The sequence below is a fragment of the Thermobia domestica genome, chromosome 16, assembly GCF_964235325.1.
Source record: "Thermobia domestica chromosome 16, izTheDome1.hap1.1, whole genome shotgun sequence".
NCBI classification, from domain to species: domain Eukaryota; kingdom Metazoa; phylum Arthropoda; class Insecta; order Zygentoma; family Lepismatidae; genus Thermobia; species Thermobia domestica.
Genome location: NC_137469.1, coordinates 158,337,553 through 158,463,436, shown reverse-complemented (window position 1 = coordinate 158,463,436; position 125,884 = coordinate 158,337,553). Strand labels below are relative to the sequence as shown.

Genomic DNA, 125,884 nt, shown 5'->3' with positions numbered 1-125,884 from the left:
TCTGTCTCCTTTGTAAAGTTCTTCAATGTATTCCTTCCATCATCTTATCTGCTTCTCTTCTATTAGCGTTATCCCGTGCTGGTCTATGATGTCTGTGCGTTTCATTTTCTCGCCGAACTGTTTTCTAACTTTTATATGCAGTTTCTGCGTTGTCTTTGTCTTCATTTTCCTCAATTTCCTTGCACAAGTAGTTTATCCAGTTTTCTCTGGCCTTTTTAACTTCTCTGTTGATGTAATTTTTGCACCTTCTATATTCCTCTTCATTGTTTGCTATCTTGAACTGTCTTCTTTTCTCCATTTCCGATACTACTGCTGTTATCCAAAGTTTATATTGTGTTCTCGATTCTCTTCCTATGTGCTCGTCAACTGCTTTTATAATCCCTGTTTTCATGGCTTCCCGTTTCGAGTTGATGTCATCTCCCGCTAAAGCTACTTTAGACGTCTCTTTATCTGTCACAGCTACAAATTCCTTTTTCGTGTTTCCATTTCTTAGCTTGATTGTATTCCATCTTTTGTTTGGTGCTACGACTCTTTTCTTCTTTAGTCGGAGTTCGCTCTTCATCAAAACTAAATTATGGTCTGAGTCAATGTCTGCACGTGCGTAACTCTTACTGTTCTTCACTTGATTTTTAAATGCTCGTCGGACCAGTATATAGTCAATTTGGTATCTTCCTTTGCCTACTGGTCTTGTCCAAGTGTGGTCGTTCGAAGAGTTATGTTACAGTCAAGTTATGGCTTTTGCAAAACTCAACTAGTCGTGCACCTCTCGCATCCCTTTCTCCTAGACCGAAATTCCCAGTTACATTATTTTCTTTGCCTTCGCCGACTACTTCGTTCCAGTCTCCCATGATGATTAAATTGACCTGGTCTTAAACTTTCATCAATACTTCTATTTGCTCATAGGTTTCTTCCAGTGCCGGATCTATAAACCACAAGACCCCGCGGGGGGGGGGGCGAACCCAAAGGACCCCAAGGGCTTTCAAAGATTCCCCTGCACCATGCCTGTAAATGCTCATTTTTAAAACGCTTGAAAAGAAAAAATATTTTCATAATAGTTTACTTAGTTGAACCAAGTAATGAGCTATCAGGACTGGTAACGACGTACGAGAGACTAATGAGTTACCCAAAGGCCAGATTAAGTACCTCAGCCATGATATTCAAAATTAAATAATCCATTGTTGTCTTCCATCTTGGAAATTACTTTGTTGAGGGAAATTAAAAGAGTGCCATTTTTCTCATTAATCATTGATACGACTCAAAATTTACAGATAAAATTAGTTTCCTTATTCGCTACGTAAATTTTACAGAAGTAACCGATGGCTTAGAAAACTAAGTTTCAAGACGAAAAGAGATTGAAGAGGTCTTTGTAGGACTTTTATATGTAAGAAATCCAACTGCATCCATATTTGCAACTCTAGTGTTAAGTCATTTGAAGAGATTGGGATTGTCGGTGAAAAAATGCAGAGGACAGGGATATGATGACGCTGCTGTGATGAGTGATGCATACTCAAGTGTTCAGAAGAGACTTCAGGAAATTGAGTATATATATTCACTAGGCGGTACATAACCTAAACCTTGTCATTAATGATGCGGTCAAAGATGTAAACGAAGTTGCCAGCCAGTTACTTGACAACGCTCCAGGATTTGTATATATATTTTTGACCAAGTGTAAATAGCTGAGATATTCTGTCATCACTGATAGGAGAATCAGATGTCAGTTTGAAAAAGCTCAATCCAACCAGGTGGCCTTCACGCTATCAGTCCATTATAGCTATCAGGTTGAGGTATGCTGGTGTAGTGAAAATTCTCCGAAATCTTTGACAAGTAAGAAGGCTAATGAGGTATCAGAAGCAGAGTAATTGGCGAAAGTCATAGGCTCCTTCGATTTTATGTTTCTGACTAGTGCTGTCAAAAATATTTTCACAACTGAACATCGCATCGCAACTTCTCCAAACTAAACAAATTCTCCTTAATAAAGCTTTACGCACTCTTGAAGAGAGCCAAGAGAAACTGAAGAAAATGAAAGAAGAATACCATCAAATAAAACAAGAGGCCACAGTTGTTGCTGCGAACTGGAAAGTCAACCCTGTGTTCGTAAGAAAAAGACAACCCAAACTGGAAAAAAAAAAATCTATGAACTGGTAGATCATCGATTTTCGGACACAGAGGCTTGCTTCAGAGTTAATGTTTACAATAGACTTTTTGATATCCCGTGCATTGAAATAGAGAAGCGTTTTACATCGTTACATACAATTCTTGATGAATTTTCAATTATATTCCCGCCAGTACTTGTAAACCTCTCAGACGAAGAAATTTTAGTTACGGCAGAAAAGCTACAAAATATGTACCAGCAAAACATTGGCCCGTAGCTACCATTTCCCTTTGCATTAGATTTAAAACCATATTTCAAAGATCAACACTGTTCTTGAATTGGTGGTATTACTATACGTCGAGTTTAATACTATTGCCTCAAGAAATGCTGAAGTTTTGACTACTGTTGCGTAATTCCTGACTTTACTCGTGACTGGCTTCCGCTGAAAGGTCATTCTCAGTCTCAAAAAGGATCAAGATCTATTTGCGGTGTTCAATGACACCAGAGAGAATAAACGACCTGGAAGTGCTGGTAATCAATCATGAGAGGCTTCGACCATTGAAAAGAGAGATCTTATAGAGGAGTTTAAGATGGAAGGAAGAAGGGTCTCTTGTAAAACGTAAGTATTGGAATCTCTATTCCATAGCAAATCGAACACTAGATATATTTCATTAAAATTTAGTATTAAAGAAGTATTGATTATAGAGGGGGCCCTTTCAAATATTCTTGCAGAGGAGCCCGAAATTTCTAGATCCGGTACTGGTTTGTTCTACTTCATCTGTGTAGCTTGATGCAGGCATATATAATTGGATTATCGTCATATTTCTTGGTTCTGTTGCAATCTTCAACATTACTATCCTTTAATTGTATTTCCAGCTAGAACCCCCGCTTGGTCTGGTGGCTAGCATGCTTGACTTAGTTTCGCGTGGTCTCGGAGTTCGATTCCCGGTAGGAGTACAGTTGAACGACCAAAGTGGTTCGAATTCCACTATAATCAGTAGGCCCACGTCTCCTTTAACCTACCAGGCATAACCAGTGGACGTTAAACTAAACCAAACCAAAATGTATCTCCAGCTGCCTATAACTTTCTGTCCTATCTTCTTATTCAAGACAAAACTGACTCCTGCTGTACCCTTTACGGCTCCTCAATAAACCATTCTGAAGTCCTCGCTCCATCAGGCCATCTAACTTCCCTGATTCCCAAGATATCTATCTTCAAGCGTTCCATTTCTGTTTTAAGGTTTTCCAGTTTTCCGCACTGTAACAAGGATCGCACATGCCAGGTTCTTATCCTGCCGGGGATTTGTTTGATGACGATCAAGGGTCTCTGCTTTGTTTCTCTCCACTGCTGGGGACAACCCTCTGTGAAACAGTAGTGTCGTACTCCGTAGGGACTGAGTAAAGGTGGTGGTGTCCCAAGTCCTTCCACCTCGCAGTGAAACATCCAGAGAAGACATCCTATCATGTCCCTGCCTGTTTTTGTCCACGTCTGAGCCTTGCCGATGTCAATCATCTTTAGCCTCAGTGTTGTAATGGCAAAGGTGCTACCCACTACCACTTTGTCTGGCTCCTAGCCCTAAAGACCTATCCGGCATGGGAAGCTCTCTGATAGCGAACCTATCTCCGGCACAGCTCTTGGGATCCTTGACGCACGTAAGCCCCCCACCGCGGCAAGGTAGAGATTTTATTGAGGGGCAAAAGACATAATTGTAGAAAACAATGTAAAAATTGATTAATTTTTGGCCTGACAAAGTGTAAATTCATTGAACTAATTCCAGTGAACAAAATTAATAAATGTTGGAAATATGCCCATATTACTCTTATTTGACTCGTGTGCGTGTGTCATCTCGGGGTTCTCACGTTTCCTCCCATTTTCTACCAATCATCCCATCATCATCCATACGGCCTGAGCCAAACTTGGCAGCATTAATCTTACATTGAAATGGCGCCCCCTACATACTTTCAACCAGCTGCGCCCCGGGGCAAATGGCCCGAATTCCCCCCCCCTCCCCGTAGATCCGGCTCTGCGAACATGAATTAACAATGTTGTGGTTATTTTCTTTGAGATGTGATGCCAATCCAGATAACTATTGTAAGCTACGAGATTTGGACATTACTATCCTTTAATTGTATTTCCAGCTAGAACCCCCGCTTGGTCTGGTGGCTAGCATGCTTGACTTAGTTTCGCGTGGTCTCGGAGTTCGATTCCCGGTAGGAGTACAGTTGAACGACCAAAGTGGTTCGAATTCCACTATAATCAGTAGGCCCACGTCTCCTTTAGCCTACCAGGCATAACCAGTGGACGTTAAACTAAACCAAACCAAAATGTATCTCCAGCTGCCTATAACTTTCTGTCCTATCTTCTTATTCAAGACAAAACTGACTCCTGCTGTACCCTTTACGGCTCCTCAATAAACCATTCTGAAGTCCTCGCTCCATCAGGCCATCTAACTTCCCTGATTCCCAAGATATCTATCTTCAAGCGTTCCATTTCTGTTTTAAGGTTTTCCAGTTTTCCGCACTGTAACAAGGATCGCACATGCCAGGTTCTTATCCTGCCGGGGATTTGTTTGATGACGATCAAGGGTCTCTGCTTTGTTTCTCTCCACTGCTGGGGACAACCCTCTGTGAAACAGTAGTGTCGTACTCCGTAGGGACTGAGTAAAGGTGGTGGTGTCCCAAGTCCTTCCACCTCGCAGTGAAACATCCAGAGAAGACATCCTATCATGTCCCTGCCTGTTTTTGTCCACGTCTGAGCCTTGCCGATGTCAATCATCTTTAGCCTCAGTGTTGTAATGGCAAAGGTGCTACCCACTACCACTTTGTCTGGCTCCTAGCCCTAAAGACCTATCCGGCATGGGAAGCTCTCTGATAGCGAACCTATCTCCGGCACAGCTCTTGGGATCCTTGACGCACGTAAGCCCCCCACCGCGGCAAGGTAGAGATTTTATTGAGGGGCAAAAGACATAATTGTAGAAAACAATGTAAAAATTGATTAATTTTTGGCCTGACAAAGTGTAAATTCATTGAACTAATTCCAGTGAACAAAATTAATAAATGTTGGAAATATGCCCATATTACTATTTGACTCGTGTGCGTGTGTCATCTCGGGGTTCTCACGTTTCCTCCCATTTTCTACCAATCATCCCATCATCATCCATACGGCCTGAGCCAAACTTGGCAGCATTAATCTTACATTGAAATGGCGCCCCCTACATACTTTCAACCAGCTGCGCCCCGGGGCAAATGGCCCGAATTCCCCCCCCCCCCCCTCCCCGTAGATCCGGCTCTGCGAACATGAATTAACAATGTTGTGGTTATTTTCTTTGAGATGTGATGCCAATCCAGATAACTATTGTAAGCTACGAGATTTGGACATGCGAATGTGCTCAACGATTCTGGTATAAATACAGTAGAGCGTCGATTATCCGAAGTAATTGGGGGATATGGGTGTTCGGAAAACTGGTTTGTTCGTATAATCTAACTGTACATGTTTATTTGCCATGCGCGGAGCGGCACGCCTCAACTCTAAGCTGGCGCAGCTGTTGCTGTGAACAGCTTTGATACTGCCGCTACTTCTACAGCCAGTGCCAAACCAACAGAAGTGTGCTGATTGTTGAAACACAGCGACTGGCGGCTTGGCCGGTCAGCTGCGCCTTATGAAGGCCCCATTAGAAGCAATGTTTCGCCAGCGGTAGCTCAGTGCGGCGACTACTGTGGGAAACTTGGTTTGGGAGTGAGGGGATGATGGACGGTAGGGTGGGAGAGTAACAGGTGCGAGCGAGTACACAGTTCGGTTGACCGACGTTCGGATAATCGACGCTGTACTGTATTCCTTTTTGCCAATCCAGATAACTGTTGTAAGCTACTAGATTTGGACGTGCGAATGTGCTCAGCAATTCTGGTATAAATATTGCTTTATGTCGCTGAGCCCTGATAAGATAATTCTACCTCCTCTTCACATAAAGTTGGGGCTCTTCAAAAACTTTGTTAAGGCCATGAACAAAAGTAATGCAGGATTTTGTTACCTCAAGAAAAAATTTATTCGGGTTAGTGACGCTAAAATCAAGGAAGGGACTTTTGTAGGCCCCCAAATAAGATGTTTGATTCGTGACCAAAAATTTGAGGATCTCTTAACTCCGGTTGAGAAAGCAGCTTAGTGTTCATTTAAATGTTTAACAGAGATCTTTTTAGGAAACCAGAAAGCCCCAAGTTACCGTGAAATTGAGTGATTTCCTGCAATCATTGAAAGAAATGGGTTGCAACATGTCCCTTAAAGTTCACTTTCTAGATTTCCACCTGGATTTCTTTTCTGAAAACCTTGGTGCTGTTAGTGATGAGCATGGTGAACGTTTTCATCAGGACATTTCCTCCATGGAGAAAAGATACCAGGGACAGTGGAGTTCACAAATGCTAGCTGATTAGTGTTGGACACTCAAAAGAGATGTTCCAGAAAACAAACACAGAAGAAAGTAGACAACTAAAACATTTTAGTTAAGGTAAGTAAGTATTCATTTATTAAGAAGATACCACTCACTTGTTTAGTGCAGTTCCTGTTTCTGTATCACTATATACAAATAGCAAGTTAAGACCAAAAAAACCTTATAAACTACTTTTTGGAAGGAATTTCCAACAAAATCCCTCTAGAAATTTCCTCATACAAAAAATGGTGACACGGTGTATATATCATTGAAAATATGTTTTATTTCAAATCCAATGAGGTTTAAACCGTGCTTATATTGTAATTTTCGTGAAAGTTATATGTGATTTTATCTGCACTAATGACTATGGTAAAATGAACAGTACACATAGCATATTTTTATATAAATATGTTTATTTCTCTAGAAAGAATAATGCGATTCTTATTAAACTTAGAGGGCTTACTAAGTATAAATCAAGCTAACATAAATATAATTTGTGTGTTTATATACCTAAGGGTACCCGAGCTACAGGTATGAAAATGGTTTTAAAAAATGGAAATTTCCCGAAAATCCCTCTGTCACAGGAATACTGGGGATGATGGAGAAAAACTGATTGCAGATTGGAATTCTACGTGAAAAGTTCTATTAGAATCAGGTATTTTACTAATATCAGGTGCCAGAGATTTTTTTTTTTTTTTTTTTTTTTTTGTCGACTAGTGTTATCATAAGGAAAGATTTTATTTCCAGTTTATTACGACTCCTTTTTGTTTGTATGTAAGTAATTATCCAAATGTAGTGTTGAGAAAATAGAGGAATATCTTTAGTAATTTCCTATTTTAGTGAAGCGTTTATGGTTTGTAATTAATTGTTACATGACAAAAGACATTTTATTATTTTTATTCTACTAATACCTGAGTATGTACTACAAAAACAAAATAAATGCAATCGCATTAATTTTTGTTCCAGATTACAGTTGAACACCGTTAAAGAGAATTTGATTGACAGCAAACAACATTAATTACGCATGAGTATCAAACATATTTTTTTAAATGGTATTCTGTTCTGGTAATTTTCTCTTTACAAACATAAATTTTTAAATAAAATTCTGAAACTAGTGTCTTTCTATTTCAAGTATGCCCTCGGAAAATATGTGAAATATCCTTCGGCCCCAGCCCCGGCGCCCTCTTAAGAAGGAAACCCTTCCTTTGCCTAGTGGAAAAAAGTGAATTACCTTGGCTGTGTTGCCAATTTGCAGGGTGGATTGATTTAAATCAGTCTGATTTAAATCAAGATTTAATTCACTTGATTTTTTAAATAAAAATCGTTGATTTAAATCAAATTCCGAAATAATTTAAAGTGAAAATAAGTAAAGTCCCGTTTCTGTTCTGTTATTTCGATTATGGAAGATGATAATCATAATACAATTAGACTCAAATGTACAGTATGTACAGCATAGTATGAAAACAAGTGTCATGCAGAGGATGATTAGGGAATATCCCGTTCTGAACGGGTAACAATCCTGTTTTCTTCTCTTCGTAACATAGGGTTTATATTGTAAATCGTTAACTATTCCAACGGGGAAATCAGCATCTACATTTAAGACGAAGATTCTTTTGTGTGCGATCCTAGCCCCCGCCAAGTGAACTTTGTGGTGGACAAGCACCGTGTGCGTGGGTTTTCTCGGGGTTCTCCCGTTTCCACCCACTTTCTTCATTCCGCCATTTCATTCATTCATTTCTCATAATCACCGTCTCCTTTAGCCTCACCGCCATAAGCGTGGGACGTAAAACTCAAAGATTTCATTTCATTTCTTTTATGTGCGCGTCTATATATCTGTTCCCAGATAATAGGGCGTATTTAGAAGTGTCCTATTCCCTCTCCGAATTTTTTTTAGATTTTATAACTTTAGGCAAAATTTATGTATTTCGTGGCGCAAGCTAGTTACAATTTCCTTAAAAATATGCCCCTGCCAAATATCAGTAACTTTAAATCCAAATATCAGTGCCAAATATCAGTGGGGGAAAAAAAGTGTCACTTTGATAAGCGTTGCTGTACTTTTTCCTTAATGCTTAACCTTTTAAATTATATCACCTATTTTTAGGTGATAGGATAAAATCTCCATTATTCGATTTAAAAAGTACCAATAAAGCTTTTTACTTCGTTTTTTCAGGAATGAAGGCATTGTAGAGCACGTTACATATGCTTTCACGCCTCGCTGCGTCAAGACATAGGATGTGATGACGTCATAAATTTAAAAAAATATTTTTTTGTTGTGTCTATTTTTATTAATTTTTGGCGGGCCTATATTTTGCATTCAGAAGACTGAAATTCTGCGCACTCGTTCAGTTCGCCCTTAGTATTTTTTAGATTATTTCAGATCTCTGCGTGAAAACAGGGGGGTCCAGAGGGGCAAAAATGTAAATACATATATATACAGTGATTTATTTGTGGATTTTGTAGAAGGGGGGAATATTTATGAAAGATTGTGTTAGTAGTATTTGCGTGACCTGATCGCACTCTTAATCCAATTTGGGGCCACCATGGTCCATAGCGAATGAATTAGGGATGTTTTGGCCCGGGATTGCGTCACCTATTGAAATTTTGCTTATGCTTATTCAGGGGTCATGCACACTGGTGCGAATGAGTCAGAGGTACCTTGGCCCTGCTATGACGTCATTGAATTGGGATTTTTTGGATCAGATGTTATGATGATTCTTTAAAATTACTAAAAATATGGTCTTGATCATTCATTACGTTATGAAATAGTACAGGTTTACGAATATTTATTTTATTTTTCGTTCCCTTTTATGGCATAAAATTTGGAGATTGTTATATCTTTGATGAGATGGACTAACACTGGTGCAAATGAAATTTTTAGTTTTACATCCCACGGTTATGCCGTTTAGGCTAAAGGAGACGGTGACGATGAGAAATGAATGAAAGTGTGGGAGAAAATTGGAGTATCCCGAGCATAATGTTGCCCACCACAAAACTATTTTCGCGGGGTTTGAACCAGGGACCACATACAGCAGAGGTGAACGCTCTACCACTGAGCCACCGCACCTCTACTGGTATGAATGAATTAGAGGTATTTGGTTCGAGCTAATATGTTCGTTTGACGTCACTGAACTGGGATTTTTAGCGTGGAGGTTATGATGCTTTTTCGTTCCCTTTTATGGGTATAAAATTACTAAAACAAGGTTTGATCTTTTTCTTGATGATGTATTGCATTATGAATTAGTAGACCCAATAATAGTATAAATTAGTATTAATATTAATATGAAACTCGAAAACTTTGGAGTTCCTTCGTGGCTAACCGGTTAGCGTATGCGCCTTTAACGTGGGAGACCAGGGTTCGATTCCCGGAAGGAGCTCATGCGGTTCGGATTTCACGTTAATTAGTAGGTTCTATTTTCGCTGCTGAACGGGACGTTAAATTCAAAATCAACTTAACTCGAAAACTTTGGGAGGAATACTTGACTTTTTTGTTGTTATCCCTTTGATGAGATGGACTAACACTGGTGCAAATGAAATCTTTAGTTTTACGTTCCACGCTTATGCCGGTTAGGTTAAAGGAGACGGTGACGATGAGAAATGAATGAAAGTATGGGAGAAAATTGGAGTATCCCGATCATAATGTTACCCGGACCACAAAACTATTTTTGCGGAGTTTGAACCAGGGACCCCATGCAGCAGAGGTGAACGTTCTACCACTGAGCCACAGCACTCTCTACTGGTGCGAATGAATTAGAGGTATTTGGTTCGAGCTAATATGTTTGTATGACGTCATTGAACTGGGATTTTTAGCTTGGAGGTTATGATGGCTTGTTTCGTTCCCTTTTATCGGTATAAAATTACTTAAACAAGGTTTGATCTTTTTCTTGATGATCTATTACATTATGAATTAGTAGACCCAGTAGTAGTATAAATTAGTATTAATATTAATATGAAACTCGAAAACTTTGGAGTTTCTCCGTGGCTAACCGGTTAGCGTATGTGCCTTTAACGTGGGAGACCAGGGTTCGATTCCCGGAAGGAGCTCATGCGGTTTGAACGGGATGTTAAACTCAAAATCAACTTAACTCGAAAACTTTTGGAGGAATACTTGATTTTGATTAAGGTATAGTTTTCATTCACGGGACTTATGGGACTCGAACCACGATATTCAATTGTCAAAAAGTGTGTCCAGGAAAGCATACATTTATTGAGACGCATAAAAGAGGGGGAGGGGCGATCCCGGACCTGGTTAACAACAATAATTTATATCGTATTCGTTTGTGGGTTAAACAAACTGTTGGAAAGATTTAAAAAGCTTCTTTGTGTATTGACTTATAATCATATGTTGAAAAGGAAACGTCAGCTATATCGTGTTACCTATGCTTACGTATTCGTTGTCACAGTATTGTTGGCATTGTTTGTTCGAACAAGTACGGTGTTTAATTGTCAAATAGTGTGTAATGGTTTACTTTGAAAGGATATATTTATTCTTTGAGAAGGATAAAAGGGATGGGATGATGTAATTTTGGACCTCGTTAGTACCTCTCGTTTTCGTCTGTGACGTCACATTTACTTTTCGCTTAAATCTGATTGGTTCATAGTAATAACGATTAATCTACTTATGTAACGAGATAACATTGAGGAGTTATTTCTTATGACAAAACAAGAACATATATATGTAATGGTTTACTTTGAAAGAATATATTCATTCCTAGAGAAGGTAAAAGAGGGAAGTGATGAGCTGACTTCGAACCTAGTTACTACTTTTCGTTTCCGTTCGTGGATAAATAATAATGACGTTACATTTACTCTTTGCTTAAGTCTGATTAGTTCATTGTAATAACTCTTACAAAACATTGTTATAGGTTTGAACGATTTAAACGTTCAGCGTTTGTGTTTAGTTTAATTAGTAAGGGCTTAGATGATGGAAAACTGTTCCAACAGCACTTGTTATATGCTTGTTATATGTTGTTTAGGTTCATGATTAAAATGTTCTCAATATTGTGTAATATTTCTAAGCTTGATTGGTTCTTTATTACAGTATATGGATGCGTATAGGCTTTTATAGAGCAAGGGTACATGGACGAACGTGATTGGTACCAACTTTTTGTGGGTTAATTTGGCAGAACCCAAGTCATGGTCCCCAGAACTAATGCTAGTATTTGATCACCTAAAATTGCTAAAGATATAATTTGGGAAGGTTTCTAGCCTCATGTATTCTCTTTATTACGTTATAGCCATGCACGGTCTATATCACAGGGCTGCAAATTATGTTGTTTTTTGATTAATAGGTGAACTTAATTCTTTGTTCCTAGCTGATTACGAATAATGAATTCGTTTTTCCCTGTGACGTAAGGTTTTCTTACAAATCAATGTCAAAATTTGGGCCTTCTTCCGTATTCAATACTGCTTTATTATACCTTATTTCTTATCTTCTATCAGACTAAAGAGCTTATTATGCTAAATAACTGAACATGTTTTGTTTAATGTGAATGCAGACAAAGAAAAGAATATAAGATTCTCTGCACATACAGATTACTACATATATACATATAATATGGAAATATATACATAAATATATACGTTGTAAAATGGAAATCAACACAGTCATATAACATACTTATTTTTCACATCTTTTTAGCGAGCTTTCTCTTATAAGCTTTCCTAATTTTCTTGTGATTTTCTTCTGAAGTTTCTCTGTGCAATGTACAACAGTAGTAATCCACCATGCTAACACTCCAAAGTGCCTGATACCTTTTCTCCATATCCCTCATGTCTTAGTGGAACCGTTCGCCTTGTTCCTCACTTAATTTTCCGAGATTTGGTGGAAAGTAATCAAGATGAGAATGCCAAAAATTCTACTTGAGATTCATGTTGCAACCCAGTTCTTGAAATTTAAGTAATACATTCTCAACAACTTCCTGTAATCAGTACTTTTGTGGTACCGCAGGAATTTCACCACCACGCTTTTAAATGTTATCCAAGCATCCCTTTCAGCATTAGTCATTGTTGCAAGTTTTTATCCTGCATTAACTTCCTAATGTCTGGACCAACGAAGACACCTTCTTGCTCTTTGGCACATTAAAGTGAAGGATAATTTGTTGCATATGAACTTGAAACATTCGCCTTCCTTGTCGAGTGCCTTAACAAATTGTTTCATCAATCCTAATTTCATGTGAAGGGGAGGAAGTATAACTTTCTCAGGACTGACTAAATTTTGTTGAATGATCTCTTTGATCCCTCGTTCAGTGTTTTCCGTAATGACCAGTGTTTCCTTCCCCAGTGGTCATTTCGTGTCCTACTATCCCACTCGCAGATGTAACATGGTATTTTTGTATACCCACCTTGTTGCCCAAGTACAATGCTCAAAATCTTCAAATCTCCACACAACACCCAACCATGTGCGTCGTATTTAATTTTATTAAGGGGGCAGACTACTAAATATTTTTGAAAAGTTAACAAAGTTTCTTTTGCCCGTTTTTCGTAAGTGAAAAGAGATAATGAAATGTAACTTACCACAATAATAGATAATTTGATTCTACATCTAAATATATGAATCGGAAGAATTATCAGTGTTCCCATCCATAGAAATTACAGTGTGTCCAAAATTTGAATTACCCAAAAATCTAGGTTAAGACAGCGACTAGAAAAATGAACTCAACGGTAGTTGATTACTTGTCCTGTTGTCTTGGTTCCTTGTTTACTACTTTTTAAATAATGTTTGTATTTATTTTGTAATAACTTGCAGAAGTTCTTACAAAATAAATAAGATATTACAAAATAAATACAAACATTATTTAAAAAGTAGTAAACAAGGAACCAAGACAACATGATAAGTAATCAACTACCGTTGAGTTCATTTTTCTAGTCGCTGCCTTAACCTAGATTTTTGGGTAATTCAAATTTTGGACACACTGTAATTTCTATGGATGGCAACACTGATAATTCTTCCGATTCGTATTTTCAGATGTAGAATAACATTATCTATTATTGTGGTAAGTTATATTTCATTATCTCTTTTCACTTACGAAAAACGGGCAAAAAAATATTTCTTAGCTTTTCAAAAATATTTAGTAGTCTGCCCCCTTAAGAATAAATTGCACATTGTCATATGTTTCTTTCAATGACACAGAATGAGCAAAAGGAACTGAGGGGGACTTATTTCCATTATGTAACAGAACAAATTTTAAACTTGTTTTATTTGAGTCAATGAATAATCTCCAATCACTAGAAAGGCAAGGGAAATTTAACTTGATCAACAAACCTGACACACAACAAAACACGACAGAACCTTCTTTTGAAAAATACTGCACAAATTCTTTTTCCCGATATCTGTACCAGGAAAATGTTCCACAGGCCAGCAAGTTATTTTCAATAAGTCTGGAACCAAGAAGGTCAGCAGATTCTTTAGACAAATTTATGTCTCTAACTAGATCATAGAGCTGGCGTTGAGTGAGTGGTATAAGGTCACGAGATCCGCTAGGGGGGTTGTAAACTTCATCTTCTATTTCACTATTTTCCACTGAATCACTGTATGAACTAGGATCACTTACAAACTCAAGAATTGATGGAGGTGTCGGAACAGGCAAGTCTAGGCCGTGCAGCACAGGTCTCATTGCAGAGGGAACATTGGGATACACTATCTTTGTCTTGTTTCGAGTATTGTGTCCTACAATTTCAAAGGAACAGAAGTAGCAATCATCGCTGTGGTTTTTGGGTTCTCTCCCCACCATTGGTACTGCGAATGGCATAGATGACCGCTTTCCAGTGCTGCAGTTCCGCAACGATTCCACTCAAGATCTACACAGATTGTGTGGAGTCCACGATTTATCTTGATCTCCAAGTTCCATACGGAAGTATGCGAAATATGCCCTTCTTACAAAATCTGTAATATTCTGTCTCTGTTTGTATGGAACAAATTCACCACAGATGTAACAAAATAAATCTGGTCTATTCTTACAACCACGAGATGCCATGGCAACACAGTATTCAACGAACTACAAAAGAGAACTAGCCTTAGATATTAACACTTCATACTATTGGAGCACATCTAAGACTTGCGATAATTAAATATGAAATTTATTTGAAATGAGATAACAAGGTTTGATATAGAAATATTTTAAATATTCATGCAGGTAAAATTTTCGTTAATTTAATTGAATTAAAATTGTTTTTGATCACATATAGAAGAGAACAAGCCACTGGGGCTAGAAATAACCTTACCACTATTAACACTAGGTCCCGAATCATTTTCGTCTTTCTGATGAGATGTCTGTAATGTGATTTCGGACGTTGCACTATCTTCAATGCCTCTTACTTTGTGTGCTGGAATTACTTGCCTCATCGTCAGGAGCTTTTTTTTTTTTTTTTTTTTTTTTTTTGTTTGTTAAAATATAGTCTAATATCCATTTCCTTTTGTTCTTTTCAACGTGCTTGTCAACGAAGAAGATACCAATTCACAACTGCTATGTCTGCTCACTGATTACTGAAAACGTTGTTTCTTTATAAATGTGCTACTCAGATTAAGAATGATAAGTAGTGATGCCAGTTGAAAGAATTTTTCTTCGGGAAGCAATTCTATAAACAAGACCAACCCAGCTCGCGACAATAAACATACTGAAAAAATGAAATATTGTACTTTAAAACAGATTGTACAGCCTAAGAAAGGGGGAAAATATCTTCCCAGGCTGGGAAGATTGAATTAAATCTAGAGACAGGGAAGTCAAAACTTAGAAGGGGGAAATTCCCAGGCTTCCCTGGCTACAAATAAATCCCTGTATATATAGCTTTCTTCGCGATTTTCCCGCTTAAGATGGAGACATATGAATGGTTCCATCTGAAAGGCTGTTCTATTCTGAAGAGAATGATGTACGAATGATCTTAAGATAAATAGGGATGTCTCAGGAAACTGTTACCTGAGATCCTGTTTTATACGGGAATCTGTGGTATTTGGGGATAATATTTTTCGCGGGCTTACTTTTGCATCTAGAAGTTTGAAATTTTGGACACTCATTCACTGCACCCCTTAGTATTTTTCAGATTTGTTTCAGATCTTTGCCTTTAAACAGAGGCGGTACAGAACGGTAAAAAAAAAAAAAAAAAAAAAAAAAGTATATTTCTTCAGAAAATATCTTTTTTTCGTGATTTTCCCTCTCCAGATAGCCTACACGATGGAGACATTTGAATGGTACCGTTTGAAACTCTGTTTCATTCTGAAGAGAATAATGTTCAAATCACGATTCTAGAACAAATAGGGATGTCTGAGGAAATTTTTATATTACATCCGGGTCATCGGGGGTATTGTGGGGATGTTCTTAGCTCATTGTTAAATATTTTTTCCCGCCCTTACTATTCAAGATAGAAGCTTGAAATTTTGTACACACATTTAGTACACCCTTAGTATTTCCCAGTTGGTTTTGAGATCTGTGCGTTAACATAGGGGAGTCCAGAGGTGATCAAAATTAGAAAAAAAAATCAGAAAAATCCCGACTTCTCTCAAAATTTTCCGCTTCAGGGACATGATAGGGAAAATGTTAATGTTACCGTTCTAAAGGTTCTTCTATTCTGAAAAGAAGAAGGTATGAACCATGATCCTAGGATAAATAGGAATGATGCTTGACTGAAAGTCTATAATTTACTAAAAAAGAAAAAAAAAAGCTATAATTTAAAATTGTGAAGAAACATTGTTTGGGATTGATATAGGTTAAGGATTCAGGATTATACAAAATTCAACCCCAATACTTTCACTTAAATGGCATAATTGGCATTTAATACTAATTCGTAATGCTTTTTCTTCAGTTAGCGACTTGTATTATACGAGGAGAGAGATTTGATTTAAATAAAAAAAAATGATTTAAATCAAAAAATCATCAAAAATGATTAAAAAAAAATTCCGCCCTGCCAATTTGTCATTCACTCGTTTTGTCTTGACGAGTGAAGATCGTAGATTACTTAGAATGTCTAAATAGAAAGTATACAGATAAGTCCGTGAAATAATTCATTGTAGCAATACTTCCGCATCCAACAATTGAAAGATCTCGGCCACAGCAACTTGTCGCTCCTCTTTTGAGAGAGGTACAGGAAAACACACGTCGACAGCAACACACACTTGAAATAGAGGCTCTCGGCGTATACTAAGGAATACAATTGAAGAAAATAATCACATTGAGATTATCATTTTAATCCAAACTTTAAAGTATATTTTTGGAGGTAGGTTTTATTGTGTATGTCTTTTTTAAGTGGGTTTTACCTCATTCCCATCTAAAAGAATATAACAGGGTATTTTTGGACTGGGAAAAGTTCAACCACCCCGATACTGGTAGTAAGCCAACTGAAACAACAATGACAAAAAATTAAAGTATTTTATTTATTACCATATGCAAAGAAAAAAGAAGTTGATCAAATTAGAGAGATTTATTATGGGGGAAATTGATGATTTTGAATTATTTAAAGACACGTATTCCTGATTTAGGTGAATAATAGATTAAGAGATTGAACGGTATTAGTTAGGATAGTCACTAATTCAACCTTACATGTCTATTTTGCATAAGTAAATCTTGACACACAAAAAGCACGAATATATACTCACCTAGTTACCATCTGTACCAATCTCACTAAGAGCGATGGAAGAGGTTTTCTTTGAAGGGGTGTAGAAAGTGATCCTATACAATTTGTAACAGCTTAAAAATAATATAAACTCATTCGCTGATGAGAATGGGAGTACTCCAAACGTTTCCCATAGTAATCCCGCCTTTACAAAAATAGTAAAATTAAACTAGCACTTTATCACATTGCAACTGTGATTCTTAAATTAGTATTTTTTGCTGATTCTAAAAGTATATACATAGAGGATTTTGATTGGAGGACAACATTTTACCTTCGTGCTATGGGCGTGGCCAGAAAAATACCTACTACAGGCGCGCACCCAAAAATTTTTGCTGGGAAGCGACCAAAGTATTTTAGGGGGTCCAATACGTCAATGTAATACTGAATTTGTCTTGTTCTGCACCCGAAAAGACGATACTTATGATACATGTGTCAGTGTGATACTTATCTGATGTTTTGGATTTAATATTAAATGAAAGTTCACTTTCAGGAGTGAATCAGATTCCACTGAACGGTGTGACATAATGAGAAACACTTCCTTTTTGTGCATAGACGTACAAACGTCGAATGTTGTGTATGGTTATAAAATGCACAAGTGACATTTGAAAATTCTTTGTCGAACATTATATTTCTGAAAGTATAATTATCAAAGAATTGGTAGGTCTCTCTTACAGATCTTCTGCGTTTATGTTGATTCCCAAGACACTGACATTTGATATTTCGACTTTGAAAGCAACCTTCTGTATCGTTTTCAGTGACATACAGCCAATGCCCTCTTTCTTGACCTTCGCTAACGTCGATGGTACGAGATACAAACATTTCCTTCGTCCTTTAAAAAGCTATTCACAGAATGTGGAATATTTATACAAGACTTAACTCTTTCTTTCGTTCAGCCATTGTTCAGCACCTTTCTACATTTTATAACGTATTTAGAAGTTAAAAAAGCAGTAATACTTAGTACCACGAACTTAATATACTTTCTTCAAGTTTCTTCACAGCTGATACTGACTAGATGTGACAGTTGTATACTACGAAGGAGAAACAGGTTAGAAGGTCGATATTTCTGGAATTTCATTTGTTACAGAGGAATGAGGAGTGTGCAGTAATTTTAATATATGGAGTTCGCAACTGTGCAGTTTCAGCCACCTGCCACCTAAGCGCCAGTTGTAGGTAAACGCATATAGCGACTCGTTTGGAAAACTGCTCTCGTAAAGAAGTCCGCTCAGTTATTCGATTTTTGTGAACAAAACATATAATCCCGGGTTAAATTCACCGACAACTGGTACAGGTTTACGGAGGAAACGACCAGGACTTCTCACCAAGGACGTCGTCTTCCTTCACGACAACGCGCGCCCGCATACAGCCCAGAAGACCAACATGCTGTTGAAGCAGTTTCGCTGGGACATCATCGACCACCGTTCCTTCAGCCCGGACCTCGTTCCAACCACGGCCGGATCTACAATCCTGCTAACTACGCGCTTGCAGGAGGCGCCAGGTGAAGAAGGTGCCAAATGGAAAATGAATTTTGTGTTTTAAATGTGAATATGTATTGGAGAAAGTGTTATGATGAAACATTTTCCAAATAGCTTCAAATAAACATTGTACAGACTGAGATACAGATAAAATACACTAAAAGGGCAATTGAGTCGACATCTTTGCGTGGTTGGCTGTAAAACATTCCTTTACAATTAAAATGGATTCATACAAAAATTGGCGCCAATGTCACACTCACAAGTAATGCTAGTTTGATGAAAATTTTCCGCGGCGGAGGGATATTTAGGAAAAAAATTTTAAAGAGGGAAAAAAAGGGAAATTTAGCTTTTCAATAGATGTATATTAAGTACTACGGCAGTACGACTAAAGGTAGCGGCATTTTATTCATAATCCTACCATACGCTCAAAATCCAAATTTAACAGACCCTTAATTCCTCTCCCTACAACCCTTCCCCGACCTTGCTAGACAATATAATTGCCAAATATGTCTTTGAAATGGGAATGGATCAACAAACAAAAGGAAATCAACTGCATGCGTTGCTTATGGATTGGGTGGCATTACCACAGTAGAAAGAAATGTCTTCAAGGGTGCTCTGCCTTTTAATAAACAGTCTCCCCGCATAGTGCTTCAGTTCAATAACCACAGTTAAGGGTTGGGAAAGGTCAACATAAATGAAATAAACATTATCAAAGTTCAAGTGACTAGACTTTTGTTGTCCATTGGTCCGGAGATGGAAACGGATACTAAGAAAAGAGGAACGGTACAAATGGAATTTTCCATCATTCTTGAGTGAAACTTTAATCTACCTATAAGTTCCTAATACAAGTAGCTCACAATCGCTGCACACTGCTTAATGCTCACCTTAATGTATATTAGTCTATTAGTCTGTTTGTCATTCGTCAAAATTTTCGATTCTATCCTGAGTCGTTTCCTTTTTTATATATATAATGATGTGTATTTTCACTTTTCAATAGTACCGTACTTTGTTTTTATGTAATAATAATGGCCAACGATAAAAAACCAAGTGAGCATTTTACCGCAGAAGAAAGCTACGGAACTTGAAAGAAAATGAGAAACAAATGTAGGCTCTAAAAAGTTTTTTTCGACTCTGAACAAACTTTCAATAATGATAATCATACTAATGTTGAAGTGAGGGAGTTGTCAATACCAGTTACTATTAACGAAGCATTTGCAAATCGACAAACTTTTGAAACTGTTAGGTTCATTTTACTTGATTGCAGTAATTTAATTGTTAAATTAAAATGGAATGGATACGGCCTCTTCGGTTTTACGGGTCTGAGTTAAATTTAATATAGTCTATTTCAAAATTTGTCTGAATACAATTAGTTTTCACGCAACATATGCGTATAGAACTCAAAAGGGTAACTGTAATCAAAAGGTCATTAGGATTGTAAGTAACTTTTTTTTTTTTTTTTCAGAACTCTCTCTGTCAATCACAGCAGCATATACATATGCTCGTTGTATTATAACTGTGTAACAATCATTATTAATCCATTCTCTCGCATTAAATTTAGATGGAGCGATAGTTTTAAACATTTGGTATTAGTCCTAATGAAAAGTAGAGTTTTGATTATGTAGTTACTTGTGTTCAGGGATGCACCGACGGAGGTGGTCCGAGAGTTTGGATTCCCCAGAACTTCTAAATTGTAAGAAAATTAGCACAATTTCAGGGGCAAATACACAATATTATTTGCATTTTGTAGGCTACTCTGAAATATCTTCGGACCCAAGAGAAATCTTGTGTGCGCCACTGTTTGTGTTACTCATTGCCTGATTTCGAACGTCTATGTTGAAAAAAGACATGAAAAGTTTGAACTGTTTTTTTTTTCTGGGGGGGGGGAGGTGAGGGGACATGCTTTTTAAGTCCCGCCACGTGATCGAAGGCAAATTAAATGTCGATTAACGCACACATTTTTGTCATTTGTTGTGTATAAAATAAGTTCAGCTAAAATTAATAATGAATTATTTGAGATGAACCATATCTCACGAATGATTATTAAATGGCCTAGCTTCGAGGGCCATTAAAAATTACGTACTCATTGAAATGGATACGGATGCAATAATAAGAGATTTTGCCAAATTGAAACCCAGAACAGTGTCTTTATAACATGAACTTTTCAGCAACAAAGAAAGCAAAAAATTAAACTAACTACTATAATCGTATCACTAGAAAATACTATGTAAATATCCTTTTAATGAAACATAAGAGCATACCTCTTTGTCAAAATCAAACATGTTTTACTGTTAGAATTGAAGCTCACGAGTTTTATTGTGTTTCGACTTTTATGGTTGAAGTATATTTGTCATAAAACATCTTAGGTATATACCTTAGTTGTGTCTTGTGCTTATTTAATAAAAAATGCCATTAATTATTAAAATTGGAACTTTGTTTAGTATTCATCCACAGTCAATTAGTTATAATTTCGCCATTTTCGCTAATATTCACAGGGAGACTACAGATACTGGAGAAATTTGCAATTGTAACATTTGAACCATTTTTGTCCATTACATTTTTTTTTCTTTCTTCTATTATCATTAAGATGGGGGCGCCTAAATATTGTTTGCTTACATTAACGAAACGTCTAGAACCGGCCCTGGCTCCAACCGACTTTCACCTGTTCCCGTACTTGAACGAGCACGTAGGAGACCGTCGCTTTGCTTCAGGCGAGGAGATGAAACACTTCATGAACATGCAAGGACAGGAGGGAATCTTCCCACGATGCGACAAGTGCCTCAACCAGGATGTCTACTGAGTTTCATTTTCAAAATTCCAGTATATTCCCAGTATATTCAGTATAACTATCAGCAAAATTTCTATACCTAATACAATGTTTTTTTAAAGATTCTTTAGGAATAATCACACTCTTGATGATTTCAGGTTTGTAATTGTTTTACCATCAAAAGAATAATTTATTTTTAATAAATTTAGTTCACCTTTTTTTTTCTTTTTTGAAATACAAAGATTTTTTTAACATTTTTAAAAGGGCATCTCAACTTCCCTCACAGCCCTCCACTCCACCCATTGCTTTAAATGTCTAACTGCTTTAAATGTATACAACTCTTGCTTTGGAAAAATTTACAATCTCAATGGATACAAAATTGTTTCTAAGACTATTAAAACAATTACAAAAAAGTATTGTTGACAAATTATGTTTCATGATTTTTCCAGTATGTGGATCAAAATTCCAGTATATTTCCAGTATCGAAATTAAATTCCAGTATCAGTAGACACCCTGTCAACCGATATGGAGATTATGTCGAAAAGTAACCTAATGTATGTACTATCTATTGGCTGTATTGGTTGTAGACTCTGTAACCTTACATTTTGATCACTTCTCGTACATAACAGCAAACATAATCGGACTTTTGTTCATAGAACTGACAATGATATGAGGCGTTCAGGTAGTAAGGGCGAACTAAACATCGCATCATTTTTTGTTACCAAAAGTAGCACAAATAATCATATCAGAAATTTCAACAATAAGAATAATAACATTAAGTAATTGATACAAGAACGTTTTGCTGAATTGCTCTTAACACACGGAACGCCTCATACTTTGACAAACAATGTCTTGAGAATGATACGCATGTTGTTACGTTATCATGTCGCTGCTGCTGTTTGTAATTTACTGTCTCTTCAGCACCGAAGCTATATGAAACAAGGAACATGAGATCAGATATGTACTTTCGATGGGGATTGAACCTTAGTCCCTCAGATCAAAGGTGGGAACGCTAACACAGTCTACCCATAGGGGAGTTCAAAGGTTACAACAGATATCGTGGCGGTCACACTAGGTCTTGCTGTAATCGAATGTCGTATCATAAACTGTTATACCAGAATTTAATTAGATACACAGGCAGAAAATTTCAAATGAAACAAATAAATATATAAGAAACAAAATTTAAAATATGCAATTCATGTCGTAATATACAAAATATAAAATTCTTCCATACTTTAACTGTGTATACTGTCTAACGGGATAATTTATCTGATCACATTTACACCAACTGAAAGTTATGAGTTATAGCGTAATATCAGTTTTTTTCTTTCTTCACATCTCTGGATATATAATGGACATATATATATATAGTGCCACTGAGATATATCACTGTATATTACAACTAATTAGACGCACATATTAGTACAATACATCAATAATCTTTGCACAGCAACGATTATGAACGGACTTCTACATAAAAAACTTGAGAAATGAATTCACATTTCCTACACGTCTAGTGACACGAATCCATGATCCATCAATATGCGTTAGTCCCAAAACAAATTCCTACGCGAACTATCATTGAACGCCAAGTAAGTCCTTTGCTTCTTCGCTTTCTTGAATTAAAAGATCACTCGCGTATCTCTCCAACAACTCTCTCTTCTTCCGCTGAATTAATGCTTCCTCCACCTCCTGCTGTGATGGAACAGGTACATGGGCAATAAACCTCGGCTGCAGCCCGTCGTCTTTAGCCACAATGTCCTCATCACTCTGCAATTAAAAAAACCCATGATCATGAAGTAGTTTCTAAAAGGAAAATTAACACTGATCAATAAATTCACGAAAGTCATTAAATCTGTATTGAATTATCATTTGCGTTTCTTACAGGACAATGCTAACTACATGGCCCCTTCCCTAAGACAAATATTATGATTAATAACACCTACTTCAATAACTTTTCGTTACTTAATTTTTGGAAAAGTTCGCTTTTCATTATCAGGGGCAAAGGACTAAGACTAAACAAAAATGAATCCAGAGAACTGTACATAACAATAAAACTTATTTAGCCTCTTAGCAATGACTGCTTCTACCAGACAAAGACACACAATGACTTTATGAAATAAGTAACGTTACATAGGTAATCAATCTTTTTACATGCCCAAATTATGGAGCAGTAGAAAATCATATTTCGTGCAATCTGACTGAATTACAATTCAATTGGGTACAACAGATAAGACTAAAAAATGACTTCTATTTCTAGCCGTGTTAATGGCACAACTACAAAGTACTATTATGATTTTAAAGTGCTTCACCTCACACAATATCAGTATGAATGAAAAAACTTCAGCAATAAACTGCAAACTACTCGCTGAAATGCCATCAATTAAACTCTTATTTCGTGTTTGTTGCACATATGATATATCACTGAGCAATCGACGATGCAGTTATTATGGCTATTTTCAGTGTGTCTACCAAGCAAGCATAATCAAATTCCCTGACTTTCCCTGACTCTGTCATTCTTTTTTTCTTAGTATAACTCATGAAAAATAACTTATATTTAAAGTGAACTGTATGTTTTCATCATTGTTTATATACTTATATACAATATTCTACAAACGTACAAACGAACCAATTCATTTACCTGCAATTTATGACTATTTTAGTGGCATTCCTTCACCCTCTCTCAGCCTGGGAAAGATTTTTCCCTGACACACAATGAAATTCCCTGACATTTTCCTTGACCCTCTAAATTCCTTGATTTTCCCTGACTGGTGGACACCCTGATTTTACAATGGAAATATTAACTATGTTAAGGGGAAGGAATCTTTGGACAAAAGTAGGCCAGGGTTTTGTATTAATAATCTGAAGGTCTGTCTACAAGGACAACAACAAAGCAAATCCCAGTTACGGATGGTCGGTAGCTGGATGAACCCTGCACATTTGTTCGCCCGGTGTTTTATTAATTATTCCACTAACACGATCCTGCACATGTTCTAAAATACAAATTTTAATAATTAAAGCTCTTAGGCGATGTACTTACATCTGGTTCAGGAGCTAGAGCATATATATCTTCCTCCTCCTCTTCTTCCGCGTCTGCACTTGTATTGCCTTCCAATGCAGCTTCTTTCTTCGCCTTCCATTCCTCCACTGCTTTGGCTACGGCTACAAGAAAGAAGAAAGAAAAGAAAACAATATTAATTATATGGCATATAAAATGTGTTTTGGTTTGTGATCATTTAAAGCATCTAAACGTTTAATTTGAAATATGGAAAACATGTTACCAACATTAATAATTAAGAATTACATTTTTACCGATATATCTGGCAGTCTAAAATGTATTTAGCCTCTTGTGCACGAAATGGCGTTAGCGTCCTAAATCTCAGGATATATATCAGTCGCAGCGCGTCAGGCCTAATGAGAGCTGACAGTTGAAGATAATAGATGTGCAAATACTGTTGGAATTCTTATAATCAGGTGCAAATATAAGTGAGCTTTCCGCAAAACTGCGCTACATTTTACAATTTTACTTCCACAAAGATGCAAATGCTGCGCCAGCTCGTGAAGAAATTTGTCCTGTTATGGGCGAGATACGTTATCAAAAGTAGTCGCTTTCGTTCTGGAAATTTCGATGTTCAAGATGCTCTTCGGAGTAGGAAACCAATTACAGCAAAACTGATAGCTGAGCAAGGCCGGCATGCAAGCAGTTACGACATCACAAATTACCCAGATATTCATCACCAAACAGTGTTAAACAATGTGGGAATCTGACTATAAAAATAAGCTCCACGTTTAGGTAATAGCACGTGATTTGATTCAAAAACATTTACCTGATCGATTTTCTCTCTGTGAATTTCTACTACAACGTAACGAACTCGAACCATTTCTGAAACGGCTAATCACGAGTAATGAAACGTGGATACCTCATGATAACAATATGCGAAAAAGACGGTGGTCGAAGAGACAAGAAGCTCCATAGCCTACACTTTCGGTGAGGAAGGTTATGCCGTATTTGGTGGGACTGGAAAGGCATCGTCCATCACCAGTTCTTGTCGCTGCGCAAAATGATAAAGTCAGACCTGTACTGTTGACAATTAGCGTGTGTGCGCCTAGTAATTTAAAAGAAACGGCCGGAACTAGTCAACAGAAAAGGTGTCGTATACCGCTGACACCTTATAATTTTAACGACCCGTCAGAAATTGACAGAACTTTGCTAGGAGGTTTTAATGCATCAATGTTACAGTCCGAACCTTACACCGTCAGCCTATCATTTGTTTCGGTCTCTGCAAAACTCAATGAATGGTGTTACGTTAGCTTGAAAAGACGCCTATGGAAACCACGTACCACAATTTTTGATAACAATCTACGGAAGTTCTATAGCCATGGGATTATAGTTTTGTCGGAGAATGGCAGAATGTCATACAACAAAATTACGCATATGGGTTTCACCTTGTTATTTTTAAACAATAATAAGTGTATTCTCAATTCTGACCTCCAAAAACTCAATACTTTTTTTTAAAAAAAATCTGATTGTTGAACTTTTGCTTTCAATTTGGTAAGCAAATATTCAGTGAAAAATAATTTACAATCCTAACTGACGGTTGATGAGGCCCACTTTGGCCTCTTAATATAGTTATCATTTAAAATGCTGTTGGCATATTTTTAATAAATGCAGGATTCAATTTTTAAGTCTCAATGTTATGCCATGTAGGCCAAAGGAGACAGTGATGAGAATAAATGAAATGGTGGAATGAAGAAAGTGGGAGGAAACGAGAGATCGCGAACTGTGCAACTCTAATCAGTACTTGGGATAGCTTATTACGACAATCACAGTCTGACGCCGGTTGTATAATATGAACCACCACGGTTGGGTTGAAATTTCTAAACCACTGATCACTACCAACAAGAACTTAGTGCAAAGAAAATGGATGCAAAACAGTTCGCTCTTTCACCTTATTTCTTACAGCCTGTGTTCATGTATGGTGGATGCACAACGAACATTTTCTTTCTATCGTATAATATGGCGGTGGTCTGTAGTGCTTTGGCTTGCAATTCCTGGTACACAGTTGCTTCCTCTACGGCCGTTCTTCACACGGGACAAATAGATATATGAGAAATATTTCAAAGGTTTGTGAGAGCTCAGCTCGACTCAAGTGCTAAACATGTTCGTTTCTTCGTTGTCTAACCCCTTCCGTGTTATATCCTCTTCTGCTATTCTAAGACTGTCTTTGGATAGCATTCCTAGTTTTTCTTCGTAAGTCTGTTCATTTCGCCACTGACATTATGCGTTTTGTTCGAAGTTTATGTAAGAAACAATGTGAAATATATGGTGGTGTGTACCAATGAAAAACGAATAATATTTAAATGTAAATAGTAATTAATGAATTCATTATTGTGACGTGAAATTTTGGACTCCAGCTAGTCCCTTACTATATGCATTTTAACAAAACTAACATGATGAAAATATAGTTCGAAGTAGGTACATCTATATTCAAAAATTCATGCTAATCGGTTCAGCCGTTTGGCCTTTTCCGATCACAATAAAGATGGCTCATTTCTATTAATCTACATGATTGTTATTTTCAAGTTTTGAGCTAGTGTGTGTAAGTGATCACCAACAGTTAAAATCAAAACTGGAATCATTATTTCTTGAAAAAGAACTAAAGTTAATAACATGTAGAAATCTTTCGATTCCTACGTTCCTTAATTAAGTGTCTGGCCGATAACAGCATCAAGATTGGTTGCTGAAATGATCCCAGTAAAGTAATCATCAGAAGTGAAATCGCAGAACACATTTTATGCGAGCTTCATAAATTTACAAAGCTTTTTATTAGGTCAATCGAATTAGCATTCGTTTACATGGTGCTCATGGATATAATAATGAAGTTTTCTTCATAGGGCTTAATCATAAAATAGTATTCCTCATCAACATACTAAAACCCACTGATACAACAACTGGTAAGATCGTCATCTTGCAAAAATGGCGGATAAGAAAGCATCTACATTCTTTTCTTGGTTAATTTCTCAAAAACAGCTGTTTAGAAAGAAAATGAGCGAATCCTTTCTATCAAATAGAACACTCAGATTTTTCCCAAGACTTGTCATTCTTCAAAAATGGTGGCTACTTTCTATTATTAAAAAAAAAAAAAAAAAGTTTTAAAAGAGCCCAATAGATTTTATTGGACACAATTGTGTTTTATTAAGTTTTCAATATTTAAAGCTATATTCCTTCTTAAAATACCAGTTAAGCATTCGTGTTCTATTATACACATAAAACTATGAAATTCCCTTGTTGTACACCCGTGAAGCTCCATCCGCGTTTCGTGGGACATTTTGTGCCACTGACACTCGCATATATTTAATTTCTAAAAACAAGGAAGTAGGCATTTTCTTAGAGTAACAAAGACGTGGGTAATTCTATATAATATAGACTAGCACCTCTATCAGGTACAAGACTCAAATCCCTGGGACTAAAGATTCCTTTAGTTTCCCTCAAAATACCTCAGGGTCAGGAGTCAATGAAATGAAGAAGAAAAAAAAAAGACTTTATTAAATGGACTTTCTAAGATAAAGTCTGCTTATTTGGTAGAACTGGAATGTTGGAAATATTTTTTTTTAAATTAAAAAACAATTTAAAATTTCAAGTTGTCAATTTACTTTCTTACAAGATTTTTTACAATTAAATGTCCTTAGTAATATAGATGATCGTACTATACGTTACATGCTCCACCAGATACGCAGCACGAAAAATTTAAGAGTATTCCGATATTTCTAACGCATCTCTTTTAAGCTTTCGTGTGTGTGATTATCCAAGTTTAATGTTGATAAAATACATGTAGAGCTTTAGTAATTTCCTTTTTTTACTTTCACGCGACCAAAGGAGAGAAGAAAGTCTAGTGATCGTTAAAAACAAATGGAAATTTCAAGGGATTTACAAGTTTCATGGACCTTATATGCCGAAAAGCTGTCCGTCTGTTCGTCTCGATGTAAAGATTTTCACTCGCCTAAAGGAAAATCGTTCAGCGTATCACGACTAAATTTTAAACGTAAAGTTTTTATAAGATTCCATAGGGGAGCTTTTCGAATATTCTTTCTACCCCCAAAAATAAGTGTAGTTTTTAGTGAAGGGTAAAAATCAAAATCTGCTATTTTCTTGAAAACGGCTCTAACAATTTTGTTCTATTTCATAAATCAGCGTTTTATTATTAATTATATAATATGGTCTACGTCGTTTTTCTAGGAAAAATCTGCAAGGGTAAGTTTTTCACAGACGATTCCCTCAGAAACGATTCAGGCAATTTTCTCCACATTTCATAAATAAATGTTCCATTAATAATATGATAATATGGCATAACTCATTTGTCTTGAATAAATCCTAGAGGGATAGTTTACTCTTAGGTGAGTTCTTATCGCACAACTTTCTCAAAACTGATTCAGGCAATTTGGCTCATATTTCATAAATACATGTTTCATTAGTAACCTGTCAATACTGCGTTAGCGCATTTGTCTCAAAAAACACGAAGGACAGTTATTGTTTTTTTTTTTTTTTTTTTTTTTTCCTCGTAAAATGGCTCAAGTAAATTTGTTCATACTTCATAAATACCATATTTGCGCGAGTATACGACGCGTGCGAATATAGGCCGCACCTAAACTTTTGACACGAGATTATAGAAAAAGTAAATCTCGAAACATAGGCCTCAGTAATAAATATACAAGAAAGTTGTGTGTTGCAGTATTGGATGTGTGTATCAATCATCCATTCAAGCTAGTGCAACGCAGTTCTATAGAAGTTACATCATGAACAAAGCAACTTCGACGCCAGGAGGCAGTTTGCAATGTCCATTTATGTCAGAAGTGTGCCGTTAGATTTTGGCTGCTTGGCGGTCAATATTGGAAGAACTGGTTATGAAAAATTAAAGAAAAAAAAGAAAGAAAGAAAAAAGAATTTCTAATAATCTTGATGGGACTGAAGATGACCTTCTTTATGATAGTAACTCTGAGTAGCATTCTGAATCGTCTAGCGAGGGTGAAGAATCAGACGCTGGTGATGCTAAGATGATTGGAACAAACAAGTTGACGCAGTTTTGTTGAACAAAGTTGCTTTTCTTTTTTCAAGAACAGGTATTGTATACAAATATACCGTATACATTACATATACTGTATAACAAATGTATGTATTCCTGTTAATAAAAGTGTTAAGTGTACAATTAATTTTTGTGTCAGTGTAAGGTGTTATCTGTACCCAATGAAGGTGGCAATTTTTGCGAACAAGGTAAGTTTTGTGCTATTTTCTTCCTGTCCTTGCTGGTATACAAAAGTAAGATACGTGTACATGTCATTTTAAAATTGACGATTTATTATCTGAGGAGAAAAGAAATCTCGATTATGGGCCGCACCATTATTTTTCAAGACAAAATTTAGGGAAATAAGTGCGGCCTATATTCGCGCAAATATGGCAAATGTTTCATTAATAGCCCTACAATATGGGTTAAGACAAAATTGTTATGAATAAATCAAAAAGGAGTAGTTTAGTGTTGGAGGCGAGTTTATATTTTGGATGATTTTCTCAAACGATTCAGCCGATTTTGATTAAATTTAATCAACAATCTACATGGCTGCGCAAATCACTTCTAACGAATATATCCCTAAAGGTAGTTTATTTATTTATCTATTTATTAACAATTTCTTCAAAAATGACTTATACGATGTGCTGATATAAATAAATATTTCATTAATAACCCTAATATAAGCATAAGTGATTTCTTATCATACAGTCCACAAACAATAGTTTACTTTTTGGTGCTGAATTTTCTTCAGAGTTTTCCGAAAACATAATTTTGTTTGTATGTCGTAAATGTTTCAGTACTAACTGCAGCATAACATAAATTAGTTCTAAGACGTTCGAGCGAAAAAAATTTAGTGCGGTGATCCGTACCTTTTATTTAAGAGAAGTGTTTCTAGTGTCTTTGATTCAAATTACGGTATTATTAGAAAAAAAAAAAAAAAAAAACTGATTTGTGCTTTTGCAATTATCATTAGAGACGATTCTGTTTAAGTTAATTTTTTCCCGTTTGTATGTATGTAATTATCCAAATGTAGTGGTAAGAAAATAAAGGCATATTTTTAGTAATCTCCTTTTTTAAGTAAGGAGTTTTCACTTGTAAGGAGAAAAGCATTTTGGTATTTGTTTGTACTAATACGCGAGTATGTACAACAACAACAAAGGGAATGTATGATACTTGCAAATCTTGTTGTTCCACATCAATCTGAAAATCGATACAGCGAATTTGATCGAGCGCGAACAAAATTCGTTATGCATGATTTCCAAACACTTTTTTTCAATAGTATCCTGTTCAAGAGATCTCTTCATAAATACGTATTTAAAGCAAACTCTGAAACTAGCCGACATGTTATCATTTATCACATTAAGGTTATCATTTCAATCCACGTTACGAAGCACAGAAAAAGGGAAAAGGAAAAGGATGTATATTGTATTTATTGAAAAAGCTTTTAGAAAAGGCTTCTGACAGCATGAATTGAGGATCGTTGTTGGGAATTCTAAAGAAAACTGGGTTGGAATGAAAAGATCGAAGACTTATAAGAAACTTATATATGGACCTATAAATAAGCGTTAGTATAGGGGAGGAACTGACAGACGAGAGTACATTTGGAAGGGGTTTGACAAGGATGCTGTCTCTCGCCACCATTATTTAATATCTATCTAGAAGAGATTGTGAAAAAGAGCCTACATGATGAGGAAGTTATTTCGACGGGAGATAGAGTGATTAGATCTATAAGATTTGCAGACGATATGGCGCTTGTGGCGGAATCTGAAAAGAAAATCAACAGGATGTCAGAAAACTTGAGGGAGGGCTGTGAAGAATATGGGATGAAAATAAATGTTAGAAAGACAAAAGCCATGATGACTGGAACGAAGAGGTCTGTGCAAAAAAAAAAAAAAAGTGGGAGGGGAAAAATAGAATAAGTGAATAGTTTCTCCGATACCTGGATAGTATTTTTAATAAAGTGTGAACGTGAAATAAAAGCAAGGGCAGGAATGGCGAAAAAAGCATTTAGGAACAAGAAAAGTCTGCTTTGTAGGTCCTTGAATAAAGAATTGAGAAAGACTCAAAATATGCTTCGTGTGGAGTGTTGTACTGTTGGGGCGGAAACATGGACATTACGCAAAAGTAATGAAAAACGACTGGAAGCTTTCCAAATGTGGGTGTAGAGAAGAAAGAAAATTAATCGGGTCGAGCGTAAAACGAATGAGAGGATATTAAAAATGGTGGGAGAGAAAAAAATACTTTTAGATATTGTTAAGAAGGGGAAGAGAAACTGGTTGGGACATTGCCTGAGAAGAAACTGTACCACGAGGGACGTGCTAGAGGGTATAGTGGCATGAAAGAGAGGGAGGGGGCGAAGAGGCTACAATTAATGGACAATATAAAAGCAGAAAGATCATACGTGAAGACGAAGAAATTACAGAGGATCGGGGAACATGGAAGCTTCTCAGCTGCGGTAAGTGACCTACCAATAAGGGCAGAATACCTATGATGATGATGATTACGATCCATATTTTTAGGTTTTTTTTTTCGGGGGGTGTAAAAATGTGTTTTTATTATGAGTTAAAACCCACTGGATATCTTTGGGCTGGGGAAAAATTCCAATACAGATCCTTTCAGAAAACTAAAGTTGCCCGTGGAACTAAATTCAGTTGACTGTCTTTCGAAAATCGTAACTCTTTAACTTCCGGTAGTCTTTTATGAAATTTCCTTTATACCTATATAGTTCTCTTCAGAAGTACTAACAGGTATCTTACGTAGCTAACAGTAATTAAAGGAACACTGCTTCGAATTCTCTCTTGTTTCACCTGTTTCATCTAACCTAATAATAAACATTATTGGTCAACGAAAAATGACAAAATTGGAACTATACCTAGAGAGAACTTTGTTATTTTATGGCCTCAATATTTAAAAACTACTTATAAAACACAGAAAGAAAATTGGAGAGTAAATATGGAGATCTCATATTTATAACGAACGTATCTTTTAAAGATTTCGATCAGATATTTAAATCTTTAAATAGCAGGTAGTAAATTTATAATATCGTTTCAATAGCCGCATCCAAAAAGATTCATTCTTATTAGCCAGAACGAAATGCAATGATCCATAACAAGCGTTTATTAACTCTATACTTCGACTACATTTGTGTTGCAATATTAACTGAGGGTGTTATCCAGTGGCTTCCGAGTGCAGCATAAATATCAATGCGCCAACACAACTTTACCCTGTTAATGCGAACTTATCTCAAATCAATCACAAATTTTGCTTCGGTCACTGTTGTTGCAGGAAAAAAAAATGCAATTTGCTATATATGCATCATGTTGTTATATATACATCATGTTTTTTTTTTTTTTTTAAGGTATTTTCGAGGCTAGTACATACTAACATTTATGAATGAATTTAAACAGACAATACTAAATGTACCGCTATGATATTAATTTAGCTATGATCACAAATATAGTCACCTTGGTGGTGTTTAAAAATTTGCATTGTTTGAGGAGAGGCGAACGGCTTCTTGACTCCCTTTTCGATTCGATCTTGATATTAAGACACGGCTGCAGGTACATTTTCAAGAATGAAATAAGCAACATTTGTATCTTCATTAAGAAAGGAGAGAGAATAAGTAGTAGTCCCCCCGTTATGCGCGAATGACTCATCCTCACTCTCTTTTATGACCGGGGTGAAAGGTCAATGACCTGGCCCGGGGGCAATGACCTAGGGGTACCTAGGACCACCCCCTCTAAATTTTGGCAGGGGTACCTTGGCCCACCCCCTAAATTTTGGCAGGGGTACATAGGACCACCCCCCTTAAATTTTGGAAATTGCCAAATCTAAAAATTTGGTATGGTAGCCTAGGACCATAGTATGTACATCTATCAGTATTGGGTGTCTATGTCGTTCCCTTTCATGGGTAAAAAATTTCCAAAAATTCAAATTTCGGAGGTTTTTGACCTAATTTATCCCCTTGGATGAGGTGTTATTACCCTATATGGTTATATGGGCGTATACAGGGGTTCATTACCTATCATAAGACATGGGTATATTAATGCACCCCTTGAAATTTTTGGGAGGGGTACCTTGGCCCACCCCTTAAATTTTGGAAATTGACCAATTTCAACATTGGGTATTATAGTACAGAACCCTAATATGTATTATGATAAATTTGGGTGGTCCACCTCGTTCCCTTCTAGGGGTACAAAATTGCCAAAAATATAAACGTAAGCAATACGTAGTACCACGTGTTTGGTTTTTGGTCGATTTTATTCCCTTTGATGAGGTGTTATTACCCTATATGGTTATATTGGCGTATACAGGGGTTCATTACCTTTCATAACATATGGGTATATTAATGCACCCCTTGAAAAATTTGGGAGGGGTACCTTGGCCCACCCCTTAAATTTTGGAAATTGATCATTTTATATATTTGGTATTATAGTACTGGACTCTAACATGTATTATGATAAATTTGGATGGTCCACCTCGTTCCCTTCTAGGGGTACAAAATTGCCAAAATATAAACGTAAGCAATACGTAGTACCACGTGTTTGGTTTTTGGTCGATTTTATCCCCTTTGATGAGGTGTTATTATCCTATATAGTTATATGGTCATGTATAGGGGTCCAGTACCTTTCATAAGATATGGGTATATTTGTGCACTCCTTTAAAAATTTGGGAGGGGTACTTTGGCCCACCCCTTAAATTTTGGAAATTGCCCAATTTAAACATTTGGTATTATAGTATAGGACGCTAATATGGATCACTATAAATTTGGGTGGTCCATCTCGTTTCCTTTTAGGGGTACAAAATTGTCAAAATATAAACGTAAGCAATACGTTGTACCACGTGTTTGGTCTTTTGGCCCAATTTATCATCTTGGATGAGGTTCTATTACCTTATATGGTTATGTATAGGAGTCTATTCCATATCATAAGATATAGGTACATTTGTGCACCCCGGGAGGGGTACTTTGGCCCACCCCTTAAATTTTAGAAATTGCTCATTTTATATATTTGGTATTATAGTACTGGACCCTAACATGTATTATTATGATAAATTTCAGTGGTTCACCTCGTTCCCTTTTAGGGGTACGAAATTGCCAAAATATAAACGTAAGCAATACGTTGTACCACGTGTTTGGTTTTGACCTAAGTTATCCCCTTGGATGAGGTTCTATTACCTTATATGGTTATATGGTTATGTATAGGGGTCTATTCCCTATCATAAGACATAGGTACATTTGTGCACTCCTTTAAAAATTTGGGAGGGGTACTTTGGCCCACCCCTTTAATTTTGGAAATTGCCCCTTTTACATGTTTGGTATTATAGTATAGAACCCTAATATATATTACTATAAATTTGGGTGGTTCACCACGTTTCCTTTGATGGGTACGAAATTGCCAAATTTTAGTACAGCCACGTGTTTGGTTTTGGCTCAATTTATCCCCTTGGATGAGGTCCTATTACCTTATATGGTTATATGATCATGTATAGGGTCCATTCCATATCCCCTTAAATTTTGGAAATTTTCCAATTTAAGCATTCGATATCATAGTACATGACCTCAACATGTATCATGATAAATTTGGGTGGTCCATCTTGTTCCCTTTCATGGGTAAAAATTACTAAAATATAAACATAAGCAATATGTTGTACCATGCGTTTGGTTTTTGGCCCAATTTCTTCCCTTTGATGGGGTTCTATTACCTTATATGGTTATATGGTCATGTATATGGGTTCATTTCCTATCATAAGACATGGGTACATTGACGCACCCCTTGAAAAATTTGGGAGGGGTATTTTGGCTCATCCACTCGGTTTTAGAAATTGTTTTAATATAAGCATTTGGTATCATAGTACAGGACTTCAATATGTACCACTATAAATTTGGATGGTCCACATCGTTCCCTTTCATGGGTAAAGAACTACCAAAAATCGAATTTCGGAGGTTATTGACACCTATTTAGCACGTTATATGGTTTATTACCTTTATATGTTTATGTTCCCTTTTAAATTTGGGAATTATCAAATAACAAAATTCGGTAAACGTTTTCTAGGACCCATTGGTGTTCCTCTTATGGCCAAATATTCAAAATTTAAATGTTATTGACCGGCTTTATTATTGAATAAGTACAGGATTTATTACTTTTTTTCATAAGACACAGGTGTATTTGTGTACCAATCTTAAATTTTGGGAGGGGGTACATTTCTTATTGTCGTATCAATAATTGGTAATTGGATAGTATATCATTCATTGGGTAAATCATTGTCAAATATGAGTATGATCACGTGATCAGTTATTAACCTATGATGGGATTAGGAGTCCAGGACATTGGTACATTAAAACTTTGTAGTATAATTTGAGAATGCGTCATTGGTTTTGATTATTCACGCCAAATATAAACGTAAGCAAGACGTTGTACCACGTGATTGTCCTTGATGAGGTAGTGTACAGGGATTCATTTCCTTTGTTGTGGTACTTCTTAAGTTTGAGTACACACACTTCTAGAAAACAGTTGGTTCTACTCAGGTAAACAATTGACGGACATTATTGACCTTATTGAACATATAATAATATGATTAACTCTAAGACTTAGGTATATCAGGAGAAGTATTCTTTAAATTTGGGAATGGTGATAAACAGAATTTTAACATAAGGTGCGAAATTAGAAACAATACATTGAACTTTTTAGTCACAGCTCATAGTCTAAGATCATTGGTGGTGATTGATTCGACCTTGAGCTTTAGAAATCTGATAGCTAACCTTATTGAATCTTATGACTCATAGACGAAAGGCAATACATGCTACAACAGTTTGAAATTTAATGATAAGGTGATGTAATCTGACACTAGCAAAGTTATTGTTAATGCAATTTGATTGGTTGATCACTATCTTTCCTGCAATCTGATTGGTTGATCACTATCTTTCGTGCAATCTGATTGGCTGATGATTTTCAAATCTTTGCTGTATTCAGTTTTAAGTTTTGTTTTACATTTAAAAATCTTGGTTTCGTTCAACATTTTGCACTCAATGATAAATATGATCAAAACCGTTTATTTGTTAATCGAATAGTTAAAAACCGGATAAAGTTTGACGGTTAACCGTGAAACGTAAAAATTTTTTAGTTTGAAATTTTTTTTTTGCTTGAAACTTTTTGTTTGAAAATTCTTGCTTTCAAATTTTTGTTTGAATTTTTTGTTTCAGAATTTTGTTTGAAATTTTTTTTGACAACTTTTGTTTCAAAATTTTTTTGTTTAAAAATTTTTCGTTTGAAATTTTTTCGTTTCAAAATTTTGTTTTAAAATTTTTGTTTGAAATTTTTCGTTTCCAAATTTTTTCGTTTGAAATTTTTTGTATGAAAATTTTTTTGTTCGAAAATTTTGTTTAAAATTTTTTGTTTGAAATTTTTCGTTTCCAAATTTTTGTTTGAAATTTTTTGTTTCAAAATTTTTTCGTTTGAAATTTTTTGTTTGAATTTTTTTTCGTTTCAAAAATTTTGTTTCAAAGTTTGGTTTGACATTTTTAAAAGTTTGTGCACTCATTAGTAAAGAACCTGAACTGTTTAGAACAAAAACCTTTGACAACATTGTGGTGCACGTCAGAACATGATGTTGCAACGTCATCAGTTTTGCATCATCGTTCGAGTTAGTATTCATGATAACGTCATCATGGCTACTTGTCTGCAGTTTCTAAACACACGTGATGTGATGAAATCATTTACTGATTTACAACAGAATGTACCTTATAGAATCTTAGCTAGCCAAATGATCCCTACAAAGTTTGGATTAAGAATCGTAGTGAAGCTTGAAAATGATAAGAATATAATTTTACCAGCAAGATATTTACCCATGGAGGCATCAAAACAAGAAGAAGTGCTGCGTTTCTTAAATACTGGATCTGTATCTTTATGTTACAAAGGATTCTTGGGTCGAAGTCATCAACTTGAATTTAGTACACAGCCAGATTCGTCAGCAAAATCATGAATTCAAACGTCTTGCACATTTCTTTCCAATGACGTCAGCCGTAGTTGTATGAATTTGGTTGGTCAGCAACTGTGATGAAATCATGAATTCAAATGTCAGCACATGACGTCAGCCGTAGTTCTATAAATCAACCAATACCGTGAAATCATTTGAGCAAGTGCTTTTCAGGAGGAAAGATGTGTACTTCTAACGATAAAGAGTTCATCTTCGCAAGCTATTATCCAATAAATATATTTCAAACAAAACATGTGATGATTGGTATCAGTGCTAAAACATTTGAACCTGTGATTCGATTGGGCAAAGCAGAACAATTTGGTGTACAACTGACCTGTGAAGAATGGCACGAATCGACCAAATGAACGATTATTTTCATGATGAGCTAAATGTGACCATAGTCAAATCATTAGGCTCAAATCATGAAGTGGTGATGCGTACAGTCCTCGAAGAGAAGATGGTGCTGTTACGTAAAAAGAGTACATTCTATGTCCCTCGCAACATGGTGTATCTAACGGAAACAGAATGGGACAAATTTATCAGCGTATTTCAATGTGTGAAACATGCAGTGGAAGTGTGCAACAAAACTAGTATATTCCTGAAAAAGTACTATTTTGAAAAATGTGTTATGCATATCGCAGAGATAGGAATACAAAGTAGAAACTGGATGCAATTAGCTAAGGATAGAAGTCAGTGGAGAGCTTTTGTGAACGCGGCACTGAACCTCCGGGTTCCATAGGCCATAGAGTTAGTTAGTTAGTTAGTTATGCATATTGTACAACATGTATCTAGATATTGTGATGGTTGTCAACATCGTTCTTGGGTGCATACATGTATTGATAAACAGTTTATTTGTGATCAAATGGACATTGAGTTTCCACCAATTGATATTGCATTAGACCTTAAAAGACTTCAACTGGAATTAAAATTATATGCTAAAGACAAACTAGTGCAAGAAGTTCAAAATACATTGTATCGACAATATCCAGAACCGCTATCTGGTATGGATGTATGTGGAGTGTAATAAAATGATCCATTTCAATGAATTGTGATTTTTCATTTCAAGTACAACCCCATGTTCTGACGTGTACTATTGCACCACAATGTTGTCAAAGGTTTTTGTTCTAAACAGTTCCGGTTCTTTACTAATGAGTGCACAAACTTTTAAAAATGTCAAACCAAACTTTGAAACAAAATTTTTGAAACGAAAAAAAAATTCAAACAAAAAATTTCAAACCAAAAAAAATTCAAACAAAATTTTGAAGCGAAAAAAATTTCAAACAAAATTTTGAAACAAAAAATTTCAAACAAAAAATTTGGAAACGAAAAATTTTAAACAAAAAATTTTAAACAAAATTTTCGAACAAAAAAATTTTCAAACAAAAATTTCAAACGAAAAAATTTTCAAACAAAAAATTTCAAAAAATCTCAAACAAAATTTTGAAACAAAAGATTTGGAAACGAAAAATTTTCAAACAAAAAAATTTCAAGCAAAAAAATTTCAAACTAAAAAAATTTTACGTTTCACGGTTAACCGTCAAACTTTATCCGGTTTTTAACTATTCGATTAACAAATAAACGGTTTTGATCATATTTATCATTGAGTGCAAAATGTTGAACGAAACCAAGATTTTTAAATGTTAAACAAAACTTAAAACTGAATACAGCAAAGATTTGAAAATCATCAGCCAATCAGATTGCACGAAAGATAGTGATCAACCAATCAGATTGCAGGAAAGATAGTGATCAACCAATCAAATTGCATTAACAATAACTTTGCTAGTGTCAGATTACATCACCTTATCATTAAATTTCAAACTGTTGTAGCATGTATTGCCTTTCGTCTATGAGTCATAAGATTCAATAAGGTTAGCTATCAGATTTCTAAAGCTCAAGGTCAAATCAATCACCACCAATGATCTTAGACTATGAGCTGTGACTAAAAAGTTCAATGTATTGTTTCTAATTTCGCACCTTATGTTAAAATTCTGTTTATCACCATTCCCAAATTTAAAGAATACTTCTCCTGATATACCTAAGTCTTAGAGTTAATCATATTATTATATGTTCAATAAGGTCAATAATGTCCGTCAATTGTTTACCTGAGTAGAACCAACTGTTTTCTAGAAGTGTGTGTACTCAAACTTAAGAAGTACCACAACAAAGGAAATGAATCCCTGTACACTACCTCATCAAGGACAATCACGTGGTACAACGTCTTGCTTACGTTTATATTTGGCGTGAATAATCAAAACCAATGACGCATTCTCAAATTATACTACAAAGTTTTAATGTACCAATGTCCTGGACTCCTAATCCCATCATAGGTTAATAACTGATCACGTGATCATACTCATATTTGACAATGATTTACCCAATGAATGATATACTATCCAATTACCAATTATTGATACGACAATAAGAAATGTACCCCCTCCCAAAATTTAAGATTGGTACACAAATACACCTGTGTCTTATGAAAAAAAGTAATAAATCCTGTACTTATTCAATAATAAAGCCGGTCAATAACATTTAAATTTTGAATATTTGGCCATAAGAGGAACACCAATGGGTCCTAGAAAACGTTTACCGAATTTTGTTATTTGATAATTCCCAAATTTAAAAGGGAACATAAACATATAAAGGTAATAAACCATATAACGTGCTAAATAGGTGTCAATAACCTCCGAAATTCGATTTTTGGTAGTTCTTTACCCATGAAAGGGAACGATGTGGACCATCCAAATTTATAGTGGTACATATTGAAGTCCTGTACTATGATACCAAATGCTTATATTAAAACAATTTCTAAAACCGAGTGGATGAGCCAAAATACCCCTCCCAAATTTTTCAAGGGGTGCGTCAATGTACCCATGTCTTATGATAGGAAATGAACCCATATACATGACCATATAACCATATAAGGTAATAGAACCCCATCAAAGGGAAGAAATTGGGCCAAAAACCAAACGCATGGTACAACATATTGCTTATGTTTATATTTTAGTAATTTTTACCCATGAAAAGGAACAAGATGGACCACCCAAATTTATCATGATACATGTTGAGGTCATGTACTATGATACCGAATGCTTAAATTGGAAAATTTCCAAAATTTAAGGGGATATGGAATGGACCCTATACATGATCATATAACCATATAAGGTAATAGGACCTCATCCAAGGGGATAAATTGAGCCAAAACCAAACACGTGGTTGTACTAAAATTTGGCAATTTCGTACCCATCAAAGGAAACGTGGTGAACCACCCAAATTTATAGTAATATATATTAGGGTTCTATACTATAATACCAAACATGTAAAAGGGGCAATTTCCAAAATTAAAGGGGTGGGCCAAAGTACCCCTCCCAAATTTTTAAAGGAGTGCACAAATGTACCTATGTCTTATGATAGGGAATAGACCCCTATACATAACCATATAACCATATAAGGTAATAGAACCTCATCCAAGGGGATAACTTAGGTCAAAACCAAACACGTGGTACAACGTATTGCTTACGTTTATATTTTGGCAATTTCGTACCCCTAAAAGGGAACGAGGTGAACCACTGAAATTTATCATAATAATACATGTTAGGGTCCAGTACTATAATACCAAATATATAAAATGAGCAATTTCTAAAATTTAAGGGGTGGGCCAAAGTACCCCTCCCGGGGTGCACAAATGTACCTATATCTTATGATATGGAATAGACCCCTATACATAACCATATAAGGTAATAGAACCTCATCCAAGATGATAAATTGGGCCAAAAGACCAAACACGTGGTACAACGTATTGCTTACGTTTATATTTTGACAATTTTGTACCCCTAAAAGGAAACGAGATGGACCACCCAAATTTATAGTGATCCATATTAGCGTCCTATACTATAATACCAAATGTTTAAATTGGGCAATTTCCAAAATTTAAGGGGTGGGCCAAAGTACCCCTCCCAAATTTTTAAAGGAGTGCACAAATATACCCATATCTTATGAAAGGTACTGGACCCCTATACATAACCATATAACTATATAGGATAATAACACCTCATCAAAGGTGATAAAATCGACCAAAAACCAAACACGTGGTACTACGTATTGCTTGTTTATATTTTTGGCAATTTTGTACCCCTAGAAGGGAACGAGGTGGACCACCCAAATTTATCATAATACATATTAGGGTCCTGTACTATAATACCCAATGTTGAAATTGGTCAATTTCCAAAATTTAAGGGGTGGGCCAAGGTACCCCTCCCAAAAATTTCAAGGGGTGCATTAATATACCCATGTCTTATGATAGGTAATGAACCCCTGTATACGCCCATATAACCATATAGGGTAATAACACCTCATCCAAGGGGATAAATTAGGTCAAAAACCTCCGAAATTTGAATTTTTGGAAATTTTTTACCCATGAAAGGGAACGACATAGACACCCAATACTGATAGATGTACATACTATGGTCCTAGGCTACCATACCAAATTTTTAGATTTGGCAATTTCCAAAATTTAAGGGGGGTGGTCCTATGTACCCCTGCCAAAATTTAGGGGGTGGGCCAAGGTACCCCTGCCAAAATTTAGAGGGGGTGGTCCTAGGTACCCCTAGGTCATTGCCCCCGGGCCAGGTCATTGACCTTTCACCCCGGTCATAAAAGAGAGTGAGGATGAGTCATTCGCGCATAACGGGGGGACTACTACTGAATATTTCCTCTGTCGTAAAGACATTAAATTTTTAATAATAATAATAATAAAACATTTCGAAATTAATAATGATCATAAAATCTGAAAGTATTCTGATAAAATTGGCAAATTTTCAGGTACTTTTTAATAATTTCCGGAAATTGACTATCGTTTCTGGAGATTGGTTAGTTTTGGTAAAATTGGTTAGTTTTGGTAAAATCTTAAAAATATGTTTAATACGGAATTTTCTGCTATTTCAATTTGGTCTAGTTCCTTTTCTTTCTAAAATTAACCATTTTTGAGAAATTAGTAAAAAGCCGAATAAAGTGCCTCTTGTTAGCCACTTTTAAACATGGCGGCCTTAGCACAAGTCGGGTCAGAAAGGATTTTTAGTATGTTGATGAAAGACACAATTACAGAAGAAAAAACTACTACTAATTATGTACACAATCGATATCTAATTCGACGGCCCTATATAGTATCTATTTAAATCACAGTTTTCCACAAGACAATTTTATTTATTTGCACTTTGAATCTGAATGTAACTGGACTAACCAGATCGCCACAATTTTATTTATTTGCACTTTGAATCTGAATGTAACTGGACTAACCAGATCGATCTCCCTTTTACCCTCGCTCATTCTGTTGTGCATTCTTACCTTTCTTTTCTTCTTCCTGCTCTAATGGAGCAAGAATTCCATCGTCGTCGTCTCTATATCCATAATAATCAGCGTCTATGTCTTTCATGAGTTCTGCACGTGTTTTTCGTGGTGGTGGCGGAGGTTCCTGCTCAAACAGTTCGCGAACTCCTACAGAAAAAAAAAAAAAATACAGAATTTTGAGTGTTTCTGTAAAAACTGTCCTACTGGAACAGATGAAATCAATTAGTTTTTATATAAACATTTATTATTAACAATGAGGTCTGTCCAGAAACAAATAGAGCTTCCAAAAAATACGATCAACAAAACTGTCCTTGACTTTGTGGTTGCCAATGCCGCGTAGTGAGGTTCTTCTAACATTTCAACGATAAATGCATTTTTCTGCTTTGTGAGGCTACAAGCGTTGGAATGAACTTGTGATTCGTACTTGTGGCGATTTTGTGGTATTTCGAAAATGAAAATTTCGGAAGAGCAGCATGTGTGCATTAAATTTTGTTTCAAACTCGAGAAGACACTCGGTTTGAAAATGTTGCAGGAAGTATATGGAAAGGATTATATGAACTAAACCCAGTGCTATGAGTAGTTTCAGTGTTGCAAATCAGGAAGACCATCCATGAAAGAAGAGATAAAGTCTGGACTCTCAGTAGCAACATGTGATGACGTTTACGTTCATAAAATGCACGGATGTTGTAGGGAAAATCGTCGTTCGATCATCCGCGAAATAGCTGACGAAGTAGAAATCAATAAATCGTCCAATCATGTGATTTTAGTTGAAAAACTTAACATGCATCGTATTATTTGCAAACTTCGTTCCACTGTTCCAAAAAAGATAAACATGTGCGGAAACCTGTAAAGATCTTTTGAATCCTGCAGGCGATAACGGCAGCTTCCCGAAAAACATCATAACAGGTGAAAAGACGAGCCTACGGCCATGAGGTTGAAACAAAGGAATAGTCATTCTAATGAGAGAGAATATCTTCGCCGGGACCCAACAAAGCATGTCAAAGTCACTCAAACGTTAAAATGATGCTTTTTGTTTTCTTTGATTTTTGTTCATTATGAATATGTCTAACATATTCAAATCGTGAACGAAGAGTATTATTTAGACGTGGTGAGGTGTTTGAGGGAGCCTGTGAGAAAGAGACCAAAAGCCTGGAAAAATAAAGCACGGATGGTCCATTATGACAATGCCCCTGGCCATTTGACTCTTCTCATTAGGAAGTTTTTTGGCGAAGAACAATATGAGTGTTGTGTGCCTTAACCACCCTACTCGCCTGATTTGATACCTGCAGACTTCTTTCTATTCCCGAAGTTGAAATCCACAGTGAGTGGTCTCCATTTCCAATCTACAGAAAAGGTAACAAAAAATTCGCAACGATATCTCCAGGCTATTCAAAAACGTGAGTTCCAGAATGCGTTTCAACAGTGGAAGAGGCACTGAGAACGATGTATTAATAGTAGACGGGACTCTTTTGAAGGATGTTTTCGCCTTTAGTGCGAGCAGTTCCGGGTTCGATTCCCGGTGGGGACACTAGGTCGAAAAAGTTTAACAGTTTGTTCAGGCCAGCCATCTTGAATGAGGTTTTTCTTAGGTTTCCCTCATTCACACCAGCTAAATTCCGGGACGGTGCCTAACATAATGGTCCAGAGCCGCTACCTTTCATCGGATAGTGTGCTCGCCCAGGGACGTCATCCCTCCTATACGTGGCAGGCTAAATGGCCTTAGATGCCAACAGCCCAGAAATCTAATTCAAATCATAATCTTTTGAAGGATATAAATCTGAACAACTACCACAAAACGTACGTAGCGTTATAATTAAAAGTTCGTTTTTTTTTCTCGATAGACCTCGTATATTTCAATATCCACTATTGTATAGTTGCTGAATCTTGTCATGAGCTCTTGCGAATTTGAAACCTTGGAGTGATTTCTGAAGATTCTGCTCAAGATTACCAAAATTTTCCCAACCTGTTTTTAACAAAGAAAAAATAAATTTAGCTGAAAACAAAGGACTGAGAAGACAAGAGTTATGCGTGGTGTCTTCAAATCTGAAAATGTTAAATCGCTAACACAGTTCCTATGTTTCTCTTAAGACAGGAACTCTTGAGGTAGATTTCTGTGCGACTGAATCCTTCTTTTATAATCGTACTTCACCCTTTCAAGCTGACCTTTGAAAGTCAGTATCTTATAGTTTTATGTAAAATTTTAAGTAACTGATTTTAACTAATAATATCGATACTGTCTGTAATATGCGAACCTTATATATCTCTTCGCAAATTTTCTAGTACTTAGACTGCGTTTTACTGCTGAAACTGTTGAAATTAAATTTATTTTTACTCAGAATAAATATATCGACTTACTACAGAAATAAAGTTATCAGAATGAATATATGAAGAGAAATCGAATGAATATATGTCCTCGCGCCTACTGACTTATTATTAGATTACAGACCATAAACGAAACACGATATACACAACGTTCTACGAACCTCTGTCTGTATTTTCACATAATCGCTACACCTAATATGGCACTTGCACCACCGTACCACATGTTTCTCGTCGTTTTGTTCCCCACGTGTGCTTTTGCGTTGTCATAGAATATCACATCATCAACATCCCGAATACCCTGATGTCAATTTTCACATTTACTGCACACTACTGCATACTTCGCACTACTGAACACTTGTCGCCATATACACCAGCTTCATTTTCCTGTGGATATCTGTAGCTGTGTGTTTTTTGCACTACAGAAAACAAATAACACTTCTCTGCTCATATAGCGTGGGCACCCTGAGCACTCCGGCCATCTCTGGCAACTAATAACGGTGGAAGAAATTCGAAGTTACACTGGAAGCGTTCCAAGAAAAGCCTACCGCATTGATATATACCTCAATTTTGTATTAACATATATTACAAGCTTTTTTTTAAAAAAAGAAAAAAGAAAAAAAAAGAAAGAAAGAAAAGAAAAGAAAAAAAACAAAGACTTTTCGACCTCCCAGCTAATTCATTTCATCGAATAAAAAAAAATGTATGGACATTAAAATATAAATTATGGTTTGATTTTAGCTTCAGATAAAGGGAATGAATCCCAAAGTTCGACATACTAGCTGACGATAGATACACTCCTAGCTTGTCTATGGGATAGACTCGTGTGCTTTAGGTGCACAAAGTCCCGAGTTTGATTCCCTGTTGGAGAGCCTAGAACGTATTAGAGTGGTTCAGATCCCACTTCATACTGTAGGTCTCGTTCTACACAACCTCGCTGCGGATACAGGACGTAAATATACAAGTCGGTAGAATCCATCCTGATAACAGATTGGTAGGATCCAAAAATATCTTTTTTCTTTCTTTCTTTCTTCATTAATCTGCATCTTATTTATGTTAATCAAGTTCTATATGTGTGCCAAGACACTCACATTGGTGTGACGAAATGAAACACACACGATACACTTTATAACATATAGGTAACACACTGAACAACGATGCCTCAACATCAAGGCTTTTAGATACAAATCACAATATGGGTAAAGTAAGGTTATTAAAATGTTTAAAAATTTCTTTATAATTTATAAAAGACATTAAACATTTTATTTATTTTTTATCTGAAAATTAAACTCTCATATAGGTACTCTGAATCGAATTTAAAATATCATAATCAAATGTTCACTGTCGTTACCAACCGTTTATATTTTATAATTAGTGTTTACATTTATACCTATTTAATTCATTTTATAGTGTCTCCTTCTGAACTTTCTGACCTTATCTTGAAACTAAGAACGAGAATTCGACTATTAGTACCATTTGATTTATTAGTCATCAAAAGTAGTTTCGAACTGGCTTCACGAAATTACTGTCTCAGTTATTCACTAATACGGGGGGAAACTACCCAGATTCGTTTTCAAAACTTAATTATAGCCTCCTACTCAACATTGCAGAATGTACATTATTTTATTGAATTACATTCAAGTGATTTTCATACACATTTCGGACATTCTTTTTGTAATGAGAAACTTCCAAAAGCTAGCAAAAGATTATTGATGCCTTTCCCTGCAACAAAAGAATGAAATTATCATTCCATAATAAATTGACTTTCTTATGCCTCATTGTCAAGAATATTTCCGTTTCCTTCGTCAGTCACAATGTACAGAGGAAAACGGCACAAAAACTTCATATTTCTAATAATCAACATCAAAATCACAGATTTTACAACTTCTTCGTATGAAAACAGTGTGTTCCCGGTACAGAGGATCACTATGTACAAAGAGGGTGTCCACAGAAAATTCGTTCCCAATTTCCCTGACTATTTAGGCCTCCACTATCCCTATAGCCAGCCAACCCTCATGTTTACTGCTATATATATAAAAAATGCTCGCCATTAAAATTGCAACACCCGGAAGGAATTATCGGAAGAGTACGAAATTTGCACACAGAGTAGGGGATGATTGTAGAAGGAAATGATTAGGTGGTCAAGGCCGTCGTGCGTCACATGCGCCTGCCACCACGCCAACTGGGAAGAGGTACCGTGAGCAGGCCAGAAAAGCGCACAAGACAGGTGAATGTGAGTGGTCGTGAGCAATGTCTTGCCGTCGAATACAGCAGCGTTTTCAGCAGATTTCGCAGTTCGATCAGGGTCGAACTAATGCATACCGTGATTGTGGTTTACTGTACCGAGAGACCGGTAGCAAGTAGGACGAAATGTATCTACCGTGGCACAGTGTGGAGCCAGTGGGTACATGAAGACACAGTAGAGCAACGTAGAGGTTCGCAACGTCCACGTCAGCCGATGGACCGCGAGGACAGACATCTAATACGTATGATCCTAAAAGACCATACGCCCACATCAAGACGGCTAGTGCAGAAAGTAGGGGCGATTTTACGACGTCGTGTCCCCACGAACCGTACTTCATCGTTTGGCGGAACGGGAAATTTTCTCTCGCCGCCCATTGCTGCGGATTCCTCTGCAAGTACAACATAGGCGTGCGCGTCAGACGTGGTGCGAACATCATCGTGCATGGATTGAGACATGGAATAGCGTACTCTTCTCCAATAAAACCCGCTTCTGTCTACATCATTAGGATGGACGTATACGTGTCTCTTAGTACCGTGGCAGTAGGCATCAGGACATATGCATCGTTACATAGGCCCTTCACTGGGCATAATGGTGTGGGATGCCGTTGCCTTAGCTGTCCGTTTGCGTCTCGTACGCATTCCAGGGACACATTGAACAGCCAACGGTTTATCACAGTGGCGCTCACACCTTTTGTTTTCCCATTAATCTATGGATTGTATAATGTCACTTTCCAATAATGTGCGCAATCCCATGTTGGAAGGAATGCCTTCGCATTCCTGGAAGCTAACCACGTGTTCCTGCTCCCGTGGCCCGCACGTTCGCCCCATCTCTCACCGATTAAGCAAGCCTGGTGTAACACATGTTTCCTTCGCCTAATGTTGAGGAGCTTTGGTGTCAAGTGGAAGCCGCTTGGGACGTCATACTTCAAGCAGACATCCATGCCTCATCGTGTTGCAGCAGTTCTGGCCGTCCGTGGAGGATCTATACGCTACTAGATTATGGAGGTTCCGCAAACCTGCTACGCATGTCACGTCACATCACCGACCTCTAAGTGTAATAATTTTCTTCTCTTCTTATTATCTCTCTGTTGCCAAGTTTTACACTTCTACCACATCTTCTTCTGAGTGCTGCGATTTTAATGGGAAGTACCAAAGGTACAAAACGCGTACCTAAGGCTCGTACCTAGGTACACTTATTATTTAGTACCTGTACCTAGGTACGCTTTTCCTGTACCTAGTACTTATTTTTTTTAGATACATTTCTTAGGTAGGTTGCACACAAAATAAATATTGCAGATTTTCTTGTTTCTTTGAAAGAAATTTTTTGATCCATCTCTCACACATTAATTTTCAGTGAATCATAATTCGTTATCTGCTTCACCAATGATCGAAGTTCAGCTATATCATTATTTGTTACTTCAAGATGGAATTCTTCATTCTACTCGATCACAAAAATTGTTTCGATCAAAAGTCATCTAGGAGACATATGCGAGCGATTGAACATAGGCACGTTCAAAACATCTGACACTGATTTTTTGAGTGAATATATCAGTTATGAATCCTTTGGCGTCAGCGCTGGACAAACTGAAGGGCGACAATTATTATTTGGGATTTGTTTTACCTGTAGTGTATCAAGTGAAATCGAAACATTACTCCTTCACACATTTGGAAATCTGTTCTCCTCTTGTAAACTCTATCTTGGATGGCTTGGAGAGTCTCTTCGCATCAGTGATTGACATAGGTTCTTCCTCGAGCAAGGCGTACGTTCTCGCAACTTGCACTATCCCGAAGTTCAAAATAAACTGGATCGAATCTGATCCCGAGAAGCTCAACATGTGCAAGCAGTTATTGTTTAGCGAAGCTGCAAAGTTGTCAGAACTTAAAACCAGTGATTTAGGAGCAAAGCAATGTCAGAGCTTTCCGACTGCGATTCTGATGACTTTTCTGATTTTCTGAATCAAAAGCCTTCCTCAGGCACGCTTTCATCAGCAGGTCATACAGCCAAAATGCAAGTACAGTTCTATTTGGAGGACAAAATAAAAGATCTGTCAGCACTGCATTCGTTCCCAATTGTGAAACAGATCGTTTTGAAATATAATACAATTTTGCCCTCATCTGACCCAGTCGAGCGCCTTTTAAGCACCGGAGTACAAATTTTGACTGCGAGAAGAAATCGTCTAACTGACGATATGTTTGAAACTTTACTCCTTTTGAAATAAAGTTACGCTACGGAGAAGAAATGAAAAATCTGAAATTTTGCTACTGGTGAAACTCGAACTGCTTTATTTAGCCTCGCAGTGTATTAGTAAAAGCCGCAGTGAAGGACAAGGGGATTAAGTGTTTGTTTTTCAATCATGGAAAAAATTGCTCATTTTTTATTAATATAAATTGCATTTTTTGTAGTCATTTTCAAATAATATAAAATAGATCGCTTCTTAAACAGTGACCGAGTACGAATTGTGTGTGTTTCCTGTTCGCTGTCAATGTTGTACTTAAGCTTCCAAGCGCACGGGAAATAGAATTTCTGTTAAGGAAATACATTGAGCTTTCGAGAAAATTGTGTAGTCTGTGATCGTGTGGACTTTCCTTCGAGATTTTTCGTCATTTCTCAACTAGTTGGTAAGTACTCTGCAAATATTGAATTCATTAAATACTAGTATTTCAGTTACATGTATTAACTGATAATTGTTGTTGTGAAAATAATATTTAGCAGTACAAAATCAAAGAAAAATCCGGAAATTTCAGATATAAATGCGAGAAACAACTGAGGCAAAAGGAAATGAATACATTTTGCTCGACTAGTGAGCATATTTGTGTTTTCTGGTTGATTTGCAATACTTTCCTTTGGATAAGGTTTGTTACAAAGCTCAACACACATTTTCCAAAGAAAATATTTCACATATCGAAAGACATTTGAGAAATGAACCAGAAAATATAAATACGTTCACTGAGCGCCAAAATGGATATGCACTCTTAATCTACAAAACTCAACTGTCCTTATCTAATGTAGAAGAAGCTCCCTCCCCCATCCATGGTCTCCTACTATAATTAAATATTACATTCTAACTTCATTTGACAGACGACTTCATTTTATATATGAAAATTCTTGGGTAGCAACTTATACCTAGAAAAGTACCCTAGGTACTTTGATCAGTACCTAATACCTGTACCTAGGTACAATTTTGGTCAGTATCCTGTACCTGTACCTAAGTACAAAAAATGAGTACCTATATATATTCTACTTTTTTTTACATTATATACACACGATTACAAAGGTATACAAAGTGTATTAAGTTACAATTACAAATTACAAATTAACTTAAAATTACAAAATGTATTATTATTAAAATATGTTAACATAAGACTTATGAAACATTAAAACACTGACAATAGCACAGTTTGAAAAGAGCGATTTCCTCTGTATAATATAAAATATGTAATATGTATTGACATAAATAATTGTGATAAGTTATACAGTCATAAACGAAAAAAAAAAAGATAATAAAAATAAATAAAGTCTCTAGGTTTTCTAGCTTTGAAAGAGAATTCTGAGGAGAAATTCGAAGTATTCTACTGTATTTTCCGTGACATTTCCTGATTTTATAAGCATTTTCTTTTGTTTTCCTGACTAAAATCCATTTCCTTGGCTTTTTAGAACGTGGACATCATGGTACAAAACACTTAGTTGAAAAACTGGAACGCAAAATTATAAAATGTAACTGACAAAGCGAAGAATGATGAGCACTCGCTGGCCAATAAGTACATGCATTAAATTTTATACTTCATATTTACCTAAATCCAGCTGGCTCTTTGAGAGAGAACACTTTGAAGCATTTGCCTTCTCAGAACAGCAAGGCGCGATAAATTTCAAGATAATTGAAATTTTTGAGTAAAACTTTTGATGTTGTTGTCCAAATTCCTTTCATCCAGATTTAGTTCTGGCTGTTTATGTCTTAATGTAATAATATTCATATACGTTCTTTTGCATTGTGGAAGCTCTTTGATGGATAATAGGAACAGACGGGTTCTTGAGAATTTACATGCATTGTTCCAGACATTCTCCTTATTACAGACTATCTTACCTGGTAAATCTTTGGCAGCCCCAAAATACTTGTATCCCCGATTCCCTGGTACTTCCTTGCCTTCATGGTCCAACATTCGTGGTCCAACTTTCGCATAGTCTGGACCTCCAAGTTCTCGTATTTGAACTTCCCAATGGCCTTTCTCCCGAAGTAGTTTATTAATTTCATCATTGAGATCACGAATTCTGAATTCGCCAAGTCCAGCTACAAAATAGGGTACAAAAGATCAAATTAACTTCTAAGGATACACAAGAGGAGTTTTAAGATTTAAAGAATGAAATTTTACGAATAGACTGCTTTATATATGCCTTTGATTAAAACATGTTCATTATTAGTCATCCCAAACAAAACACACCCACGTAATCGGTTGGTATTTGTTTGCCTACAACAGTTTTCATTTCATAATGTACAGTGCGCAGCAAAAAACCTGCAACATGAGCATGTAAGTTTATTGTGAGACGACGAAGTCTTTTGATCCAAAATAAGTGTGCAGGGGAAGACGCCGAGGTTTCTCCTGGCGTGATTCGTGCCACTTAGACGTTATGTTGATTCCCTGCGCTGTTAGGCGTAGTTTCACAAGAAACTTACATGCTCATGTTGCATGGTTTTTGCTGCGGACTGTACATCAGTTACTGGCAGAAAATATAGCACTAGTGAAGGAACATCGAACTTTAATGAATGCAAATCACAGTAGAAAGACAAACAGGATTCAGGAATGACAAATATAGCAATAGTTTTATTCGAACCAAAAAGTGTTTCTATCAATCGTATCCCTCATACAAACCGTGTTATTAAACAGTGACTAAATAGGCCTGAGCTGAATTTTCTAATTATCCGCAAGTCATGAGAATATCACGTGGAAATTCGCCCTTACGGGTCAGAGTAGAACAAAGAATACTTGAAGAGGTCGACCATTTCAAGTATCTGGAAAGTATTTTGACAAAAGACACGTATTGCACCAGAGAGATCAAGTCAAGAATTGTAGTCAAAGAAGCATTCAACAAGAAAAGGTCACTCTTAACTAGTTGTCTTAATATTGGACTAAGGAAGAAACTGGTCAAGTGCTATACATGGAGCATTGGACTATATGGTTCAGTGACTTTGACATTACGGAAGTTAGAGAAGAAATATTTAATATTCGAAATGTGGTGTTGGAGGAAAATGAAGAAGACAAAGTGGACAGAAAGAGTAACAAACGAAGACTTTTAAAACGGGTAGAAAAGGAGGATGCTTTTAGCCACCATCCTTCGTAGAAAGGCCAATTCGATTGGACACATCTTGCGAAGAAATTTGCTTCTTCATACCGCCATAGAAGGAAAGATGGAAGGAAAGCGAGGAGTAGGGAGAACAACACAACTGATCGATGACTTGAAAATTAGAAGAAAATGTTGGAAATTGAAAGAGGAAGCTGAAAATCGAGGCCCAAACTGAAAATTAAGAAGAAGAAAAAAAAACTCATTAGTCCCAGGACCTGCCAATAGGCAGAATTCATATAATTCGCGTTCACTTAACATTTACATCAAGTCAGCTATTTCATGTAACACAAGTACGTTTAAATATAATACAACATTAATTGAGATCATATTATCATTTATTATTGATAAGCATAATATATTTTTATCGTTTTTCTCGTGATTTGATATGCTCTATAACTTGACTTATAGATAAATCTCAAACATATTATTTGGATACCAGTACAACACACGATAGTGAGTTTCTCTCTCAAAGTTTCAGATTTCTAAACTTTGTCCTAACAAAGATATAAGGTGTACAAAGCTCGAGTTTTTCGAAAAGTTTCGTTTCTGAAACGCTGTAACTTGTAAAACAAGTAACCTTCAGTGTTAATTTTTTGGTTTTCATTTAGTACATTTAGGTAGCTAAACAAGCCCAAATAATTAAGCCTGAGATTACATTCCTTTTTGGAGAGGTATGTCTTCGATCATCGCAAATTTGTCAATCTCGATGCCAACTGTTTAAGTAGATTGAATTATTTTGCATCCAAGTTTCATTAAATATGTACTGGGCATAAGGTAGACTGTTCTTTCCCGAATAAAATTGTTTTTGTTTAATCAACCTAGGGTTCACCAAGTCTGAGCAATATCAGTTAACCCGTACAATCAGTGCATATTGTCAAACAAAAAATGGCTGGCATAAGAGTTGGGAAACTGATTGAAAAAAATTACAAGTTATGATTTTTGGACTCTGAAATTACGTAGGAATTCTCAAACAAAAAATAATTTGATTATAAAATGATCAAGCAACGCTCACGGCTCATTTCATATGGATTGATTCGAAAGTTCCACTTTTAACTTATGTTTGTGGGCTATTTTTAAAAATTTGAATGAAACCATGGAAATAGCAAAAACAAAAACCTTTTACAGAGTGTCTACTAAAATTCCAAACTGAAATCTCGTGGCTTTTTCGTGACCTTCTCTTTCCCAAACCGTATAATTTAGTCACATTCTCAAGAGCGAATTTGGGTGCGAATCGAGTCGAATTTTCATGGATGCAGTAGAAGCGTGCTTTGCATGCGATTTGCTAGCGTCTAAAGCCGACCACAGACATTTTTGGTGGTGAATTTTGACGTTTTAATGAACAAAATTTTCCAATTTATACTTACAGATTTTGTAGATAAAAATATCGTGACCCAAATGCTAAATTTCACGACTTTTCTTGACTTTCATGACCGTTTTCTGATTTCGTGACTTTTTCATGACTTTCGTGAGCGACAGACACCTTGTCTTGGCTTGTCTTTGTCTTTGGAAGATTTTCCAGCTTTTGTTACTTCAAAAATATTGTACGCGTAAGCTTGTATTATAGCCTTAGAAAACAAACTAGAACATACTAGGCTGAGGTAGTTTGTTTTGTTGATATGTACCCGTTTCTCAAAAGCATAGATCTTCAAATCAACACTGATCTCATAGGCTAGAAGATGAACTGGACAAAAGCGAAGATCATTGGCAAGTTCAGTAATACTATTTTTTAATTTCTTTGATACCTACATAGTGGAACCCGATTGTTATTCTTTGATTTCTGCATTCTTCTGAAAAGGTGGAGATGGAAGTGATGAGCATTAAAACAGCAGCCGCTTAAGAAGGATTGTAGACTTTCATGGAGTGATTGCCACTAGCCTCTCGATCCGAAAATACTGTGACAATAATGTTATATCAGGCACTTAAAAGCAATTTAAAAGCCAAATCTCGTGGCAAAATTGAAAACTTCAATTGTTTTACCAGGTTCAAGCGCACACGCCATTTTGTGGGCAATTATTCCAAGTGATAATAGCGTAATTGCCACAGTAAACTATCTTATTTATTCGATTACTGGCTGAAATGCCGTTCTTCTCACGGGAAGAATAATGATTATGCAAAGTCTTTTAAAGTAAAGAAATTCGCGAAATATACAACGTCATTGCTTCTATCGACTCTCGGGCCGCTGACATGTCGGTTCTTCGCACGGATAAAATACTAATGCAAATGCCTGAAAGGTATGGAACCTGAACCATGGGAAGAACCTCACAAGCATTATGGTTCACCGTACTTTATTTATAATTTTCCCCCTCTTGCATTTCTTTCTTGATGAAAACTATACTTAAAATTCACAACGATCAATAGATAATTCACTGATTTGCCAAAACCGAATGTACTCACAAAATGTATTTGTGGCAGCTTCTTGTGACATTTTCGGAACTTCTCCCTATTGCGTCGACGAAGTGTGTAGTCTACTTTAGAGATTGTGTTAACGATATCGATTTCAAGCCGAGGGCATTTGTTGAACTAAGAGAAAAGGATTATAATCAAGTAATACCCACCCACAGTCTAAAGTCTGCAGCAGTACCAAAAATAAATCAGTATAGTCAGAAAGAAGGCTACTTGCCAATCAGACGGCCAAGGTTCGATGGCAAGTCTGAGATTCCCAGTCTCTTTAAAATGATTACCTAAGGCATCTTTGAAAAAAAGAAAAACGACATAAGATGGTGCTGACATCATTATCTCCATGATTGCCGGAGTCAAGAAGTGTAGAGCCTTTACTTCCACACACAGATCTTGGGTCTTCATGATCTGTTCTTTACTTTTTTATAGATAGGTATTTAGAAGTGAAGGGAACTACACCTGATTTTCTCCAAAGAACTGTGAATTAAATTAATTTTATTTTACTTTGTTATACTTCCTTGAAAATTAATTCACTAATACAAAATACGGATAAAACACTGTTTCTAAGATATTTCTTTTTAGATAAATGTTAATATTGCAATTTAATGTTTAGTTACAAAGTAAGAAATACATAAATCTTCCTAGAAATATTTGGGGCTGTCATATCTTAACATGCTTGTTTCTATTTCTTGTTATTTTAATTCCACCTGTTTTGTAGACTATAACAGTATACATAATCCATGTATGCTGATTACACAAAATTACAATTGAATGTTAAGTTACGTATGAACAACTGACTGGACCCAGAGTTGTCTTCGTTACTTGTTTTTCAAGACTGAGCTAACTTCCGGTACCTACGGTCCAGATGAAAAACTCTTAGATCCACCTTGAACTGAACATGAATCGCTCGACTGGCAGCCAGACACACCACTAAGCTACACGCTAGCTCATCTCAATTTATCTAATCCTTTAAAAATATTATTTTTTTAAAAAAATATATGCACTTTATATCTACTAGCAGTCTGTTGTAGCTTATTTTAAGTTCCTTTATTACTATGATATATATTTGGTAAATTTTCCTAACAGCTTATATCATTCCCTGACTTTCCACGTCTGTAGAAACCATGTGGGAGTATGTAATAAAATTGACAAAAGGTTAATAAATACGTACCATTTTGTATCTGAGCAACTTTCTTTGCTATTTCCCTTATAATTTGCATTCTCCATTTCTCTGCTTTCTGAAGGTCAGTGCATTCAGACGCTAAGTACGGACGCCTTTCTTTTTCTTTTCCTTGGTCCTGAAGCTGAGCCGCTCTCCAGCGCGCTAGAGTTGTCCTTCAATGAAGACAAGATTACATGTGATAGTTGGTAAAAATAGACATAAAATAACGTAGTTGTTATGCATTCAACTGTTAAGGTAGTATTATCAAAGTCTTTGAAGTTCTTATTTCAAAGTAAGTAGAACAGAATTTTGAGACTTTCACGTTTAGCCGTCTTCTTTAATGAAAACTCATCATTAATAGGATCACAATTTATTATTTTCCTTTCAGTTCGTTTTTTAATTGTCAAACATTTTACGTTCCGATTTTCTTTGAACAAATTCTAAAATAATAATAAAGCAATGAGAAATTATTATTATTAAAAGTTGGACCAACACCAAATCCTAACAAAAATAATATAAAATTTTCTATTAGTCAATAATTACAACCAAATAAACCAGGTAGCTTGTGCGCATCTTTGATACACGAAGCTCTGGGTTAGATTTTTGGCGGAAAGGCACCGAAAGCCCTACAATCGTTCATATTGTTGGGAAATGAAATAGTTGGCAACGAGAAACTTAAGTTTTAACGCCAAATATGTGATGTTTAAAAGAAGAAGGAAAACTATGTTAGCATGTTGTTTATGGATAGTTGATAATGTAATGGCTAATAAGTTATGAAGTTAGAAGTAGAGGATTTCTATGATAAGAGGACAGATTAATTGTGGCTCCAGAGATAGTTATGCGATTGTAGTGATAGTAATTAAACGAGTGATACGTTAGGAATTGAGTTATAATTATAGTTGCACACAATTTAGTTATTGTTCATGGGAATCACTTACATATACAGTTGAATTTTCATCATCACATATCATACTTTAAACTGTAGATTTCATCTTATACTGTCTAGCTGCTGACGAATGACGTCAGCCAAAACCACTAAACAAACAATAAATATGAATAAGAGTGCACAAAGATATCACTTGCAATTTCTTATGAGATTACTTCAGTAGTAGAAGAGTACGATTATTGTTACTAACAAAAGTTGAAACAAAAGAAATAAAAATTAAATAGCTGGAAAGCATCTCATTTTCTGGTAAGTAATTTATATACATATAGTGTACCTACCAAGTTTTTAGACTGGAACACTGTGTGCTGCCATCTGGTCTTTGGTATATGAATTATAATAAGTGTTTGGTGAAATTACTGTCTGCTTCGGCACAATATCGAGAGTTTTATATTTTGTTTTTTCAATCGGAATGCAATTCGTATATAAAGAATGCTGCCTTTCGTGTCATAAATAAGTCATCGTCCGAGGAATCTTGAGGAAAACACTCCCGATAACTAAATGGCCAGCCAGAACCCTCATTTCAAACAACTGACAGTCGTTTGTCAAATCCACGTAGACTCTTAGCTATTACAGTTCCAAATGCTGTCCTTTAAAATTAGTGGTCGATTCCCTGTTCCCAAGACCAGCTTCCTTGTCCTTCAATTGCCTGACATCTGTTTCATATCAGCCATAGTACTGGGAAGAAAGAAGAGACACAGTAGGTGTTAAGACTTGCAACCCCGCAAATACGCTCAAAAGAGGGATGGAAACATGATGGAATACTTTTGTAAAATTCAGCATGGGAACTTCAACGACTTTGCCGAACTGCACTCCTATTGAGTAAATACACTATACAGTCAAAAATAACTGTGATGATCTCACGAAAAATCGTACTTCACTAAAATGAACTCACGATTAACAGTGAAAAAAATTGACAAAAAGTGAATGAAAACCAAACATAACCTCTGAGGATGATTACTATGGGCACTATGCACAAAAACACAAAACATAAAGTTGTTCTTCAGAATATGAAGAAAGAAAGGAGTGATGCGTACCACACACATCCACTGTCGAACAAAAGAGATCGTATGATTGGATTAAAATGACAAACAAGGATTCAGACCTTTTTTTATGAAGTAAATAACAGGCGACCAATTATTGCTGGATGTATATGATACAGTTCCGAAACGGTACTCTTAAGCATGGATTGGACAATATACTCTAAAAAGAAACTCTTTATCTTCAGACGCCTTTCTGAAAACAAGTCCGTTCTCCTCTGACTGGAAAGGGATTTATTTCTGAAGGTCAAACTGTGAGTGGAGCTGTATATAGAGCTATTTTGGAACTCTTGATAAAAAGACTGCGACAAGTAAAATTACAGCTAGGTGAATCTGGTACTTGATTCTACGGTATAACACTTCCTCAATCTACAAGCTTTTATTTATTTATTTATTTTTTATTTATTTATTTTATTTTTATTTATTTATTTATTTATTTATTTTGTCGGTTCTATATTGAAAGTTCCACCTAGAGGGTCAAAAATTTGACTAAATTTTGGAAATTCAGGAAGGTGAGCCGAAGTGCCTAAACACAATTCTAAAAGATGATCAAAAGTATTCCCAATCGTACAGCCGTGCAACTAAATATACGGACTTAGGAAAGGTAAATATCGAAGACTACTTTTAACGGATATGGCACGTTTTGTATATTTACACATTATACTGAGCCAGTCTAAAAACTTAATACACACATTATATATAGGGATCCACTTACGATTTCCAGTAAGGAGGTTTCCATTACTACTGGAGAAAGAACCTCTACCAGTCTACCTACAACTGATAGGATCTTTAAGCATGATGAAACTCCTACTTACTGTTACACCTGTGTGTTCTGTCATTTTTTATATTTTATGTGATTTACATACTCAATATACTAACAATAAACTATCTATATTTCTTCTTTCACGTTTTAATTCAGATCAATAAATAATTTCAGCTAGTATATCAAAATATTTAGTTTTCCTGCAGAAACAATATGTTTTCACTTTTAGTCTCTCTAGGCGCAGCAGTACGGAGATTACAATACCGTTCGATTATTATTAGTATCCATAACAATGGACTTAATCTGAAATAATCAATAGCACCACAACTTCAAATTCTATGAACATGAAATATGTATGAAACATTGCTTTATTGAAATCTCTACAGAAATTTGAAAAAAAAAAAAAGACAAAATTAATATTTACTTACATTGCCTTTTCTGCGTTCCGTGCCTGGAAAATAAAATAAAGATATGAAATTAGTTCTTTTCACGTACAACGTTAATAAACAAAATCAATAACGATGGTTCAGAGCACGTAACCTTTTGGAACAAAGCTCTCTCTCTATATATATATAAAATACAATTTCTGAAACATACGACGTATCACATGATAAATGACTTACGACATATATGACATACCGAACAGAGTTAAGTACTTGTTCAATTTATCCATTCATGTGGTTATTAGTTGATTTGGAACTTTAGCGTCCAACTCAGCATCGAGGCTATGACATATGGATCTACAGCTTAATGATGTGGGATGCGACTCTCATGAGCTCGCACCGAAAATTGAACAGTTAACCATTCTTTTATCAACTCCTGAAAATATAAGGCTGTCTAGTAAGCAAACATCCACATTGCACAAGGTGCTAAGAAAAAAAGGCCCTATGAACATAGAACCTATACCTCACGGTTTCCGAGCTACCGGGCACTGTTATTAACGTTACCAGTTTACGTGTTTTTTTTTTCTTTCTTTTCTTTTAACGCACACCTTGTATTTGCTATAATGATAAAGGTTATATCTTGACTTATGAAATGATAAAACGGATTCATCTGAGTATGCTGTACGTTAGGGTATTGTCTACACGAGGGAAATTTGTCTACACTTTCTCTCCAGAATTTCCCTTTTTCTAACCTTCCTCGGTTCTCATGTGCAAAGACTGTCCCCAAGACAAACGAAATCATTTGAAAATATATTCCATTGTTTGTCTAACATGTTTTCAAAATCACATGATGTTCATTCAAATATATATATATATATATAATAAAATATTTCAATCCAAGCATGTCGTTTGCCAATTAAATGTCAGAGTTGCAATAAGTAATAATATTATTATTACTATTATTCATATTAATAATAATAAAGAGAGGAAGACAAAAGTCAGCAGGTTGGTAATTAATTCAGCGTACAAAATAAACATGGATTTTTTTATTATATAATAGTTTTAATACTGTCAACTGTGCAGAATTATTAACTTTTCCTTTAATTTTACATAGATGTTATGTGTAAAACCATCTTCAAAAAATGAAGAAGAATGCGCAAGTGAGACTGACACAGTTTGTGTTAATAGGAGATCGGTAATATCTCCAGTACTTTGATTACGAAATATCTGCATAACTGTTTTCCTCTTCCTTAAAAGAAATAAAAATAAAAATCTGTTTAACTTTCGATGTATTGCATCTAAAAAAGATGTTTTCATAATGTGATTCGATCTTCATGTGAATGACTTTACCTGTACAGAAAGATCACAGATTAAAAGACTAAAACTGTGAAGGAAAACTCTTAAAATGCAACAAGCCACACCACGATAGAGCCACGCCACCACTTTTCAAAATAGCATTTAAACATTTTAAACGAGGCAATCGAGATGGTTTAATATCGAAGACAAGTTCATTATAGCTCAAAATACGACTATTATACAGCCGAATAGTAATAAAGTAAGAGAAAACAACAGTACTATGAACTAAGTCACAGGGATCTACCGATCCTCCTAAGCACTAATAATTACTGGTATACAAATTTTGATCAAGGTCGTGCTTATGTTGATTTTTCGTCGGTTTCTTAATGACTTGCACCCACTGAACACGAGTATGGCAGTTATTTTCCCGTAATGTCAAAATTTGTGATGATATAAGCATATCAGATTTTTATTGAAACAGTAATATATTATACAATTTTGTCTTATAGGAACATTGAACTACAAACATAACACACACATTTTGGACATCAACTTTCTGGATAACAAAAATCTAGATAACAATACATAAATACTAAAATATATGAATATTGCATTTCTTATAAAAAATATATACAAAAGAACTTGAGACTGGAGGAAATTGTTCATCAACTACTGGAATTCCGTAGTCAAAAGTGAAGGTTAGTGGTTCTTTTTCTTTTGTGGGAAACGTTCACTTCGTTACGGACTAACCCCTAAATATAATCACCCATCATTGCACAGTCCCACCTTCCTTGGTATCTGCTTTCCATTACCTGAATGTCCTTATGGAAACGTTCCCCGTGCTCTTCGCTAACATCTCCTTAATTCTCCCTAAAGAAATCCAAGTGCGAATGAAGCATATGCAATTTTAAAGACATTCTACATCCCAATGCTCTTATCAATGAGTGTCTTAACTTGGTGATCAAACGCTTCACTTCGGTTATGCACAAGAAATCCCGTCACCAATTTATGAAAGGCCTCCCAAGCGTTTCTTTCCAACTCCGTCATTTTTTTGTTTAAGTGTAGCATTATTAAGCATGACATGAATCTGAGGCCCTGTGAAAATGCCAGCCAGAACTGGCCTCTGATAAAGCTGGAAACATTTGTTTGATACATTGTAGGGCAGGTGAATTGGGATCCAGAGCTTTCACAAATTATTTTGCCAATCCCAGCTTAATATGTAATGTTGGCATGAGAATCTTCTCCCTGGGCACTAATGCTTCATTTATCACATTATGTGTTTCTGGAATAAACTCCGTTCTTTCACGCCACACAGTTTCATCATAATGATGGTTAGTTGCCCGACTCTTCCACAGGCATAGAAAGCAGGAATATTTAGTATAACCACTTTGCAACCCAAGAAGAAAACCAATAATTTTGAAATCCCCACACACGTCCCATTGACGTTCATCATATTTAGTTTTCTCCAACATTACCTTCACACTTGAATGACTCTATTTAATCAATTTACAATTCTGCTATGAATCTTTAGAATCTATATTCTCTGTTTGCTACGCCGAGCGATTATCTTTAATAACAAATGCGATACCACCTAGCGAGTATCGAAATTGCTCTGCATAAATCAGTATACGAGAAAAATAAAACATACTTATATCACTGAAAATATTGACACTACATAAAAATAAGTGCCAGATTCGTGTTCAGGGAGTCAAAATGCAAAATAAATTCATCAAGAAATAATAATAACTAAAATTTTGTATACTAGTGTAATGTGAGTATCTAGTTAATTAGCCTACAGTGAATACAGTCTTTGAAGGAAAAAAGAACTTACCATTGTTTATATTCCTTACAGCGACAATAAATGAGAACTTCATGTCACACGTAAGTTAACTTCCATTCATTTTCACTGAATCCTGCGTGTTTGGGCCCTGAAAAAGTAATATACAAACATATTCACGTTCTCCAGATTACTCAACGTATAAATAGTACAGTTAAAATTGTACTTAAAAATTCCAGAATCCCATGTAAGGTACTTTTATTTCCGCTGACAGATCTATCTATATAAATAAATATGAAAGTGACTCTTTTTGTGATTTAATAACTCTTGAACCACCCGACCGATCTCAATCAAATTTTCAACATAGATGAGGTTCGGGCCTGGGATGGTTCTATAATTTCATTTTGATGGTGCAACTTCGGAGACGGGAAGGGGGGTGAGATATATAAAAATGATCGACAATTACCAATATTAATGTCGAATCCCTAGTTTTCGGGGTCGCTGAGATCAACAATGATACTTCCGATGCTATTTAAATCCAAATTCAGTTCCACAACTTGGGGTACGGGTTAGATCTACAAAAATGATCAAAAATGACAGATATTAATGCCGAATCCATAGTTTCCGGGGTCGCTGAGATGACCAGTGACACTTCCGATGCTGTTTATATCCAAATTCAGCTCTGCAACTTGGGAGAGGAGGATATGTAAAAATGATTGAAAATGACCAACATCACAAAGCGTTTCAGTCATAGTAAGAAGTGACTGACTAACGGAACATATCGACGCTAGTTCGTATTTTTTTTTTTTTTTTTTTAAAAGAAATATCTAGGTCAACAGTAATAAGTGTTCATTAATGGGTTTCCCAGCATTACTACACAACAGGACTTATGGTACATTTTATATAGTATGGGAAGTGTGATAACCATAAAGTAAACTGTGTGTGATTGTTCTGGGTAGCGTAATGTGTAGTGCCCAGCACGGTAAACCGGGGGCCCGTTTCAATCTACTGCACTTTTTATTAATAATAATGTAAATTACAGTAGTATTAAACTGTAAGATTCTATGCAGCAGTAACTTTTATGTAGTACTGAGTAATGTTGCTGCCGCTAGAGGCGTTCGGTGGTAGTCTGTCTCAAAATTGATTTTAAATAATTGAATAGCTAGGGCGAACAAAGTGATAAGCGCAACTTCTTGTAAAATTGAGTTTTAGATGGAATGGGTTGGAATTAAACCATAGAGCAGTATGAGGGTAGTTTACTTTCGGAAATGCCGGCTACCTGCAGATGGCAAAAGTGCGTTTGATATGAATAACTGCATTGACTTGCATAAGAATGTTGAATCTTCTTTTCCAGTTTACTCGGAAGTTAGATGTGACTTCTCATTATGGTTCCCCGAGCCTCTAAATTATGAAATGGCTGGTTCCAGTGAATAACCGGTTAAGTCGGAAAAAATAAATTTTACAGGAGAGCAGTTTAAAGGTAAATTTTACATTAGTTACCTGGTTAATTTTGGCATAACCAAATGCTGTAACTTCTTCAATTTTATGAACTCGTCTTAGCCGCCTCTCCACAATGTAGAACTCATCAAAAGAAGCTTATACCTGTAAAACCTCATTAAAAAAAAAAAAAAAAAAAAAAAAGTCTACTTAGCCGGTTATTCACTGGAACCAGCTAAATGATAATTACTAAACTACTCACGAAATAATACACCTTTCAATTGTGTTTCTTTCCGATATTTCAAGCGCTTTGCTCGGGCATTTTTCGTCATGGTGCCAAGGCTTAGGTTACTTTCTTATTTTTATTTTTATCTCAATAGTGGTATAATAATGAATATTGCACAGTATACTCTTTACGATACTAATTGTTGTCTACTAATCCCGGTAGATATAAATGCCTATGAGCTGGGTAACATTTAAAGTATACAAATTTAGTGTTAGTCCACTAACCTAAATATAAAACCTGCTAATTTTAATTTTTAGGAGTCTTTTCGTAAGATTTAATCGTTATACCTAATCACCCAACAATTATTTCAAACTTCTCTATCTACAGAGTACCCAAAGGCAATTCTAGTTTCCTATTAAACGATCATATGTAATCCCTGTTTTTGTAATTCTAAAACTTTTTTATACAACTAAGTTAAAACTGTAATAAAGTTGTTGGTAAAATATTTCAATTTATTTCTAGTAATAAAATTGTAATAATAACTAGTTTTTAAACAATCAAAGAAGTAATTTGTGGTTTTACGTCCGACAACGGACTGCTACTTTTAAAAAAGTGAAAATGAAGTATAAAATTTTACACAAGCATTCACGTTCATGTCGCCATTATGCACACTGCAGGCTTTCCAATACTAATTAAAAAAAAAAAAATAAAATAAAAAAAAAATAGGAAATCACACCGAAAAAATATAGGAGATTTCGTGAAGCTGTGAAAAAGAAACATTTCAATTATCCAATAGGTAGAAATAAATTAATAAATAAAACATGGAAATTACACCAATTGTTATATGAACATACATTCTACTCGAAATATAACTAAATGGATAATTATTTCGTTGCAAAATTTTATACGAGTTTCTTAGTGTTTTCGTATGCAGCTTACCAGTACTAAGCAACGATCATAAGGAAAGTGTAAAAGGGATCTGCATCAGAAAATCAGTGTTTGTAATTATACGTCTCCAAGATGTGAATAATTTTATCACTGCAGCTGGCGCTTTTAAGGTAAGATTTGACTATCTGTAACATATTCTACAATTATTTGCCTACATTTGGTGCAGAAAGTATTGATACAACTAAATAAATTATGTATAAGTCTTTAAAATTACTACTTGATAGACATTTTTAACGAATATGATGAAAGTAATTTATTTTTGGGGCATTTATTCCCAAGTTGGTCATCCGCCTAGTTTTTAGCTAAAAGCGTAATTCATTCCTTTCTGTACCAAAATTCGATATTTAATTCAGAGAGTTTTGCCGAGCGACTGTTAGCGAATAAAGGCGGGTTAGAGCCCCGCAAGGTACGATTTCTGTCTTTATTACAGCTAAATGGGAAGGGGGACCTGTTGGTTATGTTACTTACCCTTACATTGAAAAGTATAACTTTTTCCACGTTTCTTTACAGTTATTAGCACATTTTCTACAATTTATTTTTTGATTTATTAAGCCATGATTTTTACTTACTTTAAATAGGTTTTCGTGATTATCACCTTATTGTTTTACAAATTGTAATAATGTTACTTCATATCCAGGGCTGCTTGTCTATACCTGCAGCCATGTTTACAAAACAAAGGCTCATTACATTCCCACAATCTACCATGCAGTAACCTTGCGCCAAGTAGTTCCCTCCGCTTGCCAAATGATCAGAACCGCTTATATTACAAGAAAATAAACACAACTTTCGCTCTCCTTATACATTATCAAGCACACAAACAAGTAAGTTATTCATTTCATCCCGGTAAATTTTCAAAATTTTGCAAGAAACGGACGACCAACTTTTGAACTTAACCGATTTTTATGTTCCATTTTTTAGGTGTATGAATACTTTTTGCGCTAAGTAAGAATTATTACGATCATTTAAGTGTTTCTGAAGGTGAAAATTAATGCGGATATTCTATGTATTTTTCCACTATCCTTGTTTATGAATATGTCCCCCGTCTCTCACGCGCCTGCTCCTACGGACGCACCCCCTCCCTCCGCTCAGGCCCTCCTGCTGTGCTCCTGCCTGACTCGGTTAGATAGCATTCCTGTTTTGAGTGGCCACTTAGCAGAAGTTGGTTCGTGGTTTATGCACTAGCTCCTCATTTAGTGCATGTTCTGCAAAAGGAAACCTCAAAATGCAATAAATGTGTGAAAATTTGATAGAACCGTCTGCTTGAATAATTCCGACCTCGTAAAGTGAACCTGCAGAGGATAACGCAAGTCACCCCAAGAGTCATTCCTGAAGGTACCGGTACAGAAAGTAAATACAGGGAGAAAGAAGTTTCTTCCATGCATTTGTTTATGGATCCGTATTGTAAATCTCTACGCAATCCTTCAGGGAAGGTTATAGAATACAAGTCGCCCCATATAGGTATTGTTGGCTCCTTTCTGTACCCAAGTTTAATATTTAATTCACATAATATTGTCGAGCGAGCGTTAGCGAGTGAAGGCGTTAGAACCCCGCATAGGACTTTTTTCTCCTGTTTTTACTACAGCTACATGGGAAAGGGGGAATGTGTTCTAGAACCTTGCCAATTCCTCCCACAAGTAACAAATTCTGGTTCACGCAAGCAGACGGCTCTACCAAAAACAAAATTTATAGGTAAAATACGATGTCAAAACACTTTTCGTAAAAGAAGAGGAGTGTAAATATAAGTAATTTCAGCCAGTGGATACCATATTGAAATATATTTTGAATGGTAATAAACGTATTCTAAGTGTAACTATTTACTGAAGCGAAAGAGTACAAGGGCGCGAAAAAGGTGGAAATAAAAGGCGGGAATATCCTGTTCGTGTTAGCAATGGACGTTTGCGATGCATGTAATGCAATATACGATTCTATTACAATCAATTGTGCGATAAAGAGCGTAATATTATCGTGGTTTATGCATTAGCTCCTCATTTAGTGCATGCTGTGCAAGAAGAAATCGGAAAATGCAATGGATGTGTGAAAATTTGGTAGAGCCGTATGCTCGAGTAGTGCCGCAAATTTTATTGAAGTGGGTGTGTAATTTAGGTATGGATCTATATTGTAAATCTGCGCCACAAATAACATGTAATGGGAATCTTTATCCCAATCCCCAGAATGAACATATCCTTGGGAGATATACCAATACTAAGCCATTAATATGCAATTTCCGCTTCTTCTATTACGTATTATTATAACATTTAAACCTCCATCATCTTACTACTTACATCAACGTAGTCTTTACGTTCGAAACAACCATATTTACTAACCATTTACCCACAGTCAAGCAGTATGAAAATATTTCTAAGGTTTTTGTAACAATATAACTAATAAAGTATAGGCTTATAAAGTATAACTATGTAATGTAAATATAAAATTAAATATGTATTTACACGTTATATGCTTCGTTTGCAAATGTGAAGGGACAAATTTAGCACTGCATCTTCTTCTTCTTCGTTAGTAAAGAATGATTACTTGTACATAAATTATTACTGCTTCTTCTCAAACTGCAAAGAAATGTTTTATAATACAAAGGACTTAAAATTTTTGTACACAGGAAAGCGTAATCAGTAGCGATTAATGCCAACACAGAAAAATTACTGACTTAATGTTGATTTGATAGACAAAGGAAAATTGTTGTCAATCAAAATAATTTCAAAATAAAATTACATTTAATCAGTTGTGCTGAATCGTCGTATGGAGATTTCTTCTTGAAGGTGTAATTCTGGCGCACCACTAGAAATAATTGTTGAAAATTGTAATTCTTTCACTAATTTACTTTCTATTGTCTCCTAAAAGATTTACGTTGGGCGACAAGAAACTATCTCACTTCGGTAGCGCGGGGATGCGTCCGAAGGTGGCAGGCGCGTCAGCGATGGTTGGCATACGTGTAAACGAGGACAGTAAAAAAGTGGATTTTGGCAAAATGCGAATTTCAATAGCACTTGTCGTGGCTTTACACTAGTAACGTTTCACTTATACAACTTTTGTACACTGTACAGAAATACACCGCCGGCGGAAAATAACATATAACACTCATATTTCATATGCACTTGATTATTTTATCCAGCGTAAAGCAATTGTAATGATTTGACATTAGTAACTCTATACTTGTAAACCTGAAATACAGCTGTATTACTTTGTATAAAATTTTATCGCCTGTAGAAATATGTTCGTTATGAATATATCTTTTCATACAAAGTATTCAAATTAACCTGTAAATCTTTCAAAATGTGGTGCGCCAAAACTACACCAGCGCCGATTTCTCAACTCTATTTCCAGGAATCAGCATGCAAATCAAAAATTAAGTGGCAATGCTTGCGTGGCGCCATGTGAAAATCGACATTATGAAAACTTTATCTTAAAAAGTTTCAAAGCAGTTGAAAAAAGATTGTGCTATGATTGTGATACAATGTCGGTCGCAAGCCCACGCTAAGAAAGGGGAAGGACCCCCTCTGACCGTGTGCCGGTTGTATGCATTGTAGCAACTGTGTGCCAGGGGTTCGAGTGGGGCTTGGAAACAAGCTACTATCTCGGATGTCCAACGCCCTGGGCAGTAATTCCTTATAGACTACCCTATCAGTTGGACAACAACCTACCGGCGGAGTTGAGCCTCCAAGTATGCTCCGAAATGGGCGACTAACTCGTGCCTTTGTATCTGGGAGAGTACGTGTGACCTCGTCACATTCTTAGCGAGGTAGGTAGTCTTGACTGCCGCCCCTACCGGCGGAGGTGACCCTTTTGGGTATCCTCCGAATTGGGCAACTAGGCCGTGACCTTGGGTCCGGGAGATAAGGGTATGTCGTACCTCAAGACGTATAAAAGAGTTGGTAGCTGGTGTGCCCAAAGTGTGGGCGGGTCCAGCGCCCTACTGGGAGGATGATGTAGGTACTGCCCTCAAAGAGCGTGTAGTGCGTGCTCTTGGGTCCGGGATGGGATACTTAGGCTAGTTTTAGACGGAAGCATTTATCGTAGCAGATGTGCTGTCAAAAATGTCATATAATATTCTATGGCATCAAATGTATATGGTGCTTTTAAACGGTAGCATTTTGATAAGCATATGTCGTGACGTAGCAAACAAATCACTGGAGAAGAGCGCAATTATGGCTCTGAAATTAAGCGTGAGGTAGCTAAAGCTATAGTAATTGTAACAACAGTTCTCGCTGGCCATATTAAAAAACGAAAATCACAAAGAAGTATGTGGACAAAGAGCATCCCTAATCCAACTCATTTTTTGTTTACTACAATTCAATTTCCCACACAAAACAAAGTGCATGGATATTTGGCACAAAATCTTTCGCTTCTTTTTAACACATCACAGCGCTGCAATCGGACCAGAAATTCTGGGGAAAATGCTATGAAATAGAGCAGGTTCTATCGACAAGAAATGCCATAGGATATGCCATGGCATGGGAAATGCTATAGCGTTTGCTACTTTACACGATAGGATATCAATGATACGATTTTTGCTATGAGAAATGCTACGATAAATGCTTCCGTCTAAAAATAGCCTTAGTATCCTAACACACACTCGTACCTTAGGAGCGCTGAGGAAGTGAGGTACTCTTCGGCCCAGGTTTTGTTGACTTATTGGGTGCAGGGTCTCCACAACCCTACCAGGAAAGCCGCCGCTCTCAAATGGTCATTGTCTTTAAAGGTAGACAGTCTACATCAGCCATTGGGTCTGGTAATGTACGGTGTACCTCTACCGAAATTAGAGGTAGTTCCGTATTGCTTGGACGACCCTACCGGGGGGAGTGTCAGATCCCTTCCTGCTGGGGGACTGAACTTAAATGGGGGAGGGGCCAATCCCAAGAATCTGGGCAACGGTTCTGATCTTGCCAAAGGGAGGAAGCTCTGTAGAATATGGGCCGACACCAAACTCAAATGATGGCTTAACACGTACCATTGGTCCGGGATGAGATACGGGAGTATTTTGACGTGTGCGTGGTACCATTACACGACAAGGAGATTGCCAGTTGAATGATAGAGGTAGGCAGAGCCGGGATTGAACAAGCCCCCTGGGACAAGCTTGGGGCTCCCGGAATTGGGTTGAACTCTGCCGGGCTGTGGTCATACCGTAGAATTTGGCACCATGCGAGAGCTAAGAGCGTATGAGGAAGGTGAGCTTGCCTTGAAACGCTCGGGCGTCATACCTGCAGACTATGGTAGGACTAGCTCGCTAGAGTCTGAATCCACCAGTAGATAAATGGTAGGCAGTCAGGACTTCGGTCTGGCCGCGCAATGGGCGTATGCTACTCCCTCAGTGAATGGGGGTTACACGCCAAGTCGTCAAGGTTAGGAGACAAATTTTGACGGTGCACCTTGTGCACAAGAACAAAGGTCCAAGATAGAGGAATTTCGGTTCGGGAGCTTTATTTAGAGGTACCGATCCATCAAGTAGGCCTAGCAGTCGCAGCACGTGCTCCCAACATGCACAAACGTGGAAGTAGTTGACCACTAGCTCTAATGTGCCGTAAAAATTTTCGTTCTCGCTTTGAACCGGAATTAGTAATAATCGAGCGAAAGTGGTGATGCTGGCTTGACAGACAAATGAAAATCGCCAGAACTCAAAATATTTCAAAACTAATGTCAAATTATGCTTAGATTCTTAATCGTTTATGCTACATAGTTCCTATGAAATTTTCATTTCTGCTACCAACTGGAATACATAATAACAGAGCCGTAGCTAGAGATTTCGGCGCCCGGGGCGAAGTAGAATTCGCCGCTCCTCTACACTCACCTTACCGAACTTTTTTTTAACATATAAGAGAAACAGCTTTTATCGTTATGCTGCTTAAAATTTTTATCAAGCTTCTTGGACAGACCATTGCAACAGCCAAAAGCGATCATTATGTATCCTTTTACAAATAAGAGTTGCTTTCAAGATGCTTATTTTGTACTTTCTGTTTAACTTGACAAAACTACTTTTGGTTGTATACAAATTCATTTGCAGAACAGTTATGGAAAGAGCATGGAGCCAATTCTCCTACGCCAGGGAAACCGTATTAGACATTTAGTTGGTGGACATGGGTGGTGGCGTTGGAAATATCCGGTTTCCCTGAGCATAGCTGTAATGTCAGAAATCGAGCCCAGGCCTGGAGGCCCCAGAAATGGCTAGGTTTTGGGCTCGAGTTTCTTCTATTCGACTATTAAACATGGAGTTCTTAGACGCGGGTGATGGCATTGGAAAGATCCCCTTAGCACATCAGTTATGTCAGAAATAGAATCAGGCACTCAAGGCCCCAGAAATGGGGTCCTGAAGCTTTTGTCTTAGGTCCCTTCTATTCACCTATTAAACATGAAGTTGTTGGACGGAGTTAGTAGCATTGGAAAGGTCTTGGTCCCTTAAACATAGTGGTGATATCAGAAATCTAATCCGGACCCCGAATTCATAAAGAAAGGGTCCTGACATTTTGGGCTCACGTTTATTCTATTCGACTAAAAACCGTAGGATTCTTTGACGCGGGTGGTGCCGATGGAAAGGTCTGCATTTCATTAGCACATTGGTGATGTCAGAAATGGAATCCGAAGCCCGAGAAATGAGGTTCCGAAATTTTGGATTTGTGTCCATTCTATTTGCCTATTAAACATGGAGTTGTTGGATGAGGGTAGTAGTGTTGGAAAGGTTTTGGTCCCTTGAAGACAGTTGTGACGTCAGGAATTGGACCTTGGCCTCGAAGCAGGGTTTGAAAAAACCCGGGCTTTTTTGAAAAAGCCCAACCCACCTGGGCCCATACGGGTTTTTTCGAAATATTTCAATGTCTTTGGGGTAAAAGTGTTAAAATGTGATTTATATTTCAAGATTGTCATTGTCACAACTTGCAACAATTTTCTACTCACTGGCGTTTTGAAAAAAGGGCCGCCATTTTGAAATTTTACATTCGATCGCCGAGAAAATATATACAGCAAATTTAGCATATCTTGTGCTTCCACCGTCAAAATTTCAACTTAAAAGAGTGAAAATTGCGCTTCGTAGCGTAGATACTCGCTGTTTTGAAAAAATGGCCGTCATTTCGACATTTTACGTTGGTATGCCGCCTAAATCTATACAGGAAATTTAGTGTGTCTTGTGCGTGTACTCTGAAAATTTTAACTTAAAAGGCCGAAAGTTGTAGTACCTTGTAGTGTGTGTGGTAGAGGCAGACAAACGAATTGAGTTGATTTTGAGTTTAACGTCCCTTTCAGCAGCGAGGCTATATGAGACGGGACGTACTGATTAAAGTGGAATTCGAACCTCATGAGCTCCCTCCGGGAAGCAAACCCAGGTCACTCACGCCGAAGAACGTGTACACTAACCGCTTAGTCATGAAGGACATCGGCAGACAAATGAACAAATGTAGATCAAGTCATCCAGAAGCCTGACTGACGGTCGCCAAATATGAATACGGAAAGGGGTCTATTGATTTAAAACAAAGATCCAATTCATGTTGTATGAAATAAATAAATGTTTCGAAATGTCTTACACGAAATTAACATCTTCCAGCGTAAATAAACCTACCATATTTTCTCCATGAGAATACGGGACACCTCAGATCCGTCCCCACTCAACTTTCCAACACAATGAATTGAACTATAGTCTGGTTATGAACAAAAGTGTAATAGGCCGCGGTGGCTCAGTGGTAGAGCGTTCACCTCTGGTGCATGTGGTCCCTAGTTCGGTCCTAGCTCACGCCAAGTGAGCTTTGTGGTGGACAAACACCTTGTGCGGGATTTTCTCGGGATTCTCACGTTTCCTCCCGCTTTCTTCATTCCGTCATTTCATTCATTTCTCATCATCACCGTCACCTTGAGCATAGCTGGCATAACCGTGAGACTAAAAGTAAAATATTTCATTTTATTTAATTTTTTTTTCAAGAATATAATTGGCGAAAGTTCACTAAGCAGCAGCTGCTTTTCTCTCTTCGTACCCTGCAATTAATTGTATAGACTAAAGATGCCTAAAAACTTAAGATGTGCTATATAAATGCTTTACAGGAAAACAATATGCAAATTATTTAAATCGGTGGTACAACCTACCTTCAATATTCTTCGCGCGTTTAGCAATATTTATTTACATGGCTGTATTTGCCAAAATTACGTTCGTCAGTTTAATCTGATGAAAAGCTAATTCTTCCTGTGTCGTGTGTAATTGTCAGGACAGATTTACATTTTTCTGAGACCTGGACCAAAGCACAATTCTGTGCCCCTAGCCTCTAAAAAATATTATAATTCTTGTTAACTTATCTAATGTGTTGCTGGAGAACAGGTCAGCCATCTTCCCTGTGTTTGTAAATGTAGAAACACTCAAGGCTTTTTTTTTTTATGTTCAGAGGGTATCCGATTTTCCATCAATTTCAATGGAAAAAGTAGCATTGCAAATTTCACTCGCTATCAAGTCGAACAGGGTGGTGTAATAACTTCCTCGAAACTGCTACATGCAACAGCGTACTATTCATTCACTAATTACAGGATTTCCCAGCCAATGTCAGAATTTTTTGTTTTTCACTTTTCGAATAAGCTGATATTGATAGAAGAAATACGGAAATACGGATAGTTAAAATACGGACATTTCCCTGTCCCGACTGAATTTACGGGGACGCGGGACACTCGGGGCCCAAAAACGGGACTGTTCCGTTTTTTTTTTACGGGACGTATGGCAGGCTTAAGCGTAAAATAAATAGTTTTATTGTTGAAGTATTCATTTCCGATCCTTCTGCGTTTAATTCGGGAATTTCCCGAGCACTTCTTTCACGGCGTGTACATCAAAACTTCCACTAGTACGGAAATTTGAACTCAGCACTTGGAATAGTAAGCGTTACATAGTCTTCGGAACCCCGAGCATTAAGCTTCTTAAATTTGGCAAGAATTTTTAAGCTATTGCTGGTGTTGATTCTACAGAATGCTTATTTGAGGAGTAGCAACAAATGACTGAACTAAGCTGTTACTGTTCAACCAGATTTTAGTTGAAAAAACTTGTGTTTTACAGCAAAGGTAAGAAATAATACTACTAGTTTTACTAATGTATTTACATATGTACTATTAGTACCGGTAACTATGACCTTAAACCCGTCAAACGTATGAGTGATAACGTCCCTCGGTGTCGCCGAGTCGATGAGCATACTATTCACGGAAAGTATTTTCTAAAGTACAAAATTGCTTATTTTACTTCAAAAGGCTATAAGCATAATTCATACATTAAATTGTTCTATAACTATCTGAAGCTAAGTTTTTTTTTTTAAATTCATTTAGTGAATTCAGAGCTTTATAAAGGTCTTATGTTGAATGTTGTTGTATACCTTAACGTGAAAGCCTCTAATTCGCCCAAGGAAAGTCTAAAATCTGATAAAAATCACTTACAATGTGATCACCTTAGTTGTACCAATAATATACTAATAAATAGGTCAAAAACCCAGGTGGGTTTTAAAGTGGGTTTTTTCAGGTGGGTCCAACCCGAAAAAAACCACCGGGTTTTTTCGGGCTGGGCCCACTTGGGCAAACCCTGCCTCGAAGCCTCAGAAATGGGATCTAGAAGTTTTGAGCCCAGGTCCCTTCTATTCCTCATTTAAACATGGAGTTGTTGGACACGGGTGGTGGCATCGGAAAGGTCCTAGACATCTGAGTACAGTGTAACATCAGAAATCGGGCCCTGGTCTCAAAGCTTCAGAAGTGGAGCTCCGAAATTTTGGATTTGGGTCCATTCTATTTGCCTATTAAACGTGAAGTTGTTGGACGAGAATGATAAAGTAGGAAAGGTCAAGGTCTTCTGAGCACTGCGGTGATGTCAGAAACCGGGGATCGGGCCCTGAAGCCTCAGAAATGGGGTCCCGAAGTTTTTGGCTCGGGTTCCTTTTATTTGCCTATTAAACATGGAGTTGTAGGATGAAAGTGGTGGCGTTGGAAGTCTTTGTCCCTTGAACACAACGTTGATGAGAAATTGGTTCCGGATCCCATTTTTTTTTATTTGTGTCGTAAACCTTTTGTCTAATTTGATCTCAATACTTGATTGTGCAAGATAAAACCATATTAATAGCGGAATTGATGGTTTTATCTCTCGCAATCAAGTATTGAGATTGGGCCATTGCAAAGGTTTAGTACACAACCCAAACTTCGGGACCTGGACCTGATTTCTGACATCACCGCACTGCTCAAGGGACCAAGACTTTCCAATGCCACCACCTGCGTCCAAAAACACATTGTTTAATAGCAAAATGTAAGAGACCCGAAAGCAATATTTCGGGACCTCATTTCCGGGACCTTGAATCCAGGTCCCGATTTCTGACATCTCTGACAGACGACCCGAACCTTTCCAACGCCATCACCCTCGTACAACAATTCATGTTTAACAGGCGTATAAAACGGGCTCATGACCAAAACATCGGGACCCCATTTCTGGGACTTCATGGTGGGGGCCCGGTTCCTGACCACTATTGTGCTGAGGGGAACCGGATGTTTCCAATGTCACCATCTGCGTGCAACAACTCCATGCTTAAACGAGAAATAGAGTGGACTCGAGCCAACATTCCGGAACCTCATTTCTGGGACTTCGAGGCCAGGACCCAATTTCTGACATTAACGCTTTCGTTAATCAACCCCGACCTTTCAAACGCCAACACCCTAGTACAACACCATGTTAAGTAGATAAATAAAAAAGACCCGTGCCCAAACTTTTGGGACCTCATTTCTGGGGCATCAGGTCCTGGAGCTTTCCAACACCACAATCTGTATCCAATAACTCTATGCTTTAAAGAAAAATAGAATGAAACAGAGCTCAAAATTTCGGGACACCATTCTTTGAGACAAGGGCCCAATTTCTGTCATTACCATTGTGCTCAAACGACCCGAACATTTCCAACTCCCCCACCCACATACAATTCCATGTTTAATAGGCGTATAAAAAGAACCCGTGCACAAAACTTCGGGACCCCATTTTTCTGGAGCCTCATGGCTGAAGCCCGGTTTCTGATATCACCACTATGCTCAGGAGACCCGGACTTTTCCAACACCACCATCTTCATTCACTACCTTCATGTCTAACACGGCTTCCCTATTGTAGAAGGATTTTAATGGAATTTTCTCCAGGCTATTTACAACGTTTCAAACTATCCATAAGAAATGAAATTTCAATACATTAGAAACTATGTTTACTTTCATTTTTAATATTCCGCGCAAACAGCAGCTTGGATGTTCTCTTCACTCCTCTATAGTACTTTCCATACCTTCATTCTCACCATCGTGATTAACCCGATTGGGTAGAAAGGCGTGATTAACTAAGTAAATCCATCACCATCAAAACACATTTCAGACTTTGACCGTTTGACTTTGAAACTGCTCCTGCGTAATCTATAAGACATTACTCGGCACCTTGATATCACATCATCATTAATAAATCATATATAATAACTTTAATAAGTGAAAAACTGGTGACTTATCGAAACTTTTGAGTTGCGAGCGGAGCGAGCAAGAAAATTTTTAACAAATCCATTTCTTTGCTAACCGACAATATCGATTTAATAGGACGCCAGAACTTTTACTTGCGCCGCGTCGTTTATTCATTTTCAACACTTTTCCTTTCTTCTTGCTCGTTCGGCGCCCCCTTGCTATCAGCGCCCGGGGCGAGCGCCCCGCTGGCCCCCCTCTAGCTACGGCTCTGCATAATAAACGAAATAAAACAACAATTCTGGGTTAATAGTCAAGTAAAAATCGCCACAATTTAAAATAATCCACAACACATTTCAAATTACTGTTAGTCAGTTGAGCTAGATTGTGCTATTGAGGTTTTATACTTTTCATATCAGTAAGAATGAACAGTAGTAAAAATTAGATTGCGATGCTGGCTTGACATCAAGTGAAATTCGCCATTACTTGAAATATATGCCAAAATGTTATTATTTTTTAAACGATTGTGCTGGATTCTGCTATTAAAATTTCGTTTGTGTTCTGAAACGGAATAAGAAGTAATGGAAATAAAGTGGAGACACTGACTTAACAGTGAAGTCAAAATCATTCCAATCAAAATATATCCAAAGCAATTTCATCTTAGACTTTTAACGATTATCCTCGTTTGTGCTGGATTGTATTGTAAGGCACGTCGCAACTCAAGCCAGGCTGGTTCCTTAAACCACAAATCAAAAAATAAGCGTTCAAATGTTCTGATATTTAATTCGTTTTAGGTAAGCCCTAAAGCAAAAATCTCAAGTAGAAATGGAAAAGCCTAGCTCTGTTTATATTTACTTAGCTTAAAAAATGAAATATTTGGAAAATATACGAACACCCACGAGTTCAATGCAGGATAAAAATATATGTATACAAGGTTATTTATCACGTATCATTATCTTACTTCTCTTCCACTGTTTTCTAGTATATCAAACCACAAATACAATTTCCTTTTGATTTCTTTATCAGTTTGTTTATCTCTTTAATTAACATTTACATTAGTTTCCTTGTCCAGCATTCAAAAATTTTACTTTTCATTGTACTGTATTTCACTGTATTTCCTTTCTCCCAGCTGTGAGAGTTTTCTATATTTTCCATCTCAATATCTTGAAGTCATTTTCTCTTCAATGCAACAGAATTTATTTTAATTTAACGTCCAACGATTGTATTCCGAGGCTGAGAGATGGCCTCCAAGAAATTGTCAAACATTCTTATAGCACACTAAAATATTCTTCTAGTATGATCGACTTAGATTTACAATATGTAATAACGAAAGATATGTCATTAAATACATTGAAACAGTTGCTTGTATACGAATGATGTAAATTCAATGATTTATCCAGAGTAAATCCACAAGGACGTGAATGTATTTTGACAATATGCACAGAAATAGATAGTAAATTAGCTTCTAGTAGTTAAGTTTATCTAATACAAAGATTCACAAGTATGCACTTGTATTACCAATCAGAAAAATGAAAAGAAATCTTATTTTACGTCCGATGTTTATGCTGATTAGGCTAAAGGAGACGACGATGACAAATAAATGAAATGGTGGGATGAAGGAAGTGGGAGGAAACGGGAGAACCAAGAGAAAACCCACGCACACGGTGTTTATCCAACATAAATTCACTTGGCGCCAGCTTGGATCGAACTAAGGACCCCATGCACCAAAAGTCAACGCTCTACCATTCAGCCAGCGCAGCCCCATTACCAATCAGCGATGTTGATAATTTGATATAAGAAAACGAAAACGTAATGAAGGTTTCATGGACTAGGGACAAGTAATCATATAAAAATAATTAATAATGTAACTAAAAATATGAAAAGTTTCGCTAATAAGAATCATTATTATCACACGTAGTCTGCAGAGACGTACGCAAGGGATGAGTCCTGAGTGTTTGCACCTCCGAAATCCAGAGTTTTCTATTTAATTAGTTTTTTAAGTCTAATTTTAGATGTAACTAAAATTTTAATACAATTTATTCTCATATTGAAATTAGACCCGCCTGAACATAAATTACTGCGTACCTACTTGTATTCTGCCATCTCTGGCAAATTGTTCCATCATATATCTTCTATCAGGTACTTCCGGATTATTTTTACTCAAACAATGTCCTGACCAATTTCCACTTTTTCAATCTACATTCAACACTGGTTCTCGATCTGTTACTATTCCTAAAATGACCTGATTGATTTATAGGGGGTACGGAGTTTGAGTGGTAGAGCGCTTATCTGTTGCGTGGGTTTTCTCAGGGTATACGTTTCCTCCCATATTCTCATTTTACCAATTATTCTATTATCTTTCAATTACCTTAATCATCTCTCTCCTTTTGTCTGAAATGTAAATACGTGGGACGTTAAACTGAAAGATTTAATTTCATTTTCCCTCGTTAATTTGTCATTCCACCCACCTGACACAATTTTCTCAAGTCCACCTACACATTTTGCAAGTCGATAACTGTTATATTTATTCATTTTTAATAGTAGTTTCTTCGTTATGTCGAACTTCGTGTTTTGTATAGTACACTACTAGACGAAACATTCTCTGAGCCTTTCTCTTAGTTCCACAAAGTACATCTCGCTTTCGTCGTCTACAAAATATGGTTTCCTTTTTAAAGGACTATTTTCCATTCCTATTCTTGCTTTATCTTCCGTTTGCATTAGTCTTCACTATCAGTACTATCTACTTATTTAAACACAAATCCATCACTTATTTTTCTTCCCTTTTAACTTTTGTCGTTGCTGCAGCTCTCCTTTCTTTTCAATCGCCATTGTTTTTGTCATTTTAGTATTTATCTTCATTCAATATTTTTCGTATACTCCTCAAGTTTTCTAATTTTATGTTCATTTTCGATCCAGATATCACAATAAGTCCCATGTGTCTGCACATACTCTTACTACTGAAATAAGTACATCAGATTACAGAAATAATCCTCTCCTCTAGATGTAACATTCATCTCTCTCTATCGTTATATATGAGATTTCAGTAATAATACGTAACCACATAGATGGTCCTTCACTGCTCACGCATAACGATTATATTTACAGGAATGAATATGCCAGCTAGTTGTATACACGACAGGTTCAACTACAGATGTGAAAAATGACAAAAATGAGTGAAGAACCTTAAGAAAACCCTGCAAATTTTTGCATAAAATCTAATGTTAGAAATAATGTGCGAATTCTCATTGCTTATCATTAATTACCCTGAAACACACCTGGTGCAGTAGTTTTAAGACAGCAGTGTTGCCAGGGGCCGCGTTTCGGTCAAAAACACCCATTTTACGACTTTAGTTAAATAGCTTTTTTATATGTCAACTCTGCATCAACTTTGTCACATTTTCGCACCAGTGGATAAATGTGGATGCATATTGTATATAGGCCTATACATAGGAATTCACTCGCACGAAATCAGTTTCTGCAACTGAATATTGATTTTCTTGATTTTGCAATTTTTATTTTACACTTACGGTAATTTCTTTCGTTACTACACAAGAACGTTACACGTTTCAGCATTGGTCATGATCTCGAAAATATCTACATAGAACATGCTTACATTTGTTTCATGTCTCTTTTACATTCTTAGAACAAGACATACATCAAACTTTGGATTGCGCAACTTTACGGACACACTATATATCACACGGATATCTCTCTCTCTCTCTCTCTCTCTCTCTCTCTCTCTATATATATATATATATATATATATATATATATATATATATATATATATATATATATATAATTACTTACGATCACACATGGATACATATAAAATCAATTACAGTATCAGTCAATCCACGGAAAGGGTATTGAGTTAAAATCGAATACGAAATTACGAAATGTCAACTAATAAATTATTAATAAGTTATAAACCCCAATAATCATCTCCCTTCCCAAAAGAAGTTACATATTTCGTTGTTAATTTTCAATATCTTGAAATACACTTTACTTTCAGCTCTTTAACATCCTTCGATTAGGGTAAATATAGGCATTTTGTTATCTAGATCATAAAGTTTGAAATATGAGTATATCATAAAAGAAAAAGGTATAATTTTGTTATTCCAATTTTTATTATTATTATCTGAATTGTCCATTGTTTTCATTGCAGAATAGATTTATGGAATGTATAATAAGAAATACCTTCGTCCCAATCACCAAGTGCACTTCATTGAAAATATAATGATAAAAATTAGTACTGTTGTCCCCAGGGCCTAAAATTCAACGAAATCACAGCTCCACACTGGTAAAAATTTTATATAGTATAGAAAAACTAGTTTAGTCAGCATTTGTTTAGACATAATCAGTGTTCTATCCAATACATCATGTTTACCTGCGACCAAAATTATTATTATTATTATTATTATTATTATTATTATTATTATTATTATTATTATTATTATTATTATTATTATTATTATTATTATGTAGGAAAATGTTGGCATCCAGAGCAAACAAAATTAAAGCACATTAGGATACATATCTAATGTATTGTATTAAACCATAAAATACAGGAAACAAACCGGTAAGAAAAATAGTCACACTGGAAGGAAAAAGTCACTTTTTCTTACATAAAAATTTCACTGTCATTTTGTGTGATCATCACGCTGTTTCAGTCTGTTTTCTGCCGAGGCCAATACACCGTTATACCAGAGCTGTTCCTTTGACTTCCTACCAACTTCAAAACGCCTTTCCTTTCTGGCCAGCCATTTCATAATACCAGGGGTTGGGTTATAATCTTCCAACGGACCCATATTTATATTAACGTGAAGGTAATTTTTCACAGTAGTGGGAGCTAAAGACAGTCTGTTATCTGTTTTCAATATGTTGTAGTCACTTATAAGTTTCAACATCGGAAGAAGATGGTTTCGAAGCAACAACTCGGGCTAGACTTGTTGAGAGTGCATGAAATGACTGATTTCCACAGATTTTCATAAGAAGGCTTTTAGCGTCCAGACCTTTCAACATACTGCACGATGATGTCTCTCTATATTGCATTGCGAACTGCAAAAGATCTGTATGAGGACAAATAACTTTGTGGCATTCTCTTAGGGTATTATAGTTACACCCTCTTGCAAAACACTCAAAGGCTCCAAAGCTACAATACTGTCTTCATACAGCAAACGCTGACTAACAAAGTTAATTATGAAATCCAGGACTTCGTAGCGTACTACAGTAAAATCTCTTTTCTCGCTGACATGTTTGTTATGGGATTTATTGCGACGTGTGTTACAATGAAGTTGAATACCATGTAATGAGTACTGTATTTCTCCGTTGACGTTCTCTTGCACACGTTCGTTTAAAAACGTTTTTTCCTACCCGTCTAACAGAGGTTTCTCTTTCATACTTTCCAATTGTGCTATACTTCTATTTTTATTTGTTATTATGTCCAAAAGAAACATTTCATCATTCTCAAACTTCTGCTGGCAGTTCTTGAAAACATATAGAGCGTCTGTCAGAAGACTCAGAAGATGAAGGCGATCTACTTCTATCCATTTACGCAGATGACCATTGGCTTCATTACATACATGGCTTTCCGTTTACAAGTAAAGGCAGCTTCGATACCAATTTTTTAGGAGAGTAGTGAGCATATTGAATGAAAATTTTGTTCACCTGACGTGAAAATATTCTGGGTAGTGCAAAACTTCTAAGTTACTTTCTGAAGCTACCATCGTTAAACCTTTCGTTCGCTGCCCTGAAGAGTGATAGAAAGCACACAGTCCAGATGCTGCTTGTATCAGAAATGAAACTTCTCGGACATTCTTGGTGACATCTTTCCATGCTAAATTAATGCGATGAGCAGCACACCAAAGTTTCAACAGAGGCAACGCTTCACCTGAAGCACTCTCATCAGTTAACAATTTCCACATTCCTTTGTGTTCTCCTGTATTCATGTTTTCACTATCAGTAACTATCGATGTCACTCTGGGAAACATTACTCTTTCTACTGATTTTCGTAACGCTGTGCTTCGGCTAAATTTTTGGCGGTTATTGATGTACGTTATCTCTGGTAGTACATATTTCTATAACGGGTTGTAAGGATCGTGTAATTTTTATCTATAAGACAACACATTTCATTATACCGGAAAAGTGTAATGTCCTATTGAAACAACAGACAAACATGCATTTAGTTGCATATTTTAAAACTATATAAATGCAACCGAAAACGTTTGAAAACTAAATATAGTTAAAAAGTTCCTTCACCTCAAAATTGGCAATGGTTTTCCCTGTCATCTAGGAGACACCTATACATATTAACTCTGGCTTAATGTCATATACTGGCAGTTATATGGAATTGAGTAACCCCCCACTGCATAATGAATGTATTGAATCAGTAAGACTTAGTTTGACACACTAAACGCTTTTAAATGCATAATCCGAGAAAAGTAAGGTACTCACATCAATACCACTCCACACTTTAAGAGTTATAGTTCCACACTCCTTTCCTACAGTTCCACAAAGTGTGGAGTACTCCACTTAATTTTAGGCCCTGGTTGTCCCTTACAGCACCATGAGACTCAGTATTCATCTAAGCAACACCAAAAATTAGGACTGTACTCTAATATCGGTTGTTTTTATATTATCTTTGCATGTTACTTCCTTTCCACCCCCACCCTACATCGATGATGCGAAACAAAGCTTAGTTAGATCATGGTTTATCTGTACTAAAAATCGTCAAATTTAGCCACCACATATCATTACATTCACTTTTATTTTATAGTTATTGATCCCTAGCCTCTTAAAACGGAAACTTCTAGAAATGCTGCACTATGTTTGTTCTTATTTCACTTTCCTAAAGTGACGGGCTCGTGAGATATGACATAGTTTCTGAACCTTCCTTAGGATACGGCCTTCGGGATAACTAATTTGAAAAAAGCCTTACCTAGCCATGATTTACTCGTGTGTGGAAAATCAACATGGATTCAGCGGCCTGGAAGAGTTAGCTGTTAAACATTTTTTCATTCCATAAGCAGGATTCACATTATTCGATAAGAGTACCAATATTTGTAACAAGTTCCTAGTAATAAAGAAGCAGTGACAGTTTTACCATACTTTTACAATAAGAACAACTATCTTTAGATATTTGAAGGTAGAGTTGAAGACTAGTCAATTTATTAAGGTAGGGTGCAGAAATGTTAAGAAGGTTGAACTTGCTTGCATCTGTAATAACAATTTGGCTATTCTCCTTGCTCACTCCAATTCCGAACCGCGTGACCAGATATTCATCCTTCCACAATCAGTGGCAATAAGAAAATGTTAAGAAGGATGTTGAGTCTACTTCAGCTGTTAAGCCTTCAGCCGCTGAAGTCGTACTTTTCTTGATTCAAATGAATTTACAATCGAAAGTGAAGCAAATATACAACCAAAATATGTTTGCAAAGCAAGGCCCATTAAGAGAATCAGTAGCCACTCTCGATAATCAACAAGATAAGAAATTGAGCTATATTTCCAATTTATTTTAATCGAACACGAATCTTCCCGATAACGAGAAAAGGATGAATACCAGTGAATTCTAAGGAATTTAGAGATAAGGTAAGATTTATCATTTTCCTGATATTATATATATATATATATATATATATATATATATATATATATATATCAATTGATTTAGCAGATGTTGGGAGAGTAGGAAGATATTTTAAGTGTGTTAGTAGGTACCGGTTCATGGCAATATGAGAACAAATTAAAAGAAAGAATTGTATTCACTGAGTATAGTGATTTTCTTTTATGACTTGCAGGATTATATTAAGTATTCGTTTGTATTGCCTAAATTGTATGTGTGTTTATATTGATGTCATTTTTAGTAAAAATCGTATTTGGTATTATAGTACATGTCTAGTGGTATATTTTGATAATGATTTGTTTAAAGTATGTATATAAAATTTATTTATATATGTGAATGTTTATGTGCAGTTACGCCTATCTCGTAAGCTTAACGTTATATGCATATTTCTTATTGAAATATTTACTGCAGTACTTACAAGAAATTTAAAAACATGTCACAACAGACAGTGGTGATTTAGATGATTTCTCTCATACACATGGGACAAAAACGTAGTTCTGCAAAAATATTATTAACTCACGTTGAACACGAAACTTTGAAACTAGTTGGGAAATATTTGGATTTATGGCGAATTTCGCTTGACTGTCAAGAAAGCGTCACTTTATTTCCATTATCACTTGTTTAGTTTTGTTGCCGCTTCCGGATCAGGGGGCACAGGCGCATCAGCGACCACGGATACACGCATAGTCGAGGATAGTAAAGAAACACTTCATGTTGTCTAAAAGCACATCACACAACTTTCCGACAATTCTATGATCACTTTATACACAGACTTCATATATCACTTCACTTCGTATGCCTTCTACGTGGGAAATATCACACTTTCCATTTCGCATTTGCATCTTATTATAAATATAAAAAGGAAAATCTATATTTATTTTGATTAGTTATATAATTCTATTGTGAAATCAAGCAGCATGTTCATTACGTAGATTTGAGAAGGAATTTTCAGTGCTGCTTATCGAAAACCTTACTTAGTGTAAAATTTTCGGACTGATTTCTATTTATACCGTTTGTCAACGTCGAGGCTGCACACCACGAAATCCACAGCATATAATGGTATATTTGTTACTCTAATGTGTTCGTTACTCTCATTGTTGGAGCATACGATCAAAGACAGGCAGCCTAGTCACTATATCAGTAAAGAAAGTTTGATTTTTAGAATTAGATAGGAAAACGCGGAAAGGAAGTAGCGATAAATTAAGTCATTTTATGCATCTTATCTTTGAAAGTAACATAGTGTATGAAGTTCTGATGAATGCATGTTATCAACAATCAATTAACTATAATGTAAATGACTATTATTGTTTCAAGCATACCTCTAATTGTAATGTTAAAAACAATTTACTTTATTGCTTAATCTTGCCAGAGCAGAAAGTTTTTTTCGCTTGATTTCTTCTATAATAGTCTATTTAAATTATAGGTATCTTCCGTCTTTACGGTTGCCATAAGATTTGTATATTTGTTGTTTTCTTCTTTTCCTCGCTTCATTTATTCATCTTCATTTTCCTTTTACAGTGAATCGGTTTCCTGATTTCCCTCAAATAAATTTGTCATTGTACTAGATTCATACGAGATTTCCGAAGTGTTCCTTTGAAGGATTCTTCAGTAATAACTAGATATCTTTGTGACGTTTCTCCTATCATGCTAACGATATATTTCTTTCTAACATCTTTAGGAATAAGGGTTCCTGTTCGGACGCCAAGGTTGTAACCGCTTCCGTCCAGGTGGGTTTCAATGGATGAATACGGGTCATATTCTTTCCTTCTACAGATTGTATTTTCGGCTTCCGATCATTTTCATTTAAAATTTATTTCATGTGGTTGATAATACTGAAGTATTCGTAAGTTTATTTTAATTTTGGCTTAGTTTAATTTAAGTTTATCTTTCTCTTTGTTGATGTTGCACATTTTTGTCTTGTATTCTATTTCTAATTAGGTACACGACATTTCTTATAACTCAAAGTTAGTTTCGTGCACTGGCCCCAGAAGTCCGTCCTGGATCCGCCCTGGACTGGAGCTTGCTACGAACTTTAGTTGTAAGATTATTAATCCCACTATTGAAGCCCGGTGGATTCAATTTAAAAGTATCCTGTTTCTGAGTCTACACATCTTTCTGCACCCTCCACATAAAAGAGTTGGTATTGTGCCGCTCACATGCAGGCTTTACATTTCGGTGAAGAAATTTTGTTACACCTATGCCACACGAAACGTCCTTGATGTTTAAAAAAACTGGAATGATTAGCTACACAGGAACCCGGGATCGATTCTAGAGGATTCCAGAAAAATACGTGGATAAAACTGTCCAGATTTTTAATACAAATAATAATATAATGACATCAACAGGAAAGTAAAGGCACAAATTTTATACAATACGTGTGTCAGATACCGCCAAAGGATAACAGATTATGAACACAAAAGAATAAACACATCACATACTTCATTAATATTATTCGAAGACAATATATTAATTTCTTAAGCAACATCTTATGTGGTGCGTCTAAACTTGAACAGTACAGATGAGTTATATATTTTATTTTTTGAACAATTATCTTGAGTAGTGTGCCTAAACTTAACATGCACGGAAAATAGTATCATATAAATCTGTAATGTGAACACGGCATAAAAAAATATATATATTTAAATGCACCCTTTTCTCAGCATTCTCTAAAGCCAGTTATAGACGAACAAATATTCCATCATATATTGTGTCAAACATTTCATCAAAGTGAAATTTGAACATGTATGATACCAGGTTGTATGCAACTTTTGGGTTGGTTACAACATTTGATACAACTGTTCTAACTTAGAACTTGTTCTATTTCTATTCAACATTGTATCAAAGAAAACAAACGAAAATCGCTATGCGGTGGCACTAAAATCGAGTATAATATGGATTCACATTCTTTTTATGCGTACTAGCAGTAATTTGTGTTATATAACTATAAAATTAAATAATATTAAAACTAAGTACCCCAAGTGACTTCCCAAAATTGGCGTAGATTGAGAATATTCCGTGAAATTAAAGAAAAAAATCTTTCACTTTTCTTGATTTAAATGTTTTCTTAACACGTTCTGCCATCTTATTACTTTGGCGCATGCTCATATTATTGCGTACAGATTGACTATATGCTTTCATACGATGCGACTGGAATGATAATGTGGTATCTTATTATATGTTCTTTACCAAATTCATGAGTGCAGATTCACTTTGCGAGGACTTTCTTTAAGGTATAAATACGCATCGGACGAAAACAATTTAAAAGGAGGGTAGTACTTGGCGAAGTTTCAGACCAAAAATGGGGGAGGTAAATACAATAGCAAGCCTTTGTAATCGTAAGAGATGCTTCTTATGGAGCTGTCACGTATTTTCATCATTGTGTCATTAAAAGAAAGAAGAAAATGTCAGTTTAATGTGACATATAGATGTCGGACAATACTTTAACTGTTGGAAGGCAGAGAGACATGTGAAATGACTTTTAGAAACATTGGAAACACAATAGAAAAGGTTAGAATTTGAAATTGACAAGCTTTTTGTAACACTGTTATAATTTGAACCTTCTGTCATTTAAAGAAAGAATATATTGTCACTTAAACGTGACATATAGATGTGTGAAAATAGTCTAACAGCAGGAAGTGAGACAGACATGTCAAATAATTTAGTTTTTATGTATTTAGAAAACATGGGAAAATCTCGATAAAGAACAATTGTTAAAAGCACAGCTATATGTTCGGTATAGGTTAGAATGGCGTAGGAGGGAGAGAACCCTTTGATGCGTACTAAAGAAAGAAACATAGACACCTGCTTGTATGTGTGTGTTCCAGAGTGATGGAGGGGTGAACTCTAATGTGATTTTTGAGTAAAAGACCTTGTTTAATTGGGGCTGTGACTTGCACCCTACGGAGAGATACCACTTATTATTTTGAGGACAGAGATTTTTAGAAATACCTTGAAAATGTTACATGTTACTTTTTAAAAGTTAATGTATTGCCCCATACTGAGAGACGGGGCATAAGATTGCATGGGAACTGTGTTGTTATTTTGAGCAAAGGACCACTTTAAATTGGCGTGGGACTTGTTACGCATTTTGTTAAGACTTTGCCACCTACAGTGAAATGTAGAAAATTACTGGAATAGAAAGCGAAACTTTTTTTGTGCAGATGAGAAAACGTGATGTTATTTTTGACCCAGCTGTATGTGCAACCCTTTTGAGTTGTTAGCATGTAAATGTAACTTGTGAAAGTTATTTGAGAAAACGTATGTGACATTTATTGTTGACGGTTGAGACCCCCTGTAATTTTGAGTTGAACGTAACTCTTTTTAGAAAAAAAAAAGATTTTTGTGACTTGTTAGACAGAAAAATGTTTTCTACCCTAATAGAATGGAAAAAGAAAGAAAGAAAAAGCCCTTTTTCTGGAAAAGATTCTTGTTAACTTTAAAGAATAGCTATTGTACTTGTTTTTGTGAAAAAACGAAAGGGTGAAAACAGACAGGTTAACCAGTATATATAAGGAAGTTTGAAATGAGAGCAAATTATATAGTGTGCTTTTTAGCGTTGTGGAAACTTGGCTTGTGTATTTTTCTGTGAGTGTGTAGTTTGGAGAATAATTTTGGAATTACGGGAAGGGAAAAGGTAAGTTAAAATTTACCATTTATATAAATAAATATGATAAAAAATATTGAACTTGGATTTTAAATGTATTTACATGAATTAAAATGACTTGTGTTTGCTTTTATTTATTGGACAAATGTCAGATATAACCGTTGTTATGAGCGAAAAAGACATTGAGATTTCCTTACGGGAAATTTAAGATTGAAATACGCAAACCGAAAATACTGTGTATTTTGTGGATATTTTTATGAAGGTTTAGGTACAATTGAAACGCCAAGAAGCGCATAGTGGACAGACTGGTTACCTAGCATAAGAGAGCGAGAGAAGGATGAAAAAAAGAAAAAAAGCTTGCTTTATTGTAGGCTGATGTAGGGGTTGCTAGAAGGGAGCGGGGGAGTTTGTGTTTGTACTTTGAAGGAAAGAAGGAGGGAGAGAGAGAGAGAATGACTGCAAGGATGCATAAATGTCTTGGTGTGCGTAAGAGGAGAGGCGCGGGGGAGTTTGTGTTTGTACTTTGAAGGAAGGAAGGAGGGAGAGAGAGAAAGAATACGGGAAGCACACATACATGTGTTGGTGTGCGGAAGAGAGGAAATGCGCGGGTAAAGAAGGTTAACGTGAATGGTGCTTCAGGCGATTTTTTATTTCTAGCTGAATGGGAAGGCCTTTGAAAGGAATGGAGAAAGCTTGTTTTTGAACACGAAAACTGCAAAAGTTGGCGTAACCCATGAGAAAACGAATACCAATTGATTGAAATAAATTAACGAAAACGAATAATTTGTTTGTTGAAAACAGTGGCGTATGCGCATAGCTTATAAATTGAGATTGAAAGTGAATGTGTAAATGCTTTTGAGTGACTATTTTTTTCTTTAGCTATTTAGCGTTACTTTAAAAATATGTGTGCCATTTGAAACATTACAAATGGATTTATCAGATATGTCTATGTAAAGTTACATTATAGTGTAATGGAAAGCACATGTAAAGTATAGAAATGTTAAAATGATGATACTTACCTAAGATAAAATGTCTTTGATGTTTGAAGCACATACGGGAACTGTATACGAACAACTAAAATATGGCGGGAAAAAAAGACGGGAAGCGACAAAAAAATTTTGTCGGTAAGCGTATAAGGCATTGCCGGTTGTACAAATAAGACTAACCCGATACGGTTTGGTGTTATCGGCACAAAAGCATGCATGGTACTGACATGTGTTGCTATATAGGTGGCGCTGATGTAAAAAGACTAAGATTTTTTCGTATAATAACTTTAAATGAACATAAATCGTAAACGTTTGATCGTACGACAAAATGGACTACAAAAATCGATTTGTTAGGTCAAAAACTATATAGAAAGACACCCTACATTATAAATTTGAACAATTTTTGGGGGGGCTAACAGTGGCGGCTCGCTATGTGGGGCTGTACCATTACATTTTTGGCTTTTTACGGTAAACTATTGGTCGTAGAAACAAAAGAAAGGTATTTTCTTGATCGTTAGGACCTAAGGAACACTACAATTTCAGTTAGAACATTGTAACTTTAAAATAATTTTAAATGGTCATAAATTGTAAACGATTGATCGTAGAAGAAAATGGACTACAGAAATCGATTTGTCAGGTCAAAATCTATATAGAAAGACACCCTACATGATAAACTTAAACAATTTTTATTTCTTTCGAATTTATACGAGGTATGTTCAAAAAGTACATTTTTTATTTTTCGCTTTTTACGGCAAACTATTGGTCGTAGAAAGTAAAGAAAAGTATTTTCTTGATCGTTAGGACCTAACAAACACTGCTATGCATGTTAGAACATTGTAATTTGAAAATAAAAATTTAATGAATTTGCATAAACAATATGGCGTCGATTTTTTTCAAACTTTGGAAATATGCTTATTAAAAGATATATTTTTATATGAATAGGTAAAATGAATAATATTACTAAAATAAATACCATTTTCGCGCGTTTTTTACCGCGACCGGTGCGCGCCGCGCGGTATTTGCGCCCGGAAAACGTTTTCGCGACGCGGGACGCGTAAAATATTGCCGCCCGGAAACTGCGCGGGGTATTGCCGGTTATAAAAACAAACAACACTCGGTAACTTGTTATGGTACATGTACACACACGCACAGTCTTATACACACTAATGTCAATGTTATGTGTACAGATGGCGTTCTTTCAAGAAACAAACATGGCGGATGGATTTTAATGTGTTTTCTTTGCATTAATGACATGTATAACTAAAAATATTTACAATTAATCTAGTATACGTTATTTTTAAAACAGTAATAATTAAAAATTTAAACAAGTTAACACGAACTTAACCGAAGTTTTACGAAAATTGCCGAAGTGTCCCAAAGTTTTACGAACATTGCCGAACATAAACATAAGAGTTTATATTTAATTTGTGTACATGTTTATACATGTATTACACGAATGGTTGCAAACTTTTCCCCAAGTTTTATAAACTTTACCAAAGTTTTACTAACTTAACCGAACATAAACATAAAAATGTATCATCATTTGCCGTCGAAAATAATTATAATATTAACATGGAGTATAACACTATTACTTGTATATGATGCAACCAAGTTTGTAATCTCGTACCCAAACGCATTTAGTTTTGTAATCTCGTACCCAAACGCATTTAGTTTGTAATTTTGTACCCAAACGCATTTGGTTTTGTAATCTCGTACGCAGGTGCTTTAACATATTTTAAATTAGTAACAGTAATATTACACAATATGATGTAATTTGTAATTGTCGTATTATTTTTTTATTTATTTATTATGTCGTAATATTCATTGGATCGCTTGCTAAGCAAGCTCCGAGGAACTATGTTCCGAAAAATATTAAAATGTGTGAGCATACCATAGATGATTACTGTTCCCTTATGTTATTGGGTTTAAAAATTTCTTTGTTAGTAATGCTAGGAATTTCTTTTGTTTGCTTTACTACAGGTGTTTAAACTGGTTTAAACTAGTTTTATTGTTTTCTTTGTTAGGCATTGTGTATATATACCCACGTTGCTGAGGAAATATTACCATATGATTGCTGGTAACCGTACCTTCAACACAATATTTACTTAGTGAATAAATTGATAGAAACATATATTAAAAGAAATACTAAAATATTATATTTAGAAAAGAGTATTAATATTAACTGTATTGTTACAGTTGTTGAAATTCAAAACAACATAAGAAGAAAAAAACAAAAGAAGAAAGGAAGGAAGGAAGAAATCCTGATTTTTATCAAGTTTAGAATACATAGCAGATTTACTTAGAAGATCATCGTAAGTATATTTATATATTATATATATTTGAATGATAATGTTTTTATTCTTTGATTAAATATACCTATATAAAATATTTTTAAATTGTAAAGTGATAAATATTTACAATAATATCCCATTTTAAAACAAACGAAATTTGTTTTATCATTGCAAAAAACGTGTTTCTTATTAGATTCAAACTTTATTTTAAGAACAAAGTTGTTGCAGAATTTAAATACGATCACATTGTATTTTAACATTGAAGTTCTTGTAGAATTCTAAAATGTTTACACTGTATTTTAACAGCGAAGTTCTTGCAGAATTTTAAAAATGTTTACAGTCCATTTTAACAACGAACTTTTTGCTGAACTGAATAAATAAATAAAATTAACAGAAAAATAAGTAGAGCTTCTTAGAAGCAAACTAAATAATATTGTTAACTGAATAACACTATATTTTTATATATTGTATTTATATTATTGTAAACTAATTTTTGTTTTTATATTTTACAGATGGAATTCCTTGGCACATCGTTGGTAAACGAGTTCAATGAAATCGATGAAATTTACCTGGCTGGTGTTATGGAAGGCCTGAACACGAAGGAACGCGTGTTGGAGATCTGGTGGAGAATTATGGATAAGCAGAGGCAAGGATTGCGTGGCAGTGAAAGTTATGATACCTTGCTATCAGCTCTTTTTAAATTTTACCATGATAATCAAGCAATTATATTGCAATATACAATGTCTAGTGCTGACATTGTTGACTTATTTGCACACGGATTTTTCCGTGAGCAAATCATGTACCAGTGGGCACATGATAAATTCGTTCATTTTAATTATTTTAATTGTGCACAAGGTGATAGGATAAAAAAATCTTTAAGTTTTACGTCCCACGGTTATGCCGATGAGGCTAAAGGAGACGGTGATTATGAGAGATGAGTGAAATGGTGGAATGAAGATAGTGGGAGGAAACGGGAGAACCCCGAGAAAACCCACGAGCACGGCGTTTGTCCACCACAAAGTCCACACGGCGCGAGCTGGGATCGAACCAGGGACCCCAAGCACCGGAGGTGAGTAGAGTAATCTGTAAACGTCCTTTTTTGACCTTGAAAGTACTTACACCTTTGGTACATACTGTCGTTGAAGTAATGAATATTTGGATTACTCTAAGTACTCTCATTGAAGTACAAAGGTTCAATTGTAATTGAACTTGAATTATTACGACTTTTGTTTACCGGTACTTTAGGTACAATTACTGACATGTAATTATGCTGTACCGGACTGTTGTCTCATTACTCCATTGTTGCCTTTTTGCGTATGTAACATTGAAACGACTTAGTTTTTGTTTTTATACTCATTACCTGTAACTAGTATTACTATGTGTACTTACTGTATTGCCCTTTGAACATATGTAACCTCCAAAGTACTTACACTTTGTTTACTTGTATGCAACTTACCTTTTTTCATTGCCGAACTGTAATTGAAGTTCATAAGTACCCGTAATGTACCTTTTATTTGAATTAAACTTGTGGTAGTATGCTAATTTCTAACCTTTTGCCATTAATATTAACATACGGCTGAAGGACAATTACTCACCCTCCATACTCACCCTTCCAGGACAGCAGCAAGCATTCTTTCTTCTTTGAAGACCATTAACTTCCAAGGTCAAAACCTGGTCGGTTTAACCGCTTCGTACTCTCTTATATTCATATACGGAGTTGATTTGTATGTAAGAAATATAATTAGTGATCTTTTGTAATTGTTTGGTAGGGATTATCATATTTCTACTTTTACATAAGTTCAGAATAATTTTGTTGCGTGTAATGACAACATTTAAGTACATAGGGTATGTATAAAGAATTAGTAATAAATTAATTTAATATTTAATTGTATTACATGGATGTGATACAGCATAGTAATTCTCTTTACTTGGTTGGAAAAGAGGGGGAAAAAACGTGAATGAATTCTTTAGCGATTAGCACGCGGAAAGACGGAACGGAAAAAAGGATGAAAAAATCATTTTTTTTCTTTGGCCCAACTGAATAAGGTCGCCGAGGGTTTATGTTAATTTATTTTTTGTTTCGTATTGTTTGAGAGGAAACTTACATCTTTGAAATGTCTGCAGAATATAATTTATATGAATTCATGTGAATGTACCACCATAGTCGCTTAGTTATATCTATTAAGAAAACGATTATACATGTACAATAGCAGGGAAAGCTGATTGTGTTTTCTGTAACAGGTAGCAAGGGTTTTATTCACTTTTTGTTTTTCACTCTCTCTTTCTTTCTTTCTCTCTTCCTCTCTGTATTTGTATGTGTGTGTGTGTTTGACCTTCAGAACTCTCACACAAAGAATTTATATATATATATATATATATATATATATATATATATATATATATATATATATATATATATATATTACCCGTTAGGAAATATATGTTCTATATTAGCTGGAGTAGTTGGGGTATTCTGATTAAAATATATTTCATTATTTAAGTGTACATAAACGCACAAATAGTTAATAAGACATATTATGAAGAATGAAAACACACTTATTTCTTACTGATTGTGTATTATTGTTTGACGTAAAGATATGTACGTGTTTGTATTTCGAAAGTGGAATGAAATATTTGAAGTTTTACGTTTAACGAATATACCGGCTAAACTAAAGGAGATGGCGATGATGAGAAATGAATGAAATAGTGGAATGGAGAAAGTGAGAGGAAACAGGAGAACCCCGAGAAAACCACGAGCACGGTGTTTGTCCACCACAAAGTCCACACGACGCGAGCTGAGATTGAACGAAGTACCCCTGCACCAGAGACGAACTTTACCACTGAGTATTGCAGATCTTGTTTGTATTTGAGTTTACATTTTTACGATTATATTTTCGGATAAATTAGAGGAGTTAATAAAGTACAGTGTTGGGCAAAATCAATTGAAATCAATTGCAATTGATCAATCAATTGAAAGTAATTGCTCTGAAAATCAATTGCAATTGATTTCAATTGCAATTGATTTCAATTTGTAATTGACAATTAATTCAATTGCAATTGAATTCAATCATAAAATTTGCAATTAAATTTTCGTCAATTGTTAATTGTTAATTGGTCACCAGGCAATTGAAACTTTTAATTGTTAATTGTCAATTGCAAAGGGTACAATTGAAACATTTAATTGTTAATTGCAATTGACAATTGAAACTTGTAATTGTTAATTGTAATTGTTAATTGCAATTGAAATCAGCAATTAAAACTGAAGATAAGAAGATGTGTGTGTATTGTGTTGTCCACTTGTTACTGTTTTACATATTTCAAATAAGGTACTTATAAGAAATGCTGGATACCTACCATCCTTCCCCCCCCCCCATGGGAAGAAAGCCGGGAAACTAAGTATTTTTAAAAATATATTATGTTTATGGTTCTATCCCCCTCGAAAGAACTCTATATGCCCGTCATGCATACAATAGGAATGGGCACCAACGAGTTCGAGCGAGTTTTCTTTAAAACTCGACTCGACTCGAAGCAGACATCTTTGAGCTCGACTTGAGATATCGGCTCGAAAAATTTCCCCCAACTCGACTCGAATTCGGATCGAGTTTCCAGTCAAGTCGAGCCAATTCGAGTTAAATTCTTTGTGTTACTATCTTCAAGTATCATACATAGACAATATAATTATCAATGATACTACTACTACTACTATAATTAATTATCATTATAACACCGTGTACCTGTATAAACATGGAATATAGGCGGTTTGTATCGGAATACTAAAAATTAGTTGACTGTCGATCTCGGTCGTCAAGAAATCTTCAGGGGGCAAGGACATCGGTCACGAGGTTCTTGGTTTGAGTTCAGGAGGAGCAAGTATTCGGGCTCGAGCCAAAAATTATTAAAAGTTATGGGACTCCAGCCAAATATGTTCAAAACTGCTCGACCCGGGTTTAGGGTTGTCAACAGCTCAAGCGGCTCGCTCACAGCTTATTCACTTATCGAGCCGAGCCAACAGCTCATCCAACCGAGCCAGCTCGAGCCGATGCTCACACGAGCCGAGCCGAACCGAGCTGATTGCTTACCCCAACCGAGCCGGTTCGAGCCATCGGCTCAGTTAAGCTGACTCGAACCCAGCCTATGAACTCGTTTCAACGGAGCCGGTTCAAGCCATTGGCTCAATTGAGCCCAGTCGATGGGTAATCCCAACCAAGCCAGTTCAAGCTGTACGCTCAGTTGAGCCGATCCGAGTCGGTTGACATCACTATTCCGGTTGGGCTTCTACTTTGGCTAAAAAATTGGACCGTGCAGTTCTCAGCCTTGATGGTAAGAATTACAAAAAATGATATGAAATCTTTAGTTTTACGTCCCACGATTATGCCGGTTAGGCTAAAGGAGACGGTGATGATAGGAAATGAATGAAATGAAGAAAGTGGGAGGAAACGGGAGAACCCCGAGAAAATCCACGAGCACGGTGTTTGTCCACCACAAAGTACAAAATGCGCGAGCTGGGATCGAACCAGGGACCTCAAGCACCGGAGGTGAACGCTCTACCACTGACCCACCGCGCCAACTGGTAAGAACTACAGTATATACTTATATTGGTGCTCACGGCGTCATTAACTTGTTCCGCCACCAACGAATTTCAAGGTACTTTGTTTTGCATCTTTTGTGCGTGCTTTGTGTCGCTTTATGCGCCTATTCCCACATTTTGTGCATCACCGGAAGTGGGTCAAAATGGGCCTACAAATATGGCGGAACAAGTTATTGCTCTTCCGCCACCAATGAATTTCGAGATCGTTTCCTTCACATCGTTTTGTGCCGTTTTGTGCGTCTACTTCCGTTTTGTACGTCGTGGGATGTGGGTGAAAATGAGTCCCCAAGGTGGGACGAAAACGATCAAGAGTTCCGCCACTATTAAATCTCGAGGTCGTTAATTTTACATCGCGTACCCTTTTGTACGTCTATTTCGACGTTTTGTGCGTCACTGGAAGACGGTCAAAATGGGTCTCGAAGGTGGGATGAAAATGACCAGGAGTTCCGCCACTACTGAATTTTGATATCCTTCCTTTTGCATCGACTAGTGGATTTTCGTGCCGTTTCGTGCCCTTATTTCCACGTTTTATGCGTCACCTGAAGTGGGTCAAAATGGGCTTCCAAGATGGGACGAAAATGACCAAGAGTTCCGCTACTATCGAATTTCGAGGTCGTTAATTTCACATCGCATACCCTTTTGTGCGCGTATTTCGACGTTTTGTGCGTCACTGGAAGACGGTCAAAATGGCCTCGAAGGTGGGACGAAAATGACCCACTGCTCCGCCACTATACCTACCGAATTTCGTGGTCCTTCCTTTCGCGTCGACTAGTGAATGTTTCGTGCCCTTATTTTCACGTTTTGCGCGTTACCAGAAGTGTGTGAAAATGGACCTCCAAAGTGTGACCAAAATGACCCATTGTTCCGACACTGTCGAATTTCTAGGTCGTTTCCTTCGCATCGTTTAGTGATTATTTTTAAAAAGTTTTCTGTGCCTACTTCCTCGTCTTGTGCGTCACCGGAAGTGAGTTAAACGGGCCTTTAAAGTGGGAGTTAAATGGCTCACTATTCCGCCACTATCGAATTTCGGGGTTGGTTCTTTCGCATCATTTAATGTGTATTTTGTACCGTTCTGTTCGCCTACTTCCACGTTTTGAGCATCACCAGAAATGCGTCAAAATGGTCCATCAATGTGTGAGAAAATAGAGCCATTGTTCCGCCACTATCGAATTTGGGGGGTCGTTTCTTTCGCATCGTACAGTGCCTGCTTTGTACCGTTTTGTGCTCCTATTTCCACTTTAGTGCTTCTATTTCCACTTTAGTGCGACAACAAAAATGGGTCAAAATGGCCTACAAGTATAGCGGAATAACTTAATACTGTTCCGTCACCATCAAATGAGGTCGTTTCCTTCACATTTTTTATACATGATTTGTGTTGCTTTGTGCATCAGTGGGAGAGGGTCAAAATGGACCTTGAAAGTGGAATGAATATGTCTTTCTCTGCCATATTTGTAGGTCGCCTTTGACCCACTTTCGTTGGCCTACAAAACGTGAAAGTATGCGCAGAAACGGTATAAATATGCACTAAACAATGCGAAAAAAGCGACCTTGAAATTCGATACTGGTGGGAGAGTGGATCAGTTTTCTTCCCACATTGAATGCCCATTTTGACCCACTATCATTGAATCACAAAACGTGGAAATAGGCTTACAAAACGGTAGAAAACACGCACAAGACGATGTGAAGGAAACGACCTCGAAATCGTTCCTGACGGAAGAGCATTAACTTGTTCCGCCATATTTGTGTTTTCATTGGGAAGGCCGATGGGGGCTGAATTTGAACGTAAACACTATCGGGGGTGTCACTATAGGTCTGAGCAACCCCGATAAATATGGATTCGACACAAATTCTAGTACTTTTACATGTCCCGGTGAACGCCCCCTCAGACCCCCTTGGTTCGTATTGTGAAGTAATCTCCTCTGGCCCCCACCAACCCGCAACTAATACCGCGAAAACTATGAATGTGACACTAACATCTGTCATTTTCTACTACTTTTTACATATGCCGGTAAAAGTCCCTATAATCCTCTGGTTCCAATTTTGAAAAACAAACAATGCCTCTGGCCCGCAGCCGATGGGGGCTGTATTTGGAAGTCAGCGCCTGTGGAAGTATCACCATTCATCTCAGCGACAGCGAAAACTATGGATTTGACACTAATATCGGTCACTTTCCATTATTTTTACATGTCTCGCAATTCCCCACCCCCCGGTGACTCCCGGCCCGCATACAATGGTGGCTAAATTTGAAAATCATTGCTAATGAAAGTATCACCATTGATCTCAGCCACCGCGAAAACTACGGATTTGACATCGGTCATTATTGATTATTTTTACATGTCTCGTGATTCCCGTTATAATGCCCCCGTTTCTTATCTGATGGAGGCTAAATGTGAAAGTAAACGCGGTCTTGAGTTTCACCAATGAGCTCAGCTACCCCGAAAACTATGAATTTGACATTAATATCGGTCATTTTCGATTATTTTTTTTACATGTCTCGGAATTTCCCCCTCTGGTGACCCAAGGCCCGCATACAACGGTGGATGAATTTGAAAGTCATCGCTAGTGGTAGTGTCACCATTGATATCAGCAACCGCGAAAATTATGGATTTGACACTAATATCGGCATTTTGGATTACTTGTACGTTTCGGCATATTCCCCTCCCCCCCCGTTGACCCACGGCCCGTAGCCGGATACGGTGAATTTGGAAGTTAATGCGATCGGAGTTTCACCATTGATCTCAGCGACCGCGAAAACTATGAAATCGACACTGATATCGGTCATTTTCTACTACTTTTACATGTCCCGGTAAACGCCCCCCTGAGACCCCCTGTTTCGAATTTTTTCGAAAAAGCTTTGCCTTGGTGTGGGACCTGGACCAAGGTATCTTTGACCAAAATTTGGTAACTCTCGGTCCACTTGTCTGGTTCCCAGGCCGGTACTGGTAAACGTCCCCTGGAGACCCCCTAGTAAGGAATTTTAAAAAAAGCTCTTCGTCTTGTTCTGGGGCCTAGACCAAGCTACCCGTGACCAAATTTTGAAAAGTTTCGGTCCACTCGTCTCGTCCACAGGTCGCACAAAGATAGACAGATAGACACACGAACAAACTCTATTTTATTTATATTAGAAAGGTGAGATCCGCCGTTATTGTATTAGTGCGGTGCTTGAGCTATTGATCGTAAAAATTCAAACTCCGATGAGTGATAATTTTATAGGCTTGTTTTATTACAAGTTTAAACTCTTTAGTCAGTAGAGAAAAGGGCGTGAATCATAGGTCAGAGTTGTTGACAATGGGTTTTTGTGGGTCTGTGGGTCGCAGTGGGTAAGAGTGGTTTATGGTGGTTGGTGGGTCAGAGTGGGTCACGGTGGGTCGTGGGTCACGACAGGTGGTGAGTCAATTGGTCGTGGCTAAAGTTTTCATTGCCCCACGCCCTCTCTGAACTACAGTGTTGAAAATTAATCAGTGAAAATCAATTGCAATTGATCAATCAATTGAAAGTAATTGCTGTGGAAATCAATTGCAATTGAATCAATTGCCAATTAATTTCAATTGCAATTGAATTACAGAATTCAATTGCAATTACTTTCCACTACAATTACTTTCAATCAATTGATCAATTGCAATTGATTCTCCTTTTTTAATGGCCCACTGCAATTAACAATTAACCATTACTTATTTCAATTGTTAATTGCAATTAACAATTAAATTTACAGATTAATTGTTAATTGTTAATTCAATTGAAATTTGCCCAACACTGATAAAGTACACATTTATAATTTGGTGGAACGAGAATGAAGGAGGACATGGGAGAACTATTGGCACAATATTTTGTACTAGAAATACACTCGAAATAAACGAAAGCATTTCGTTTCAGAAGTGACTTAGTTTATGGACAGTACTATTTACTGCTTACGAAGTTTTGGTACCAAACATTTTATAAGGAAAGAAACGTATTGTAGGTAAATAATGTTGCAAGCGTAACATGGCACAGTTAGCGGATAAAATTCTGAATATGGAATTAGATTTTTATGTATCTGTATACATAATACAGTAAGTTCAAGGAAATGGATCGAAAATAATAAATTGTGTTATATTATTGAAGTTGAATTGAATTTCAGTTTAGCGTCCGTTTTAACAGCGAGGCTATATGAGACGTAGATCTACTGATTAACGTGGAATTTGAACCACATGAGCCCACCAGGAATCGAATCCGGGTTTTTGTATGCTTACCGCTTAGCCACGGAAGAGCTTATTATTGAAGTTGATTGCTTGACTGAAGGATATTGCTTTTAACACTGAAAACCCACAATTATTTTCCACTGAGAGTTCAATAGCGACTATATGTATAAAAAAAATAGTTTAGTAAAGGAGATATATGTAATGCACGTTAGGACAACTTTGGTATCATCTAATCAGTGTAGGTAGCGACACTAATAGTGTGTTTGTTTCTATTAGGATTAGCTTTGTATACAAATTGAAATATTCAATTTACAATAAGGGATACCACTTGGAACACTATAGTTTAGTGAAATTGTTTTACAGCGTCAGGTAGAAGGCAAACAACAGCACAATTGGCGACAACTATTAGCATGACTAAATTATTGGATATAGTGTGAATGAGAGACCGGGATGCCTTGTGTATGTAATAATAAAAATAATTATGGTTAATTTTTACACCTAGAAAATTATGCAATTAACATTTCATAACTGTTTTGAGGGTTGCATATGATATTCACAACAGCCTGATACGTTTTTGGTTGAGAAGTGTGCTTAAGTATTGAATGTGTTAAACTATTTTTTTCGTGCTTTTGAATTAAGAATAGAATATGTTAGATAAACTAGAAATATTTTCACCCATTGCTATGCTGTTGGATTGAAATACTGAATTTAATTATTTCAGGAAATTGTTGTGTTACTGTTTTTACTGGTTCTTTGAATGACTAAAATTTAAGATCAAGGCTACATGAGAAGGGTACTGTTGTTTAAAGTGGAATTTGAGCTATTACTGTGATTTATAACCGAGGAACGTAGTCCATTTAGAAATAGGAAGAGGTGGACTTAATTCCAAGCAAATGAGAAGTGGCTTGTTTTAAGATAGTACTGGATAAAGCATACCCTTTAACTGGCCTACACACTGCCTACATGATGTAACTAGCTCTATTAAGAGTTAGGATGGGTTGCATTTTAGATATAACGAAAGGTTTACGCAGTATACTTAACATTTATGCTACGTAAAAATAACGTATTTTAAATAATGTTTCATAAGTTTTTTTGTAAGTTTGTGATTTTTGTTAAAAATATGCATCAGGAACTGTGCTGCAATTTATTTTGTATTTATATAATTATTGCTATACTTCAAACAAAATCGAGACTTAGGACTAATAAATGACTGCTTAATATTTTTAACAAAACATATTGCATTTAAATTGTTTTGTTTGAAATATAATTGTGTTCTTATATTTGATATTGAGGAATTTCCGGCTGTACTATGATCATAAGACTTCTAAGAAGGAAGTGAAGAATAGCAAGCGAAACGAAAATGGCCCCAAATGTGTGTAAATAAGCAATTCGCAACTTTTAATGCAAGTTGGCTACTAGTCTGTAACTGACAGATTGTTAGAATCTAGCAGATGCTCGCTTGCTGCTAACTTAGAGATCAGAAAACTTTTAAAAGTTCCGCAAGTCTAGTACAAGTGAAGCGCAAACTTATGCTATGTAGGTTGTGACATACTCTGCAATGAAGCAGAAACGGAACTGGTGGGTCACATACCTAGAACAGATAGAAGATGGACGAGAAATAATATACATTGGATTTTCTAGAAATAAGTATCCACGAAACTTGTGAAACTTGGCGAGTAGCAACTCGAATAATTTCACTTCGTGGATACGATACACTAAAAGTGTATTACTAACATTATGTTGCTAACTTTTTGTTAAACGAAATTCCAGAAAACTTTTCTTGCAGAACATTCCAGTGCATATTGTTTCTAACATTTCTGATAAACTAAAATGCAGAATGTTTATTGTTACAACACTATACAAATAAATTTTGCACTATTTTTTTTACTAACATATTTTGTCACTAACTCTTTTGTTAAACGAACTTCCAGAAACTTTTCTTGCAGACAATTACACCTTATATTGTTTCTAACTTTACTGATAAACTAGAATGCAGAATGTTTATTGTTACAACATTAAACATTAACTTTTCCACTAAAAGTGTTTTACTAACATTATGTTACTAACTCTTTTGTTAAACGAAGTTCCAGAAAACTTTTCTTGCAGACAATTACACCATATGTTGTTTCTAACGTTACTGATAAACTAGAATGCAGAATGTTTATTGTTACAACGTTAACATTAATTTTTTTGCACTAAAAATTTTTATTAACATATTTTGTTACTAACTCTTTTGTTAAACTGTATTTCAGAAACTTTTCTTGCAGACAATTACACCACATATTGTTTCTAGCGTTTCTGATAAACTAGAATGCAGAATGTTTATTGTTACAACGTTAACATTATCTTTTTGCACTAAAAAGTTTTATTAACATATTTTGTTACAAACTTTTTCTGATAAACTGTATTTCAGAAACTTTTCTTGCAGACAATTACACCACATATTGTTTCTAACGTTTCTGATAAACTAGAATGCAGAATGTTTATTGTTACAACGTTAACATTAACTTTTTGCACTAAAAATTTTTATTAACATATTTTGTTACAAACTTTTTCTGATAAACTGTATTTCAGAAACTTTTCTTGCAGACAATTACACCACATATTGTTTCTAACGTTTCTGATAAACTAGAATGCAGAATGTTTATTGTTACAACGTTAACATTAATTTTTTTGCACTAAAAATTTTTATTAACATATTTTGTTACAAACTTTTTCTGATAAACTGTATTTCAGAAAACTTTTCTTGCAAACAATTACACCACATATTGTTTCTTCGGATAAACTAAAATGAAGAATGTTTATTGTTACAACGTTAACATTCACTTTTTGCACTAAAAATTTTTTATTAACATATTTTGTTACAAACTGTTTTGTTAAACGAAGTTCCAGAAACTTTTCTTGAGAAAATTATGCTACATATTGTTTCTTCGGATAAACAAAATGAAGAATGTTTATTGCTACAACACTATACAGATAAAATTTTGCACTAAAAATTTTTTACTAACATATTTTGTTACCAACTGTTTTGTTAAACTGTATTTCAGAAACTTTTCTTGCAGATAATTACACCACATATTCTTTTTAACTTTTCTGAAAAACTAAAAGTAGATAAACTTTTCGGTAACTTTTTTGTTATAATACTATACAAATAAATTTTGCACTAAAAATGTTTTACTAACATTTCGTTACAAACCTTTATTTTTTGGTGTTAAACTAAATTCCAGAAACTTTTCTTGCAGAAAATTAACACTACATTTTTTCTAACTTCTGAGAAACTAAAATGTAGAAACGATTTGGTTACAATATACATTAACTTTTGCACTAATTTTTTTTATTAACATATTTTGTTACCAACTTTTTCTGATAAACTGAATTTCAGAAACATTTCTCTTGCAGGAGAATACACTACATATTGTTTCTTCGGATAAACTAAAATGCAGAAAATTTTCCTTTCATTGAAAATGTATTATAGGAACTTCTAAATAGTATGAATACAAACATTTACTTATATAGATAATAAACAAACAAACTTTATACTTAAATATGAAACTAAAATATCAAAAGTAATCATAACAAGTGCACTTACAATTGGAATCCAATTTTAAATAATTGAGATAATTAACATCTGAACCTCCACTACTAAAGACTTAGAAGTAATTGATTTGGTCAATTATAATTTATTATGATGTAACGTATTCTTCACACTAATAACTAGTTAATTCATAAGTTAAAAATTTACTGATTTAAATGTGCAACTGATGGATGTAATTTAGTAGTGGATGAACGAAATAAGTTCATAAAATGCTGAATAGCTTATATTACGTATTAGGGCCTTGGAAAACAAAACATATAACCAAAAATACATATCAGTATGATTGCTTTTCATCTATGTAGTCAAACAATTATATAACGTTAAAAATAATATTCAGGCATATCTTTAAAAATGTATCAAAGTACCAATAAATGTCTTCAAATACGTGTCTAACTACATTACTTGTGAATAACATGCGCATTTTTAACTGGATATGTCAGATAAAATTATAGAAAATTTTAAAAATCTTTATCAAATATTTTAGTTTAATAACTAAATATGATTTCAATTGTCTCTCTAAATTCACGAATCTCTTATTTCCTTACACATTCTCCTTCTACAACTTTTCAGCATAATTCTGTTTCACCCTTCTTCTGTAACTTAAAACATGTTCATATCACAATACTCTAAGGTTTCCATAGTCGTCTAGCTACACAAAACTTTTCAACTATCTCCTAGTAATTGAAATAATATACCAATCAGTACAGCATCAAATACCAAATAATTAAAACTAACCGTATAAACAAAATGCTTTGCATGATCATGTTTATAATAAAGAAACGAAAATACAATTAATGTATGTGAGACTAAAAACTATTAGGACGTACAAATAAATAATTTAAATCATCCACCGTTTGTGCTTCTAACGTGTTTTCCAGTGTTGCCAACTGATAGATCATTTTCCTATCGCTGTAGAAAAATTGTAACGTTCAGCTTAAATATAAAAGTGTAACTTTCATATGTATTCAAATGATATCAATTATCTGGTGAACAAAGGTCTCCATCATTTTCTTCTACATGTTTCCATCAGCTGATCTTTTCCATTTGTACAGTTTCTGCTAAACGACAGAAACATCTATACATTTTGTATTCGATTGTCTTCTATGTACATCGCTCCTTATTTCTAGAAAATCCAATGTATATTATTTCTCGTCCATCTTCTATCTGTTCTAGGTATGTGACCCACCAGTTCCGTTTCTGCTTCATTGCAGAGTATGTCACAACCTACATAGCATAAGTTTGCGCTTCACTTGTACTAGACTTGCGGAACTTTTAAAAGTTTTCTGATCTCTAAGTTAGCAGCAAGCGAGCATCTGCTAGATTCTAACAATCTGTCAGTTACAGACTAGTAGCCAACTTGCATTAAAAGTTGCGAATTGCTTATTTACACACATTTGGGGCCATTTTCGTTTCGCTTGCTATTCTTCACTTCCTTCTTAGAAGTCTTATGATCATAGTACAGCCGGAAATTCCTCAATATCAAATATAAGAACACAATTATATTTCAAACAAAACAATTTAAATGCAATATGTTTTGTTAAAAATATTAAGCAGTCATTTATTAGTCCTAAGTCTCGATTTTGTTTGAAGTATAGCAATAATTATATAAATACAAAATAAATTGCAGCACAGTTCCTGATGCATATTTTTAACAAAAATCACAAACTTACAAAAAAACTTATGAAACATTATTTAAAATACGTTATTTTTACGTAGCATAAATGTTAAGTATACTGCGTAAACCTTTCGTTATATCTAAAATGCAACCCATCCTAACTCTTAATAGAGCTAGTTACATCATGTAGACAGTGTGTAGGCCAGTTAAAGGGTATGCTTTATCCAGTACTATCTTAAAACAAGCCACTTCTCATTTGCTTGGAATTAAGTCCACCTCTTCCTATTTCTAAATGGACTACGTTCCTCGGTTATAAATCACAGTAATAGCTCAAATTCCACTTTAAACAACAGTACCCTTCTCATGTAGCCTTGATCTTAAATTTTAGTCATTCAAAGAACCAGTAAAAACAGTAACACAACAATTTCCTGAAATAATTAAATTCAGTATTTCAATCCAACAGCATAGCAATGGGTGAAAATATTTCTAGTTTATCTAACATATTCTATTCTTAATTCAAAAGCACGAAAAAAATAGTTTAACACATTCAATACTTAAGCACACTTCTCAACCAAAAACGTATCAGGCTGTTGTGAATATCATATGCAACCCTCAAAACAGTTATGAAATGTTAATTGCATAATTTTCTAGGTGTAAAAATTAACCATAATTATTTTTATTATTACATACACAAGGCATCCCGGTCTCTCATTCACACCATATCCTATAATTTAGTCATGCTAATAGTTGTCGCCAATTGTGCTGTTGTTTGCCTTCTACCTGACGCTGTAAAACAATTTCACTAAACTATAGTGTTCCAAGTGGTATCCCTTATTGTAAATTGAATATTTCAATTTGTATACAAAGCTAATCCTAATAGAAACAAACACACTATTAGTGTCGCTACCTACACTGATTAGATGATACCAAAGTTGTCCTAACGTGCATTACATATATCTCCTTTACTAAACTATTTTTTTTATACATATAGTCGCTATTGAACTCTCAGTGGAAAATAATTGTGGGTTTTCAGTGTTAAAAGCAATATCCTTCAGTCAAGCAATCAACTTCAATAATAAGCTCTTCCGTGGCTAAGCGGTAAGCATACAAAAACCCGGATTCGATTCCTGGTGGGCTCATGTGGTTCAAATTCCACGTTAATCAGTAGATCTACGTCTCATATAGCCTCGCTGTTAAAACGGACGCTAAACTGAAATTCAATTCAACTTCAATAATATAACACAATTTATTATTTTCGATCCATTTCCTTGAACTTACTGTATTATGTATACAGATACATAAAAATCTAATTCCATATTCAGAATTTTATCCGCTAACTGTGCCATGTTACGCTTGCAACATTATTTACCTACAATACGTTTCTTTCCTTATAAAATGTTTGGTACCAAAACTTCGTAAGCAGTAAATAGTACTGTCCATAAACTAAGTCACTTCTGAAACGAAATGCTTTCGTTTATTTCGAGTGTATTTCTAGTACAAAATATTGTGCCAATAGTTCTCCCATGTCCTCCTTCATTCTCGTTCCACCAAATTATAAATGTGTACTTTATTAACTCCTCTAATTTATCCGAAAATATAATCGTAAAAATGTAAACTCAAATACAAACAAGATCTGCAATACTCAGTGGTAAAGTTCGTCTCTGGTGCAGGGGTACTTCGTTCAATCTCAGCTCGCGTCGTGTGGACTTTGTGGTGGACAAACACCGTGCTCGTGGGTTTTCTCGGGGTTCTCCTGTTTCCTCTCACTTTCTCCATTCCACTATTTCATTCATTTCTCATCATCGCCATCTCCTTTAGTTTAGCCGGTATATTCGTTAAACGTAAAACTTCAAATTTTTCATTCCACTTTCGAAATACAAACACGTACATATCTTTACGTCAAACAATAATACACAATCAGTAAGAAATAAGTGTGTTTTCATTCTTCATAATATGTCTTATTAACTATTTGTGCGTTTATGTACACTTAAATAATGAAATATATTTTAATCAGAATACCCCAACTACTCCAGCTAATATACAACATATATTTCCTAACGGGTAAAATATATATATATATATATATATAAATTCTTTGTGTGAGAGTTCTGAAGGTCAAACACACACACACATACACATACAGAGAGGAAGAGAGAAAGAAAGAAAGAGAGAGTGAAAAACAAAAAGTGAATAAAACCCTTGCTACCTGTTACAGAAAACACAATCAGCTTTCCCTGCTATTGTACATGTATAATCGTTTTCTTAATAGATATAACTAAGCGACTATGGTGGTACATTCACATGAATTCATATAAATTACATTCTGCAGACATTTCAAAGATATAAGTTTCCTCTCAAACAATACGAAACAAAAAATAAATTAACATAAACCCTCGGCGACCTTATTCAGTTGGGCCAAAGAAAAAAAATGATTTTTTCATCCTTTTTTTCCGTTCCGTCTTTCCGCGTGCTAATCGCTAAAGAATTCATTCACGTTTTTTCCCCCTCTTTTCCAACCAAGTAAAGAGAATTACTATGCTGTATCACATCCATGTAATACAATTAAATATTAAATTAATTTATTACTAATTCTTTATACATACCCTATGTACTTAAATGTTGTCATTACACGCAACAAAATTATTCTGAACTTATGTAAAAGTAGAAATATGATAATCCCTACCAAACAATTACAAAAGATCACTAATTATATTTCTTACATACAAATCAACTCCGTATATGAATATAAGAGAGTACGAAGCGGTTAAACCGACCAGGTTTTGACCTTGGAAGTTAATGGTCTTCAAAGAAGAAAGAATGCTTGCTGCTATCCTGGAAGGGTGAGTATGGAGGGTGAGTAATTGTCCTTCAGCCATATGTTAATATTAATGGCAAAAGGTTAGTAATTAGCATACTACCACAAGTTTAATTCAAATAAAAGGTACATTACGGGTACTTATGAACTTCAATTACAGTTCGGCAATGAAGAAAGGTAAGTTGCATACAAGTAATCAAAGTGTAAGTACTTTGGAGGTTACATATGTTCAAAGGGCAATACAGTAAGTACACATAGTAATACTAGTTACAGGTAATGAGTATAGAAACAAAAACTAAGTCGTTTCAATGTTACATACGCAAAAAGGCAACAATGGAGTAATGAGACAACAGTCCGGTACAGCATAATTACATGTCAGTAATTGTACCTAAAGTACCGGTAAACAAAAGTCGTAATAATTCAAGTTCAATTACAATTGAACCTTTGTACTTCAATGAGAGTACTTAGAGTAATCCAAATATTCATTACTTCAACGACAGTATGTACCAAAGGTGTAAGTACTTTCAAGGTCAAAAAAAGGACGTTTACAGATTACTCTACTGAGGTGAACGCTCTACCACTGAGCCACCGCGCCCCCGTGATAGGATAAATGCAGTAGAGGTAGCCGAATTTTGTAATTATGGATCGCGTTTTATTTTGGTTCATAATAATGTGTCGCCATCTGTTGAAAATTCCGTAACCTCGGTCCACCAAGAAAGTCAACCCTTGGAAAACATACTTCAAGAAGAAGATTTTAATTTAATTGATGAAATTATTAATGAACAAATAGAAAATGAAGCAGCAGATGGTACACAAACAAATCAAAATTCCGCAGTTTTAGTAAATTCCGATGAGTTTGGAACATGTGATTACGTGGTGGCTTTATTAAACGAGTTATGTGAAAATGGACAAAATCCTGTGAATGTTGTAAATAATGAAGTACAGGTATCAAGTGTACAATGTTCACGGGATACTCGTGGTTACGGAATGGGCTCTCCACAGCCTAGTACTTCCGGTTACGTTCCTCCAAGTGAACGTAGCGGACATACAGATGTTCAAAATACAGGGGAAGGTAATTTCGAAGTAGTACATGAAAGCAGAAAAAGTTTCACTAAGTTTAACTTGGTGGGACATGAAATTGCGGTAAGGCCAATGGGAAATGAAGAATTTAGAAATCCTGCGGCCTATATTGAAAACCTCATGAACTTCGGATTGGATAATGTACTAAACAATGCGAGACCTAACGATTTTGTTGGAATGTACATTGATTCGTCCAATAGTAAGGATAAGAAAGCAGTGTATGTTCCATGGAGACGCCGCAAAGACATTTCTGCTAAGTCCGTTTTAGCTTCCATTACTAGAGTGTTAAATAGTAATGAAGACTTCCTTTTAGGTAATCATGTCCTCTTTCGATTTCATGTAGTAAATTCAATGTTTGGTGCTGGAAGAACACGAGATAATAATTCCACACTAAACAAATATTTACCGTTAAATGAATTTTTAGTACAACATTAGGTTGAGCTCCCGGGAACCGATAATGAGAAACTTTGTTTGACTAAAAGTATTGCTTGGGGTATAGCAAAGCATACTGATTTACAACGAAATTTGAGTCATTTAACAGATCCAACTAGAGATACATTAAATGGTAGAGCTATTAAGCTTTGTACTGAGGCAGGTGTTAGCGTTAAAGGAAAAGATGGTTGCGATTTTAATGACGTTGAATTGTTTCAGAAACATTTAAGTCCAAACTATGAAATTATTATTTATGAAAAAGTACCCGAAAGCAAACGTGAATTTAGAGTACGTTACCCGGAAACACAAGTACAAAGACCAGAGTTACAGAATGCAAAACCGATCTATATTTATTACGATCAAAGAGGAAGTATAGGGCATATTCGCCCTATTCGTACAATAACATCATTTTTAAGAAAAGAAAAGTACTGCTTATATTGTTTAAAGGGATTTAAAGGTCTCAATCGTTTCCATAAGTGTGAGTTAATGTGTTCATCTTGCGAACATATGCACAAAGTAGATGTTACGATGTATTAAAAATGAAATGCAATGCATGCAATAGATATTTTACTAGGGGTGAATGTTTTGACAATCACTTAAAAGGTAATAAAATTGGCAAGAATGTGTGTGAATATGTGAAAGTTTGCATCAACTGTAATGCACTCTATGATTTAAGAACACGAAAATCGGATCATACATGTGGTGAATACTTTTGCAGTACGTGTCGTGAACATGTACAGGAAGGTCACTCATGTTATGTGAAGAAAGTAAAACCTACTCATATTAAGAGGTTTCTTTATATTGTCTATGACGTAGAAACCATGCTCAAACCGGAAAATGAGCGTGGGGAGCGGGAACACGTTGTTTGCTTGGTGTGCGTTAAACAGGTATGCCATAAATGTATGAGCAAAGGCATTGATGAAGACTGCAGTACATGTGGTGATGAAAACGGTAATCGTTCGTTTTCTTTTAAAACCATTGATGAATTTATTACACATATTTTATTACATAGACCCATATTTAGTTCAGTATGTGTTATAAGTCATAATGGTAGCCGATTTGATAACATTTTCTGTTTGAGATCTCTCATTGAGTCCCAGCATATCATTCCAAAAACTTTAATTCAGGGTCAAAAGATTTTTAGTATTTCTATTCATAATAAAATCATTTTTAGAGATAGTCATTTATTTCTTGGTGTAAAATTATCAAAATTACCTAAAACGTTAGGCCTTTCAGAAAATTTAAAGTAGGGAGATTTCCCATACTTGTTTAATACAGTAGAAAACCAAAATTATGTAGGACCATATCCGGGAATAGAGTACTATGATCCTGAATCGCGATCTGCTGAAGAAAGAAAGCGGTTGGAGGGATGGCACCAAGAACGGGTGCAATTGGGAGAGCAATTTAATTTGCAAAAGGAAATGCTGGAGTATTGTGAAGATGATGTGAGAATTCTCACAGAAGCTATTATTAAATTTAGTAATATCATAGAAGAGAAAACGGGTGGATTACAATGTTTTCTAGTATCGTCTACGATTGCAAGTTTAGCCATGCAAACATTTCGTACATCATATCTTCCAGAAGAAAGTATTTCTATTATACCACCTTTGGGGTACCATTATAAAACGAAAACCAGTGAAAAAGCAATGAAATGGCTAAAGTATATGGAACACCAATTGGGTATAGAAATCCAGCATGCTGCACGAAACGGAGAACAATCTTTTGGAAGGTATAATGTTGACGGATACAATGCAGAGCTTAATGCCGTGTTCGAATTTATGGGATGTTACTGGCATGCTTGTAAAACGTGTTTTCCAAATAACCTTAATGCCATAATAGATAATACACATGGTCCGTACAACACATTTGAAAAAAGGTATGAACATACGGAAATCCGGCGAAAATATTTCACAGAAATTCTAAAAATGAATTTGTATGAAATATGGGAGTACTCTTGGGATAATAAAGTACGCACAGATGTAGATTTACAAAAGTTCCTTAAAGAACATTGTGATACTACTGCCGACTTTCTTATTCCTAAGAGTTGCTACAACGGAGGCCGTACTGAAGTATTTCGTTCATATGTGAATTGTGCGGACGATGAATCCATACTTTATTATGATATTACATCGTTATACCCCTACGTAATGGCAAGGAAACCTCTTCCGGTGGGGGCACCTAAGGTGCATAAGGGGCCGGTTTTCCCAGATGTGGGAAAAATTCATGGGATTGTAAAATGTACTGTATTGGCTCCTAAACAACTCTTTTTTCCCATCTTACCGTATGTAGCGCAAAGCCGATTAATATTTGGACTTTGTAGGCTATGTATGGAAGGAGAAACTATTGATAATTGCACACATAGTGATACTGAACGTGCATTAACTGGAACTTTTTGTACACCAGAGCTTCACCGTGCTCTTGAAAACGGTTATAAAATCGTCAAAATTTATGAAATATGGGAATTTGAACTCATGGGTTCTGAAGATCGGAATTCACCTAGTTTATTCCGGGACTATGTGAATACGTTTCTTCAGATGAAGCAGGAAGCATCAGGCTATCCTGCTTGGTGTAAAACTGAAGAAGACAAAGATAAATATATTGACGATTACTATGCTCACGAAGGCATAAAATTAAATAAAGTTAATATTAGGTCGAACCCTGGACTTAGACAATGCGCGAAGTTGTACCTCAATTCCTTATACGGAAAATGGGGACAGCGAACAGATATGACACAGTGTGTAATTATTGATAGTGGGACAGAGTTCCATAGGTACCTTGCTACACCGAGATATGAGGTTCATAGTGTTATTCCAGTTGGTGATGAACATCTTATTCTAACATATAAAGACTTGGAAACTGAAAATGTACCTTTACAATTTTCCAATGTCGTCCTTGCTGGTTTTATTACTTCATGGGCCAGGCTACAATTATATGATTTACTTGTGACTGTAGGACCTGAAGACGTAATTTATTGTGACACAGACAGTATTATGTTTACGTGTAAAAAAGATAGGGATCCTCCGTTGAAGCTTGGAAACTATTTGGGTGATCTCACTGATGAAATTGAAGAAGGGTGGAAGTTTGTAACGTTTATAGGCTTAGGGCCAAAAAATTATAGTATGCGGCTTAAAAATGCCGCAGGGGAATTTCGGAATATTTTCAAAATTCGGGGAATTACACTAAATGATAGGACTTCTCAAAGAATAGACTTTGAGAGTTTCTATGGATTAGTGAGAGGAAATATTAATTGTACAATTATAGAAAATCCAAATAGCATTGTGCGGAAACAGGGCTTCACTATCTTTTCACGTAAAGAGACAAAAACACACCAAGAGGTAAACAAAAAACGTAAACGTATTGACGATATACAAAGTGACGAACCAGTACCAAAAACAAAAAGTTTACCTCATGGATACGTACAATAATAATTTTAGCTTGGCTTATAAGTGATTGTTTTTATTTATTTATTTATTTATTTATTTATTTTTAACAGATCATTAGTAGAGTATCATTATTTATTTATTTATTTATTCCATTGTTTGCTGTGCAAACTCATAAATTGTAGACCAAAGTATACTCATAACATCAGCTAAGCTGTGATTCTAGTCATTTCAAGTTTTAATATTTATTTATTCTTAATTTATTTTTAATTTATTTTGTTAATTGTGTGAGTGAGTGTGTGAATGACTGTATATAAAGTAAAGTATCTATTGTATGCATTCAGTTTAATACAAGATGTTAAAGTTTCAACATCCATCAACCATTTTAATTGCTGGTCCTTCATGTGCAGGCAAAACATGTTTTGTAAATCGATTATTAAATGAACGTGATCAAATGTTTACTATGAAATTTAATGAAATTTTTTGGTGTTATGGTGCTGTCATACCAAATTTAGATGCAAGTTCAGAAATTCGTTTCATAGAAGGTATTCCAGATATGAATAATTTTGAAATACAAGAAAATTCATTATTAATATTAGATGACTTAATGTCTGAAACCAATGGTGATGTTGCAAACTTATTTACAAAATATGCACATCATAAAAAATTAACAGTAATATTTATTGTTCAAAATTTATTTCCAAAAAGAAAACATGCTCGTGATATAAGTTTAAATGCACATTATATTATAGTATTTAAAAATCCTCGTGATAAATTACAAATACAATATTTAGCAAGACAAATTATGCCACGATATAGTAAACAAGTTGTGAATGTGTTCGAAGATGTAACACGTGAACCTCACACTTATTTGTTATTTGACTTAACTCAAAAAACAAATGATGCATTACGATTACGTACAAATATTTTTCTTAATAAAACACTGCATGTATATGCAAATGTAAAAGACAGTAATTCAATCGTTTACGTTTAGTTTAGTTCAAGATGTTGAAGGTGAAACAACACTTTGATACTCTCCGTGCTTTGTGCAAATGCAAAAGCGCAAAGCGAAAACAAATTATACGACATGCGTCTGGAGATTTAATACGTACTATTTCACAAGTTGCTATAAACACAATAAAAGGAAACATTCCGTTTAATTCGCGTCAGAAGCAACGTTTACGTAGACATAAAAAGATCTTGCGTGCTTTATCTGCACAACGTACAGCACTTAATAAGAAAAAGAAAATTTTATTGCAAAAAGGTGGTGCATTTTTACCATTAATTTTAGGACCATTACTTGGTGCAGTAGCAAGTAGTTTGTTTGGAAGATAAGTATGTCTGAATTTCGTAAAATGATATTAGTGCCTGAAAATGCAATGCAACAAATGCATGCAAATATAAAATCATTAGATTCACATCAATCGCGTTTAGATGAAGAAATGAATAGTATTTTACAACGTCGTAATCTTAGTATTGATGAAAAATGGAAATTGTATCAGCAAGCATTACAACAATATTTAAATTATACTTCATCAGTTTCACAAAATCCAATTACATTACCTATTATTGAAAAATATGTTCCTCAAACATCATTATCATCTCAACAAGAAGAAAAAAATAATTCTATTTTACCCTTTGTATCGGACATTTTACAATCAGTACCAAAAACACAACGAAGGAAAACAGATCTATTATTAAAACAGTTAACAAGTTCTGATAAAATTCATTGGGATCAATCAGGAACAGTACGTATTCAAGGAAAAATAATACCAGGTTCTAATATTATTGATTTAATAAATGATGTTGTTCGTACACGAAAATATTCAAGAAATCCAATAGGCATTCACGAATTTAAAAATTTATTGGATGATCTTAATGTACCACGTGAATTTATTTCTACTCCTATAGTGAAATCACATAACAAAGTTAAAAAATCACAAAGTCCAACACTAGTAACAAATATTTTTAAAAATTGGAAAGAATATAAAATGTAAATAAAAATGGGAAAATTGTCAAAGTTATATTATGATTATACGAATCCTGCTTCTTTATCAAGTATTAAAACATTACAAGCAAAAACAAAATTATCAAAAAACAAAATTAAAAATTGGTTAGCATCTCAAGATGCATATACATTACATGCACCAGCACGTAAAGTGTTTGAACGTAAACAATACTATGTTAGTGCACCAAATGAAACATTACAAATGGATTTAGCAGATATGCAAAATATTGCCAAGTATAACAAAAATTATAAGTATATATTATGTTGTATCGATACTTTTTAACGGTATGCGTATTGTGTTCCTTTGAAAACAAAAACAGGTCCTGAAATGGCAAAAGCAATCAAAAAAATTTTAAAAAATTTTAAACTACCTGTGTTTAATGTACAAACGGATTTAGGTACAGAATTTTATAATCGACATGTAAAACGTTTAATTAAAGAATACGAAATTAATCATTACAGTGTACATTCAGAAATTAAATGTGCATTAGCTGAACGCTTTATAAGAACATTAAAAGAAAAATTGTATCGTTATTTTACGGCTAAAAATACATATCGTTATATAGATGTGTTAGATCAATTTGTAAAAAATTATAATCATTCGTATCATAGTAGTATTAAAATGGCACCGGTAAATGTAAATTATTCTAATGTTGATCAAGTTTGGAATACGTTATACGGTGATAAAAGAAATAAAAAGAAATTAACATGTAAATTTCATCCGGGTGATTATGTACGTGTTAGTAAATATAAACATGAGTTAGAAAAGGGATATTTACTAAAATGGTCTCGAGAAATTTTTGTTGTTGATAAATGTATTCCGACAAATCCTATTACATATAAATTAAAAGATTGGAATGATGAGGAAATTAAAGGAATATTTTACACAGAAGAATTACAAAAAGTAAATGTAAATTCAAACAAAACATTTTTAATTCAGAAAGTATTAAAACGAAAAAAAGATATGATGTATGTAAAGTGGTTGGAATATCCATCAAGTATGAATTCATGGATTAAAACAAATTCTGTTCAGTCTTCAAAATGAGTTCAATGATAGAACATGATTTCTATGTTACTCTTCCTTCAAACGCTAGTAGTGAAAATTTTACTAATAATACAACTTCTTCATTTATAGTAAAGTTAGCACAACCTATTCACTTAAGTGAAGGAGAATGGTATGTTGCCTTAACACAACTTAATGTTCCTTTTAGTTTTTATAATGTGGGTAAAAATGAAAAAATTGTAATTGGAACCATCGTTAATGATGAACTTGAAATTGTACATGTTGATATTACACCAGGATACTATACTTCTATTCCATCCATTTTAGAAATGATTCCTGAAGAATTACGCATGTTAAAATATTATAAAAATAAAAATCAAGTTGGAATTAGACATTCTTTAAAATTAAAAGATTTTTGTGTTATTGCAATGACATGGGGATTGCAACATTTACTTGGATTTATAAATGAAAATACAACAGAGTTTACAGATGCTGTCTTTGTAAAACCAGTTAATGAAGATGTTCCAACCGTAACACGTGCAAAATTTCCAATGAATTTAGAATATAATATACCAAACGTTTTTAATGTTTGTGTTGATATTGTAAAACAACAAGAAAATATTGGACCAGTACTTCGTAAAGTTAGTGCCTATAATATTGAGCACGGAGATGTAAAATGTTTTCTATTTCACACGCCACAATATGTCAAAGTTGTAAAATCTTATTTTAACACGATTGAAGTAAACTTAAAAGAAGAGCACGGTTTAAAATTGCCATTTCAATTTGGAACTTCAAACTTAACACTTCACTTTAAACGAAAATGATTTCTGAAAGTATTGATGATAGTTTTTACATTACACTTGTATCAAACGCAAGTACTGATGTATATCCTACAAATAGTCCAACACATTTTATTAATCAACTAAAAAATAATATTCAATTATCAGAAACCGATTGGCATGTAGGATTAAGTGAATTACATGTTCCTTTAACATGTTATAATGTTAACGATGGAGAAAATGTTATGTGGTATAAAATAAAAAATGAAGAAGCACAAAAAGGTAAAATTATAAGTGGATATTATCACTCTGCACATCATATCATTGATGAATTAAATAAAATATCAAAAGACATAAAATTTTCTATATCAAATATTGTACAAGTAGATTGTAGTGATCGTGTTGAATCTGCCTTATTATCAGCAACATTAGCAATGCAATTAGGACTTCGTCAACATAAAGATCTTGTTTTGTATAAACGTGGATTTAAACAACCATATGTTGATATTGGATATCCTCATCAAATTTTTATTTATACTGATATCATACAATATTAGTTTCTAGGTGATACAAAAGCACCTTTATTACGTATTGCAACAATATCAAATGTAAAATACGGTAAAGTGAAACCATTAACATTTCAAGATATTCATTATCTTCCACTTGCAAAGTTTTCATTTAACAGTATTGAAATACTATTAAAAGACCATGCAGGACGAAATTTGCCATTTCGTTCTGGGACACTAAGTGTTACACTTCATTTTAAGCGCTCTCCTAATAAAAAGTAATTAATTAATTATATTTTAAAAATGAAATTTAGACGACATTACGGACATGGTATTCCATACTTTTCAGGGCCTGTATATCAACGGGGACATGGTATAGGTAGTTTCTTCCAAGGATTATTTCGTTTTGCATTACCATTTCTTAAACAGGGTGCAAAAACTTTAGGTCGACAAGCAATACAAACGGGAATACAAGTAGCGGGTGATGTATTAGAAGATAAACCATTTAAAGAATCTGTTCGTGCACGTGTAAAACAGGCTGGTGAAACATTAAAGACAAAAGCTGTTAACAAAGTTGGTCAGTTATTAACTGGAAGTGGTAAGAGACGGCCACGCAAACGTAAAGCTCCGGCAATTGTTCGTTTTGGACCTCCAACAAAACGTAAGCGTACAAACAAAAGCAAAAGCAAAAGCAAGAGAAAAGTAAAAAGAAAAATAAGTCGTGTTACAGATATATTTTCATAATGGCACTACTTAATTCAAGCAGTGTGGAATGCTGTACCAACGATTTCGATTTATTTAGTACTCCAATGACACAAACTGCAATTGAATCTTGCTTTAATGCTGAATACCGTCCAATTTCAACATTAAGTTCTGATGGACCTATTGAATTTTTTATTCCCGGTGAAACAGGAGAATTTATTCATACTGCATATCTTTATCTTCACGTACGCTGTAAAATTACAAAACCTGATGACACACCATTAGCTGACACTGATGTTGTAGCACCAACAAATAATTTCCTACATTCATTATTTAGTCAAATTGGCATTTCATTAAATGATAAATTAATTACTTCTTCATCAGGATTTTATTTTTATCGTGCGTACCTTGAAACATTATTAAATTATTCCCGTGATGCTTCTGATACACATTTGAAATTAGGTATGTGGTATAAAGATACCGCTAAACAATTTGATAGCATAAGTAATGATAATGTAGGTTTTCAACAACGTGCTAATTATATTAAAAATAGTAAATCGTTTGAAATGTACGGTCGTCTGTATACAGATATTGCTGGATTACCAAGAGCACTTGTAAATAAAGTAGGTCTTTGTATAAAATTACATCGTAGTAAAGATGCTTTTTGTTTATTGTCTCCTGCAAATACTTCTTATAAAGTAAAACTTGAAGATGTTACTCTACATATACGTCGCATTGATGTTGCACCTCATTTGGCAATGGAAATCAATACTAATATGAATCATGAAACAACAAAATACCCCCTTACAAGAGTACAAACAAGATCGTATACTATTCCTGCAAACGTTAATTCATACAATCTTGATAATATTTTTCTGGGTAACGTACCTAAAGGTGTTGTTATCGGGTTTGTTTCCAATTCGGCATTTAATGGAAAATCTGAACTAAATCCATTTCATTTTCAACACTTTAACGTAAACAAACTGCAGCTACAAGTTGGATCAAAATCTTTTGCTCCCAGTCCCCTCACCCCCGATTTTAAGAACAATTTGTACCTTCTAAGTTACCATTCTCTGTTTTCCGGTACTGGTTTATATTATAAAGATGATGCACATACTATTACTCCTGAAGAATATCCACACGGCTATACTCTTTATGCATTTATTCTATCACCTACAGCAACATTAGATGATTGTACGTGGGACCTTGTGCGTGATGCACCTGTAAATGTTAAAGTTTCCTTTTCTGAAAATTTAACTGAACCTATAACATGTATTGTGTACGCCCAGTTTGATTCTTTAATTCAAATTGATAAAGATAGAAATATATATACTGATAATACTTTTTAAAAGTATCATTTTAATAAAAGAAGTATAACTGTTCACTTCTAAGCATATGAATTACATGTGCCCTACTGGTACAAAGTGTGTTAAACATTGTATATTGTAATATTTTTTGCTTGATTATTCAAAGAGTTGCAAGGTATCATACTATGAAGTTTCTCAAAAGTATTTTTATGCGTTAGCACCATTCATCGTTATTGGAAAAGTTATAAAAAAATCTGTCATGAATATTTTAAACATGTTATTTCGTTTTATGAGAATATTTCATATACTCCACTAGGGCTTCCAACATATACGCCTATAAAGTAAAGTAAAGTGATGTGAATTTAAAAAACAAAAGTTATGTATACGGATGATTTAATAAAAGTGTTACTTCGTGATAAACTTACTGGTGCAAATGTACATGGCATTTATACTATTGATAAAATACCAAAAACTGTGCAACCACCGGCTGGACTTATTATAAATTTAAGCAATTCATCTTCAGGTGGCACACATTGGGTGTGTGTATTCATTGATGAAAATCAAAGAGGGTACTATTTCGATAGCTTAACATTACCATTTCCAAAAGAAATAAAAACTTTTTTAAATAAAAATTGTAAAATATATTTTACAAATAGTTCCGCATATCAAGATGATAATTCAATCTTGTGTGGACAATTTGTGTTGTACTTTCTGCATCATATTGTACGAAACAAAAGCTTTGAAGAATGTTTAAATTTGTTCAAAAAAATAATCTTAAACAAAATGATAAAATTGTATTCAATCATGTAACCAATATAATGAAAAAGAAAAACAAGTAGATTAGTTTAATAAAATTTTTTATTTACAATTTAAAATCTTTATTTTTATTTACAAAAACATATCATTTCCTTTTTACAACTTTGCAAATGCATTAGTTAATGCAGGGCCGGCGCCAGGGGGGTCGAACCGTGCCACCGCCCAGGGCGGCACGTCTAGTGGGCGGCAAAATTTGAAAAAGAAAAGAATACTATTAAAGTATAATGCTTCGTAATAGGCCCACATGGAAACATAAAATTGTGTTCCCTGAGAATGTAATTAAACTTACTTCACTCACATTCAGGAAAATACTCACTTAGGAAATTCAGAGCATTCCCCTTCATTTCCAATTATCAAACTATTAGCCACAGGTATCTCTTCAAGATTTCCCTTGCAGCGGCGTAGATAAGATTTTCAGCTAGGACGGATAAGATTGACAAGTGTGTTTTATATTTTTTCTATTCAGCAATATTCTAATGTTCCACTCCAAGTACGCAAAATGTACACTCCCGCTTGAGACAAGCCGTTCTAGCCTACAGCACCTAGAGACATTTAGGTTCTAGCAGCGAGTTTTTAACCAATTTACAAATTTTTTCATTATCATATCTTATCAACAATATATATATTTATATATAATTGTTTTTATATTTAAACAATACAAGTTTGACTGCGTCATGGCCGAACACATTAAAAGAACCATGGGAGGACAAAATAAATACCACTACGAAAAGACGTCCATTTTTTAAAAAAATGAAATTCTTAGTGAGTAAATTTTAAGTAAAATACTGTTTTCGTTGAAAGCTGCAACATTTTACACTATAATGCTAGACTGTACACCAGATATTTCTGGTACAGAACAAAGGATCGTTCGTTTTGTACAAATTGCATACAGTAATGGAGAATGGCTTGTAAAAATTTGCGAACACTTTCTTGGTTTCGTACCAGTAAAAGGCATCACTGGTCTAGAACTTTTATCGAAGACATGAAGGGCCAAAGATATGACAATAGTTCCAATATGAAAAGCAAAACCAAATTCCCAGGCTTTCTATGTTCCTTTATTAAACTTTATCGTTAACGATGCAGCCAAAACATCTCAGTCCATCGTTTCATGTTTTTGTATAGTTAAAAAAATGTGTATGACTTCTTTTCTGTCAGTTCAACGTTGGAAATGAAATTTTGAGTTTTACGTTCCACGGTTATGCCGGTTAGGCTAAAGGAGACGGTGATAATGAGTAATGAATGAAATGGTGGAATGAAGAAAGTGGGAGGAAACGAGAGAACCCCGAGAAATCCCACGCACACGGTGTTTGTCCACCACAACGTTCACTTGGCGGGAGCAGGGTTTGAACCCGAGACCCCTAGCACCAGAAGTGAACGCTCTACCACTGAGCCACCGCGGCCCCCAGTTCAACGTTGGGTCATACTAAAGGAATATATTAGCAGCCTCAATTTAAAACCATTCAGCACCACAAGATGGGAGAGTCGAGTTGATGCTCTGACTCCACTTAGATATCAAATAGAGGTTTATGATACCTTACTTCAAATAAATAACGATAATAGAATACATAGAATGGTCGCCTACGATGCTCTGTGTATAGCAAACCAGCTGCGTGACGTTACTTTGCTTTGCTCTTTCGTTATCTGGTATGACTTTTTACTCCACCTAAACATAGTAAGCAAAAATCTCCAAAACATTGATTCTCCTGTGTTGAATACAGTCGGGGTTTCTTGAAAATATATCTGAGTACTTTGAGAGGAGCTGGAATGATGCAAAATTTAAATCTATCTTAGTTGATATGATTTGGCATCAGCATTAGATATGGATGAACCACGGATATGGAAAAAGAGAGATTCAGTACGAGATAGAGGATGAAGCTATTGAAGATCCACATAACAAAATACAATATCGATTTTTATTGCTACTTCTAGATGTGATTGTGTTAGCTTTAAAAGAATGGCTTGAGCAACTTAAACATTACAGCGAGTATTTCGATTTTCTTTACAATATAAGTAATCTGAACGATATGCCACCTGAACATTTGTCTGAAAAGTGCCTGCATTTTAATATGCAAAGAATCAAAAGATATTAACCCCAGTGATTTGAAAGACGAACTGAAACTATTAACCGCTATAATTAAGCCTAAAAGTTCACCAAAAGAGACTAAAATTAATTAAGGAATATGACTTTGCTCCCTATGTTAGTGTTGCAGTTATGATTTTGTTTACCCTACCAGTAACCGTGGCAAGTAGAGAAAGAAATTTTTCGAAACTTACTCTAAGCTTATTAAAACCTATCTACGTTCTTCCATATCTCAAACACGTTTAAGTGGTCTAGTGATGATATCAATGGAACATTAATTGGCTGAAACATTGGACTACGCGAATGTGATAAAGGAATTTGCTCATACCAAAACAAGAAAAGTTTTTTCAATTAAAGTGTGTTAAATTTGTGTATTTCCATTGTGTTTTAGTACATAATAAGTCTTAAGCTAATTACTTACTTTTATCGTAATATTTGATTCACTATATTATCTTTTTGCTCCATACTCTATTGGAAACACCTTTTGATATAAAGTCAAACTAAAGTACATTAAAAAAATCCTGTATGCCCTGCTGTATGTCACGTACAGCGAAATTGATCATACTGAATATTGTGTCATGTATGGAGTCGTTTAAATTACATAAGCATTCGAGAGAGGTAGTTCAATTTTTTGTTTACTTTTCCTTTCCATACATGTTTTTTAAATATGGTATCTTACTTTTTCTTAATACCTGAACGTCTTCTGTCAAAATAAGGTTTGCGGATTAAAGGGGCGGCATTTGAAAGTACCTCCCAGGGCGGCAAAACTGCTAGCGCCGGCCCTGAGTTAATGTTATAGTACGTTGAGACTTCCACCAGTAACATAATTGTTGTGCATTACGAAATGCACATCCTGATTTTTTGTTAAGTTTAATATTTTGTTCATGAAGAGCACAATAATCATTAAATACGTTTGCATGCATTGTGTTTAATGATGGACATTGTTTACTTTCCAAATCAATAACATTAGCTAGTGCAAAAATATTTTTAATCCAAAGTGTTTTTTCTGCACCTTTACAATAAAAGATTGCATCTTGTTTACAAAGTTGATATATAAGGTTACGTATGTGTGATACAGTATAACCGCATTTATCATTCCATGTTAATCCGTGTAAGTTTAATGTTAACCATTCAATTTGTTTTTGCCAACCTAATGGAAGTACGTTATATTCTACTGGTGATTTTATTAAACAATGCAAATTTACTATATCATCACACGCAGTTAAACAAAATTCACGTATAATAAATTCATAATTTGAAATCTTAAAACCTTGTATGTCAATAATGTATTCATTAACACATGGTGAAATTTTATATTTACGTTCTAAGAAAAACGGTATAATTTGTCCAACAAATTCAGTGTTCTTTAAACAATCACGCGTTTTGCATATAAAGTTTATACTTGAAATTTCACTATGGTGTTCTTCAAACACTTCAAATAAATCAATGAGAGTTATATCGTTAGATAAGTATTCTACAGCAAAAGTTCCAATATCATCATGAAATAAACATTGATGTTCAAGATGCAGCATGCATTGTTCACAAGAAATATTATTATTAAAGCGTAAGTATGCACTTATAGTTTTTAAAACACAAACTTCACTAATATGTTCTTCACTACATGATACACAAAAATTATTTTCGAAATACATTATGTACAATACGTTTTCTTAACACACCTCACTATATTCGTTCGATCTGTCTTTTTCAAGAAAAATACTTAAAAATTCTTTTCGTACAATTCACATCCACTGATAGTTCACCAAATGTAATATTAAAATAATCTCTTGTTAATGGTGTAATAACTGTATGTGTTTCTGCATAAATATCAAATAATTCCTCCTGTACACGAGGATTCACTAACAGAGACCAAACACGAATGTCTAAAACATCTTCATTACAGTAAAAACATTCATGAGACCATTCACATGTATCATGCCAATAACATGCATAGCATATTAAATAATCATTTGGTTTCCATTTCACAATGCAATCTCTTACACAGTTCACATCCAAATAGTTAACACCACATTCACAGTTCCAACTTAATTCTGATAAATCAGGTGAACATGGCGGCGTATCCACATTTGATACCACCTCGTCATTTGATTCCGCCTCAAAATCTGAATTATCTTGCGAAAATTCATACACTTCATTATCTATTCCCGCCTCACTATCACTTGCATAAACTTTTATATTATCGTTTTCATATCTTTCTAATTCATTTTCATCAAATGTACAATCTGGAAAATCTGGATATTCATTCTCAGCGTCTAACTTATGCTTCACATCAACGTCTTCTACAAACTGACGGTTCTCCATCGCTAACAAAACTATACATGCCTATTTTTTAAAACCAATATTTAAATAAAAATTTCAAATGACGTCACGCGCCCGCGTACGCGGGTATTTTCCGTTCGCACCCCCGCCCCTTCCCGCGCCGCCTCCGCGTTTCCGCCGCCGGTTTAAAAAGTCTTTTATTTTTCTTTATAACAATCCACTATTGTTCGTCACCTAAATTATTATTCTTTAACGCACACACCTGCAAGGTTTCTCTTATTATTCTTTATAACAAGCTTCCCATTGTTCATCAAGTTTCCAAGGTTTTTAAAAAAAAATCATTTATCTTTACAACTTTGACATCTTTTATTATTCTCTTTTGTGTCACTCCTATATATACAATAGTACACTAACCATTACCTGTCATCATATGTCATTTAAACAATACTGTATTTCTATACAACTATACTCTCTACCCATTGTCTGAAGGGCCACCCGCTGGTGTTTCACTATTACGAATACAAAAGGTTCCTATTGTATTTACCTTCCCCATTTTTGGTCTGAAACTTCGCCAAGTTCTACTAAGGAGGCTGCAGGAAAAGCAACTTACGATAGGTGATTATTAAAAGCGAAGATGATATTTAACCAGAGCAGGAGTACAGCATCGGACCCATGATTAGCACAGGGTTGGGTTGCAAGAGGCAGCGGCATCAATGACTGAAGCTGAAATGAGCGAAAATAAGAACAGTGAGAAAAACACTTGATCTTGCATAAAATCACATAGGTTAGAGTGCGTA

At 35.5% G+C, this 125,884-nt stretch overlaps 1 protein-coding gene across 4 annotated transcripts; it reads right to left on the bottom strand.

Moving 5' to 3' along the window:
• Positions 1-22,518: 22,518 nt before the first annotated feature.
• Positions 22,519-67,563, bottom strand: LOC145673485 (pre-mRNA-splicing factor ISY1 homolog). Of its 4 annotated transcripts, none has more exons than XM_081743226.1 (8): positions 67,455-67,563; positions 62,451-62,547; positions 59,369-59,391; positions 56,204-56,367; positions 51,380-51,583; positions 42,732-42,881; positions 24,392-24,513; positions 22,519-23,121 (listed from the first exon to the last, which is right to left on the bottom strand). In XM_081743226.1, the coding sequence occupies exons 2-8, from the start codon at positions 62,451-62,453 to the stop codon at positions 22,930-22,932; spliced, it is 858 nt and encodes a 285-aa protein (XP_081599352.1). In that variant the 5' UTR covers positions 62,454-62,547; positions 67,455-67,563; the 3' UTR covers positions 22,519-22,929. The 4 variants fall into 4 exon arrangements, with proteins under 4 accessions (XP_081599352.1, XP_081599353.1, XP_081599355.1 ...); XM_081743227.1 differs by lacking the exon at positions 67,455-67,563 and adding an exon at positions 67,290-67,402; XM_081743229.1 differs by lacking the exon at positions 67,455-67,563 and adding an exon at positions 67,332-67,350.
• Positions 67,564-125,884: the final 58,321 nt, after the last annotated feature.

Bases quoted from the DNA above. Each gene is read 5' to 3' on its own strand.
- LOC145673485 (XM_081743226.1), bottom strand. The intron at 51,584-56,203 runs GTACGTATTTAT...CCTATTTTGTAG, and splicing joins AGTTGCTCAGATACAAAATG to CTGGACTTGGCGAATTCAGA. The intron at 42,882-51,379 runs GTAAGATAGTCT...TTTTTTCTGTAG, and splicing joins GGCTGCCAAAGATTTACCAG to GAGTTCGCGAACTGTTTGAG.